Source organism: Amblyomma maculatum, chromosome 6 (genome assembly GCF_055883805.1).
Source record: "Amblyomma maculatum isolate TAMU_Amacu chromosome 6, ASM5588380v1, whole genome shotgun sequence".
Taxonomy (NCBI): Eukaryota; Metazoa; Arthropoda; class Arachnida; order Ixodida; family Ixodidae; genus Amblyomma; species Amblyomma maculatum.
In genome coordinates this window covers 110,492,769-110,636,947 of record NC_139349.1, presented here as the reverse complement: position 1 = coordinate 110,636,947, position 144,179 = coordinate 110,492,769, and the positions used below count along the sequence as shown (strand labels likewise).

At 45.1% G+C, this 144,179-nt stretch overlaps 4 protein-coding genes across 6 annotated transcripts in view; 2 read left to right on the top strand and 2 right to left on the bottom strand.

Annotated features, from left to right (window-relative positions):
- Positions 1 to 38,746: 38,746 nt before the first annotated feature.
- On the bottom strand, positions 38,747 to 59,789 carry LOC146186576 (BOS complex subunit TMEM147). The gene is made up of 5 exons (XM_084607290.1): positions 59,288 to 59,789; positions 58,618 to 58,756; positions 55,490 to 55,711; positions 42,234 to 42,355; positions 38,747 to 38,982 (listed from the first exon to the last, which is right to left on the bottom strand). The coding sequence occupies exons 1-5, from the start codon at positions 59,362 to 59,364 to the stop codon at positions 38,853 to 38,855; spliced, it is 690 nt and encodes a 229-aa protein (XP_084463416.1). The 5' UTR covers positions 59,365 to 59,789; the 3' UTR covers positions 38,747 to 38,852.
- A 561-nt stretch (positions 59,790 to 60,350) lies between these two features.
- Positions 60,351 to 116,472, bottom strand: LOC146186575 (DDB1- and CUL4-associated factor 8). 3 transcript variants are annotated; one of them, XM_084607287.1, is made up of 14 exons: positions 116,252 to 116,470; positions 114,849 to 115,211; positions 110,132 to 110,355; positions 104,272 to 104,622; positions 89,473 to 89,613; positions 82,593 to 82,687; positions 79,218 to 79,325; positions 78,995 to 79,061; positions 78,219 to 78,276; positions 77,698 to 77,805; positions 74,502 to 74,632; positions 73,685 to 73,804; positions 65,066 to 65,185; positions 60,351 to 61,069 (listed from the first exon to the last, which is right to left on the bottom strand). In XM_084607287.1, exons 2-14 carry the CDS (start codon positions 115,162 to 115,164, stop codon positions 60,962 to 60,964), a joined length of 1,947 nt encoding a protein of 648 aa, XP_084463413.1. In that variant the 5' UTR covers positions 115,165 to 115,211; positions 116,252 to 116,470; the 3' UTR covers positions 60,351 to 60,961. The 3 variants fall into 3 exon arrangements, with proteins under 3 accessions (XP_084463413.1, XP_084463414.1, XP_084463415.1); XM_084607288.1 differs by lacking the exon at positions 116,252 to 116,470 and adding an exon at positions 115,923 to 115,942; XM_084607289.1 differs by having other exon boundaries at positions 60,960 to 61,100; positions 116,252 to 116,472.
- A 108-nt stretch (positions 116,473 to 116,580) lies between these two features.
- Positions 116,581 to 135,755, top strand: Hsl (hormone-sensitive lipase). The gene is made up of 8 exons (XM_084607286.1): positions 116,581 to 117,594; positions 117,953 to 118,189; positions 125,476 to 125,658; positions 126,498 to 126,608; positions 128,446 to 128,590; positions 130,599 to 130,817; positions 132,058 to 132,728; positions 134,938 to 135,755. Exons 1-8 carry the CDS (start codon positions 117,088 to 117,090, stop codon positions 135,139 to 135,141), a joined length of 2,277 nt encoding a protein of 758 aa, XP_084463412.1. The 5' UTR covers positions 116,581 to 117,087; the 3' UTR covers positions 135,142 to 135,755.
- A 4,604-nt stretch (positions 135,756 to 140,359) lies between these two features.
- Positions 140,360 to 144,179, top strand: part of LOC146186573 (hormone-sensitive lipase-like) — a 22,413-nt gene continuing 18,593 nt past the window's right edge. The window contains exon 1 of the mRNA XM_084607285.1: positions 140,360 to 141,041. Within this exon, the coding sequence (XP_084463411.1) occupies positions 140,436 to 141,041 (606 nt within the window). The 5' untranslated portion in view covers positions 140,360 to 140,435. The remainder of the gene's footprint in view (positions 141,042 to 144,179) is intronic.

The window sequence follows — 144,179 nt, the reverse complement described above, 5'->3', positions numbered from 1 at the left end:
CCTGCATTAGTTGAGTTTCCTCCCTCCCTCCTCCTTCTCCTTCTCTCTCTCCGTGTGGCTGTTAGGTAATTATAAGAAAGCCCACCAACGAACTGGGCGAAAGTGGAACAGTTATTTTCGTTAAGCTCAACAACTTCCAGTCCAAACAGAAGAGGCTACGCAATCGCGTCATCCTTCCGAACGCGTTTTGCATAATATATAGGCTGCACATGAGCTCCTTTATATTTGGCAGCCTATGCGCTAACCGGCTCCAAACAAGCTTTCGTAAAAGGCCTCAGCGACAAAACATCGCAGACGTGGTTCCGTGTGAAGCCAGTAAAAGAGCTGTTACAAGCTCACCATAACAAAGAAAAAAGTGAGGCGCGTTCATTGATTTCTTTCTTTACTCGTAAGCGGATTAATCCTATATGCGTACACTTCGCCCTGCAGGGTTAGCATTTATCGATGACGAAACATTTCAGGAAATAGTGCCGATAAGGTTACGCCTGTGCAGCTTGCTCCATAAATAAGGCCTTGTTTTTCGTGTGCTTCCTGCTAAAGCGCGGAAAAGACGAGGACAAGGTAAGAAAACATATATCGCTACTCTTACGCACGTGGTAAATGTCTACTGATTTTTTTTTTTCTTTTTTTCGTCCAGTACAAACGAAGCACAATGAGGAACCAATTAGCCAACCAGTTTTATTGACTTTTCTTGTTCGGGAAGTTTGAGTCACTAGCCGGGAACGTTTTCATCCCGCTGCGCCCTTTCGAGCATCAAGAACAACAAAGAAAGAAATTAGCAAAGATTTAGCATAGTTAAGCGTGGCATTCAGCAAAAGCTTTAATGCATGGTTACGCTTGGTAGAACTCTTTCGTAGACCATGCGCTAAATGCAGCAACATTGCCACTGGCGTCCATGGCTGGCTCCGAGTCGAGGCGCGGTCGCTCGATTAACGTCATGGCTGTTTCCCTCGCGTGATGGCGCGATATGACGTCACCCACGTGATTAATCACGCGCTCCACCCCATTCAACCCTTTCCTCAGCTCTTAAGTTTGAAAGGTCACCCGGCAGTCTAAAGGTCAAGGTCATGACCTTGTGGTGCGGCACCAATGTGGTCCACAGGTTACAAGCAGTCGGAGATTTTCGGGAAAGGCACAGTATATTTATAGCCGCACTTCGTCCGTCCATTCCTTGAAGGTCAAAGGCTAGCCGACGCTGGTTTATAGAAAGGCTCAGTATTCGCTGCACTTTAAGGCGAGGCTCATGGTACGTCGGCACAACGTGATCGCCTGAGGTATCATCAGAAACCTTCGCCGTATGAAGACAGATTAAAGAAGGAAAAGTGATAGTGATTAATAAAGGTTATAATAGATATTGATAGAGGTTGTAATGACTACTAATGACTGTAATGACCCATATGTCTAACGACAACTTGTAACGGCTACAATTGCTTAGAAAATAAAATAAATAAAATACTTAGTAATGAGCAGTAATAGCTAAAATGATTTGCTAACGAGTTGTAATGACCAATATGTCTAACAATGAATAAATGCTTAGAAATGAAATTGAGTAGTAATGACTAAAATGACCTACCAATGAATTATGATGACTACTAAATACTTACAAAGACTGCTAATAAATTGTAATGACCAAGTGTCTAACGACGACTTGTGACTACAATTGATTAAATATTACTAAAATGCTTAGTAATAAGTAATAGTAATAGTTGACTACTAATTATTCGTAATGACCGATATATCAAATGACAACTTGTAACTACAATCGATTAGAAATGACTAAATTGCTTAGTAATGGCTAAAATGACAACAAATGGCTTGTAATGACTAGTATGCCTAACGACGACTTGAAACGACTACAAATGATTAGAAATGACTAAAAATGCTTAGTAATAAATATTAATGACTGAAAAGATTACTAACGACAACTACTGCTACTATAGGCATTCACCATTTCGCCAGAGATATCTTTGAGACCCTGCAATTTTTTTTTCTGCGGACACCTGAACAGAATAGCAACATCTTGTCCTTCTAGTCTTTGAAGGTCAAATTGAAGCCGGCTCTACCTAGCGTAGTGAAGCTTTCGCTTCAGAATGGCTCGGTTTATGGGGTTTAACGTTCGAAAGCGGCTCATATATATATATATATATATATATATATATATATATATATATATATATATATATATATATATATATATACATGCCGAAGTAGGGGGCTCCGTAAATTTAGACCTCCTGTGGTTCTTTAACGTGCATTGACATCGCACAGCATACGGGTACTTTGCTTCTCGCTTCCATCGAAAAGTGGCCTCTGCCGCCAGGATTCGATCCCGCATCCTTAACAGGGTACAGCAGTCTAGCGTCCTAACCACTGCACCACCACGACGGGGCAAATGAAAGAAATTACGGGTAAATTATCGTGGTTAAACCTTAAGCGAATTAGGCTGGTTAGCACCTCGTTTGTGACTTCGTTTTCGGCTCCAGGTCACGTGCACTCATTAGCATCTAGTCGCAATACACCGCATTATCTGAAAGACCACTCCCAGTAGATATAAAGCCCCATTTCAACCAAGCCGTAACAACGTGCCGCCATGGCCTGTAAGAGTAGGTTGTCTGACGAGGCATCCAAGAGACCAGGTGTCATCGATTTCCGTCTCGAAAGTACTTCAAGTTGCCGGCCAGATTTCCTATTTCTCCTTGTCAACACTTTGTCGTCCCAGGCTTTCCCCCAGACATAACAGATTTTTCGCTAATGAGTCACTTATTTCTATAGCTAGGCTCACCAGCCTAGCGCATGCATGAGCGTAACTGCTATAGCTTTGTTTTACTCTTTCCCTTTCCCCTCAGAGTGGCAGAGTGGCAGGTGAAAATTGAAGTTCACTTACATTTTAATGCAATTGCACCTGCTCTTGTACCGCGGTAAGCGGCAATTACGCAACTCAGTTGTCACGTGCTCACAGTGGCAAGTTCCAACTAATACAGCTATAAGTAATTAAGGTATTGCCACTGACCCTGCATATCCAAGGCTAGATTACAGGGCTTCATGACTAAACCAATACTATAACAACCTTTACTGTGTACGACACCGTGAGGCACGTTTATAATATCAGTTTAGTACAGCCGTAGTTTTAGCGAAAATTGTGGAAACGATGCCGTTAATCTCAGTAGCCAACAGCGTTTTTCTTGCTCCTGTCGCTTTGTGTCAGACCTCGAACCTTTTCCGCGTCTGTAAGTTTGCAGTAACTCACTTCTTCGAAGGGAACCGCATTCGAAGCCTCCAAGAGCTTCAGAGGCTGTGAACAAAGGAAGCGACAATAAAACAACAATTGGTAAGACTAGAGAAAGTATTTGTTTGTGCCAGCATCTGCCCAGAATTTATAGCAATAACTCAAAGACGATGCCAGATTTATTCAGCGAGCAGATTTTAGAACACGTTCCAATGAAATCTTTCTTAGTATTTGAACCCCAAAAGGGACCTCCTTCCAATCTCAGCGGGCGCTGTGCCGAACTTGGTCGCAGTTGCCCCAGGACTGACGGTTTGGAAAACAGTGAAATTGGGCCGTGGGAACTGAACAAACATTATTCTTAATAAAACACGCAGCTTTTTAATGCTGTTATTTCTTTTCACGCTCGATCAATTCTGGAGTGTCAAACACTGCTTCTAGGAAATGTTCACGTATATGCCGAGCCAAATTTTGTGTTAAATGTAGTTCTCAACATCTCAAGTAACTGTGGCTATGCATTTTATAAGCTGCTTACTAATGAGCATTCTGAAGACTTGGAAATGATAAAATTAAGATAACCGAAGACAGAAAAAAACGACTAAGCACAACAAGACCTGTATATAAGTGCCGAAGAAAAGTAAAGATGCTCTTTAAAGTGTAAATTAAATTGTATTGTTGCCAGGATAACATCAGCAACAGATATGTGGAATATCTGCTATGGCTTGACCTTAACTGGATTGAAGAGCCCCTTAAATAGCACCGAGAAGAGCGCGATGTAATGCACTACGGTTCACCCGTGATATCAGACTGTGCAACCGGCGGCAAAATAAAACGTGGCGTGAGAAGGGGGCAAAAGATAAGGTAAAGCTATAGTGTCTAGATAAAACTGCATTGCTGCGCCACCTGACGTTGCACTTTTGGTGTCGAGACATAGCATAGCGCATGAGCGTCCTCTCATGCTCGCAGCCGTGTATTTTTCGTCGCCTGCAGCGAAAGACGTGATGCATGTTTGGCGACAGCTATAGGTTTCGCTTTATTTGTTCAAACACTGCGCGCACAGTGCAGCGGGGCAGGGCAAGCGTAGCGTGCGCTGCTAGCTTTTTCCTGTTTAGACAGATAAAATATATTCAGTGTTTCGGTGACAAACCGGTGCGCCGCATACAGAATTTCTTCCCTTCTTTGCATTCTCTCTTTTGGTTCAATAGTATCGTGCGATGTTGAAATACCAACGAACACGCTGAAAAGGAGAAGGCATTTAGCGAAAAGTAGTCGACTTTATTATAAATAGATGAGACGAGGTACTCAAGGCCCTCGGACATCAAATAAAATAAGCTAGTAGAACAGAAATGCAGTTTCGGGCGACGCGTGGCTATTCGTTTTTTTATTTGAATTACACCCCCTGTCGCGTGCCCCGACTTATTTTCCCGTCGTTGTACATGGACTGCGCACGCTCAAATATGCGAACGCTGGCATGAGTTGCTCTCAGTCTCCCGCTCAGCTGAGGTCGGTCGTACATAGGCATACGCAGCTGAATGCGTTAAAGCTATACTAGGAACGACTGACCCGGTCGAGTGTGACTCTTTTCACTGCTTGTGCCGTACAGTACTCTTCGCTTGCGTCTCGCGACAGTTCGCAGCACGTATTCTCTCTCACCCACATCCGAAGTAAAGGGACATGCAAAGTGAGAAAAAACTAAAAACAAATGTCTAGAGACAGGGTGCATAAGCCCGTAGCGTGTTCGGACAATGGGTGCCTCTGTATAGCGAGATAGGCCATTTCACCGGCGGGGTCGTGGACGTCGTGCCCGTGGTGTACTCCGGTATAGGCTGTTGCGAGGTGGCTGTCGCGATACGTATTGCACGACGTCGTTCTCAGTGGACAGCGGGAAAGGGCACCTCTTTTACGACCACCCCTGTGTGGGTGACTCTCGCGCCACCCACACAGGGAGGACAGGTGTGCATATACGCGAGCGGTAAATTTCGCAGCGCGCTTCTCGCATTGTAAGCACCGCGGGGTTCCCGAGTTAATACCGGCGATTTATGGCATTGGCCCGGGCCCAGGCGGTTGCGCTATTAATCTCGTCCGCATTAGCCTCGTTGGCAGTTTTGCGGCGTTAATTTTTAACGAGCCAACTTCGGTGCTGGTACTCGCAGCTATTGCGGCCGTCTCTTCCGGCCTCAGTGTCTCAATATCTCCCCTCCTCCCTCACTTGCTTACTCCGCACCTCCGCCAGAGCAGCCGACACAGTGTACGATGCATGCTGATCAGAGAGGACGTTACGTCACCGCGGCCTCCGTGCTTGGGGCGTGCGAGGATTTTTCTTGGATTGCGCAATAAGAACGACACGTACGCTGTAAGAACGTCTGTCGCGAAAACGCCCCGCATAGAATGTCCCACCCGCCGGAATTGCACAGCGTGAGCGAACGAGACGATCTCAAATTGAAAACCGGACAGGTTAGAGGTAAATGCCGAGGGAAAACAAAATCGAACTTTGCATGCTACATTTCCACACAACCTCTAGCATTGCAGTGGTGGCCCTAGTGGCTTGAGCCCCCGCCTCGTATGAGGAAGGTGAGAGGTTCGATCTCTAGTGCAAGCTGGTCCCGTCTCGTCTCGGTCTCGTCCCGTACCGTACCATACCATTCCATCCCGTCACGGCCCATCCCGTTCTATTCCATTCGATCAAAAGTCAGTCGACACAATGCTCACGTAAGAACAAAACTTTTCCACGAGCGTTTTCTTCCTTACCACCTTTCTGCTTCGTTTGAACCGGTGCATATCAGGCAGATATACAATAAAAAATATTCACGGCGCCTCCAAGTACTCACTCAAGTACGACCATTTTGAAATGCACATGGCAAAAGCAACGAAACCTTGGCGTTAATCTTGAAGCAAACCTCAACTGGTCTTCTGACATCACAGCCGTCCGCGCTAAGTCTTCTAAAACGCTTGGATATTTACGTCGAAATCTACGCAATTCACTTTCTCACAACCGTATAGACTGGCCTACTGAAGCCTTGTACGACCCCATCTCGAGTTTGCGTCATCTATTTGTAGCCCTCATAAACAGTACCTAACGTGATTGAAGCTATTCAGAATCGTGCCGCAAGATTTATATCCAGAAACTACGACCGCAGCGCAAGCATAACACAAACAAAACGTGACCTTAACCTTGAACCATTCTCGCCGTTCAGTCTCTCTTCTTCGCTTACTTCATAGTATCATCCCATGTCCCCTTCCACTCACTGCTCCTTCACGAATATCTGGACGGTTGTATAACCAACTTGGTTTCACGCGAGTCAGTGGTACTATCCGGGGATTAAATTCATCTGCGCTCTCTCGGGCCATGTCACTCTGAAATGATCTTCCTGGCTTTATTGTTCCCATAGCTAACTGCGACACATTTTGTAACTCGTTGTTCAGCCATTACTCATTATGACACTATTATCAAAAATACACGTGGTTATCGCTGATTTTCGTTCAATTCTCACGCTGTTTATTTTTCTGCTTTTTTTCTTTCTCATGGTTGCGCAGTTTGCCATTTTGATTTACCTTTCTCCGCTGTGTTCTAAAACATGTGTTTAGGTTGCATTTCATGGCAACTTTTTTTGTTCCTGTGCTGTATTTTCGCATTTTAACTTTTTATATTATACACGGTATTTTTGGGTTGTTTTTGAGGTGTGATTTTATTTCATTGTGTGTTTCGTTGGTGCCTAGTAATACTTATGTTTGTTTCTATTCTGTATCAATATGTATACATTTTCATATTCAGATATGTGGCGCAACACAGGAGAAGATACACAACACACGCGCATACATGTATACATTTGTCACCACCCTTACTCAATGCCCCTAATTGGGGCCTGTAAGATATTTTAATAAATAAATAAATACACAAATAAAATAAGGCACATATAACCTAATTAAATAACACAAAGTGAAAAAAATCAACTATGCTAATTAAACAAGAACTGGTATTTTATATGGGTCCTGAGAGTACAGAAACTGCACACAGATATTGCTTAACCTTCCCAACCTTTCCCATATAGAGGAAAAATACCGCCAATTAATGCCTTGCAACAAATTCACAAGTGACTCATCACTTCAAGGTTACTCAAGTTCGAAAGCAAGAAACAATAAAAAGAAGAAAAATCCCCACACTTAGATGGTGAGTAATTAGTACTAGTTCGTGTTTCCCAACGCACCTGGAGATCGCTGGTACGTGTCCCGTCTAATATTGCGCACGCAAGATTATCGACCCTCGCTCGGCTCGGCGATCCGGCGCAGGCACGTTTGGTAACTGCCTTGCTCGAGTTGTGCGGTTACAAGTGCATTGGCCGTTATAAAGATATCCGCTGCACGCCCGAGCAGACGAGGCTCCTTTAAAAGAGGCGCCTTGCCCCTTTCCTGTGCTCCCTTCCACGTCAAACTTACATCGTTAGGCTCCCACCGAGCGCCGGGTTACAGCGCACATGAATGTCGTAATGAACGTTTTATGAGTTCGAACCGGCGATGGTTATGGCGTCGTTTCCCATCAGAAACGCGTCCATCCGAGTCGGTTTGAGGGTGCCCGCGAGGGGGCGCAAGAGTAATTTGCCTCACACCACTGACGCTGGATGAACGTAAACACGGGCCGACAGGCTGACCGATGTCGATTGCGCACAGAAACCCCAGAGCCCAGTACGCCTTCTTAGAATACTCGGATTCGTGCTCGTGCCGTAGTCGCAAAGAAAACCAGCTCGCGTTCACTTGCAAGCGGTTTAAACTAAACGCCGAGTTGATAAAAAAGAAAAGAAAAGAAAAGAAAAAGCCTCGTAAGGGGTGCATTACTGTTGTCTATAAAGACATTAAAAGTTTCCGGCTCCGCATATTTCCCATGTATGCTTAATACGCAGCCCGTCTTCACATGCCTTCTTAAAGGCGGCTGAGATGTGCTGGCCGAAAGCAGAAAAAAAAAAAAAAAGAAAACGACGCGAGCTAAGTTTAGCTTCTCGAGACCTCTCGTTCAGCTCATCGTCCCATGTGTACGCAGGTTGAAACTATTTCTGAAGTTAAAGGAAGGTCACTAATACGGCGAAGACTACGCGACCAATCTTGAACTGCAAAATGGTACGCGTTTCGGGAAATATTAGAGCTTAGATTAGCGCGTATAGAGCGCCAACTCGGCGGAAGAAATCTTGCCGACACCAAGGTGAGAATGATGGTTAAAAGTATTATGCAACAACGTTACACAACGTTGCATTGCCTCGACAGTGTAGCATGCACGTTGTAGGCTATTTAATAAGCGGTTTATGGTATTTGGTATAAGAATTATTCAAGTGACGTCATGGGCGTCATTTGTTGCCACAGAGCGCAGTTTCAGCAGTGCAATCCGGAACAGGCGGCGATAAGGCGATCAGATATGCTTACAAGCATCACAAAATTGCGGACACTGTGATGTGGGTGCATACTCCTTATAAACGACGTTGAGTACACCATATGTGTCAGCAGAATGTTTCCACGCTGCTACTTTTATAAGATCAGCCCGATCATTTGTTTCTTGCTTTAGTATTGCGTCCTGCGTCTAGCGTGTAAAGTGGCGGTTGCAGCGTGCAGATATTAACACGTCTACATAAAAAAATTTCACGTTCAACAAAATTAAAATCAGCCAAGCCATAAAACTCTACAATATTTACTTTTTTTCTTCACTGCTGACAGAGCTTCCCTCATTTGTATCCTTCACCTTGGCACGCAAACCAACTGGCAGACGCCGGCGAAGAAAACTTTATCGCCAACATATCGGAGTGTAACGCTGCAACGTGGCGGCCGCAACTGATTTCGAAAGTTTGCTCAAACCACAGGCGAGAGCAGCACGATGGTGGCGCGCTATGCGCTGGTCACGTTGTCTATGTGTTTCGCTGGACTTTTTTTTTTTTTTTTTCGGAGTTGGAAAAATGGTAGACATCAGACTTTCCTCATCCCGGTTAATATAATGGGGGTCTCGAAAGTACTCTCAGAAACTGCAAGTACCTTTTATTGTCTAAAGTCAATACTGAGTATCTTAACTAATTAGTTCACATATTAATTAACTGAAAAAAGAGAAAAAATGCATGTGACGCATTAGAAGACTAACAACAATGTGCACTGGCTACAATTGCATTCCTCTAATTTTATTTTTTACCACTTGGCTAATGTTCGCGAGCGCACCCAATGCATATATAAACGCCCTCTGTCCAAGCTTGTTGTAATCAGAGCCTTAAAGACAACAGCGCGCCCTAGCCCTGTAGAACTACCTAATTGCTGTTAAGATTCGCGCGGCTCGAAAATAAAAATTTTATTCAGTAAATACTAATTAGCTAACATATTAATCAAGATATTCAGAAGCGAAGTGTCAAATCAGAAGTTATAGATCGTCTTGAAAAACAGCTTAAGGAAATGTTTGCGAAAAGCTATCTTTCGTGTTATTTTATCTCGGGCTTTAAAAGGTAACTCGCACAATATGAAGCTTCCACGTGACAGCAGGGCTACTTGAGAGACGTGCCCTAAAAAAAAAAGAAAAAAAAAGAAGTCCGCTATTTCTTAGCAGCGCAGTTCCCGATTGGGCTTTGCATATGCACTTGGCGAGAAATATGCGCCAGCAGCTGCTCACGTGATACTTTAATTCTTTTAATACAAGTAATTATTTACTGGCCTTACAAATATTTACGCAAAGGTATCTGCCTGCACGAAGATAGCAAGTGCGATAGCAAGTGCAAAGCTTTATAGCTGCGCACTTGACATCTTGGCGCAAGCACAGCAGCCGGCTGTTTTTAAGGCAGCTAGTTGATTACAACTTCTCAATTGACATTTTGTTCATGAAACCAATAATTAAAAGCTTAGCTAATTATTTTCACTTATTAATAAACTGTGGGTTATAGGTTGTAGGATTTAACACCCCAGAGCGTCTCAGGCTATTAGGAACGGCGTTGTGGAGGGTTCTGGAAATTTCGGCCACCTGAGGTTCTTTACCGAGCCCTGACATCGCACAAAACACGCCTTGCTTTTCCCTTTCATCGAAAAGCGGTCGCTACGGCCGGGATTTGATCGCGCCTCCTTAGTTTTAGCAGTAGACCACCCCACCCATTAAGCCACCGTGGCGGGGCAATTAATAAATTTTGTAATACAGAAAATACTGCGCACTAAGCTTCGCTATTCTGAGGCACTTCACCTCTTTTGATATGTTGGTTACATTTAGCAGGGACGTAGTACGACTGTGTACAAAAGCGTGCGCGAAATTAATCATGTTTCGGCTGCAAATTTTTCACGTGCGCTGGACTAGCAAAAGCTGATTTGCCGGGAAAAGATCGAGACAGTCAACGTTCCCATGAGGCCCTTGAGCCGTTACGGATGGTCACTTGGGAGTGCTTGCACATTCCAACACAACGTGGTATAGTGGAGGCGGGCCTGTTCAAAAGCTGTATGTTGGAAGGATTTCGGGGCCTGACGCCGTACGCGTTGGTTTTCAGGAGAGAAGGTGCCCGTTCGTAACTGCACATTACGACAGCTTCCTTTCTCGGGAGTGAGCAGTGAGCTATGGTGTTCATGCGGCGATCTTCACGGTGTCCCCCATAAATACTCTGTGTACGCAAAATGCGTACTCAAAAAGTGCCTTGCCATCCGATCCGAACTCCTGCCCCTGAGACAACCTCGTTCTTTTGTTCGCACGAAGGGTGGAGAAATACTCGCAGGCGAGTGTGTGAGCGTGCTCATTTGCAGGGATAGGCCAATTCCCTAGACCCTGCGGTAGCCGCAAACGGAAGTTGAAAGTGCACCAAGCGTGACTCGTGCTGTGACGTGGATGAGCCCCGCCTTGTTTGAAGTGTTTGCACGCTTCTTGCGAGTTAGTAAGTATTACAACCGAATTGTTCGGATCATTTTTTTTTTCGCGTGTAGTGCACTAGAGGTCTCTAGAGTGCATTACAGAAGCTCGTGACAGCTGTGGTTGTCACGAGCTTCTCGATGGAGGCGCGGGGCGGTGCTAGCAGTCGCGAAAAATATCGGAGTCGGTCTCGGCTACCGCAGTTCCCGCCCCGTGTCTTGGCTGAGAGATGCATCTGTACATAGCACTAAGCCCGTCTCCTGAGCCGCATCACTTTTGAATTCAGTTTGCACATCTTCTTGGACGCGAGCTGTACCAACATACAGCAAAAATGTTGTATAACTGAGCCCTTCCCAAATGATTGCTTTCTGACATCGATCTTCGCGACTTTAAGATCGCTTCATTCTAGTGGAATATGCAGTTATCTGGATGTCTTACGCTGCACGTATCTGTTGAGGCTGAAAAAAAACATTAAATTGATCTCCGTGCAATGGCTCAGTTCACTGTTTACAACTACGGAACGTATACGCGCATTTAGGTCCTTACCTCGATGACGATGGTAATACTGGTTACTTACTCTTTTTAACAAGAAGATCGCACGTGAACAGCACGGTTAAGCAAAAAAAAAAAAAAAAAATGTCCGCAAAGCTTCGAATACTCAAAGTAATTTGAAGTCCGACGGGACGAAATGTCCGCAACGAAGTGTAACGCCATCAGTGTCCAAGACAGCGCTTCGTCCCATCGAGCGCCGCGCTTCCGTCTCGAGTCTCTTCAAAGCCAAGTGCGGTTGATAGTGAATTCGTACTGGCCCGAGGTTGAATTGTATTACAGCCTATCACCACATAACGTAGTGCTCCGCTACACCACAAAGGGGAAAATCCGTCGGTACATCCGCTGTGAATTGTGCTCGCCGCATTCTTGCCCCTAGAGCACCACAGCGTGCATCCCTCTCTCTCACAACTTTTATATCCACTCACCCCCTTCCCCCAGTGCAGGGTAGCAAACCGGTTGCTTTTACGGGTTAACCTTCCTGCCTTTCCTCCTCCTCCTCCTCCTCCTCCTCCTCCTCCTCCTCCTCCTCCTCCTCCTCCTCCTCCTCCTCCTCCTCCTCCTCCTCCTCCTCCTCCTCCTCCGTTGCCAGCAGCCAACCTCCTCTTGCGTTGTCATAGGAGTCCATATTCTCAATGTACCCGCCGTGGTGGCGCAGTGGTTACGGCGCTCGGCTACTGTACCCAAGCTCGAATCCCGGCCACGGCGGCAGCTTTTCGATGGAGGCGAAAAGCAAGGCGCCCGTGTGCTGTGCGATGTCAATGCACGTTAAAGAACCCCAGGTGGTCGAAATTTCCGGAGTCCTCCACTACGGCGTCTCTCATAGCCTGAGTTGCTGTGGGACGTTAAACCCCACAAACTAAACTAAACCATATTCTCAATGTACTGCTATGACGATGCAGATGATAACGCCGATGTGGCTTTCGGCCCCTCAGAACGGCTTTTTAAGTTTGATTTCAGGTTCTGACAGTCACACTTAAATCAAAATGCACGGCATATGTGGGACAAGAAAATGTGTAAATTTAATGTCAGGAAAAGAAAAGCACGGCAATCAGAAAAGAATTGCAGGTTATCTTAGCCTTTCTGTACAGAAAAATAAGATTCACACCATGGGCTCTTCATATGTGACCCTTACAGCGCCTTAACGGGTATTGAATGGATGCTAAACTCAATTAAATTGATAAAATAGGACCTCAGTGCTGCAAATATGTGAAGACATGAAAATATCAAAACGCAGCAAGAACGAGAGATGGGAAGAAGGGGTAGAGACAAGCGCTTCTTCCAGTTTCCTCCTTTCATCCGTTGTCCTCTCCGTGCTATATCACGTTGAGAAACATAATGCTACGTAAAAATTCCCAAATGTCCCCATCCCCCCTCATTTGCAAATACGTTAAGGCTGTGTAACTGATGACTGTTGTAATTGTAGCTATCGTAGATATCCGCTAGACATGTCAAAGCCAAGGCATGTCAAAAGAATGAAGAGTGTATTGTATTGTATCGGTTTTTATGGCCCATATGCAACTATGCCTATTATGCGCCAAGAACAAGGTTAGAATTACTTTTTTTTTTACAATAAAGGGATTCAGTGAGTTAAAACTATAGCTTGTTGAGAAAGTATCCTTCTTTTAGGAAACTAAAAGCATATGATAAGTCTAGAATTGTTTTTTGTTTCCTAACAATAATAATACGTGGTATAGTGTAATGGGATCGTAAAATTGTAAACAATAGTATTCCAAACCTCCAAGTTATATTAAGTTGCAGAATGAAGAAGAGATTATTTAAACGTCGGACACCTGATTTTTCGGGCGTGATTGATTATTTAAACGTTTTCGCGGCACCGCGACATGCTCCATACAACTAATGTACATGAGCTCCCGAAATTCCGGACGCGTCATGACTGATTGCTCGATTTTTCGGACTTCATTCGCATTCGCCCCGGGACCACTGCCAATATCCAAGCCTCTTTATGTCTGTTGTAGAAAATTATTATTTGAGACTTCATGGCAGTCGAAAATGGGATTATATGCGGCAAATATCTAGCTATAAATACGGGACCATTTACGGAGTGGGACTCAGTAGCTTCCCATACGGCCTCGTGGCCTTTAAAGGATGCTTCACTGCACAATAGATTAGGTTGCGGTGAAGCATCTTCAAAACGCGGCGGTTCAGCGAACTCGCAGCAGCAGGTTCGCTTTCGCCTCTGGACTTCGCCTAAGCCAGCGCGTTCGCCCGTGCAGTATACAGCCATCAAGCACCGGTTGCTGCCCATTGTCTAGTAAACATTGCTCAGCGAGACCTTCAAGCATCAGACTGGGCTACTGATCCCTTCCTCCACCATAGTGGCAATCAGAAGTTTTTGTAAAGTGTTTTCCTCTACAAATTTTAGTTTTTCGAACTACCTGAATCTCCGGGCGTTTTCGCGGTTCCAAGAAGAAATTACTCGCATAAGCCAGAAAGGTATGTAAGTACCGAAATGCATAGTCCACGCCCTTTGAGAATTCCAATAACTACACCCGGCCAAGAGAATTACATTAGACACTGAAGTTCGACCACGTAACATATAAAGGCAAGCTTTAACCACGCCCTATGAACGCGCTTGCGTAGCTTTAGTGTATCGTACCCAAATTCCTGATATCCCTTGGTCTCATTAAGTCGTACTAGGCATCGAATAATCACAGTCTGGTCAAGCCAGCTGGCAGCTACCATCTGCCAGCCCCATGCCAATAATTTTTAGCTCAAAACACAAACATACACCGGATTTTCTGAGTATCCGGACCTTTGACGCTATTGCAATAAATTCTTTAGCGGACGACGATTGCTACATCATTTTTTTTTTTTTTCATGCCCAACGCTATTTCGGCGCGAAAAACAGCAGCGAGGCGAAGGTGGCCGTCGCCCGCTTTAAACATAATGTCCGGTCTGATCACAGGAATGACCAGGCGTATAGCGAAGTTGCCCTGTGTAGCTAAGTGAGAAGACCAAGCCATGGACCAACTTCACTCAACATTTTTTTTCCAGCAGAGTGTCTTCCTCTACCCCCTTTACCGTCCTAAATAGATTGCGACAGAATTGGGTGTACACTGTATGGCGGTGCGTCTGCAAAATGGCGTGGGTGGACTAACGCAGGACCGTAATTCATCATTTTACTTAATTAAATTTTAATTTCTACACTTACGTCGTATTTCTGCTCTTCAGCCACCTTGTGTCGCAGATTAATTCACCCGACCACTAGTACATCTAAACCTTAGGGCTTCAGGGAGAGTGATTGCGCCTGCATGACGATCCCGATGAATAATACCCAGAGTTATTTTGAGTTATCCCGATGAATACCATCGCATTCAGGTATATGATGTGTTCATTTCTTTCTACGGATTTAACACGCACTGTACGTGTGTCATCTTTTTGGTTATTTTATTATTATTTTTTTTTTGTAGCTGCTTGTTCGAAGGCACCCAGATCCTGCTTCAAAAAGTAGGCCACTGCCTATTGAGTTATCAAATAAAGGTTCCTTCCTGCTCTGTCTTTTGCAATTTCGATATATTTCTACACCCTGGTTCTTTTGCATATAATTTATCCAATGTTTACCTTCTGTGTCTTTTTCCTGATGTTTAACGCTCTTTATTTATCTACCCTTGTGAACAGCACACTTAATGGTTAGTTTCCTAGTTCTTTTCCTCCATTGTGAGTCAGCGATATTTAGATGAAGGTATTTATACTCTAGCTGCCAACCGGTTACTGTTTGTTTTCGTCAGGGGATCCTCATATATTTTACTTTGAGCGTCCCCCGCTTCTAAAGATGCCCAGCCCATATCACCGCCTCATTGGTGGTTCCGCCGTAGGAACCGGGTGCTAATCATCCAACGGATCTCTCGATTGTATCTCTGCCTTTTAAGGCCCAAAAGCAAGCCGCATTATCGAAAGTAAAGTAATGATAACAGCACGTTTACTGCCCTCTTCCGGCCGGAACACGAAAGAGACCATTTCTATCACCATACAAGCCATTCCATACCCTCTCTCAGCAGTTATGGCGCTCTACTGCTGTGACAAACGATGCGGGATCGAATTCTGACCGCGGCGGCCGTTTTTCGATATAGGCGAAAAGCAAGGATCCCCTGTGCTGTGTTAAAGAACCCCAGGTAGCCTAAATTTCCGGAGCCCTCCACTACGGCGTCTTTCATACCCTTAGTCGCTTTGGGAAGTTAAACCCCCTAAACCAAACCAAACGAAACCAAGACTAAGTTTACGTGCATTCGACACGCAAACCAAGCGCAGCAAAGCCGGAGATGCCGCGTCTTTTCTTGCACGCATGTAGTGTAATAGCACAACCATTTTCACTATTTTTGTCTTCTGCTCAAGACATCTAGATAGCAGGGTTAAAGTACAACACGATGGCTAGAACTGAACACGAGGTGGAAAATGTATTTCTTTCCTTTTTATTATAATTTTTATATATATATATATATATATATATATATATATATATATATATATATATATATATATATATATATATATATATATATATATATATATATATATATATATATATATATATATATATATATATATATATATATATATATAAGTCACGCATATATGAGTTCTGTGCTCTTTGCCATTCGACCATTTATTCCCCGAGGGTTAAAACACCCTTCTCTGCGCCTTCGGTCTTTCTACATCTGCATAATAAAGTGTATCTTACAGTAACATTCTGCCTTTTCGGAAATTAAATTAGCAACAATCGGTCTCCTGCATCACGACCGTTTCTCTCTCTCTCTCTCGCATTTTTAGCAAGTAGGGCACAAGGATTCATGGAAGCGTGTCAACAAGATAATGGAATTATACGTCGGCTCTCGAACGGTCCGGTCAACTTGCACGTTATGTCGACACGTGGCACGTCTAACGGCTACGCCGAGTCGCGGACTGATTAGCTAGCACGCTCATTTAACGGAGCTAACAAGGGACAGGAGCAGAAGGTGACGTTCTTCGCACAACACAGCCACGCCTCGGTAGGATTGTCACTCTAGACACACTCACTCCTGGAACGAACACGATGGCGGCAATATAAGCCCGCTTAAGGTTTTGAATTAGGAGTAGCAACGACTTTAATAAAATATATATCAGCGGACGGCTGTATCTAGGCCACTTTGACACATTTGACAGTTCTGACACCTTTAGAATTTCCCATATCTTGCGAACGCATATGTACAATATCAGGACCGCGTATTCCCTCAGCAGACGGAAATGGGGCTCGTTCTTCGAGGCAAATGAAAGAAGTAAGCGAAACAATTTGCCATCAGGAAACATATTAGAAAGCCCATTAACATGCACACTTCCGGCACTTCAGCAGTTACGCAGGGCAGACAAGGGCGGCTTAATATGAAGTCTTCTTCTTTTTTTTTTTTTTTTAAACAGGGGCTTTCTTGTACCTTCAATAAAAACAAAACAAATAGAAAGTCTTACATTACAAAGTATCTAAAGTATGCTGTGAAAACAATAACCTCGACGGCTCGTATAAATTATTCTCTCGCCGGTCCGCAACGCTGTCCGATAAAAAAAAAAAAAAAAAAAAAAAAAAAAAAAAAAAAGACGCGAACATGCCCTCACATCATTTTCTGTGCCCTGTTTTCGCGCACACAACGAACTTCTTTCTGTGTTTTTATTGTTGTCGACGTGCGTACCACGGCTAAAAGATAACCCGAAGCACGCTACGCATTTAAATGTTTGCAAATGAGTTGCAGTGAAGACCTGCTAGGGTTAACTATGATACAATGCATTATATATTGCTGATCAGTTGCAATTTATTTTAGTTTTGCTCATAATGTGTTACATTAATGTGCAGAAAAAAGAGGGATTAAAAATAAGCAACAACCGGGTTGCCTGAAGTGCGTGTGTGTATGTGGGGAAAGGGGGGGGGGGGGAGGGGGGGAGTCTGTGTGTGTTTATATATAAAGTATGGGTTGAAGCATTTTGACACGAAAAGTTTCGAAGCCATTGTTTAAAGAAAACATAATCAGAGTGGAACCATTGGGAGAGCCTCTTTCTCTTCTGAGAGGGTACGAGAAAGTGCGTTTTTGTATACGTTTTCTGATAATAGCGTCCACAAACAAAAACAGATAATTAAGGGGATTATGTAGACCTGATATCTTCTCAATTAGTACTGAACAATTGTTATACTGCAAACTATTTATGGAGAAATAGAAATATCTCCATAAGCAAGTGAATGCCGAAACTTCAGGATTAAATTCTACCCTTTGTCGCCTAGCAGTTTATAACGTAAGCGGCAGAGAGCAGCTCTCAATAAAGAAGGATAGTCCACTCACAACGACAGTGAGCAGACTTGTAGAGCGCTGAAAATCGCAGTGCAGTGAGTGCGCCTTCGTATTTTCAGTTCATTTTCCATTTCTCGTGTTTTCTCTCTCCACATTAAAGACGAGCAGGGAACACCTGTCTCGTGTATCGTATCAGAACACTTCTTAAATTATAGAATCGGCGGGTATCTAAGCGTGAATCACAAGATAAGAACGAAAATCGTTTCATGAAACTGCCTTGCGTAGGGCTATGCAAGACAATGTTAAATGTCGAGAGTGCTGTGCATAATTAATTTACAGACGAAATAACTGCTTGGATTCGTCGTGTGTACACTGCGGGTCTATAGAATTAAATTAGAACGGCATGGTTTATAGCAAACTGACAGTAGCACACTACAAATACAATGCAAGTAGAAAATATAACCGCAGCTGGTCTTTAGAAAAGCGGAATTCCCTGTGGTTTTCACAGCTACTCATATACTTCCTAGCTAAGTACACTAAGCCAAAATCTTGTTGCTTCTCGATTTAGCGAGTGCTGCGAATTGCTGCAATTCGGAGCTGCTGTAGGCAAAATCGCTGTGCTATGTCTGAATGCACACAATTGCTAAAACTAGTCCGCCGTTATAAACCAAGAGCGAAGCTTCGCCAACCGCGAGACAACACCTGACTGGGCGTTTTCCTTGTTCACCTGCCTCCTTTTCAAACCACCGCCGCTTCTTTGAATTGCGAGCTCATAACACGAATCACTCAAGTCAGTTGTCACAACAGCTTACGTTTCCCATAAACCACTCGGCAAAATCGCGAAGAAAGTGGGAACTCGAACTCGGCGGCGTGCAGCCGTATATATAAACAGAGTGACGTCTTTCGTTGAAAAGAAAACGAGCTTTTGCTGCCGCGTCCACCCGAGGCTTTGGCGGCGTTGCACCTTTGGCCGGAGCTGGCGTTCAATCTTTCCCCTGGCTGCGAGTGAGAGGGAAAGTGGGCAGGCCTGTCAGTCCCGCCGAGCTCTTGCTGACTCCAGAAGACGCTGGCCGAGGTCATATCCACGCGAGTGTCGCTTTCCTTACGGCCGGCGCGGTGACAGTCGTAATCCAATTTGCTTAGCCTTTGCCTTGATCTGACGGCGGACGTTGGCTGTCAAACGACGTGGTCCGCGGTGGCCGGCGATGCTCCGTCCTTTCGCCACAAAAGAAAGGGATTGCTCGCGTCAACGATGGGGAAACGTGTATGCTGGCGCAATCACTTAGTGTCAACCTGCGTACTATCACTCATTGTTAGCGAATGCAAGGAGAGCCCATAGACGCTGGAAACGGCGCGTCCTTCCTACACTCCCCCTTCTTTATACGAACTAATTAAGGACCAACGGTGGACAGTACACGGTAGGAAAAGTAACCACGCGCATAGTTCGTCCAGTGCTGTGGGCTGCGCGGAAATTGAATGGAGATGCAGGAAATAATTATTTTCGATGCCAAAATCCAACGTGATGGCTACTGCGTCGATTATTTAATGCACTGCTCCTGAATAAATAAGACTATTGTAAACATTTACTATCCTGGGAAAACAATTTTTCGGGGTTGGAAGCCTACTTATTAAACACTGCTCTTAGAAACCATGGTCATTTAACCCTCCAATAAACGCGGTCTTGTGCCAGCTGCGTCCATTTGATCCCCACAAACTTCCTAATCTTATCCAACCGCGGTGCACCTTTCTGCCGCACCCTGCTACGCGTGCCCTCCTTTGGTATCAACTCTGTAATCCTTAGGGACCATCGGTTATCTTGCCTTCGCACCAGATGACCTGCCCAAGCTCATTTCTTCTTGATTTCGACTAGAATGTCATTAACTTGCATTTTACCCCTGACCCACTCTGCTCATTTCCTGCCTTTAAACTATACACTTACCACTTTTGGTAGTTGTTTATCGGTACTTGTATTTGTAGTTATTCATCGGCTTCTGCTTCCCTCTATCCCTGCACTCTTTAGAATAGTATTAATTCATTAGCTGACTAGTCGCTTCGGTGCATTGAACACCCAATTCTCTGAGAATAGTGAAATACCTGAATGGCGGAAAAACCTTTCAAATTAAGCCTCGTTGCAAAAAAAATAGACTACGTGGATTTGTTCACGCAGCCTAACCTTAGAGGCTGTACTGCGCCTAGATCCCCAGATTTAAGGCATAACTTAGGTCGTTCAACGATACAGCCGCACGCAATATAATTCGTTTTAATTTGCATACGTTACTGGCGCTGGATCATGGAAAAAGCAAGAGAGTTCCAGAAACCCATTTACTTCTGCTTTATTGATTATGCGAAAGCGTTTGACTGCGTAGATCACGGCAGATTGTGGCAAGCTCTCCAAGAGATGGGAGTTCCAATTCACCTCATCTGTCTCCTCAGGAACCTTTATGAAGGGCAAGAGGCCACAGTCAGAACTGGGCATGGTCTTACTGATTGGTTTCCGATTGAGAAAGGGGTGAGGCAAGGCTGCATACTGTCGCCCTGCCTATTTAACCTATATGCAGAGTGCATCATGAGGAAGGCCGGTCTGGACGAGTCTTCAGCTGGAGTGAAGATTGCTGGAAAACGTATTAACAACCTTAGATATGCGGATGATACCACTTTAATGGCAGAAAGTGAAGTGGAACTCAAGAGACTTCTGATGCGCGTACAAGAAGAGAGTGAGAAGTTTGGGCTTAAACTGAACATTAAAAAGACGAAGATCATGGCGTCTTGCCCTATCAAGTCCTGGAGCATCAATGGACAAGAAGTGGAAGCTGTGACAGATTTTCTGTTCTTGGGCGCCAAGATTACCTCGGAAGGAGACTGCAGCCATGAAATTAGGAGACGCCTGCTTCTGGGAAAGAGAGCAATGGTTAGCCTTGACCGCCTAGTAAAGAGCAGAGACATTAGTCTGCCAACCAAGATCCGTATAACCCGTGCTATGGTCTTTCCAGTTGTGATGTATGGATGCGAGAGTTGGACTGTGAAAAAGGCTGACCGCCGAAGAATAGACGCGTTTGAATTGTGGTGCTGGCGAAGACTCTTAAGAGTTCCTTGGACTGCCAGAAGATCAAATCAGTCGATATTGTCGACCATAAACCCTGACTGCTCATTGGAGGGTCAAATTCTAAAGTTAAAGCTCAGCTACTTTGGTCATCTGATGAGAAGAGAGGAGTCGCTGGAGAAAGATTTGATGTTGGGAAAGGTTGAGGGTCGCCGGAGAAGGGGTAGGCAGCGAACGCGATGGTTAGATGGCATTCTCGAGGCATTGCAGATGAAGCTATGTGATGTTAAGAAGATAGTGCGAGACCGGAAAGCATGGCGTGACATGGTCCATAGGGTCACGAAGAGTCGGACACGACTGAACGCCTGAACTGAACTGAACTGAACTGGCGCTATAATGATTCAGAAGTCACTGAGTATGGTGCCCCAAGGCAAACAAGAATGAGCTGCTTGTAAGCAGAAATCACGCCTCAACAAACCAGTTTGCTTTATTCTTAACTCGGCTGAGCCCAAATAAAAATCCGGCGTAGGTATTAGCACTAAGTTTACTAAACTAGAACTGTAAGCTACACATGCTCGCCCGGAGTATCGTAACTTTGTTTCTAAGCTTTACTGGCGTCAGAAGGGTTCAAGCGTGACTTCACACCGCGTATTGACACGTGACCAAATCGCGAGAAAGCAAACAAGGCAGCGGCTTCGCATAACGCGCGGTATGAACGCGTCTCCCAGGGCAGCGAGCTCGCATTAATCTTATCTTTGCACGGTTCTCAACGCAACGCATGCTAATGCTATTCCAGCAATGGCGTAGCAGCCGCTCAAAACGGCGCAAACAAAACCGCCTCCCGCACTGAGAGCAAGACAGGAACGGCAAATTGCGTACCTGCCGTCCGAGGGCTCTCGGTTGAGTCCACGAAAGCCGAGATAGGAAACACGGGGCCCGCCGGGAGTTAATTAAGCGTGCGAGGAGTAACAAGCCACAAAAAAAAAAAAAAAAAAAAAAAGCAGGCAAGGAAGTGAAAGAAGCAGGCTTGCACGGGTTGAAGACAGAACCGGGCCCATAGGGCCCGGTGAACAGTAACGAAACAAGCAACGCAATGAGTCGAAAATGAAGGCAGCCTGAGCTGAACAGTTTGCTTTCAGGCGTCCGCCAAGAACACATGGCGCATGAAACGTGCGTGCAAACACCGGCGTACCTACCAGTCGAGCTGTTGCCGTCGCCGAGCGCGAAAGGAAGCTAGCGAGCGTTCACCAGCAATCTTGCTAACCTCACGCTTCCCTATCCTCCTCTCGGCACCTGGAGACGCTAAACGAATTAAGACCGACACTGCCGCTTTCGGAGCACGCACTGTTTTTCGCGCGCGCCCGGCCTTAGCGAAAGTCAGCGCGATAAGAAGTGCCCGCTCAATGCTGGGAGCTGCTCTGGCAGAGGAAACAAGTCTTGCGCTTGTTTTCGCCGCTTTGCTCTGTGGCTGCCGCGCCCGCCGGGAGGCAATCCAGCGTAGCCTGAGACAGCTGCTGTACTGGTTATGGTTGTCGTGAATGCAGCCTAGGTGTCACTATCCATGACGCCGTCAAATTAGCTCCGCCACTCGATGCTTCCCCCCTATACGTGAAACTAACTCGGAGATCTCTCTCTTTTTGCGCACGTCACTGACATGTGCACATTTCGCTTCGTCAGTGTCACTGTCACAGGAGCTGTGACCATTACAGCGGACGCGCCTTCACATGTCTCCGCCCCTCTTAACTCGTCGCGTGAATCAGCGGCAAGTGTGGCGGACTCACATCTCTCTGAGACGGAGAACACACGGTCGCTGTTCCTGACTCAAAGCTTTCGTGCTGTAGCAGCGATGCTATCCATGCATGAAGTAAAAATAAGACAAAAACAGGCTCGTTTAGTTTATTTTTTATTCTAGGACGCTGTGAACATTCCAGTTCATTTATTTGTAAATGTTTGCCACCTGACAAGGAATATACAGAGCTGTATATCCCAGCTATTCATCACTTGTCTACACGTGCTATTCGGAGAAATAAATAACAAAGATCAGGATAAAGACAAAAAAAAAAAAGAAGATTATACCTTAGTCTCCTCTATTCGCTGATGACATTGCTCCGCTAAGTGAATCAGAGGAGGAACTTCAGACCGTTATTGAAGACATTGAATATAGGCTGTCCTTTCCCGTTGTCGTCTTCTTGTCTGCCCATCTGGCTCCAGACAAGTAGACGACTGAAAATCAGTGCAGTGGGCATAAATAGAAAAATACCCCCTTCCCCTCCCTTCCGCGCGCGCACGCACGCACACACACACACACACACACACACACACACACACACACACACACACACACACACACACACACACACACACACACACACACACACACACACACACACACACACACACACACACACACACACACACACACACACACACACACACACACACACACACATACATAATATATATATATATATATATATATATATATATATATATATATATATATATATATATATATATATATATATATATATATATATATATATATATATATATATATATATATACAAATTAGAGCTCTCATGTCGCGTATCGCTGAGATCGTTATTCTCGGCCAATCATCACATCCGACAACAGTTGTTGACAAAAATAGTCTGGCTGAGGCCTTCCATATGGCAAAGCACTGAGCGGCTGCTATTCTCGGCTCAAAGCTTCACTACACCTATAGGCTTTCTTTCGCCGCCTCTCGACAAACTTCCACAGAGGCAATAGCTCGAGCCCCCGAATGGACATCTCTGTCTAGTTGCGGCTCGCACGTGCAAGTGCTCGCGTGCTCTTGCGTTTGGAAGCGGCCACGCTTGTGCATTTCTTTTTTTCTTGTGCCAGGCTTCGTATGCAACCGACGATCACCTTTTGTGAAGACGGCAATACTGAACGTATTAAAGATTTTGGCCGCAATCTTCACCCCAGGGCACGCTGATGTTGCGGCTTAGTTCGGCCTAGGCGACATCGGGTGACATCGCCTCGCAGCGCACAGTGCAAGCATGCTAGATGCATCCACGCACCGAATAGTAGAATAAGATCGCTGCCTCGTGAATGTAGTTGATCTGTGCTGCCAAAGCTTCCTTTCTTTTGAAGCCCTTATCACGATTTTATTTTCCATTGAAAGATATATCTGCGCCAAGATAGCGGACAAGATAGCGAGCTGCCATTTGGTGATGTAAACGACCATCACATTTTTTTAAAATTCGGTTTCTTTACAACCTCCAATTAAGAAGTCACCAGCTGCCTTTTTTTAAAGGTCATTACCGTCTTTTCCAGATTCATATTCAACGTCAAAATGAGAAATTTCCGTCCGACGACATCGTCTCACGAAGATACTCTAGCTTGTTTTCTAGCGTCTGCATGATCTAAATAAAGAGTCAAGACACTATGAATACAGTCACTGTTCGTAAATAAAGCAAGAGTGGTGACGAATATAGAGCCAAAGTATAGCCGTTATATCAATAGCATGATTCGAGAGACATAAGAAAGCTTCTGCAGTTTTACGTTTCCTCTCTTTAATAGCAGGGCCCCATGACCACTTTGACGGTACATGCCAAGAACAAGGCGCGACCTGCACGGCATAGTTTGTTTCCCTTTTCAGAGACCGCTGATCGCTGAAGCTAGCAGAAATATACAGCGTTGAATATAAGGCCGATAAAACTGAACAAAGCTCATAAGAACAGTTTGAAACTTATGCGCGCACGCCGCCGCGCCACTCGAGTCCGGCCGGTTGAAACGAGCAAGACATATATGAATGTCTGCTGCATAAATGAATTTCTCCGCCACGCTGATAGTATGACGTGCACATCCTCGCACATAATCATGTTATGAGCGGGGATTTGCACACCGTATACTATCGGCGGGGTAACGAAATTACTTTATGTAAGCGCGATTAATGTTTCGCTCGTTTCAGGATGCAGTGACACAACTCTGAAACAGGCGAATAAATTGAAACAACCGCCTTGAAATCTGCCCGGTCCTTCGGTCAGCCCAGTAAATGTCCGAAACATGCCAGGACTATTCGCGGCACTTCACCCATAGCTCCCTGTAAGTATCACAGTTGTTCGCTTTTGCGTAACGTTTTAGGAACATCTTTCGCGACTGCGCATATTGTTACGTTGACGTTGATCATTTTTATTGGTGCAAAAGCAGCTTGGGGCAAAGACCGCCATATGACACAAGATATATTTTGGTCTACAGGTTGTCGGCTCAAATACAGGCCCATTTATTGAGCATTTTGCCACAGAGAGACCGAGCATCAGGGTTGGTGGAACGCTCGTAACCATTATATAGCTGCTGGATACGACGAATGGAACTGGGGATCGAACCATGCACCCCCTACGTGCGTGAGTTATGAACCGTACCACCGTAATTTACCGACAAATTCAATATAGTGTCGGAGATTCGAAAGTGCTCGCAACAGGGGCGTAAGTCAGCGCTCGGAGAAATGCACCAGAGCTATGGTCTCGCGGCCCGATAGAAAACATTTATGCTGAAAGCACTTGCCATGTGGAAATTAAGACTGCTGCCAGTCCACCCTCGCAATAGAGAACTTGGAGCACCATCGCATTCACGGTAACAAAATGTTCTAGCAGATAACGAAAGCGGCTCGGTCTTCCTCCACCACGCTCGAAATTTTCATGCAAAAACCATTTACGTTTTTTTATTACCTGCTTAGACAAAACCACACAAACACTTACCTTGGCATTTTTCGACAACCCGGTAATAAATTACTTATAATAGTTTGGAAGGTTCTGGACAGTTGCGCCATGATTCCGCCAGCAGATGCCTCGCATAGCAAAATATTATTGTGGTATTCACCACAGCATTCCCTATAACAGCGAAAAAAATTCTAGCCGTGCACTCAAGTATGCTTAGGGGCAGTAATGCGCGAAAGCACTGTGAGTTCTGTCATGACGTCTTGTGGACTTTGGTCACACTCGGCTAGATGGCGTATGTGTATGGCGTACCGTTAAATGAACGAGCAGTGTAGATGGAACTTCATGAAGACAACGACGTTCAATGCATGGCGCAGGAGTGTTTTGCAGTTTTGACCTGATGAGGACGACGATGTTAACTGCACATCGCAAGGGTGTGCTGCAGTTTTACACGAGGCTTGATCAGCTGCGGCGATAGTATAGTGCTCTCGTCAAGCAAGCTTATCTATGCAGCTGGTGGCTCAATTCCTGGCTGTGACAGTATTCAGACGGTGTAAGTTTGGCGGACACGATGTGATGAGAGGTTGTGTCAACGGCAGTTTTAGGAGCAGAGAAATGTTTTTGCAGTGATACAAAGATACAAAACTCTTAACTGGTTGAAAATCTACATCAGAACCTGATTGGCACCGCATATAAAGGAACGGAGTTCTTCTACTTACATGGTTGCTCCATATTTTCTCCTCGTATGCTTGCACTTGGTTGCGGTAATGCATGGCGCTCATTATCATTGGCGCTGCCTCACGCAATTATATTACATAGCCTTAAGTGCGCCATGGGCCTCCGAATAGCACGGTCGTTTATCTTCAACGTAAAATTGGCCCTTGAATGTTTGGAATTACTCGGTGCGATTGAAATTGCGCCTTGCAAGTGCTTTCGACAGCCCGCCACTCAATCCACCTCTATCCTTCACGGCCTTCATCTCACGCCAATGCAACCGATATCGCTGACAAAGTGCTGCTCAGCTATTACGGACTCTCGAGGCTGCCGGAATGCTTCAGTATTTTGAAATTTAATAAAAAAATTGGTATCATCGTCGGTAATAATTTATGAGAACAATTAGGTGATTGAATATACCGTGCGAACGCTCGTTTAAGAATGAGCCAAAAGCAGCTGGCTAGTTTAATTTAAGCAACCCCGCAGGCGGCCGCGTAGCACGAAGCTCGACCGTCCATTAATCACGCCGCGCTCTTCGCTTGTTCGTAGCGACTACTTTATTCGTAATAAAAGCAGGTCGGCTTCAAAGTACTGACGAGGCACATATATTTGCTCTGTTTCGGGATCGGGAGAAATGTTACATCATTTGGAACCAGCAAGGCTATTGAAATGCCTTACACACGCAAAAATGAGCCGCTATGCGATCTATCTGGTCAAAAACGACACAAAATCGAGCACCTCCACCACTACAGTCAACTAAAGCGTCGTTTCATAGCGAGAGATTACGGCGATAGCTTAACAACAACGATCTAGTGGTGTATGTGTGCCGCATTTACAGTGCCTCGCGTGCCATGTGTTCAGTTGATATTCTTAAACTGACACCCAAAAGGGCTGCTTAAAAAGAGTTCCATTGATTCTGCTGTGAATCATTATAAATATATAGTAATGCAGAGGTCACCATTTTTTTTTTGTTTAACGCGAGGAAATCTGGGAGATCCTAGCTATGGGCAGGATTCACAAACTCCAGCAGGCGCACGCACGGACACCGTTAATGGCTCCTGTCCGCCGCTTCCCTTGCAGATTCTCGTTGGCGTCCATGCACTTCGCCTCTCACTTCATCGCTAATCCCTTAACTCGTGCCTGCATTACCTAACACACAATCATTAGCATAGTCATAAGCTACCGCATTATATCTGAAAGATCACCCGTCATATAGACATGAGAGATTTAGCATAGCGTCATCAGCGATCCGTCACCGTGATCCGCTACCGCGGGCCGCCGGTGAGTACGGGCTGATTCTTTCACACGCAGCAGGTCTTTGTGCCGACTTGTAGGGAGGCTCCCTCCGACATCGAGGATTCCTACCAACTTCAAGCACGTGGCGCCATCTGGTATCGTCCAGGCGATCTGAGCATGCGCAGTTGAACGCCTGGCGGTGGGTCACGGGAACGGATCGCGCTACGCTAAAACTCTCTAGATCCCCGCCTTGACAAAGATCCACGAATGTACTGCACTTACGTGGCCAAGAAGTGCATAGCCTGTCCGACACGGCCGGAATCCAAGGATCCCGGAGGATTCTATTCCATCTCATCTCACACTCCCATGTCACATCTCCTGCCAATTCGGTCACGTGGTCCCGTGACACCACACAGTTCGCCGACCAATGAGTGCCCAACCACGTCCCCTACCAACTACCACCCGCCAGAGTGACGCCCGTGATTTTTCGTTCACAACGCCGATGGCGGATATTCTGGAGAACGGGGCCTTTAACGCTTTCGAGTTAAAAAGAGCGCTGCGTTTCTTCCAGCAAATCTGGACTGCCTACTGGCAGTGTTTCAGTAGGATGGCGCCAGTATAAATAGGCATCTTGAAATGCAAGGGTGCCCTCTGCAGCAAGCACCAGATGTAACGGATGTAAAAAACAGGTGGACTTAACTCGTAAGCTAACTGAAATCTAATTTAGTTTTCGTTTATTTATTACGTAGAGCATTGCTGCATGGTCTGCGGATTTTACGTTCGCAAAGCGGCACAAAGAATATGAGTGTGTAGCAAAATCAAGGCAGGGTTTTCATGCCTTGTAGTCAATACTTTACATGGAGCCCGGATGCAGCATACAATGTCAACATATTGTCACTCTACTGACGACGAAGTATTGTGTGGAATAAGAGGAAAAAAAGGTGTTGGTGTTTTTGGGGAGCTAGTAGGCCTCACCTCGTCCAGCTGGCACTGCACTGTAAATAAACACCCCCTTTCTTATTTTACCGTAAAAATATGTTCTCTTATTCATAATGCATCAACCTGCCATTGTTTCTACTTTTCTGCAATGTTTTCAGCAACCAGCGCTTTGCATTCAAATATGTTTGTCTTCGTTGGGAGAGAACTGTGTGAAAAAACAGCAGGCCGTAATGTGCGATTTCCAGCTATAAAGCACACAGATTCCCAACTCTCACTTAAATTTTGAAAACATACAGGTTGGACAAAAAACTTATTTTCATTCTGCGGACCTTCGAATCAAGTTGACTAGAAGCTTTCAACATGGTGTTTCGCGTAACTCGTACTATCTGAGCAAGACGAAGAAAATCCTGTTTAACGGTAACGTAGATTAGCGTAACGCGGAGATAATTCTTTCATTCATTTACATTTTGGGCATTGGAGCATTAACATGCACTGACATTGAACAGTACCTGAGCGTTCCTGCGTTTCTGACTGAAATGCTGGAACCGCAGCCTGGCCTCCTTGGACTCACTACCCGAACACTGTAACCACTAGGCAGGTGTAAACTACTGATTCCGCCTCATTGGGCACTGTATTTCATTGGGCACTGTATTGTTAAGCTATAATCACTAGGGTATGGCACCAGTTCTCAGCTTTTGACCTTGCTTATTTGGACTCAGTATCCGATAGCCATAACTACTAAGCAACGGCGCCAGGTGTCAACCACTGATTCCTCCTTCTCGGGCTTAGTACACGAACGCCAAAGACGCTAAGCCTCCGCGGCAGGTGTGAAATATTACTCAGGCACCTAACAATTAAATACTTGGAGCTTGTCTTTATCAATAGCTAAAAGAGTTTTCAAAGTTTGCGATGTCCGATTATGTTAGTTGCATGTGACACAGTGTATTCTCCCACCGTCAAATCGGTAAGTCAAATTGAAACCGTGCGTACGGAGCTAGCACAATTCACACGACGAGCTTCGTGTATTAGGCATCACTTAACTCCCCCCCCCCCCCCCCTTCCCCACTTCCTATTATCGAACTCCCCGCCTGGTCATGTATATATAAAAGTGAACGTAGCATGGCGAAAACGCAGCGCTCATCGGTCCCAGCAAAGGCGAAGTTCCGAGCAAGTTGTGGTAAGCAGATTGGAGTGGGTGAGTGAGTGAACTTAATTAACTGCTCGGGGATCTTTTTCTTCGCCTCTTCAGCCGAGGCTGACGAGCGGTTGGCGCCCCCAGTCCAGGGCACCACTGGCTTTCGCCAGTTTGCGAGCTCTTGTGACCAGGTAGAGCTGAGCCTCCAGGTCAGAGCTGGCCCGCAAAGCCTCCCACTGTCTTTCATTTGGGTTTTCAATTTTTTGTAGTTGATGTGAGCTGCATTCCCATGTTATGTAGTACAGGGTAGGGGTCTTCCCGCACCACGGGCACTCGTCTCTGAATGTCGTGGGATGCATCATGTGTAATATGTGTAAATTAATGAAGGTGTCCGTCTGTAGCCGCCTCAGATCTATGGGCTCCTCGTTGCTGAGCTTTTTATGCGGCTCCGCGGATTTACTTTCCGCAAGCCTCTGTAGTGTTGTAGTATTGTGGTGTAGTCAGGGTCAAGCGGAATCAGGTCCTCTGCCGCGAGACTGTTGGGCGCACGGTAGGTTGCATGTCCTCGGGCTACCCTGTCTGCGTACAAATTCCCCGTGATCCCTGCATGCCCCGGAATCCACACTAGTGTTTGAGTGTATTGTTTTGTTGGCTCGCTTGTGGAAGTAAGGATTTGGTGTGCTACCTTAGATAATTTACCGCGTTGAAAATTTCTGCACGCGGATTGAGAGTCCGACAGTATCGTCAGACTCTCTCCCGTTTCTCTTCCTTGCCTAATGGCCGGTGCGATAGCCACTTCCTCTGCCTCCGTGACCGTACTATTTTGGGTCGAGGCGCTAACTACCTCCCGGCCTTCGCAGTCTGTGACCGTGGCTATCGCCCTCTTTGCGTTGGTTTTGTACTAAGGCTGCCTCGGTGAACTTTGACGTGTCTTGTTGGCCGATTGTTTTTTCATAATACTCTGCCCTTGCCTGTCTCCTTCCGGGTGTAGGCGGGGGTTTATGTTTCTTGGTATGGGCCGAACTCGGTACCAATTTCTGACTTCCCGCGATACTTCTGTTGTCTTGTTATAAGCCTGTAGGTGTGTACTATATCCCAGCCTTTCCAACACCCGTCTTCCCGTCCTTGTTTGTAGAAGTCTGTTTAGCTGTGACTAGATTTGGGCTTCTGCTAATTCTTGTATTGTATTGTGTAGACCCAGAGCTGCTAGCTTGTGGTTTGGTGTGTTCTTGGGGAGCTTGAGTAGGGTCTTGATCGTCATTTTGATGATGGCGTCCGCTCGGTCTTCCTCTCCTTTGGTCATATTGAAGTAGGGTAGAGCATACGCTACTCTGCTAATAACGAGGCTCCGGACAAGTCTGAGTGTGTCGGGCTCCTTCATCCCCATCTTTTTGCTGGTCACCCGTGCTATCATTCTGGACTGCGGTCATGTTTATGAGGTGCTATAGAGAAACCCATGTGCATCTCCAATCTGCTTAATTTACTCAAGCAGATTGGAGATGCACATGGGTTTCGCTATAGCACCTCATAAACATGACCGCAGTCCAGGCCGGGACATCACGAACTGGTAGTGGGATGCCACGTGACTTATAATTCGAGGATTAGCAGCAATGCGATCTCCGTCGTACGTATATTAACCCACAGAGACCCCACCCCACTCAATGGAGCAAGAGTCATACGCTCATCTGATTGATTGGTTGGTTGATTGATCGATCGATTGATTGATTTATTGATAAGGTTTGGTTTGGTTTGTGGGGTTTAACGTCCCAAAGCGACTCAGGCTATGAGAGACGCTGTAGGACTCCGGAAATTTCGACTACCTGGGGTTCTTTAACGTGCGCTGACATCGCACAGCACACGGGAGCCTTACTTTTCGCCTCCATCGAAAAGCGGCCGCCGAGGCCGGGTTCCGATCCCGCATCCTTGGGAACTGTGGTCGAGCGCCGTAACCACTGCGCCACCCCGGCGGGAACGTCCCAAAGCAACTAAGGCTATTAGAGACGCCGTGGTAGAGGACTCCGGAAATTTCGACTACCTGGGGTTCTTTAACGTGCGCTGACATCGCACAGCACACGGGCGCCTTACTTTTCGCCTCCATCGAAAAGCGGCCGCCGAGGCCGGGATTCGATCCCGCATCCTTGGGAACTGTAGTCGAGCGCCGTAACCACTGCGCCACCCCGGCGGGAACGTCCCAAAGCAACTAAGGCTATTAGAGACGCCGTGGTAGAGGACTCCGGAAATTTCGACTACCTGGGGTTCTTTAACGTGCGCTGACATCGCACAGCACACGGGCGCCTTACTTTTCGCCTCCATCGAAAAGCGGCCGCCGAGGTCGGGTTCCGATCCCGCATCCTTGGGAACTGTAGCCGAGCGCCGTAACCACTGCGCCACCCCGGCGGGAACGTCCCAAAGCAACTAAGGTTATTAGAGACGCTGTGGTGGAGGGCTCCGAAATTTCGACCACCTGGGATTCTTTAACATGCACTGACATCGCACAGCACACGGGTGCCTTGCTTTTCGCCTCCATCGAAAAGCGACCGCCGAGGCCGGGATTCGATCCCGCGTATCCTTGGGCACAGTAGTCGAGCGCCCTAACCACTGCGCCACCACGGCGGGTCTCATCCGGGCAGATGATTGCAGCTCCAACCCTAGTGAGTCAAGATTATATGACGCATGCGTCACCCAGTGATGCGCGCTTGTGGGCTTAGACCTAGCTATGCCTGAGCTCGGCATAGGCTTCAGAATGATATCGTCCAAATTCGTCCTGCAAGCACAGCAGAGAATTCGCGCTTAAGATCACCCGGTAGGTAAATTTCGACCACATGGTGATCTTTAACGTGCGGTGATATCGCGCAGCGCCCCGCCGGGGTGGTGCAGTGGTAAGACGCCCGACTACTGTGCCGGAGTACCCGGGTTCGAACCCGACCTCGGCGGCTGCGTTTCGATGGAGGGGAAACGAAGAGGCGTCCGTGTGCTGTGCGATGTCAGCGCACGTTAAAGATCCCCAGGTGGTCGAAATTACTCCGTAGCCCTCCACTACGGCTCCTCTTTCTCTCTTTCCACTTTCACTCCCACCTTCCTCCCTTCCCTTACGGCGCGGTGTCCACAAAAACAAGTGAGACAGTTACCGCGCCTTTCCCTTCCTATAAATAAATCTGATATCGCGCAGCAAAGAGCGATTTGTTTCGCCTCCATAAAAATGCACCCGCCGCTGCCAGGATCTCAAAGACCACGTGTTCAACCGCCCAACGACAAAGCCACTGAACTACCACGGCTACACATAAAGGCTACGATGTAAAAGTCAAGGATTATGTGGAGACAATACATTTTCAGCAGTCGCTGTGTGCGTGTGTAAAGCGTTCGCGACTTAGCGTTAGCTGGCTTTTCCCATTGTTGTTCATTGTTTAAGTTTAAAAAAGGCTTCCCTCGCATCGATAGTTAAAACAATATTAAGGAACCCCCGCGTTTCATCCGGCATTGCTAGAATCTTTGACATTACAAGGCTTTTCTAGCCACTCCGATCGATGGGTCGATCCGAAACGCATCGATAGTTAAAACAATATTAAGCAAGCCCCGCGTTTCATCCGGCATTGCTAGAACCTTTGACATTACAAGGATGTTAGCCACTCCGATCGATGGGTCGATCCGAAGGCAACGCGTGAGCATGGCTTGTTTCCACTGCACAGATCGCCCCATATGTTTTCTTAAATTATTTGATTTCGTTACTGCCTGTTGCTACTTGTTTTCATTAGCCGGCGTAATAGCGGTGGCAGCTCCACCCACTACAATGTTGTTCTCCCCGCCGCCGCTTACGCCCACTCCATGACGACCAGTGTCATCTCCGTGCAAAGGCATTCTTTCTTTTCTGCTCCCGCTATTTGTGCTGTGGTGGCTTAGTGCAATAAAAAAAATAAAAATAAAAGCTACTGTGGTTTAGCGGGATGCGTATCGATCACAACCGAACCCATTTCTGTTGTTGTTTTCCTTTATCGCTTCTCGGCGGCATCAGACAATAGAGAGCAATGGAGGCTACTTATAAACTAATCACTTTGACTATTTTTGACGGTGTTATCGCCTTTTTTTTTTATTTTACTACTATCGAGGCGCCGGACTGGCTCACAAACACGTGCCTCTAGCTAACATCACCTAGATTACTGAAGGCCTCTCCACGGTGGCCAACGTTTAGTGGCATCACAGAAGTGAGATCACCCAGGTAGTCGGCTTCACTACATACGCCAGAATGCTAATCCAGAGCTGCCCCAGAATGCTAGTCCCTAGAATGCCAGAATGCTAGTCCAGAGAGCAGCATCTCTATCGCACCCGGAACTGTGGCGAGAATTGGACGCTGTCGCCATCGAAAGGGCTGACGCCCGTCACCAGAACATCTGCGAGAGGGTCAGTTCCAGCGACCTGGGCGGTTCTCGAAAGCTGCCAGTTCGACCACCCGTTTTTACTTCTTATTTAGTAATATTACCCAGCTGATGAGACCTATCTTATTGAGTGCTCAAAGAGCTTAAAAAAGAACTGGGGTCTTGTGTGTGTGTGTGTGTGTGTGTGTGTGTGTGTGTGTGTGTGTGTGTGTGTGTGTGTGTGTGTGTGTGTGTGTGTGTGTGTGTGTGTGTGTGTGTGTGTGTGTGTGTGTGTGTGTGTGTGTGTGTTGTGTGTGTGTGTGTGTGAACCGAGTTCTAAAACGATTCATTCTTATGACAAATTTATCGGGGACGTCTTTTTCCTAGGGATCGCTTCCTCAGGGGCCTTTCCTTCCGGGAACATTTTTCCCGGGGCATTGTTACCTACACCCATCGAAAAGTAGCCGCCGTGACTATAGGCACAAGGACCCGCGTCCTTGTTTCAGCCGTTGAGCAGGCTAACTACTGAGCCACCGCCGCGGGGCTCTTCTGCTGCAGGACAAGGACACTCTAGTAGTCGTGCTGATTTCAACCAAATACTTGCTTTACGCGCCTTCCTGATTTATATCCGCGCCTTCATGATCTCACTGTCGCCTCCCGTTGAAGGCGGCGGCGATCCGGGTGTGAACCCAAGCTGCCCAAGCATGATGGCGCCGACGCTTCTCTACAGCTGGTCACCCAACCACACTCTCTAATTGTCCAGCTTTCACGAAGGACACATCTTTGCTAGGACTAATGTTTAAAGCCAAGATTAGGTCCTCAAAGCTGTACTGTTGGCTAGAACTTGTTTTTGGGAGAAAAGTAACTGATCACAAGTAATCGGTTACAAGGAAATATAATTAAATTATCTTGAATTGTCCAGTTTGAAAACAAAAAAAGCAAAGTCGCTTAATTACTTACAAAGTTACAGGAAGATGTACTGATTACAAGTAATAATTCACTTGTAACGCGTTACATATTCCCACTCGTGCCGCAGGAACACGAGCAGTGACATTTCTTCGCACCCAGCGCGTGTCTAATCTAGCTGGAGTCAGCATTTCAAGAAGATTCATTAATGACACTTGCTAAGCATCCATGTTTTATACTGCGATATCATCAGTAGCTGCGACATCATTAGTAGTGCCATTCCGCAACGTCTTGGCATCGCTACGCTCGAAAGCAAAGGAGTGAATCATATACCCTATGCCCACCTCTAACCATCCAGAAGCCCATGAGTGGAGCCCACCACTAACCCATACCCATCTATACATCCACTGACCTACTCCCTTGAGAAACATACGCAGCAGCGGAACCAAAATTTGACCGTGATATCAAATTAACGCGATGGGAAAGCTCCTCTGCAGTCTCACCACACTGGTTAGCATGACTGCCTATCATTTTTTTTTTTATTTCAGCTACTGAAATCTCAGATGGATTTGACATGCATGGGCTTCGTATGGAGCTGCCCCACTGGTACTCCACCTTGTCATTTCTGCATGCGCCGCGTCCTCAGGTAAAGTGGATCAAACCTCGATGATTCCAGCGAGGCGCCGCATGAGCGCACATGCACACGGTTAGAGTACATATAGTACGGTGAGGCCACCCAAAAATATTAAGCATAATCTGCCTCTGCCCGTGCCACTAAGTACAACGGGCTTACGCGGTGATAATGGTGTGCTTACAGTGCGCTAAAGTACAGCGTTTTTCAAGGTAAGCAGCCTCCCTGTCTTGCATTACTGGTTAGAAAGCCCTGCCGCAGTGTCTGTTCAAATAACTGCTGCATATATACGGTGACATGCCACACGATCTCATTAATTGAAATATACGACAGACTCTGTAAATATAATTCCAAAGCCTAGGTTTGCCGGCTATATTTTATGTACTTGCATTTAAAGCATATCTTAATTTGAACCATGGCAAAACGTAATTACAATTTCTTTCCAACGCTCCCGGCACCCTAGATAGAAGCGGCATGTGTTTTAAAAATACTTCGCCTCGCTAATGAGATTTCATATTTTCCCGATCTGTTTTAGGATGTTCATGGTTGCTCTGCGTCGAATAATGACATCATAAATGCCCCGTGAAAAAAGAAAACTGCTTTGAAATATTTCGGCTCCATGTATTCCTAAGGGCGCTAACCATATTTTTCACCCCCAGTCGGCTGCGAAGCCGCGAGCGCCCCCTTTACTTATGTCCGGCGCCCTTTTCCCCCCGTCTCCTGGCAATTAAACAGCCCAAAGCTGTGGGAGGCTGCTTTGGCCAGCTCGGACCCGCATATTCAAAAGCGGCTTACGACCTGGGCAGCGGAAGTCGCCGCCAGGCGTGACCTGGAGGTCACGATCAGCAGCCGGAAGGGCACCCACGGAACGACGGCAACATAATTTTCTTTTGGCCTTCTCTAAATAGTTTTCACCACCACCACCGCGTCTTTCTCTCTCCCCCCTTTTTTCACACGAGGCAGCGGAGGTGGCTCAGCTACAGAGCCGTAGCAGGCCCCTTGCGTTTTGTTTTTCTTCTTCCTACATATACTAAGGTGAGGCAGGCCAAAAGTAAATAAAAATAATGTGCCTCTGCCCGTGCCACTATCCTTCTTCCTACAGTGACAACGAGTATATGCATGCACGTTACCACCGAAACGCCAAAGCAAGCCTGCGAGACGGCCAACTGGGCAGCCCCTGTTAAACGCCGAAATGGACCTGTGACTCCAAACCTCTAACCCGCCGCGATGGCTCAGTGGTTAAGACACGGCTATTAAGCCGGAGTTCCCAGGCTCGAACCCGACTGCGGCGGCCACGTTTCCATGGAGGCGAAACACAAAGGCGCCCCTGTGCTGTGTGTGACATCATCATCATCAGCCTGACTACAACTGCAGGGCGAAGGCCTCTCCCATATTTCTCCAATTAACACGGTTTTGTGCTAGCTGCATCCACTTGACCTCTACGAACTTCTTAACCTCATCCGCCCACCTAACTTTCTGCCGCCCCGTGCTATGCTTCCCTTCCCTTGAAATCCAGTTTGTTACCCTAAGCGACCATCGGTTATCCTTTCTTCGCACTACTCGTCCTGCCCATGCCCATTTCTTTTTAATTTCCACTAGAATGTCAGTAACTCTGCACGCTTCCTATCTCTTAATGTTACCCCTGCCATTTTTCGTTCCATAGCCCTCCGAGTTGTCAACTTAAGTAGAACCCTCTTGATTAGCCTCCACGTTTCAGCCCCATAGGTGAGTACAGGTAAGATGCAACTGTTGTATACTTTCCTCTTGAGCGATACTGGTAAGCTGCTAGTCATAATCTGCGAGTGCTTACCAAATGCGCTCCATCCCAATCTTATTCTTCTTACTATTTTCTGTCATGGTCCGGATTTGCGGTTACTACCTGTCTTAAGTAGACATATTCGCCTACTACTTCCAGTGCTTCGCTACCTAACGTAAACTGCTGTTCCTTCCTGAGGCTGTTGAACACTACCTTAGTCTTCTGCATATTGATTTTAAAGCCTGCTTTTCTACTTTTCCTGTCTAGGTGATCAGACGTCAGTGCAAATTAAAGATCCCCAGGTGGCATTTCCATAGCTCTCCACTACAGTACAGTCTAGTTTTAATCCCATGCCACTGCCTTTCCTTTATGCACAGTTCAGGTCTCAGCCTGGAAGTGTGACAAATACTGCACCTTTCCTTTCCTATAAACCAATTTACATTTTTAATCTAGACCTTTCCGCACTAATACCAACCACCTCTCACAGATTACTGCACTGAAACAGCAGGCTTAGCTAAGAAATTTTTTAAGCCAAAGCCTCACTTAGCTCATCCATGGCATGTACAGAAAGTGTGTAACTGAGTGGCAATGGAAATATAACATATTTCGTAACACTACTGTGATACAACTATCCACTGTGCAGTGCTTAGGGTGGTGCAATACCATTTCACTTCCTATTCAGCATCATACGCTAGTCAGGTTGAAGGCTATCCCTCTGGAACCAACCTTAATTGGTGGTGTCTGTCAAGAAGAAACACATAAGGTGCCCTTCCTTTCCTCAAAAACAAACCAACTTAAGTTGTTAAACACTTTGTCAAACTATGCGCCAGTTTTTCAATGGTATCCCACCAATTGAGCAAAGCATGCCAAACACTATTTGCACATCTAAATCATTTTAAGCATGTCTAAAACCCTTCTAAATATTTGTGAGGTGGAGGGGGCACCTAATTTGTTCACAATTCAGATGTTTTTTTTTTTTTTCTTTCTTTAAGTTTCCATTAATGAAGTTTTACTGAATTCAGTAAGTAGCACATTAGAAATATCTTTTACCCATCCATGCAAGAAGCTGGAGACTGCTGGTTGAATAAGCAAATGAGTGCCTTTCACTCTCATTTTATGTTTTGGCTATGCCTGAACTGCGCTTAAATAGAAAAAAATTGTAGAGGAATGAACCACAGTTAATCTTGACTTATAAAGGTGAACGTCTGATAACAGAAACAAAGACCTGAGGTTCCTTGACATTTGAATTAATGAGTCTATTGTACATCTGATTTCGATAGGACTGGAGTATTTGCTGATTAAACTAGAAGTTTAAATTAGCTAAGTTAGCTTGAGTGGCAAATACTAGCAACAGAGCTTGGGCAAACTGGTGAACATCCAACATGAAAAACAGCACAAATTCCCAGTGCGAAAACTTGACGCAGAGCACACCAACGCAATACAATCACAAGAGCACACCTAGAAGTGTAAAAATAACTTTATATATTAACATAAACTTGGCCTAGTCCAAATGAGTGACTATGACAATGTGGCTGCGGCTGCACACAACTGAGGTCAGCAACTCCTCAATACGAGTTCATGCTTTGTGTAAGGCTTAGATAGATATGCAAGGCGGAAAAACCGACACTGACAGCTGCCATTAGTTTTACAGCCAACACAAGCCAGGGTCCAAATGCCAAGGTCTGGACCATCAGCCTGAAAAGCATAAAAAGAAGAGGAAGGCAATAAATATGATTTCTGCAGCTACAAATGTATCTTTTTCTGCCGGGCAAACACTAGCCAAGGAACAAAAACTGCCCCCAAAAAATGCAAGAAAAGCAAGAACTGAATGGAGCTTTCTTTCAGTGCCCCTTTTAAGTGCATGCCACGTGCAAAGTGTTCAAGTTATAGCGGAAAGCGGAGTCAACTGCTACATTAAACAGCAATCACAAAGTTTTTGAAAGTAGCAAACTGCTGCGCTCAAGGACCCTACAACGATTGGTTGGAATGCGCACAGCACACCTAACAACCTACCTTCCCCTCACCCCCCTCTGCCACCCTTGCAGGCCACACATCATTCAGACTTTTGCACAAGTTATGTGTTTTCTGCTTTTGCAAACATGAAAATTGTGTACGCATGAAGATTGCAGACACATTATGTTTGGGTCATAACGGTATGTTCCCCATGCGTTTATTCGTGCTTTTCAGACTTCCCTTGTGTCCGTCTCATACCTGCATTGTGAATGCAGCAAGATCAAAGCTATTACTTTTGTAACTAGTTAACCTTACAATAAGAGAGTAAGTACTCAAAATCCACACAAGCGGGGCCATACAGCCACAAGGGAAAGCTATACAGCTTCCAAAGAAACTTCCCAGTTGAAGAAAGATTCACCCTGGTCTGAGGTTTGAAACTGCAATTATAGCCTCACCGGGCATTCACTCCACCAATAAGCTAACCCAGAGAACTAGCAAAAGGCAGGGCAAAAGGGAACTGATCCACAGCTTGAAGTCTTACCTACATTTGATGACTTTTTTACCAGTTATAGGCAATGGTTATTGTAACTGTAGCCATGAGCCCCAAAATCAATCTCTGTTTAGCGCAATCTAGTTTCTGTCTAAAGACACATCAAAATTTTGGCCAATATCACGTGAAGCATCGCTAAATGAAATGCGTAAACTGCTTTTCTCGGGTAGAGGTTTGTTAGTGCAGGAGTTCAAATCAAGACACGGCAATTAGTCGTCCCTTTGCTGCAGTAACATCTTAAGATGGAGTATTTGACTGATTCATTTAAAACTAAAAATCTGGATCATCTGCAGAAATAAAAAGACAAATCAAGCCCTACACCTGATTCTCTAGTGCTGCATAGTCACTCACAAACACGAGAGATTACAGCAAGACATTCACACCAGTGAAGCGCATACTACCAACTGGCTATTATTTGTGCTATGAAGAAGAAGAAGAAAGAAACATGACAAAAAAGATGTAGGGGCACAATAAGAAGAAGAAAGCTGAGAAAATTCAGGAAAAAGTGGAGACAGAAAAATTCTGAAGGAACAAATAAAACGAAAATAATGGCAAGTTGCACCTATCTTCTTGTCCCATTGTCTAAACGAAGCAGTAGCAATTCCTTCTTGCTGAGCACCACAGATGGAACACTCACGCATTCCCCTTCTTGACTCAAATCATCTTAAATGCTTCAATAATCTCTCTTTTCAAAGCGTCTTTTGCCCGAGCCAGCACCTTGGTTTCCGTGAACCTGGCTCCACAATGTTTACCCCTTGGGTACTGTTGAGTGGAATCCTTTCCACAACGAGAGCAATGGGTCCCCAGGTTTCCTGGAGCTGACAATGTCTGTGGTGCTCAGCAAGAAGGAAGTGCTACTGCTTCGCTTGGACAATAGGACAAGATAGGTGCAATTTGTTGATATTTTAGTTTTTTGTTCCTTCAGAATATTTTCCTTTCCATTTTTTCCTGAATTCTCTCAGTTTTCTTCTTTTCCTTATTGTAACCTTACATCTTCTTCTTCTCCCACCTTACATCTTTTTTGTCATGTTTCCTTCTTCTTTTTCATAGCACAAATAGTCAGTTGGTAGCGTGCACTTCACCGGTATGAACGTCTCGCTGTAATCTCTGGTGTGTGTTTGTGAGGAGTGACTATGCAGCGCCAGAATTCATCAGGTTCATCTAACCAACTAGCATGCACGCAAGTACTACTACCAAGCACTACAAGCAGCAGTGAGTGAACGACCCCTCTACGTGGAAATGGTGATGAGCTTCTTTTAGGGCGGATGTGCCGCAAGGATCACTGCAGTGTATGCTACTTGTTTGGATTTTTGTCACAGCTGACAATGCGGATTTTCAGTTATTTCTGACTATATCATGCAATTAACACGTTATTAAAGAGAAGGTACTGTTAAAATGCCACATCATGCATTAAATAAACAGCATGAATAAGCAAGCAGTGTAGCTGAGACAATCATTTAAGATGTTGCATTTAGCCATGCGACACTCGATATAAGCAATAATTTGGAAGAGTGTACAATTAGTGCCTAGTACAATAGTGCTTAATAAAACACTACCCTTAAAACAAAAAGGCATCCTGCCTTGGCTGATAGAGTCAGAGCTTGTGAAAAAGTACTGGCATGTAAGCCTACAAGCTGCATGGGTGCATTATCAGAAATCCTATCATCCCCAGACTTGACCTTTAATTCCTGCTATACACGAATTCTCTGCACACATTTGATGCTAGTTTCACATGGCAACTATACACTGGCGAATTATGCCTACAGACTTGTACTGTAGTCACATGGGCAATTTCTGTTCTGGTTTAGTCTGGCACCAACCAAAGTTCCACTGAATAATCCCAATCAATGAGCAGGCCTACTTAATAGCCTACTAGGGTGCTGCATGCGCACACAGATGTACATATAGCGGCAAGCAATTAAATAAACATGACCAGAAGCACCTCTTATAAAACATTACATGAACAAGCTATGGCTACAAAAGGGCCCACCACAAGTGCACTCAAAGCACAGTACTGCCAGTCCATGCATGCCGGTATTGCCGTTTTCAAAACTATCTAGGTAGGCTCTGTTGCTGGCAGTGTTACATAGCTTTAGAAATCAAACTGCACTGAAGAATGCAAAATTAAATTTCAGAAATTTTACGCAAAACCACCCTCTCCATTTGATTTGCAGTTTGCTTTTGACTGTCTTTCCAGATTGAAGATGGAGTCGACTGAGACAACTGGCTTGGAGTTAAGTGGGACTGGGCTCAATCACAATTGAATTGGCCATGCAGCAATGCCAGATCTAGATTAGTGATCTGATTGATCATGACTGAAACTGCTCGTGCGAAGTCAGTACAATTAAAGAAGAAGATCTCAGCAACAGCTCCTTTGTGTATAGTTCCCGCAAATTTACATGACAGTTCCTGATGTGCACCAGACAGAAGACATTGCACATACTCTATGAGCAGTGACCGGTAGCAGATGATGGCAAGCAGCACAGTGACCACAGGGAGGTGTACTTTCCGCAAGTCATGTCGGTTCCACAGCCAAACCAGCGTGGCTGTGCTGATGTGGTTCACCTGTGGAAAGACCATCACATACACCACACTGTTGTTGCCTGGATCCTGTCAATACTCATTCTTCAATGAAAAACGTATTACCGCAGTTAAAGTGAGCTAGAACTGGGTAGTCGAAGCGCCATATACTGCGATGATGCCGCCTACGTCAACAGACTCTAGTTCTGCACGCCTCCGCGGGAGGCCACCACCGCCGCCTTCAATGTAGCAGCGCGCGTTGAAGAGGCTGCAGCGCATTGCAGTTTGCCTTTGCATGCGTTCGCATCTTCGCTGCGTGACGTTGATTTCCTGGGTCTGTATTCTTGGCATTCTGAAGGCTTTGTTCTGCAGTAGACAATGTGACCGAACAAATTGTGACTTCTGCTATGCAGATTCCACCCCGAAAACAAAACCATTGTGCCAGGCTGCCGGATAGGCTAAGCGTATGTGAAAGGCAACACGATCCTAAATTTAAATGCTGATCTCGGAAAATAATGAGAGCGGGTATAAATCCTCCCCAATGGATATAAATGCATGATGACCTCCAAAACCAGTCAGGACCACATAAGGAACTTATTTCGTATAATCCGACAATAATCAGGTATCAATGACCACCCAACTCCAGCCTAGTTTTTGAGTTGTCTTTCTTTTTATAGCCTTGTGGAAAGAACAAAGCAGAGGAAGTGCAAGCAGGACCAGCTAGCCTCATTGCTGACACGCTGTCATATCAAGGAAGCACAAAGCCAGACACGACTGAGTGCAAACACGGAGGATCAGCCAGTTACTGCACTGGCATCTGTTGATCACAGCCACCATATGGCTGAAGCGATTGTATACTTCGTCTCACAAGATGCTCGCAGCAGTGTGAAAGGTACGGCTCTCTCCTCCAATCAGGATTGCGCGCACTATGTGACTGTGTCCCTACGCACCAGTCGCCCCGACAAATGGCTCCATCCATGTGAAGGGAGGCGTACTAGTAGTTAGCTTCATTTTGTCTCTAGCAGGTGGCGCTTGATGTCTTTGTTCTTTCTTTTGTTTTTGGACAGGGGAACACCCGTTGCAAAGGGACTGGCCCCACTTTCTTCTTTTGTCACCACCTGTTCGTATCAATCTTCGGTTGTCATGTCACAGTTATTTTCAGTGTTTCTGTCATGTGCATATACAGTCGAAACCTGTGATAACGAAATCTCGAGAATACAAAATTCTCGCTGCAACGAAATATTTCTGAATCTCCGGCAAATGCCTATAGAGGCCAATGTATTTCATATCTCTCAGCAACGAAACATTTTCGTACCGCAATCCCACGAAAACGAAATTTGCTGCAACGCCGGTCCGCATACTGTCTCTCATATTATGAATAACAGCGTCAAAAAAGCGCTCAAATTAAGTTAACTGCCACAGCACGCTTGCGTGGCTGCAGCGACAGTGTTATAGCGCCTGGCAATCTTGCAGCCGGCGCGACTTTAACCATCTTTAGCCAGCGCTAGCCACCATACCGGCACAGCGTGTGCCCTCTGTGATCGGTTCCACAGGGCAGTGCTCGCGGAGGCCGCGCCTGAACACACTCAGAGCATGACCTCCAAGGTCACCCGCACGCATTGCGCGCAGGTGATATCGGAGGCTATGTTTAGAGGAGGCAGCCTTGCAGCGACACATCAGGGAGTGACACTAGACTTATCAGTGACACTACACTTTTAGGCTTGCCAAAACGGAGCACGTGCGCTCATTGTGTGCGGTGGTGGTGGTGTGTGTGTGTGTGTATGAGCAGCAGTCGGCACGTTTGTGTTTTGAAAGATGTCTCCGTCAGCCAAAAAATGAAGATTTTTGTCGCTGCAAGAGAAGGCTGCCGTCATTGCTCAAGTAGAAAAATGCAGGAAAAAAAAATGGATCTCACCAACGGGTACAGGATTGCGTGCAGCTCTGTGTCCACAATTTCGAAAAGTAAGGCAGCCATTCTCAGTGCGCTTGAAAATGGGACTCGAGCACAGCACAAAACAGTGGCAATGGATCACTTCTTGCAATATGAAAGTAGAACTATGAAGTTGTTGGAAGGCAAGGCTCGGCAAACTAAGCTAACCGACTTTTGGCAATAAATTTTCTTTTTGCGGGCTGTTTTCTATCTTTTCTGTCTCATTTCCGCGGCAACGAAATTCTCACGAAAGCGAATTTTTTTGCTGTCCCTGACGATTTCGTTATTGCGGGTTTCGACTGTAAATTTATTTGCTCCAGCGAGGTCACTGCACAAGTAAGTTGGGTCGAATGCAGGCCGGGGCAGCGGAATTTCAATGGTGACGGAATGAAAAGCAATTGCATGTGCAGCGCGAAAGCCAACGCACAAGCGCTCAAAATTAATCCAGAGCCCTCAACTACAGCGCCTGCCATATCTCACCAGAGACGATATTGTTCTCATTTTTGTTACTCCCGCTGCAACAGTAGTGAATGGTCTCGACTTGTGCGTGCACATTTCAGGAATAACGTTTGCACATTCAAGGGGCTCTTCTCATTGTCCTCATCGCAACTCAATTCAGCGCTGCTGGTTGAGTCGTCCTCCAGGTTGAAAATAGCCGATCCTTGGTCAACAACATCGTCGATGATGTGGTCCAGTTTTCACATCACATCTTCCTCACTGATAACATGCTGCATATAATTTGTCCATTTACCAGCTGTCACTTGCCTGATGCCTTGCCAAACCAGAGGCTCCACCTCTTGGAGATTAAACGTCTTGTTTCGACTGGCCACGAAACCCTTGACATCGCTCCAAACAAGCTCTATCGGGTTCAGTTGGCAGTGGTAGGGCGGCAAGCGCACAACAAGATGGCCAGCAGCTTCAGCGATGCAGTCAATACGGTATTGGTCCCCACCTGTGTTCACATTGTTGACAAGCTGCATGAGCTCAGCTTTCACCATGTCGTTGCTCCACGTGACACCTTTTCCGAAAAGCCAGGCCTGCATCTCCTTTTTGAGGCTACTCATCCGCGGCACCTTATCCTGCTTCACAGAATGATATGGCGCGTTGTCCATCACTATAACGCTGCCGGGGTGGTAGTAGTGGGAGAAGTTTCTGGGAGAATCACTTCTCGTAGTGTTCCCCGTTCATTTCCTCGTGGTAGTCGCCCGACTTTTTCTTAGCTCCGAAAACTTCCGCTGCGCCTTCGACAAAACCTTGTTGCGTAACAAGTGTGTAACAATGAGCCTGCCACCTTTGCCACCGGGGTTTTGTAGACCAGTCGGCAATCCGCATTGATGTGCTTCGTGGGTAGATTGGATGATGCAGTCAGTCTACACTCAACTTCGCATCTGGCAGGCATTGACCCACGTTTCCTCAGTGAAAAAAAATTGGTCTACCCCGGTGTCGCAGCTCCGCTACCTGACGCAGGTACCGGCGGCGACACTGCACAATATGCGTCGCTTCGATTAGCATTGCATTGCGAGAGCGCTTCTTGTATTGGAAGCCGAGTTTCTTAAGCATTATTTGCATTGTCGCTGTGGACACAATCGGTAGCGAGTCGTCATTTGCGAAATGTGCTACCATTTTTGCAATAGTTAGAATTTTGCCTCTCTGGAAAAAGCTGTGCACCACCTTAAGCACCACGCTCAAATCAAAATCATCCAGCTTTTTTGTCCGCTCGCAACCTCTTCCGCCAGCACGCTTTTTCGGTGATAGCACTTGTGGGATTCGGGCTTGCTGCGACTGCCCTTTGCGCGGCCGCCGCCCGCTTCCCAGTTGTTCTCCCCGTTCCCTTTCTCCCGCCTGAGGCGGCGGAGAGGGGCTCGAGCGACTTGTCACTGTCGTTCGGGCCACAGCTCCGCCCTGGCGTCCCAGTGGCTGTTCTCATTGGCGCCTTTTGGCGGGAACACGGCACCGCTTCGACAGCCGCGCTCGCGCGACTGTCCGAGCGGAGCCCAGAGAGAGACCCCTCCGAGACATCGCAAGGTGCGTACGCAACTGTTCTTGTCTGCCGGCCTTTGTCCGCGCAGACCAGTGTGTACTCGAGTTCGTCTGCTCCGGGTCGTACCTGACAGCGCAACTCGAGCTTGTCGATCGTGATCCAACGATCCGCGACAGGCGTACCTTGCGGTGGTTGCCCAATCTCTCTCAAAGGAACCCTTTGGTCACTGCGAGAGAGAGATCACAGCACGCCCTTGCGTGCTTGCGGCGCGCACTCCGTGTCACTTCGTGCGCGCAGGGGAGCCTAGCTCCTCGCGCGCTCCCTTGACACGGTGACTGCGTGTGTGTGTATGCGCTTTTGTAAATATGCGTATGTGCGTTTGTAAATATGTGTATGTGTGTGCGTGTGTGTGTGTGTGCCGCTGGAGGATGGCGTTTCAATAAACGTCTCCTTTGTGAACTTGGAGGTTGGTGTCCTTGCAGCGAAGTGCTCTCCTCCCGGTGGAGGTTGAGTGCGCGCTGCAGTGTTTCAGTGCGCGCGCGGTGACGGCTGATCGGGGCTTCGGCTCGCGCGACGCTCGAACCCGCGGTGGTTCGTGGCCTATGTCCACGTGGAAACCACAACTGGCGCCCAACGTGAATTGTCCCTGGCTCCATGAGTCGTTGGACAGCACATCGGCCGAGCCGGTCGCCTTGACGATCAAGCTCATGCGCCATGCCTGCCGCCCTCTGCGCGGCACTCGGCAAAGGCACTGAAACACGAACATGGTTCTTCGGACCACCCTGCGGTGGGACCGTTGACCATATGCCTCCGCTGTTTGAGCTTTACGCCGTTGCGGAAGCAATGTGCGCGACGCCGCCGCTGCCGGCATCTCCGCACAACAGCACCCGTACCCCGCTTGCAGACATTTCTGTTCGGGGAACGGCGAGGCGTCGCCCGGGCTCCCTCTGGAAACCGGACCGACAGCGCGCTCAGTTGGCTGATGCGGCTCCTTGAACTTGCGAGCCGGCTGGCGCGCCATTCCCTCTTGGTACAGCATTTCGACTTTTCGGTGCAGTATCTACAGGGGAGAACGAACGTGGTAGCTGACGCGCTATCCCGTGCCCCACTCGCCCGCGGCGGCGTCTTTACGGACGGCGGGCGAAGGGGGCGAAACAGCGGACGAGCCGCAGAGCGGCACGGAGGGGACGCCCGCAGACGGGTTCCCCATTCTGCTATCCGGGTAAGCAGCGCTTCGCAAAGCAGGCGAGGGTGAAAGCTCTTTGTGAGCACATCTGAGACGCCGATGCTAGCGGAAGTTTTGCTGCGAACCTGCGGGGGGACGAAACCAGGCTCTCCTTTGAGATGACTGGGATCGTTTTCAGCCATGAAGAGCTACGACGGTCCAGCAGAATGACCCGTTTTGTCGCGATGTCAGCGACGGTCTCTGGGAGACGAAGCGCCGTTACGCTGCTTGTATTGCAGCGGGCGCAGCGCCGTTACGCTACTTGTATTGAGCGGGCGCAGGGGGGCACGAACCAGCGTGTGTCGTGGCGTGCCCCGGGGATTCATGTTTGCTGGGCCATGACAGGCTCGCGCTGAAATACATAGCCACAGATGATGAGTCCATGAACCATTTGAAGTGGCTATTCCCCAATGTCTGAGCGGCGCTCTGTTGCGTTCTCTCACGACAAACCATTGGCTGGTCATCTGAGTGGCTCCAAGGTTTAAAGAAACTGAGTCAATCGGTGACTGCAGCCGGCATGAAGCGCGACATTTTCCGCTTTTGCCGTTCCTGCCATGTCTGTCAAATGGAGAAGTCAAGGGGTGGCAAGCCACCGGGCATGACGAAACCAACTGACAGTGTGCGTCCGTGGCAGATGGCCACCTGCGATTTCATGGGGCATTTCCCCAGTAACAAGCAGGGGCTCATTGCTGGAGAATCCCCCTATGGGGAAAGCCAGCCGTGCCTACATTGCAGACCTGAAGGCCTATGCGTAATGGTCTGACGAGCTTGCGCTGGTGCCCATTGTCACCACAGGCAAGCGCCAAGGCACACCCGATGCGGTGGAACGCAGCCGTGCCCCGCACCGGTACAAGGTGAGGCGACGTTCACCTGTGTGATTGATGCCGGACGGCGGGCCTTTTCCGCAACCGAAGGCATACCGCCTCACCGAGCGAGCTTGCTCGTTCAACCCTACCCGGAAGCAAGGTTGGTCTCCCCCTTTTCTGGCTCGTTCAGTTCCAGCCTGTGTGCTTTATTATTATTTTTTTTGTGTGTGCCTCTGTTCCCATTTTTCGCTTTCTTCTGTCTCCATTCTTGCTTCTTATCTTGTAAATATTGTACAGTGAGTGCCTTCTTTTGTACAGCGCGTCATCTCTCCTCTTTCTTCTTGAAATTGCGAGGGTTGCTCATTAGGCAGCTCCGACGCGTGGCCTTTCCGGTGTGTGTGGAAAGGAAGTTGGGGCCGTTTGGGGACGGGGAGCATGGACGATGCCCCTTTCACCCAAGGCCGCCGCGGTTGCGAAGGTGCTCGGGACAGGTTCGCCGCGGAACGTCGGCATCACCCTTTGGTGTGTGAGTGGCTGTGCGTGTGCGTGCCTGGGCGTGGAGGCGACGACGTCGCGCCATGTGTGTTTGCCGGCGTGTGCGAAGCGCGGTGGAAAGGAAGCCCCGCGCGGTCTTCCCATATGTGCGTCTTGGATCGCCACGGAGCCACGGACTTTCCACACCCGGGGCCCCTTCGGCGTGTTCGCTGTCCCTGCACCTAACCTGTACCACCACCGACCGAGATCGTTTGCAGCCAAGGATGAACGTTGGCCACCCAGAAGTCAACGAGCGGTGAGTCACCGCAGGCTCCCTGAGCTGCACCGACGAACTCTGGAACCTCTGTAAATAGTTGCGTTTGTACATAGTTATTCTGTACATAGTTGTGTTCTGTACATGATTGTGCTCTGTTCATAGTCGTTGTTACTTAGCCTCCGGAACTTTGTACATTATTCTTCATGTCATCTTGTTCATTTTTGTTTTTGTGCGCCTTGCTAATGTTTGTCTTTCTTGACTGTCTGTCTTTTCGAGATCTTTCTTGCTGGAACTGAAGAGTAGTTGACTTGTTGCGTGAGGATAGCATTCTTTTCTTCATGCTGGGGACCTGCCGCGTGCTTTCACTGATGGGTAGGAGGGCAATTAAGGAGAGGAGGATGTGGGATTCGGGCTTGCTGCGACTGCCCTTTGCGCGGCCGCCGCCCGCTTCCCAGTTGTTCTCCCCGTTCCCTTTCTCCCGCCTGAGGCGGCGGAGAGGGGCTCGAGCGACTTGTCACTGTCGTTCGGGCCACAGCTCCGCCCTGGCGTCCCAGTGGCTGTTCTCATTGGCGCCTTTTGGCGGGAACACGGCACCGCTTCGACAGCCGCGCTCGCGCGACTGTCCGAGCGGAGCCCAGAGAGAGACCCCTCCGAGACATCGCAAGGTGCGTACGCAACTGTTCTTGTCTACCGGCCTTTGTCCGCGCAGACCAGTGTGTACTCGAGTTCGTCTGCTCCGGGTCGTACCTGACAGCGCAACTCGAGCTTGTCGATCGTGATCCAACGATCCGCGACAGGCGTACCTTGCGGTGGTTGCCCAATCTCTCTCAAAGGAACCCTTTGGTCACTGCGAGAGAGAGATCACAGCACGCCCTTGCGTGCTTGCGGTGCGCACTCCGTGTCACTTCGTGCGCGCAGGGGAGCCTAGCTCCTCGCGCGCTCCCTTGACACGGTGACTGCGTGTGTGTGTATGCGCTTTTGTAAATATGCGTATGTGCGTTTGTAAATATGTGTATGTGTGTGCGTGTGTGTGTGTGTGCCGCTGGAGGATGGCGTTTCAATAAACGTCTCCTTTGTGAACTTGGAGGTTGGTGTCCTTGCAGCGAAGTGCTCTCCTCCCGGTGGAGGTTGAGTGCGCGCTGCAGTGTTTCAGTGCGCGCGCGGTGACGGCTGATCGGGGCTTCGGCTCGCGCGACGCTCGAACCCGCGGTGGTTCGTGGCCTATGTCCACGTGGAAACCACACACTTGGCCCGCCTTCAATGCCTCCGTTGTCTACTGGTAGAGCGTACGCTCGTTCACTTGAATGAGTTTTGCCATCCTCTTGATGAGCGCATTTGTAATTGAGCTGCCTCCACTCTCGATGTGAAGCGCTTCAAAAACATTTAAAGCTAGCTGCTCCGCCTGCTTGGGAAAACAGTGCCTGTCGGCCATGTCGGAAAATGGAAACGCATCACTACGTCGCACCGGGCCTCCGCAGAGCTGTGTACGTATGGGCTTTCTCTGGTAATTCATTCACAGATTGGAATACTCTTGAAACTACCAGTCCAAGCTATGTTTTAATTTGCTGTGCTTGTTGATTTATAACAGCCCCACACTGCTCAAACATTTGAGGGACTATTTTTTGTGTTTCCGCAGCCCTGATTGGACGAGAGAGCTGTACCTTTCGCAGTGCTGCAAACATCTTGTGAGACGAAGTATAGGCTGATATTTTACATTCTGAATATGTTGCTAAAAAGAGTCCAATGAAAATTAATTGCGAAGCTTGCAGAAGCCTGCCCACCATGGTGTCGCCAGGAGAAAGATTTCAGCTTGCGTGCCACAACCTTCCAGCTCAGCACAACAGTCCCCGGGGGCTGCTGTACTCGTCAGCTCAGGTGTGCAGCTCTTGAGCAAGCTCGAAAATATTTTCACGGAGTGCTTTTCGTGCCACGAACTGCATTTGGGCAGCAAATAAATTGATGTAATTGATGTAGCAAAAAATGCGCTGTCGTGAGAAATCGGATGCTCACAACATGCCTCACATCTCTCAGTTAACTTTTTTGCCAAGGAAGGAATGCCGAATAATCAGGAAAGCAAGAAAAGGCTAAGCACTTGATGTTGAGCAGCTGTTCGCAAACCTATGACTAATAAATGCTGGTTTTCATATTCCTAGAGCTCCTGGATGTCCCATCCTTTCCTTCCTATCGATTGGTTTTCATAGCGTATGTAATAATACCGTGTAAACGAACATAGCTGATTCGCTGTGTAGTTATTTGAAAACTTCAGACTAGACTGCTGATAGTATGTGGTGCATGTGTAGTTGCAAGCTCTTATGATGTCTTGAATAATGACCTGTGGCCAATTTTAAGCACCTTTCTTCCAGAAACAGCGCGGCAATAATTTCATGATCCAGAAGGCGGGCGCAACAAAATGATGCGGATTGATGTGGCCATTAGGAATACAGATACAGCTTTACATGTTACCTGAGCAAACCTACAGTGTCTTGGCACTCTTCATATCATCGGGGCCGTAAATCATAAACCTCAGAAAATGGGGCTATCGAGCCCTGCACTCATTTTCATACATGCGAAGGATGACGGAGAGAAATCAGTCATTTGTTTGCAGTTAGAAAAGTCTGACCTCTTAGTTCATCACATAGCACCGGTAGTAGCACTAGTCATTAATATTGTTACGAAGAAGAAGATCGGCAGTGGTGGGAGAGGAGCCCTCGCGCTAGGCCAACCATTAAATCATCCTTCACTCTACCCTATCGCCATGTTGTGCTGTCTTTTCCCTTGTCACCACGTAACATTTTGGTGGAGGTGTGGGGTCATCATCCCCATCCTCGCCTTGAAGCATGGACGCATCAGTACATCGGTACCATCGACCGAGAGCCTTGGAATGTTGCTACACAGCTTCGCCCCAGCCCTTCCTGTACAGAACCAACCAGCCATCACTACCGCCGCCCAGCCCCCAGCCCGGATCTGAAGACAAGGCACACAGACGAACGAGACCAGACCAAAGACCCAAATGACCCGAAGGAACCGATGGACACGAACACGCAACCCCCGCCCAAGCCGCCCGAAGCGACCTCGAGGCATCGGTCCCATGGATGCTTTGGTGGAGGATGGTTGAAAAGCTCCAGGGGAGGCAGATCACCCACGCATCAGACATCATGGTGGCAAGCAAGTCATTCACTCCTGTGTTTCCTTGAACATCCTCACCGTCACGTCACCATCAACTTCAAGCGAACCGATCGGGACGATCGCTCGGTTGCCTTGGGAAGTGTTACGAAAAAGATCGGCAGTGACGCGAGAGGAGCCCTCGCGCCAGGCCAGACATAAAATCATCCTTCACCCTATCGCCATGTTGTGCTGTCTTCTCGCTTGTCACCATGTAACAATATATCAAATGTCTGCAAAGCTGCCACATGCAAATCTCAGAAATGTGGACAAAGACTGCACATTTTTCCACAGGGAGAAGGTCATGTCACAGGATCACAGGCCCCTTCAACCAGCAGAGCGCTACACTGAAGTCGCCGGTGGTGCCACCTATAGTACATGTAACATCCACTACCCCATTCTAGCTCACTTTACCGCAAAGTTCAAAAGCACCAAAACTACAGTTCCGACAAGTTGTGCTGAGACATCAATTATAGGTTCTCACATTGAAAAGAAGAAAAGTTCAAATGAGTAAAAAAAAATCAGAGAAGTGTGCAAAGCACATGCTCAAAAGCAAAGCTTTGACTGCAAGAACCCCTAATTGTCTTCGAAACATGCTTCACTCAATTTATTATGCCCATGATTCTGGTTTCATGCTGATAAGGTACTAAACAACCTTACAATTCCAGTGAGAAATATAAAATGAACAAAATAAAAGCAGCAATTTTCAAGCTAAAAAACAAACCTCATGAAACCTGCTGCTCATGTTTTTGCCTGAGCTACCTCTCAATTCAATATACAACTGAACAGGTTAAAAGGTAATCCAACTTTATTTTAAACCCAGCAACTTGTTTTGTCAACTTCCCAAAGAAAAGCTCAACGAATGAAATCAACGAAAAAGCCTGCCTTACATGCAGCCAATGGTGAAATAGTGTGGCATGAGCCAGACAAACCAGAAAATCAAGTAATGCACTGAAATCTAATCAACTGCGAAACAATTCAAGACATGAAAAAATTTCCGCAAGAGAAGACTGTTTCAAAGACATGATGTCCACATCATGTCTTGTTAACAACAAGGATTGTTAGCAACAATGAGCAGAATATGTACTTATATATGGCTGCTTTTCTTACCCTCTAAACTGAACTTGACACGTCAAATAAGGTTTCTTACAAGTTCCTGACCACAAACCTGACTTGAAGAAATGCGATATACCTTTTACCCCTTTACACATTTCCAATCTTTACTGAAAAAAAAAAAAAAAAAATTATTTCTTCTCTGCACTGCAGAAAACGCCCCAAGGACATGGTGCCAGTTAGGGCTGATTAATGAAAAGTAACCACAAGCAGAGAAGAGGTTGCATAGACCAAACGGGTGATGTACCAACTAGGAACTGCATTTCTTGACTGCCTTAGGGATGTATATTACAGATGTGCGCTACCAGAGGTTCCCAAACCATTTTGCCTCAAGGAATAACAACAGCCTTGAGTGTGTGCCAAGACCACTCCCAATCAATCACGTCCGGTCGTCACAAATGCCACGATTGGGCAGTGTTGCTTGTGAATGAACGCTCATTGCTTTTTTTAAAAAACCGATTGCTTCATTAAAAATTTGCTTTTCTTTAGTTGATAATGGCAATCAACTTTTAATTGAATGCCCCAATCTCACTCGTACTAAGAATGCAGAAAAGTACAAGTCACAAAGCGTGTACTTCACCAAATCGCGAACTTGATTGGCTAGGCTGTGTGCAGAATCATGTTATCTCTCACCCGACTTTCATTGGCCACCTACTGCTCCCTGCTCTAGCCACAACGTGGTGTTGGTGTTCTTTTTTTGTTAATTAAGCAGATATTGGCTTTTGGCGCAAATGGGCTGGTCAGCACCAAAACTTCACCACTTCACCTTAGCATTTCCGAACCCATAAAGAATGACCAAAGAGACATGCATGCTTTTTTTTTTCTTTTTTTCCGTCGCCTTGCTGCCCTGCAATACAATAATAGTGCAAGAAAGGCCCTCTCCGTCGACCTCAATCTGCTCTTTGTCTCTGTTGTGGCTCGAATAGCTTGGCAGTGCAGCCTACATATGCCTTAAGTCAACATGCACATGTGGGCATGTACCCTAACACACGTCACCTCGCGAACCATGCACCTTCCACATCGTCTCATACACGTTCTAAAAATATGTACAATGGCATTTGGCATGCTGCCAAGGCAGTCAGGTGAGCCACCGTCGCAAGCACTCATGTTAAAGCATTCACCTTGGCAGCACGCCAAGGTTTGTGCTCCAAATGGTGCCGAGACCAATAGCGCAAACTGGGGAATGAGCCAGGATAAGAAGAGCCAATGCTCTAAAATAAGTTTTAACAAACCAGGTAGTTAATGGGACAGGAAAAGAAGTGGGAGGAGGGAGGGAGAGGCCAGAGTGAGTGCTCGCAGGTCCCACAAAAGCAGCACGTGGAACCAAGTTTGTGAACCCCTGCGTTATGCTGAACGGTAAACATCTATATAAGGAACCACATCTGAGACCGCTGAGGCCATATATGCAAACTGGCTGGGTGGCCCACACAGAGCGAGCTGTGCGGGTCTTGTTCTACTGGTGGGCTCAGCTCCATTTCTCACTTCATACTTATTCAAAACCTAGTTAGCCTAGTCAAAGCCATGAAGGTGACTATGAAACAAAGTATATTATCATTAACATTCAATTCCCCAGTTCGTAGCTATTGCTGGTCACTGCTGCATCACTCTGGTTTGCTTTATGGGGCTTAACGTGCCAAAGTGACTCAGGACACTGTAGTGAAGGGATCCAGACATTATTTTGACTATGCGAGGTTCTTTAATTTGCACTAAAACTGCACATTACACGTAAAAAAAAACCTAGGCGGTTGAAACCATCCGGAGGCCACGATTACAGACTTCGTCCAACAATGGCTGCACGCTCCCAATGCAAAAATTGTTGCACGGGTCCCATTTTTTGCACTTACTGGTTCATTCCAAAACTCGGTTAATTCGAATATATTTTGCAGTTGCAATGACTTCGAATCAATGAGGTTTCGTAGTAAGTGAAATATGTGAAAACACGCTTCATGGTTACAATTAGTAAAATATATGTTTAAGTGTAGTAGAGAGACTGCAACTTGTGTGTAATGCAATCTATAAAATTGACATTGCCAACAATTAGCACGACCACATGAACGACACACACTGTCAAAAGACTAGCAGGTGGAGAGACTAGAATAGGTACATCAAAGGGTGAACAAGTGCCAATTGAGTTTCACCAAAACTGCACAAGGCTATTATATGAAGCAGGTGCTATTCTGATAAAAAAGCCTACACTTTGAGCATACTTACCAGTGAAATGTTGGAGTCAAAGCTCAGCTGCACGTAGCGCCAGTCGAACTCCATGCCCCGAGCGCCAACCCAAAGAGGAACGAAGCGTGTCATGAGCAGCTCTGCACTGGCCCATCCCAGACCAGCAACCAAAAATTTTGTTTCACCCTTGCCAGCCACCTTGGTCATCACTAGGTGCAACCCCACGAGGTCAGCCAGGTCAACAGTGGACTTGAGAAACTCCTACTGGGCAGCAGCAAGGAGGGGAAGCACACAACTGCACTTGTCAGGAAGCCGCTAAAGGGCCAGCAAAATGTTACAACTACACATGCCTGATGCAGTTCTCCAAATGCATAAGCAAGAGCATGTGCAAACATCTAGATGCAGTTCCACAGAACAAGGCTATAAGAATAAAGTGTCAATAAAATGGCAAAAAGAAATTAAATTGTACATGCCACACCATTTTCGCACAAGCAATGTTCAAGGTATGCAACACAAGAAGCAAATCAACTAGCACTCACAAGCATTTTATTTCATATAACAGGGCCTACCATTGAGACCTGGCATCTGAAGATAACAAGCTGCTTTTAGAGTCATCCTCAATGAACAGCGCATATCACCTGCCATGCCTGCTTGGTGCAAATGAGTACAAAAGTAAGAATGGGGGCCCAGTATGAAGCCACTGCCTACAACTTCCTTTTCTGCAATGCTGTGTACGTGTTGGAGTGCAATAAACGTTAACAGCATGAACCAAACCTCAAGGAGTGAATGATGTGCATTATCAGCAATGCCAGAAAGTAACATGCTTCTCAGGAACAGCTGTTACCCCCAACCTATTTCACTAAAAAATGACATCTACACATTCTAGAAACCACACAGCTGACAGTTCAAAACTTGATAAGACTCATAATGTGCAAAATTGCAAAGCTATCTTAGAGTCTTATCTTTTTCTTATTTTGGTCTTGCTATAACTCTTCTGTAAGTGTATACTAAATTAACGAAAATGGCAGCTGTCTTTGATCTGATTGTGAAGCTGCAGTAATTCGAATCTGCCAAGCTACACCCTTCTACACCATTGTGTTACCCCTAGCAATATGCTAAAACTTGTTTGTAAGCATCGGTTGGTTTCATGGGGTTTAAAGTCCCATAGCGACTCAGGCTATGACGGACGCCGTAGTGGAGGGCTCTGGAAATTTCGACGTCGCACAGCACACAGGCGTCTTGCTTTTCGCCTTAATCAAAAAGCGGCCACCACGGCTGGGATTCGATCCCGCGTCCTTGGCCACCGTAGTCGAGCTCACCAGCCACTGCACCACCACAGCTTCATTAAGATACCTAGTACTGAAGTTTTGCAAGGAATCCGCCCTCTTAGCAAATGTTTTGGAGCAAGGACTTATTTTGCAATCCTAACTGTGTGGCCCTGTGAATTTAGCACTTTTTATTTTCTTTACAAACTGAGGCTGGCAAAATGTAACAATTTTACATTTTCCTTCTTTCCACCCATGGCAATAACAGAAATAAAATATGTTATGATCATCATGCAGTGCAGGAATATTGATCAAAAACAAAAAAAAAAGGCGATGCACACAGAACAGTTCTCTAACAACAACAACAACAGTAACAACAAAACAGACGTAAAGGTGTGCAAAGCGGGGCTAATTCTACAGTGCTTACTATACTAATTGCTATTTGCAATAGTCATGCATATTATACAGCACTCCTGTAAAGGGCTCACCACATCCATTCGAAAAGGTACCTGGTAAAGAAGAAGGCAATGCAACGTTTAAAAACAAAAGTAGACGAAAACATCTGCCTGTATGTATCCTCATAACAGCCCAATACACATGTCCTCACAGTTCAATGGCATGAAATGATAAAAGAGAGAGCACTTCGTGGCTGAATTCTTTTTCCCAGGAAATGGCACACCTGGGAAGTGACTGAAAGTCTGCCTCCCACACGAAAAATTTGTTGAAAATAAATGGACATAGGAGCCGCTCACACAATCCGCTTCTGCTATGTGCCAACTGTGCATGCATAACGGCAGATGTATGACCTGCTGGCAAACATAACTGCACATATCTTGTGTCAGCTGGCTTTATTACTGGTGCAGTGCGGTTGCCAAGGCAAATAGTATGGCCTACTTGTGTTAGATCTAGCACCAGCATTATCTCTACAACAGAGACCTTGCTCAAAACTTTCGCTTTATATGTGACAAGGTGGTGTTTGAGTGCTCCAGACAGGCGTGCTGTACAAGCTGGCGACTTGTCTTTAACCAGCAGAGCTTGGAAGAGAGCAGAGGAGGAGAGGCATGCATGTGCTTGGTGGCCGCATGAAAAATGTAGATAGGCACAGGATCATGACACTTATCGAGCAAGGTACAAAAATGAGAGCTCCAGCCCTCTCTGGCCTTGAGATTTGCCTCAAATATGGTAGAGTCAAGAGCTGTAGAACAGCCACGAAAGCAAATCACTGTTTGTAACTGTTGAACATTAAATGTGACAACCTAATTTTTTTTTAGCAAAGCATAGCTACATTTATTTTGTGGAAAATAGAGAAACGAATTGCAAAATGTTTGCTATTATATCATGTTTTATTCTTGATATACACCTAGTGTTGATGCAATGTTAAGCAGTATTTGTAGCTGCTTATTTAGTCAGCATGGTTACCACTAATAAAAATGTTTTAGGCAGCAAATTCTCGACCCTACATCTGTTTATTGGCTACCTGGATGAAGAAATCAGTATCACAATTGCAGCATATGAGCTCTCTGGATTACCTGGCCACTGTGGACAGTAGAGCACAGTGTATTCTTCCAAATGTACTTACATTAACAACTTTTACCAAACTGCAACACAATTGTTAAGCCTCTAGCAACACAGCTTAGAAGGAAATTCACAAATGCACACCCCACCAAGAATGACGCCACAAAAACAACACAGCTCTGCACCCAGAACAGTATCACATCATAATATAAACTTTTTAATCATATTAAATACACACACATACACAGAGAAATAAGCTTAGTACTGCCTCATATAAAATAATAGATCTACAGCTCTGTCATGAAGCTTTCATGAAACACCTGAATTTCACTGACAGGCCAGAAAAGCAGTCAAAATGACAGCTGCGGATTTTAGCGAATCACTTACTCCAAGCACGTCAAAACCTCCAACTGAAGAGACGTCGCCAGGCGGGAAAAACGTCGCCAAGATCAACATTTTGCACAGCTGCATAACAATATACATTGCTGCAGCTTGAACACATTTCCAAAATGCTCCATACTCAGACCTGTAAGAAAAAAAAAAAAGAAAAGAAAGCAAAAATACTACAATCAAATGGGGTCACTTAGTCGCCGATTAAGTGACCCACTCCCACATGCATTTTTGCTAGTGTTGGTTTCTCGACCGATGGCTGGTACGCAATTAGTCCCCGAATTGTGCGCTGCCTTTGACACCGACACAACGCCGGGAGAACGCTTCAACGGGCTCCTCACTGTGCCGCATAAAATATTTTTTAGGATTTCACGTGAGAAAGATCCAGTCAACAGTTCACAATCATGAACGGAGCTAGAATGACTCACGGGCCGGCGTATTTACTGCAATGACAACAAGTAACAGTATTTTACTTTCGATTATAGAGGTGCGCATTTGAGATAGCCTACTTACTATTTATCAAGCAGTTACGATACTTGTTTGTTGTGAACTGACAAGGAGCGAAAAGTTTCAGGACTAGTGCCTTCTCTGTCATTGTTTCTATGATCGTAAGAACTCAGCGAAGATTTTAGTCTACAAATTCGGAATAGCGGCCTGCTTTACTTACAATCCAGAATACTTGTAGGTGAGGAGGTACGGCACGTATGCCAGGGCGACGCAGTTCCCGAAGTGAAATAGCGTCATACTGCTGAAAGCTGTTGTCGATAACACGTCCTCGATGATCACAAACCTAGGCGTGCAAATGTTCGTTCAGAAACTTCAGCAACTGAACGTAAAAGTAGAATCCTATCGAAGTAATGCTTTTCCTCCAGCGACGGAAAGCGCCATGTTGTTGAAATACCGCAGTGAACTAGAAATCCCGCAGCAGGCTATTAAAAAAAAATAAACTTAAAATTTCACACAAGCCGTTTTCGAAATAAAATTGGTTTTAAGAAAAGGAAAGATACAGTAACTGTCTCATTTCTCGGTGGATTCCTCAACTTTACCGTACGGGAGGCAGTGAAAGCAGAGAGGGAGATAGAGGAAGGCGTCGTTTTCAGGCAACACACAAACAAACCCATAGAGAAACATCTTTCTCTAAGGCAAAACCACCTCCATTATCACTAAGTGGAGTTATTAAACTAGCAGTCACGTCGCGAAAATACGGTCCCATGCACAGTGTTCGCTCTGTGCGTTCTCTCCTTCCCCCGCATTTAACCCTTAATCTTGTACCCCCTTCCTTCCACAGTCCATTGGCGCCATGACTTGAGAGAGATAAGCATATGTCATGTCATTACACGTGGGCTTGCAGCTGCCCACACCAAACCGGCTGGAAAGTGAGAACGTGTAAAGGACTTAAAAAAAAAAAAAAAAAAATGGTCGAACAATTACGGAGCATTTTTTACATCGGCGCTTTTCAACAGTGGATGGTTGTATTAACAAGAGGTAGAAGACTTATGTGGTATACAAATACGGTCTCAAATAATGAAACTGTATTGCAATGTTAATAGTACTAACAGAATGAAAATAATAAAAAAAAAGTAAAAGGAGTGCACTGCAGAAAGAAACTGGAAAGCCATGCACGAATTTGCTTGCCACTAATGTCTGGTAAGCGATCAATATGAGCCCGTGTGAACAGAAGAAATGGAAAGAAAAAATACAAAGTGAAAAAGAACACAAACAGCCAAAACTGAATCTGCAACAACCTCAAGTATCACTTTATTCAACTAACACTCCTTTACAGCAAAATACTGCACTTCATGTACTCTCCAAAACTGATAACATCGTTTCTTTTTCTTTCTTTTTGTCAGTTACACTGTTTCTAAACCAGTCGTATGTATGCCCAGTATATTAATGCAGCAACTGCCTTCTGTTTTTGTTTCAGTACTGGCTGTAATAAAACTTGCGCCTCCTTTGCAAATCTAATCAAAAAGAAACATCACACACACATTCATAAACTGTAAATGAGGCAGAGAAAGGACGCATAGCATACATAATTCGAATCTGAGTCGTTACATTTGTACAGAGACGATATATAAGTATTCACATTTTGTGCAGTGTTTCTACACTAGTACAAAAAAAAGAAAAAAGGGACAGCTGTGCAATCCTTTGATGCAAGAATCATTTTGTCTATGCACAAAGGATCACGCAGCCTTCTGTGTGTTTTAATTGATGACAAAGCAGCCGAAGCGCCTCTGGTAGTGTTCATTGCACACAGTCTTTTTCTTTTTCATCACATGAAAACAATCTTCATCTGTAATGGCTTGGGACAGCACGTCCCCCCACATGCCGCTCACACACATCACGACTGCACACACTGCACAGAGTGCTGAGTGTCCATGTCATCGTCATCGTCGCTGTTGTCACTGTCGGTGCTGCTGTCGGCGGCGCCACCTCTGTCACCACGCGCCTTAAATGTTCAAAAAGAGAATGTTATGATGCTGAAAGAGAAATGGTAAGTACAAGAGTGTAACTGCCTAGGCATGAGAAAATTCCCTCCAAAGAAATCTTGACGGCACACAAAAAACCACTGCGCAACAACCTATATACCCTGTAAATTAATTGGCAATGTAACATGGTGTCAAGTTAAGGTCTATTGCCCACCAGATGTAATTTTAATTTACTAAAATAAGTTTGTACCATGGTAAAACAATAAACAAAAAAGGCATTCCCATAAGCTAAGGATAGCACAAAGCAAGGTAACAGAGTAGTGTGCACTGATAACATGTTTATTCCATTTATCTAAATGATGTCCCAACAGCACACTTGAGCAGAGTACAGATGCCCTGTGGACACTTGTTAATGCAACGCGACATTTCCTTTTCTCCTTAAGCACAAGTTCTCTCCCCCCCCCCCCCCCCTTTCACTTAAGAGGGGACATGGGTCTTAAAATTGGTTTTGTTATTTATTACCCAATTTTATGAAATCTCACAGAATTGCTCAGTTTTTTCTACTGATTTCAAATGTGCAAAAATTTCTCTTCTAGGGCATAGTTCTAAAGGTATTAGAGAATTATTGCTATTGTCTGCTCAATTAATTTTTAATAAACAGATAGATACTATAAAGCGTAAGGAATGCAATGTTGGAAGCAGTTTTTAAATTGAGCTAATAATAGAGATTTAGCAGCCAACTGAACTTTGCACTCACAGGCATGGCAACTGTGAAAGGATTTCAAGATAAGATATAAGTTTTACAAGTGAAAATAAAAAATGTGCTTGCAACATTGCATTCCTTATACTTTATGGTATATACCTGCATATTAAAAATTAATTTCTAATGAGCATTTTTCCTTTATTGTTTGAGCAGACAATAGCAATAATTCTCTAATACCTTTAGAACTAATCGCCCTAGGAGAGAAATTTTTGCATATCTGACGTCAGGAGAAAGAACTGATCAATTCTATGAGGTTTCATCACATTTGGGCAGTAAATAACAAAGTTAGTTTTAAGACCCATGTCCCCCCCTTAACATCTCAGTCGCAATTACTTTCATGTGCTAGAAGCAACCCCAGTCTCACAATAACATTTTACTTCTATGATCAATAACAAAAAAGCTGCCCAAGAACTCCTTGTAAATTTCAATGAATGGCAAATATTGAAACAAGATAGTTGAGGTTAGCTGATGTGACCACTGATCAGATTTTACTGCTAACTCAGTTCAGTTCAGTTGTTTAGTCGTGTCAGACTCTTCGTGACCATATGGACCATGTCACGCCACGCTTTCCGGTCTCTCACTATCTTCCTAACATCACATAGTAACTTCATCTGCAGTGCCTCGAGGATGCCATCTAAACATCGTGTTCGCTGCCTACCCCTTCTCCGGCGACCCTCAACCTTTCCCAACATCAAATCTTTCTCCAGCGACTCCTCTCTTCTCATCAGATGACCAAAGTAGCTGAGCTTTAACTTTAGAATTTGACTCTCCAATGAGCAGTCAGAGTTTATGGTCGACAATATCGACTGATTTGATCTTCTGGCAGTCCATGGAACTCTCAAGAGTCTTCGCCAGCACCACAATTCAAACGCGTCAATTCTTCGGCGGTCAGCCTTTTTCACAGTCCAGCTCTCGCATCCATACATCACAACTGGAAAGACCATAGCACGAGTTATACGGATCTTGGTTGGCAGACTAATGTCTCTGCTTTTTACTAGGCGGTCAAGGCTAACCATTGCTCTCTTTCCCAGAAGCAGGCGCCTCCTAAATCTTGGAGCCCAAGAAGAGAAAATCTGTCACAGCTTCCACTTGTTGTCCATTGATGCTCCAGGACTTGATAGGGCAAGACGCCATGATCTTTGTCTTTTTAAAGTTCAGTTTAAGCCCAAACTTCTCACTCTCTTCTTGTACGCGCATCAGAAGACTCTTGAGTTCCACTTCACTTTCTGCCATTAAATTGGTACCATCCGCATATCTAAGGTTGTTGATACGTTTTCTAGCAATCTTCACTCCAGCTGAAGACTCGTCCAGGCCGGCCTTCCTCATGATACACTCTGCATATAGGTTAAATAGGCAGGGCGACAGTATGCAGCCTTGCCTCACTCCTTTCTTAATCGGAAACCAATCAGTAAGACCATGCCCAGTTCTGACTGTGGCCTCTTGCCCTTCATACAGGTTCCTGAGGAGACAGATGAGGTGAATTGGAACTCCCATCTCTTGGAGAGCTTGCCACAATCTGCTGTGATCTACGCAGTCAAACGCTTTCGCATAATCAATAAAGTAGAAGTAGATGGGTTTCTGGAACTCTCTTGCTTTTTCCATGATCCAGCGAAGGTTGGCAATTTGGTCTCTAGTTCCTCTGCCCTTGCGAAACCCAGCTTGCACGTCCGGGAGCTCCCGATCCACATACTGCTGCAGCCTACCTTGGAGGATTTTCAACATCACCTTGCTAGCATGCGAAATAAGCGCGATCGTGCGGTAGTTGGAACAATCTTTGGCACTGCCTTTCTTTGGAATTAGGATGTAAACTGACCTCCTCCAATCCTGTGGCTACTGCAGGGTTGTCCAAATCTTCTGACATAATGTATGCAGAATGTTATTAGCGTCATGGTTGAGGTTTTGAAGCAACTCAGCTGGAATGCCATCAACTCCGCTAGCTTTGTTCTTAGCAAGGCTGGCTAAGGCCCATTCAACTTCACTCTTCAGGATGCCTGGCTCGAGATCAGTAATCACAACCGTCTTATGTTGGGTTTGCGCATTCGGGTCCTTCTTGTACAGTTCTGTGTATTCCTGACACCTCTTCTTTATCTCTGAGGCTTCAGTGAGGTCCTTGCCTCATTTGTCCTTTATCACGCCCAGCTTAGCACAGAAGCTTCCTTTAATATCTTTGATTGTCTTATACAGAGCTCTTGTGTTCCTTAATTGGCTGTTGTCCTCAACTGCTTGGCACTGTATGTTCAGGAAGGCATTCTTATCTCTCCTTGCTATTTTCTGAAAATCCGCATTGAGAACCTTGTATCTTTCTCTTTCCCCCATAACTATTGCCATCCTCCTTTCCTCAGCTATTTGCAAAGCCTCTTCAGATAACCAGTTTGCTTTCTTGCATTTCTTTGCTTTGGAACTATCTTAGTAGCAACTTCTTGTATTGTATCACGAACATCAGTCCTGCTAACTACTACAAGAGAAATGAAATGACCTCTCAGTGTGTGTTAGAATCCTTATCGCACCTGTGCTGCTAGTCCATACATGCACGCACATGGGTCTATATAACCATGCGAGTCATTGCTTTAAAAAAAGAATATATCTCTAAAACAAGAGCAAAATATTACAAAAAGCAAGGTTTAAGATTACATAATTTGTTTTATTCAATGCTTTGTATGTAAGCTATAGTATGATGTGAATGCACAACAGCTATTTAATTGCAGTGGCATGTAATTAACAAAAAGCTAGTAAAGAAGTTACTAACTGCAATTGCATGCGTCTACACCTACTGCAGTCGGAATGTGAGTGCTTTCCTTGACGCAGTTTTTTAATTTCTAATTTTTTACAGAGTACCTGAAACTACCTTGTATTTTAATAAGCTGCAAGGGTGGCTAGTTAACTCCTAATTCTTGAGTGGGGAGCCTTTAGGAACAGCGATAGAAACGGAAAATAGAACAGCATTGGGAATGATGCAGGAATCTTCCAGTACATGCAGATGAAAAGAGTGACGCCAATCAGAACCTCTCCACAGATACAGAATTGCATGAGGGCAGTAACCTGGAGGCATTACAGAAAGCAAAATCTTGGTTATGGGTGCAAGTAAAAAAATAAAAACAATTTTTGCCGCCGTTAGAAAAAAGCAATTGCACAAAGCCCGTGCAAAATGAATGGGAATATAAATCATCCAAGTGCCAGTGCCAACACAATGCAAACGAGCTGCAAGGCAGCGTTGTTCAAATAGATTCGTTCCCAGCATATGAGAAAGCCTTACTCGATTCTGGGCTGATCGATGAAGCTGCTGCATGAGGTACCACAACATTTGGCTGTCAATGGCTTCATGTCCCTCACGTTTCCTTTCTTCTTCCCGCTCTTTCATGTTTTTGCAAACTCTCTGCAAATGAACAGAAGAGGGACATTCGCAACACCGAAAATTAAAGCGTTCTTTTTTTATTTTTTTCATGAAAGAATACAACAAAAACCTTACAACAAAGCAGTCACAGCATTCAGTCAACACAGCGAAACCTGGAAGAATGTATATGTGCCGAAGTTTTACACCACTTGGAGTGGAAGAAGTTGCTGCAATACATGGTCATGGCAACCATTAGTGAATTCCAGAGATCACAAAAGGAACATCATTTTATACAAGTGCCAACAACAGCATTGGAATGCAGAATGTGTGAAATATTTGAACTTCTTTGTTGCCTGGATGTGCCATATTAACATGATTGGAAGCCAACCTGCTTTTAAAACTTCAAATATATGTAGTGGGGGTGGCAGTCAACCCACAATCGAACCCAAAGCATGGCACTGTTAATGTCTTCTTTTTTTGGGGGGGCCATCCGATTTTGGGAGTCGACTTGCAATCATTTATATATATAGTACAGCCGGATAGTGAGTAATTTACTTAGCATGTCCCAGAGAGAAGTGCACTACAAGCAGTACTGCAAACATTTAGTGAAATGTTATTGTCATGACTCTGCATGCCCTTCAATGACAATCAGAGTCTATATGCCATATAAAGTGCTCAACGCATCCATTGGAGTGCTTCTTCTCCAGCAGAGTTATCACATCAGCTCCCTCTTCAGTCTGATTGTTATCGTCCCTGAAATTTTTGCCACTGTCCCTCTCCTCCATGGCAGCACTAAAACCATCACCAGTATTGAAATGTTTGAAAGAGAGCTGAAGTGTAACCAGTTGACTGTGCGCTTTGAAAATTTGGTAACTTTTTTTCAGTGTTCATTTCAGAACGCAGTTATTCTGGGTGGCAATTATTATTTTCGACGAGTGAATTACTCATGTTTTTCAGCAACACAATGTGGTGTAAGTTTGTCATGGCCTCGTCATACCCGTCTTTGCTCAGCTACCACATACTATGCCTCAACACAACGGTTTCAGCCCCGCTGAGCTCTTGATGGGAAGGCGCAGCCATCTGCAGATACTTCCAGAAAAGCTGAACCCGCAGTCTACTGACCAAGATGTGTGGACAAAGGACAGGAAAAACCAATGGAGGCTGAAGAAAGGCGATGAAAGCACACAAAGACATGACCTTTGAAAGTACTGTCACACGGAGATGATGCGTGGCTACTAGAGTTCCAGCATATTGGAGAGTTCGCCGGACAAAGAAAACATGACTCATTCTATTACAGTCAACATGGACCATGAATTCCGGAGTCATAAGCCACCATCAATTTACTGGAGCTTCCACTAGTATTGCAAGAATAGTCTTCACCAGGGCAAAAAGAGTAGCACCGAACCTGATATGGTGGAAAGGTCAACACACCAGATATGGGTAGTAACTGCAATGGATGATTGTCGCTTTCAATGAGTAGGACACCCGAAAACAATATCTTCATCACGCCTGAGCGGCATTTGTTCTTGTTTCACACCAGCGTCCGTAACCTCCCGCCAAATGGCTTTCAGCCGCTTCTCCCGTTCCTGCCCCACTTTACAAAACATAAGACCATTACCCACCATGTTCTAAGCTCCAGGAAGGCCTTCTAGAATTTCAGACATCTTCTGAAAAACTTTGCAGGTAGACCATCGGGGAAGCCAGTTCGTAGCAAGTGCCATTCATATTGCCTCTCCCGCCCGTATGCTTCCTCTTCGTTTTCAAAAGCGAAGGAATTCTGCTCCACAGGTTCATGCATGACATCAGGCTTGACACAGAAGTATTCTGCGCTCTTCTGAAAAACTTTGCAGGTAGACTATCGAAGGGAAGTGACCGTAACAGTGCCTTACAAAAAGAGTTGTAAAATGCATTAAATTCTTGGTAGTCAGGGCTTAGCTTTATCTAAGGACACCAGAGCTACCTTACAAAAAGAGTTGTAAAATGCATTAAATTCTTGGTAGTCAGGGCTTAGCTTTATCTAAGGACACCAGAGCTAGCCTCAAGCTTGGAAAAACACCTGGCTTTTCCAATGTATGCCAAAGCCTCTTCTACTGTTGGTAGAACAAACAGTCCTCTCTGCATGTCTGCTGATGGCTTTTGCACAAGAACAACTGGCCCGCACGAAACGTGGGACCAACCACTTTTCTAATGACGCCCCCAGCTTCACGACACTTAAGTTCTTCTCAGTTACCAGCTTCAAGGAGAAATGGAGGGCTGTGAAGTGTGAAGGCAACAAAAGGCTGGCCTCCATCTTTGAGGGAAATTTTTGTAGCGCACAGCGATGCTGTAAAGCGGAGGCACTAAGATCAGCGTTCCCAGCTGGTGAAAGAAGAATAGAGAGATTTAGCTTACCGCGATCCGCGATCCGCCCCCGTGACTTTCTACCGCGGTGAGCGGGGAGCTCAAGCTGATTGGTCCCGACGCGGCAGGTCTGTGTGCCGACATCCAGTATGTGGCGCCATCTATTGGCGTCAAGGGGGGTCTGGGCATGCACAGTGGAACGCGCGGTGGCGGATCACGGTAGCGGATCGCGGATCACGGTAAGCTAAAACTCTCTAGTATAAAATTGAACGATGCGTGCACGGTGCGCGCGCACTGCACGAACTGTTCGGTTCGAGAAGCCTGCCACGCTGATCGCTCTGTTCTGGTGCTTCGCTGCGACTCCGTGTGTGCACCGGTAGCGTCAGGCAGAGGGTCGTCTAAGGGCGGTAGGTTGCTGGGGTCGGTCATCTCCTAGACTGGAGTCACCCCTGTAGACAATTTACAAGAAATTTACGTGCACGCACCGTTCAACTTTATTTTCTTCTTTAGCCGGCTGGGAACGACGATTTTAGCGCCTCCATTTTACAGCGTAGCTGTGCGCTACATGTTGTACTAGCCAGGCATACGTCATAGGATGTCAAAGATGCCCAGAAATATTTCTCTGCAGTAATTTTGCTGAGTGATTATAATCAGAAAGAGCATAATGCCCAGCACTACATCTAACACGTCTCAGTAGAGCAGGATGAGACAATTTCCCTTCGCACACCACAGTTGCACAGAATTCGCTCAAGACATCTAGGCTTCCTTTGAGGTCTTTAGAAGGCATGAGGTATTTAGGCTTCCTGTGAAAATCATCTCCAACAACTGTGAAGTCATTTTCGGAGGCAATGTTGGCCTGGAATTGACAACCATTTACTGTGATGTTGGCAAATAGGCTTTTCAAAACTGTGTTGACTGCATTAAGGAAAAGGTAGCTTTTTTTGGCTTTGACCTCAGCCACATGAGGATCCAGTGTGCTCATGCACGTTTTCGCAGTGGTCTAGTGCACTGCGAAAGTGCACTGCGAAAGTGCACTAGTGCACTTTGCACACATTTTCAGTTTACATCGCCACTTGCCTCCAGGGTGGTGATACTATCGACAAAGTGGTATGCGAGATTTAGAATCCTGAAGCAACTTGAGCTATGAGAGACGCCGCACTGGAGAGCTCCGAATTAAATTAGAGCACCTGGGGATCTTTTCTGAGCACTGAAATTTTACAGCAAAGAGATGCCTTTTGCATTTTGCCTCCGCCAAAATGCGGCCATGTGGCTGGGTTCAAACATGTGCACTCCAGGTTGGTAACTAGCCAAGTGCCCTAACCATTGAACTCCCAAAGTGGTTTGTGTTGACAAAGCATAAAAGATGCTGGGCCAAGGGCTTTAGCTGCCTTACTTCGCATCTTACTAATAGCATCTGCTCTCACTGTGCCCTTGCTGCTTCCCGAACCACTCACTGAAACAGGTTTTCTCCACTGAGAGCGCATGCTTCTGTGGTTTGAAGCCATACTATAGATGGGTTTTTTGTGATGGGAATTCAGGGGTTGTGATGCTCAGGCCATATCAATCGTCGGAATCACTTTGCAGCAGCACTTTGTGGCTCCGAAGGGTCGTCACCACATTGGTTTGCAGCAAAACTGGGAGCAGGCATTCCTACACCGAAATCTTCGAAGTACCTAGGCTGGTGCAGGCCACTACTCCGAATTATCTGGTCAAATTTTAATTAGGAATTATGCAACTGCGGAAATTCGTCAAATCATATGGGATCTCAAATTAACCAACTTCAAATTTCCGAGGTTTTACTATACGCATTAATCGTCTGCCCTTCATCCTGGTTCACCTGGCTGAAATGGGCACCCTTGTAAAAAGCATTCTTCGAGCGGACAAACTAAATAAAGTGACTTTACTTAGTGTGCAGTTCTTGATTTCGTTTTCGGGAAGGTTGAATCTCTTCAGACTCTCCCGAGACTTCCTTCTTATGCAGTAGATAAGAGCCCTTATTACTTGAGACCAACTTCTTATCGGGTCCCTTCTAGAGGCATACAGACAATTCTATTCTCAGCGTCCTCTTGTCACCCAGGCCATTCACCGGGCTCGGAAAAATCGAACAGCAGTAGCTGAAGGACTTCAGACAAAACAAAAGTTTCCTGGGAAGTAGCGGCAGCCACTTCCAATGCCACGTGGAATGGTGGAGATTTTCAATGATGAAAACGAGCCGGTACCAAGCGCAGGAGGAGCATTTATCTATACTTGAAATCCCTAGTTGTGTACATGCCAGTACCGTAGAAGTGCGCCACCAATTCTCACACAAAGAGAACGAGTTAGTTACAAGCAGCCCCACTAGCATTCTAGGGCACCCTTTTAATATGCCACATGTATACCTCCAGACCTTATAGAAGAAAGTTTGTGGGGATTCACAATCCCTTGCCTCCATTATAATGACCGCGCGTAGTTAGCACGCGTGATTATGTGCACGTTAAGGAGTTTCCCGGAGGAGAGGGCATGCTGGCCACCCCCCACCACCTCAGAGTCTCCCGCGGCGACGCTGCCTTCCCTCTTTCCTCCCGGCGTAACCTGGAGACCTCCTCTCCCATTCCGAGCCGAGAAGCGCGTCTGTAGCAACTGACTCAAGGCCCTTCGGTGGTTGAGCGCGCACGCGCGCGGTTCTTGATTTCCACCGGGGAGACCACCACTGTCACCGAGAATCGCCCACTCACCGTACGCACTTACCGCAACGGGATGTGAGCATGAAGCCACGCCAGGTGAGCAGACTCTTCCTCTCACCTCCTTGCGCGTGCTTCCCCATTATGTGGCTTTTATTTCACCCCCGTACGCGGCGTTCGCTCGCTACGGCGGTTGTTCTCGAGTGTCTTTTGCCGTGTACTCGAGCATAATAAACACTGTTTGAGTACGTAACTCGGTGTTTGCCCCCTCTGGCTCGAACCCGCCGCAGTAGCGACTTCTCGCACCGCGGGTTGGGGGTCAGAGCTCTGTCTGTTAGGGCTGCACGTCGGGGCTAAAGGCGACTGTAGCCTCTAGCCCCCCCGTGGCGCATTCTTGCGAAAATAACCCCCATATTCTCGGCGGTCAACGTGGGGCCAGAGGTGCGACAAATTGAGTGTCTGTGCGTATTCGACTACCGACACAAAGGCTAGCCATGGCAGTGAGCAAGGCTGAGGCTGACTTCTCAGTCTCTTCTAATACTGCAGTGGTGACTGCACAACGGCAAGAAAGCCAAACCACCATAACCTTTTATTGCCGCGAGAGCTCAGGAGTTGACGCTAGCTACTGTGATCTTGGTAATTTTCTGCGACAGCAGGTCACACGACTCCACCACTCTGCAGCAAGGCGACGCCCAGATGCTGGGGTGACGGGCATTCTCTCGTAGTGTTTTGACTTCCCATGCTCTACGGGAGAACGGGAAACGTTGTAGCGTATGCACTTTTATGCACGCACGTTGATGGCATGAGAAGTGTAATTACTATCCTTTCTGCCGCGCCCATTAGCCAGTTCGTTGCGATAGCTCGTAGCCTCAGAGAAGGGCCGGCTTACCCGGCTTCTTTGAGTAGTGACCGTTTTAAGTGCATCAGTGCAGTGGGGAGCCTAGTCAGCAGAAGGGAGCTTTAAGAAAGCAGTAGGATCCTTTTTCTTTCGATTTTTGTCGACTAGTATTTGATGGGCTCTGGAAGCCGAGCAGCGCGGCCGCGGCACACATAAGGGCATGCTGGTATTGCTGCCTGTGCGGGCGCTACACAGCTTGGATTGCTAAGAGCGCGATGGATCCTCACCGCCTGTACTCCGATAGCACCTAGCGAAGGATACATGAGTCCTTTGAGGTTGGTCACGCCACGCTGAGACGAGCTATATCGACCATGTGCATCGCTGAACATGCAAGCGACCCTAAGACTTTTCTTCAAGTTGTGTCATTTCGCTGCCTGGTGATGTGCATGGTGACGTTGTGGAACGGGTAGAACTTGCTCTATAAGTTCGCAACAGCGCCACGGTTGCTGCGTTGGGCACATGCCGACGCGCGACAGAGCTGCAAGCGAAGATGGCGGAGCTAGACTTTACACAAAGCGCACCGCAATTCGAGCCCCGCTACGTGGCCCAAGGAGGACGCACTCCCCCACCAGCAGGCAGCTGCAGCTAGAGGCAAGGCATGGGATTTTGAGCGCCTCGCAACGACTTGCGTCCACGGCAGACGTAACTCTGACCAACATGCAGGGAGTAATTTCTTGTGCTGAATATGAATGGGACGCTCTGTCGATATTCAGCGCATTTTGCTTCCAGAGCAAGCACGCACTTTCTCTTGGAAAAGACAGAGTGGGGGTGGATTTGCAAAAAAAAAAAAAAGTAACTAGCGAAAAGACGGCATTGCAGTCAGCAAGGAGGGGAGCCGGCGGAGGCCACGACGACCATTGCGGCATGAAAGGTCAAGCCGTCCAGGGAGTGGCCGTGTTCCTGCACCCGGCCTGCTGTCACCATCAACCAGGCCAACAAGACAAACGGTTTCCGGTCGGCCACGGAGCGGGCGGGCCGGAGTTTATGGAATGGGCCCCTGCGTCTGCCACAGCGAAACCTGCAGCTAAGAGGCCGTCTTGGCGCCACTCAAGACCTGCCGTCGTAGCTTCACCAGAGGAAGCAATTTGATCCCCCATTGCGCTTATCCTCGGCTGCGTCGGCAACATCAGGGAAAAGAGGCAAGCCAAGAGCGAGTGGTCAGCCCGCTGACGGGAGGCCTGCTGCAAACTACGCAACGGGACGACGCAGTGCTGCCCGCACCCCTCGCCCCCTCCGGCAGGCTGCCCCGGCCGACTCAAGGCCGACTGCGGTGAAGGTGTAGGATCTGCGGTTGCTGCTGTCATCGCACGTGTTCCCTGGCTCCATAGTTGTCTCCTGTGGTCATCCATTATAACGACTGCACGTAGTTAACACGTGTGATTACGTGCGCGTTAAGGAGGTTGGCGGAGGAAAGGGCACACTGGTCGCCCCCCCCCACCGCCTCCAAGTCTCCCGCGGCGACGCGTCCTTCCCTCTTTCCTCCCAGCATAACCAGGAGACCTCCTCTCCCGTTCCGAGTTGAGGAGCATGTCTGTAGCAACTGACTCGGGGCTCTTCGGCGGTTGAGTGCGCACACGCGCGGTTCATGATTGATTTTCGCCAGGGAGACCACCACCGTCACCGAGAATCGCCCACTCACCGTACGCACTTACCGCAACGGGATGCGAGCACGAAGCCGCGCCGGGTGAGCAAACTCTTCCTCTCACCTCCTTGCGCGTGCTTCAACATTAGATGGTTTTTATTTCACTCCCATACACGGCGTTCACTCGCTACGGTTGTTGTTCTTGAGTGTCTTTTGCCGTGTACTCGAGCACAATAAACTCTGTTCGAGTACGTAACTCGGTGTTTGTCCCCTCTGGCCCGAACCCGCCACAGTAGCGACTTCTTACACCGCGGGTTGGGGGTCACAGCTCTGTCTGTTAGGGCTGCACGTCGGGGCTAGAAGGCGACTGTAACGTCTAGCCCGCCCCCCGTGGCGCATTCTTGCGAGAATAACCCCCATAAGTGCTATCGGCATTACAATAAAGGCAATGGGACACAGAAATTTGCATCTAGAAGAACTGCAGCTGAATCATTGTCGTAGCCAGGCTTAAACAAGCAAGTGGCCTGAAAGGCTAAAAGCGAACAAACTGTGTTTTGCTAGCAGACAGTGGGAAAGTGCAGTCTCGCAGTCTAGACAGGCATGCCTGCAAGCTAGAGCAGGAATGCCTCAAAATGTACAGTTATGCTAAACTAATGGTACCACTTTTTCACCATGGCCATGGTTTCTGCACATTTAAAACAAATTTCCCCTTTTGAGTGTGTGTATTAGATGGGGAGTGTGTGCAATACACAAAGTAATCGGCAAGCTGTGGCGCTGATGATGACGTTGACGCCTTCAGTTAAAACTTACTGTACAAAAAAATTCGTTAAACTTTCAGTGCCTTTTGTTTCTTTACCCTGGTGTGAGCCCGAAATTTCAACTATACTGGGCGTGATCAACCTTGCACAGCCTACCTGTGTTGGTACACAAACTATGCAACAAAGACTTCATTTCTGCCGCTGAAAGGAGCAGCGGCGAAATTTCGGCTCCATCATGATGGTCCCGAGTAGTGGCGCGTTTACACATCTACGCGGATTAACACAACCAATAGGTTTCCTCACCGTCTTTAGGTCAGACATGTCGGGAGGAGTCTCACAAGAAGGCACCCATATTTTGACATCTTCATCCAGGCCACTTGTGGCAAGAATAGGGCAGCTAGGATGAGGCTCTAAGCAATTCACCTGAAAAAGAAAAAAAAACAACAACAAAAAAATGAAAATGACAAGGTATCTTTCTTGTGCTTTGTTATCGCTCATCTGAGCTGCCCCCCTCCTGCTTTAGACATGCTGACAACTACAGACGACATGCAGCTCATGAACTAGCCTGTCCCATCTGTCAACAAGGACACCACAGAGACACTTGGCACCTGTCACTATTGCTGATTATAACTAATTACAGACATGACTGAAACATCAATTGCCCCTACTCCTCACTTCTTGACCACCAGCTCCATGATAAATGCCCTTGATGCCTTCCTACCACTGACGGTTGCTCAGACCAAGCTCAGGGTGTTTAGGACATTCTGTGCACATAGGACGATTGGAAAATATGGCTACGACTCAAACGTCGCAGACGTGCGAGTAGGCGCTGTACGGACATACAGCGACGTGCAGGCTGACCCACGAGGCGTTCTTCCAATCTTTGAACCAGGTCCAGCCCAAGCGCTCTACACGCGCCAACAACCACTTCGCCATTGATGCGGCCAAGCGCAGAGGCCGTGCGGTGGCTAGGCATGTGACAATATTAACTACAATATTTTGAGTGGTAAGATGCTCTGGAGCATTATTACAAGCCAAAAGACCGAAACACATGCTGTGCATTCGTTTTCATCAAGTCCTAGCGGAAAAGCCTCCGTAGGTGTATTAAAACGAAGCTCACCACGCCCTCCTCATCTCCGTGCATGGAGTGGATGATGTGCTCACTTTCCTTGTCCCAAAGGTAGATGTAACCACAGTCACTACCACTGACGACGTACTCACTGCGGAGACCCATGTAGTTGACGCCCTTCACTGTGGGTAAGAAAAGTGCAGACCATCACTCTCTGGCATCACTATGCATAGAAGATGCGAGTGCAAGGCTATGTGGTGTAAAACCATGGCCGCCTGTGCACTGTCACAGCCTGCAGAAAGCCGGGAGGCTTTTTTTTGTTTGCTTTTTAAAATACACTATGCAGGCTGTGTCGCAACTTTGCTCAGTTGTCTACAAGCAATGCATAGGGAACGTTAAGTACAAAGCTTAGTTAGCACGACAACATCGGAGCTTTACGATCTGACAAAATGAAAAACCTCATTTCATATTAACACGGCTTAATAGTGAGTAAGAAGATAGCCCGGACTACAGAAAAAAGAAAAAAGAAAGGAGAGGTCACACGAGGAAAATACATAGTGTAACCAGCAGCACATCACATAAGTATGAGAACTTCATATCGTATTTCAGCAATTAGTGAAGATCTTGTATGTTTTTAACGAATGAAGTGTCGAGCAGTTTCCACCTTGATATGGAAAGACACTGAAACTGTTTTTAAATATTTGCTTCATTAAATATTTGCTTCATTGTTCATTAAATTCTGGAGCACACCACTGCAAGAACTCAGGCAATATGGTGGCAAAAAGCAGGTGCACTAGACCTCGGATATGAAATGCCCCATATTTCGACCTAAGTGAGCCATGCGGGCAGGCAACAAATGCTACTGGTTGTGGAAAAGTCTGTCCAGGTTTAAGACGTGTCCAAACATACCAAATATACACTAGAACTCAGTACTGTCCCATCACATTGCCTGCTACCACTATGGACATGCATTGGACTAAAGGTATACAGTTTAAAAACGTTAAAGGTAATAAATCTCTTCTGGCCTATGTCATCAGAGCAAGTGTTTCTGGACTGATTGGCAAAGTGTACACCTAACGAGGGGACTAAGGGGGATTTGCAGAGGCAGATTTCATCCATCGGGCAACGCCTCACTTACGTCACATTGTTTACACCAGGATGAGGTGTATCGTCCAACAATATGGAAGCTAGGCATAGCAGTGGCAAATCAATGGCCCAATGTCTGCAACTTTTGGGACAGCTTCTGAATGAACAGTACACTACTCGCGGTAACGCCAACCACTGTAACTGGTCAGTGCATGGTTACTACTAACCCATGCACCTACTGTATAAACTGGAATATAGGTTGGGATTTTTACTCAGAAAGAAGCAAGCTAAAGTCGCCCCTCATATTATATAGCAGTTCTCAGCAGAATTTGAGGCACAGTCTGACAACAAGTGGCGTGCCTGCTCGTGAAAGGACAGCCAAAACTGTATCGACATCCTGCAGTTGCTGGCATTTATTTTTCCATCTCAAGCGCATTTATCTTCGTGCGTGCTCTTTTGTTCGACCTATAAGCATAAAATGCCTCTTTAGCAATGAATAACATGTGGAGGCAGTTTACAGTGGGTTTCCAGAAAAAGTGATGTTCGCCGAAGCGAATGGCAACATGGCCGCCCTTTCGACGACAGTTCGGTAGTTCAGAAAAGAGCATGCGGGACCGTGGACAAGATCAACTGTTTGCATGCAACCTTTCAAGAACTGCTGCGTAAGCAACTTGCTTGATAGAACTAGATGACACACTCTGGAAGGTGGTGAACAGCAGAGTTGTCTTGCGACGACGCTGCTGAAGTTTGGAGCGAGATCATAGCTCCGGTGATGCAGACACACAGCCGATTCAAGTATATGTACTTCTCCACTTTTTTTTCTTTCGTTTAATTTTTTAATTTTTCTTTTTTTTCGCTTCATGGTAAAGGGGTCGACCTATATTCCCATTCGACCTATAATACGGTTTATATGGTATCATAGGTGTAAGCTGCTTTGTGAACAGAGACTGCACAGGCTTTATTACTATTACTTAGAACAGAGACTGCACAGACTTTCTTATTATTAGTTGGAGGAGAAGCTGGCACTACTACTTATGTGAAATTGTTACAGACCGCTTTAGCCACAATGGGCCTGTACGCTACAGACTGCAGAGCTACAACTTTCGGCCAAAAATCAGCAAATAAAACAGAGCTGTTTTGCGATCACAAATGTCCCAACACTCAACATGCTGGCAGTAAGTTGTAACAAACATGCTGGAAAGTATGTAAGCAAAATTTGTCCAAGGTCAGAGATCGCCTTCCCTCCTACTGGCTAAGTATAACACACTGTCGAAATAAACCTTTTGCATTAATAGGCACACTTTTTAGAGAAAGTATTTTGCAAACAAAAATATAAATTACTTAAAGCTCTTTAAGAGCTTATTTCCTGGCATTTCACAAAACATCAATGTTCCATTTGTGCTGTCTGCTGTTGTGTTTTCCCGCGATGGCCTTTGTGCGCTATGAAAGCCCCTTGAGAAAGTCTGCATGTCGGCTCCAATCATGTCCTGAGCACCCATTACAGCTCAGATATTGTGGCCACCCGTGTAACTGGGAGCAGGGGAGGTGGAAGGTGACAGAGCCTCTCGCTTTCTAACAGTTTCCTTTTACGGCCCATTAAGTCACTGCTGCTCTGGAAACTGGCTCAGTCCTTGCCTCGTGTGGTGCCCGTCTCTCAAATTGGCACTGAGCATTTATGTATAGTGGTGGCAGGGGGCGTGAACTATGACATGGCAGTGCAGCCATGGCATGGTTTGTGGCATAAGCTGCAAGGCCGCACCAACAGTACCAATAATTTGCGGTGAGCTGAGGACATATGGGGTCCTGAAATCATGGGAGCATGACTCTACTTCAAATAAAGAGCTATTAATTTAATACCGCTTCTGGGCTGAATATAAAAGAGGCAAAGTGATATTTTGAAGCTTAGGGATTTTTTCGGCAGTTTAATTACTGAAATACCGACCAATCTAAACGCAGCAATTGCTTACATAAAATATACTATGTAACCCGGTAAGGGGCCACAACTTCACACCAGCAAAAGATGACCATGAGAAACGCTACCTTGCACTGCTTGAGATGCGTCAGTTTGTAAAGAATGAGGTTCTCGCAGTCATTACAAAACAACCCTTCACTGCATTCAGAAAACATGAACGAATAGATAAAAGAAAAAGACGCTTCTCACCCGTCTGACTGTTCCTGTGGCCTTTATATCTGTGGACGAATTCTGCACCATCAGAATGGTCAGAGTTGAAGATGTAGATGTCTTCATCATTGTACGAGGCAAGAATTTCTGTTGTGAAAAGAAAAAAGAAAGAGGCCACAATAAATACCTTATGTGCAAAAACGTGTCAGTAATAAAATAAGTATACATGAACACATGCACATCACATCTGCATTCACATAGTATTGTTCAGAACACCGAGCATTTTCCTGTGGCTGACAAAAAGTGAGTGCAGTGCCAAATGGTGCTTCCTCTCTGCCCAGGTGCTGCTATCGTTCACAAAAGCTGAACACAGTTCAGATTTCTCAAAGATCGCTTGGCATGATGCTAAAAACACTTCCTTTAACTGTGTAAACCATCATGCAAAAGTTTATGCAACCCAAGTCACTCAGCTCTCTGTCCTGTAGCATGCAAAGAAAAAAAATGGCTGTTAACAATATACAAAACAAAGAAAACAACCGGTATCAAAAGAGCAGCCATACCGGACCCATCGTAATTGTACACCAGGCAGGAAACACTAGCCCGCACTTCGCAGTTCATCTGAAAAACAAGATATCTAATTCAACAAATAAGCACAGTAAAACCCTGTTGATAAGCTTAAAATGCATGTGAAAAAAAAAAAAAAAAGAAAGAAAGAAAGAAAGAGAGAAAGAAAACAAGTTATCCCGGAAAAGGCATGGTCCAAACCACCTATTTCTGAAGAACGTACTTGCCCAATAAAGTACAAAACCATTTACTGAGAATTCCACATTTTAAAAACTACCCATTAGCATTTTTCGGCTCCTTTTGCAGTGCTTGCAGAGTTCTGTCCCATTTTGTCCTCTGCGCTAAAGAAACTCATGGTGGGTTTCGTTAAATCGAGTTTTGACTGCATTTCTCAACTGCAGCCCATTATGAACATCTGAAGAGGCTATATGACCAGAATTTGTTCAGATTTTGAAAGCAGTAATCGAGAAATTATGATATCTGGGAACATATCAACAGGAAGAAAAATAGTGCAACTCTGAGATACTGTTACTGACCACGACTTTGAAATGAGAGTACATAGATGTTTTAAAGCATAGACCCCAGCTGAACACTTCTATGTCATTTAAAAAGGAATATGTTGTCTCAACATATGCTGCCTGAGCAAATATGATACGTAGTAACAAGCGCTTCCAGATGGCAGAAGAACCTCCACATGTTAATTTCCTCATGGTAAAAATCAATTCATATACACGATCATGAATGATGAGAGAAGGGTATGAAAAGCACTGACCAAATGGTGTGGACAAAATTTCTTCACCGGGTTAGACTCTTCCCTTGTGAATCGCCGGTCGTAAACTCTGAAATAAATTTAAAAAAAAAGCCCTCCTGTGCTTTTGGTACGTCAGCATTACCTAATCTTCCACAGTATTTTGACAAAAAGTGCTGTAAAGTGCAAGGCCAGTGATAATGTGTACTCCGGCCATTGCTACGGCTGCGACGAAGACCTCCCTTACCTGACATAATGATCTCTACCTCCAACAGCAAACTCATTTGAGTTGGTAGGGTTAATAAATATTGTGTAGAGGGGAACTTTCTTTTCGTTCTCCTTCACTAAGACTAGTCTGAAAAGGAAAAGAAAGCGCAAAGGAGGCAATAAATCCGTGCACTCAGGCAAAGAAGATTTAAGCAGTAGTGCTAACAACACGGAAAAAAAAAAAAGAAAAAAAAAAAAAAAAACTTCCATGCTAGCTAGTACAGTACAACCTCGTTAATTCGAAGCCATCGGGACCGCGAGAAATCTTCGAATTAAGCGGATTTTCGAATTAACCGAACACACCAAGAAATAAGACTTAGGCAAAAAAATTCGTTGCAGGAACGTGTTACCTTTATTCGGCATATTTTGAATTACTACTGAAAGTAATCAGAGATGCTGGTTTGCCGCGTCCGGTAGTTTGCGGCTCCTAAGGTCATGCTCTCGAGTTGATCAAATAGATGAAACATCTCTGAACTTCCACCGCGGCACTCAACAAAACTGCGGATAACGTTCAGCGATCCGATAACTTCACCAAGAGCAGGTGCTCGGAGAGGCTCGTCGGTGTCGTCGTCACTGTCATCGCGCATGTTCGTACCAGCGAATGTTTTTGTTGGCAGCATCTTATAAAAAAGTGCAGCCTCGTCAAGGTTGTAAACGTCGTCTGCACCGTACTCGCTAAGCAGCGGCGCCAATGTGTGGTTTCTCCAATCCTCGACAACGCTCTCGTTAGTGCTGCCGCTCTCACCACAGACGGTGAGAAAGGTTAAATTATTGCGTTCTTTAAAACGGCAAAACCATCCATTGCTGCACTTAAATTCCTCGTGCCCAAGTTGTAGAGCTAGGTCGTTGGCCTTCTCCCGCAGTAGCGTTCCATTGACGGGAAGGTGGGCAGCGCTTGCTTTCTGCAGCCAGCGAAGCAGAGCAGCTTCCACATCTTGATACGTGGGAGCCCGCACTCGTGACCGCTTCGAAGAATAGGTCTTGCCGTAAGCCTCTAGTATTTTTGACTTGTTGCTCAATATTGTGGACAACGTCAAGAGGGGCACGCCATGCCTTTTGGCCAACTCGGTCTTCGAACAAGCGCTCTTGCCTGCTTTCTGGATCAAGCAGAACTTCTGCTGCAGCGTTAAAGTCTTGTACTTTGGCATTTCTGCACTGCTACGGTCCCAAAGCTAGCACTTCTGCACAGTCCCGCCCAAAAAAACGGCACAGTAGCCGACCCCTAACCACAGCGCACAACACAAAGAAATGGCACAGGCGAGACCGGCGCGGCGGTGGTGGTGGCGTACTTGCAGCGTCGGAGGCACGGGGGAAGAGTGGGCGAAGCACACCAAGGGATGGAGTGGGGGCGAGGTCACGTGATAAAAACCGGTATGCCCGCCGTGTTGCAGTGCAGCACGTCTTCTCCTCTGCAGGCGCGTGTTTCGGCGGTGCGCGAGGCGCACTGTGGACCGATTTTTGTGCAGAGAGCGCTCCGGCTGGGGCGCTTCGCCTATAAATCATCACCATTACTATGTGGCTTTGCCTCGCGGCTCCGTAGGGCCGTCGTTTCGCCGGGTTTGCGGCGAAACATGGATCAGGCATTGCCGCATAGCAGTCCAAATTTTCGAATTAACCGGGCCAGCAGGCCGCCTGTCTGAATTATCTGGCCAAATTTACATTAGAAAATACGGGACCGCAGAAAACCTTCGAATTATCCGGGATTTCGAATTAACAGAGTTCGAATTATCGAGGTTGTACTGTAGTTGGCTCATCAGTGACAACAAAATGCTGCTGCATGTGGGAATGAAACAAAAGAAAGCAGATACAGTGCCATGACCTCCCCACAAGCACTTAATTTGCCCCGTCCTTTTACAGGGCAGAGCTTTGTTATGGCAGACAAAAAGAGCTATGGGGCCACTGTTTTTGTCAGATGAATGATAAGCAGACCACTGGAAGCTGTAGTATTAGAATTCCACACATATGTCAGAGTAGGATTGCTGCTCTCATTTCGTTTTTATTTTCAAGAGGTAATCTTAGCTAATAAATCGATAACGACCGAAGTCTTTTGAACTGACCACTGAATGGCGCGTGTTATCACACAAGCAAGATGCATCCAGTACACTGCACCTAAAGAGAGATGTTATGATCGTGTTCCTTAAGGCAGCTTTTAGCGCTCAGAAATAAATAGCTCCACCCACAGTTGAAATACAGTAGAACCCCTTTATAGTAAAGTCACTGGGACCAGCAAAAATCTTTACTATATCAGGGTCTTTACTATATCAGTTGTTGGTGATGACATGGTCCTGAAGATGCTGTCTGGTAGTTAAATGGGCACTTACCGAACAAGTCTTGTTGCTTAATAAAAAAAACTCTGAAATGCCTTCTATCTCTCTTTTATCATCTCTTTGCGCAATGTTTTTCAGTTATAAAAATTTTTTATTAATAAAAAAAACTCTGAAATGCCTTCCATCTCTCTTTTATCATCTCTTTGCGCAATGTTTTTCAGTTATAAAAATTTTTTACATCTTGTGGAAGTATCTTTTAAGCATGAGGACACTGTGGCTACAAATACAACCACGTTTGATTTCATGTGAAAAACGAAGTCTTGCATGAACATTGTTATTTTTTGCCATTTCTGTCTTCTAAAAGGCAGTAAATAGTAAATAATGGCAGCCAAGTGCTGCAAGACCGCACGCACTGCACCTCCACTTCTTGCCTCTGCTGCCTCGTGCTTTGTGCTGCGCAGTGCTGTGAATGTTTGCCCGTTTCTTCCCCTCCCCTATTTGTTGCTGCGCTTTTACTCTCCCTTACTTTCTAAATGGACCGCGGCGCTTCCTTTCCATGTTTGTAAACAGATTTACTTTTTTATTTTTTTTTTCCTAAACACTGCGTGCTTACCCTCACTGTTCCAAGGTCTCCGTAAAGTACGCTTCTCCTGAACGCTGCTAAGTCTGGTGGTAAAGTCACTCAAAAGGACACTCCATGTTATTTTTCTGTTTTCAAATAAAAAAAAAAAAATCTTTTCCTTGTGATTCTAGGTAGTGTGTGGGCCACGGCCAGGCACACTTTACTATAACCGATTTTTACCGAAAATGTCTTTACTATAAAGGGGGGAAAATGTGCAGTTGTCAATGGAAGATGAACTGGGACTTCAGTTTCACTTTACTACATCCAAGTTTTTACTATAGCGGGGTTCTACTGTACCCTTATTTTTTCTCATCCATTATACCTTGCGCACAAAGTCCTTGTTAAGAAGAAAAAGATGCTTCAAAAACCCCTGCAAATTTTCACATACACTCGCCTCTTTTATAGGGTTTAAGCATGCATCCTTTAAAGAGTGCAACTAGAAGGCAATTGCACATTGGGCTCTTACTTGTCAGGGCTGCTCTTTCGCAGATCAATGCCAAAAACGTAAGCATCCTCACCACAGCTGAGCACTGTGTGTGGCGAGTCATTCTCAATGGCAAGCTGCAGCACAAGAGGAAAAAGACAGTGAATTTCTAGGTCATCTTATTAAAATGCTTGGGACAGCCCCGCCCAAAAGCTTTCAGCATCACAGCACTAATGAGCACCCCCCATGGTAATGATTTCAAAAGCAAACAACAGAGAAACCAATATGCCACCAGTCGACCGGGAGGTGGTGCATACAAATGCATGAAATATTTAACAGTTCGCAGCTTTGTGCAGAAAAAAAAAAAAGGGCCTTTGGCAGTTTACACCATAGCTCGCTAAGGGGAAAAGGTTGCCCTCCAATAGCCCTCCAAAACCGCAGTTATACTTGCAACATATTGACCCCCTTCACAAGGCCATAATTCTGACTCAACTACATTTATTCACATGCACTGAAGTCTCGGACTACGCCCATTTTTGCATTTTGCCCTGCTGACATGTGGCTGCTGCAGTCAGGCATAAAACCTGCTATCCGTCTTCTCACCAGAATAGCCTACCACTGATTCAACTAACATGAAAGACACTGCCTCAAAGCTGGACCAAGTACAAGAAACTTTGTGGCTAGAACTTCGACAAGTGTAGAAAAATTTGGCAATTTAGCCTCCATGCTTTTTCTTCTAGCTGCCAGACATCCCCAGTAAAAAAAAAAAAAAAACGTATAGTAGCCCTAGAATACAAATGAATAAGTACTTTTATTGTGCAGAAACATTTCACAATTATTAACCCCTTCACCGCTTTGTTATGTCAACGAATTTCTTAACAAAACTGCTTATTTTTTTAGTGCTGATTTCGGCTATTATGTTGCCATACGTAAAAGACGTTTATGTGGTAGAAAAAAACGAAATTAACAGGCCAGTGCTGCCATCTGTCGAGCAAAATGCCATTGAAGCCACAAATGAGCGCTGCTCATTCGAAACGCTGAAGGGAAGAACCTATTCAGCGAGGACGAGCTATAGTCGTCCAAAACGGTTTGGGGACGGCTTTGCAACTCGTCCGAAACGGTTAAGGGGTTAATCCTTTGCAGTCCCTAGTCAGGCCCCTTCCAACAATGAAACACAGCCATCTTGGTCCGCTGTTGGATAACACCAAACAAGCTTTTATGTGACGAAATATGGCGCATTTTTCTAACTACACATGGACCACCATCTTTTAAACAATGGATCACTTTGGTTTACTCATGGTTTGTTTTCTGTTCACTACAGGTGTCAGCCCTTGTGAGCTTTTTTTTCTTTTTCTGGGAGCAGGCATATATGCCTCACCGACATGAAAGCATGGTGTCATTCTCGCTGAGTGCTTACTGCGGCAAGAATTTTCAAGCTCAAAGATGATTTTAGTGAACAAAAGAGCACTGTGCCTTCACCAGATGATGATAATGTGGCTTTTGTGGAGAAAAGGTGCTTTTGTGGCTTTTGAATGTTTCAATCATCGATAGTTCCGCTTGGATAAGATGGAGTAGCGCAAACAGGGACTAGAAAAGTATATTTTCCATGAGTTGTCCTGGCTCAGTAAATGTTTATTTTCCCCACGCCCAAAACTGGCAAAATAGTTTCAGACCGAAACAGCCACAAATTGGGTAAAAGTTTCAGACCACGAAAGAGGGTTAACGCCTCTGTTGAATGAAGCATCTTTCATTGAGTTCAGACAATATAATGCTATGTTGGCCACAGCAAGACATTTCATGCTCAAAGCTATGGTTCATAATGAAACCTACCAGCACTAGCACACAGTCTCAAAGCAACACAAAGCAACAGCCACCATGGAGTGCACATCGCATTTGTTGTATAATGCCCATGTCTTGTCTCTTTTTTTTTTCCCCTATTCAACACGAATACCAAAACCTGTGCATAACAAGATTTTTTTTTTTCTCCCCTATTTTAGAACGTCAAATGTTCACCCCATATTACGAGGGACGTTCCGAAAGTAAGTTTTGTCATTTATTTTCACATCGAAACATTATTGCCCAAAAAATACACGTCATCATGGGATGTATACCTTGCACTATTTTTCGACATATTTGCCACAGACATTGAGATATTTGTCATAGCATGCAATGAGTTTGACGAACCCAACCTGGTAAAAGTGTGTGGCTTTGGTGTATCACGCAAGATCAGGTTTGTAGCTTTGGATGGGAGAGATTAGATCACCCATTTCATTGCATTTATTTTCCTTAAAGGCCCGGTGAGGGGCATTACATAAGGGGTGGGTACATTATTCGTAGGCAGCAAGTGTTAACACGATGAAAAATGAGCATGAAGATTGTCAGCGAAGGTCGCGGAGCACATGATGGCTGCAATGTCTCTGGGAAGGTCGTTCCAGTCAGATCACCCAGCCTACAGCCCAGATCTTGCCCCATCGGACTTCCACCTGTTCCTGAATCGAAAGCCGCACTCTCTGGATGTCACTTCCAAAGCAGTGTTGAGGTGGAGCAGACTGTGTGACAACTCCTTGCATCGCACAGCCCAGATCTTGCCTCATCGGACTTCCACCTGTTCCTACATCGAAAGCCGTACTCTCTGGATGTCACTTCCAAAGCAGTGTTGAGGTGGAGCAGACTGTGTGACAACTCCTTGCATCGCAGGGTACCGACTTTTACCACAGTCCTCAAACTCATTGCACGCTATGACAAATGTCTGAATTTCAGTGGCGACTACAGTCGTGCCTCGTTAATACGACCCCCGTTAATATGGACGACTCGAATTATGGACAGTTTTTCTGGGGACCAAACTTTTTCCATGCATTTACGTCTCATTAATATGGGAACTCTCTGCCTGGACAATGGACAAGGAGAAAATGCACAGAAACCATTAGGGTCAAAGTATTTTTGTCGCGTTAATAAGGCCAGTTATGAAAACCAAATCGTTACACTGCTTCAAAGATAATTTCTCTTCTAGATTTTGTTGACAGGCACCACGTGAACATAGTGCCAATGACTGATTGACTGCCCTTTTCGCTTGTGGTTTTAAATTTTACACTGCGAAGTTGCATAGTCGATGCACGTTAAGATTTCTTGTATTGCATGAATTCACATGAATAAAACTCTGAAAGCAGCTTGTGCCTTGTAGAAGGTTGGATTCAGCAAATTTCTGCCGACTAAATGCTGCGTAGCAGGGGTTCGTGGGAGATGAAAAGTAGAAGTCAAGTAATTTATTAATGAAATGCCATTGGGAACAACATGCAACTGCGTCACAATACTTTCAACTGAATCGCATTTGAAGCATAAGTGTGACTAACAGTGATAACGTTCTTGTAGCTCCTAATGCCCCCTTCGCTGGCCTACATTATGCTCTAAAGCAGACCTTATCCTTAGCATTTTTTTCTTGTTTTTTTTTTTCTCCAGAAAAACATTCCGATTCATTACGGACGACTCACCTTATGGACAGTTTTGTGCGGAAACCAAAGTGTCCATGTTAACGAGACATGACTGTACAAGGTGTGACACAAAGGAAACGAGACTAATCCAATAAATTATTGTATTTACAGAATTGGTTATCTGTGACATTATCACCTGCAATATAGTCGCCTTCAGCATTTACACACATCTGCATTCGGTGCTGCCACTGCTGGTAACAGTTCTGGAACGAGGTTTTTGGAAGACCCTTCAGGAGATTTTCCGTTTTTGCCTTAATCTCTTCAATTGAGGTAAAATTGGTTACCTTTAGGCAAGATTTAACTTAGGAAATAAAAAAAAAAGTCACATGGAGCCATATCAGGTGATAAGGAGGACGCTCCATCACAGTAATGTTTTTGCTGGTCAAATCTGCTTGACAGATTGGGCCGTGCGAGCGGGTACATTGCCCTGGTGCAACAGCCATCCATTACTTGATAACTGTGACCTTTTTTTTCCTAATTTTTTCACGAATTCTTTTTAGTACTTCAATGTAGTAGAGTTAATTAACAGTCTGACCACTGGGAATGCACTCAATCATTACAATTCCACTTTTTTTTCGAGCTACACAGTCTCGTTTCTTTTGTGTCACACCTCGTATGTCGAAAAATAGTACAAGGCATACATTTTATGATGCCATGTTGTACTTTTTTGGGCCACAAAGTTTCCGCGTGAAAATAAATGACGAAACTTACTTTCGGAACGTCCCTCGTATATGAGATTTCAAACAATCCTTAGGCTTCCACAAACAGAAATGCAATATTTAGCGGTGGTGTCGGCTGACCGTTTCGATGTTTCTCGGTTCTGATGCTGCTCTACCACAGCGACTCCACAGTGTACATGCTATCAGAAGCAGGATGATTGTACCGCGCAAGATGTTGAGGAACCTGAAAGCAGAACCTCAGCCACTTTTAAAAGGATAGTACTAACTGTAGCTGCCAAAAGCCTCGACACTGTGTCAAGCATTGCTACATGGGATGGACTGGAGACCCTGCATTTACTGTTGCCTGATGGCTGAGACAGGCCTCTCCAGCCACACTCTACGGTTGGATTGTGGACACTTGGGCCAGCACGTCAGTCACAGAAAAGCGGAATATTGGACAGGTCAAACAGTTTCAAAGACGAGTGTCTATAGAAAAGTGTCGTGGACAAGAGACTCTCAGTAGACTGATGACAACAATCACTGAATCCTTGGCTCTGTGGACACTTCCTAGGAGTACATACAGTGCGCCTCCATGCAATCCCACAGGCCAGAGCCTGTCCTAGAGCGCTGTGCTCAGATCTGTACACACCAGATATTGGTGCCCGCACTACCTGCACTGCTATCTTTTGAATGCGCCAGTAGCAGCACATCAGTTTACAACAATGGAAAGACCAGGTTGCCTCGGTGAGTGCCGAGACAGGTCTGGCTGCTCTTTCCTTAATGGTGTGAAATCAAGCCTGTCGGCATGGTAGGAGCAGCAAGCCAGGATCAAGCCCATGTAGGTGCATAGCCCATTGTGACACCTGGCAATGAATGCACAAGCATGCATGCCTAGCGAGTGTACACTGAGCCAAGCACAAAACAAAGCACATATGCAGCGTACTTTCGCTGATGCGATTCCGCTTAATATGTTGATGTGATCCTGATATGATCCTGTATAATAGACCCTTTTTCTTTTACACCTGGCCGATGTACCAAACAGGCAATACATTTTCGTAGAGCTAGTATGATCCTATTTCTACTTGGGTTTGTATAATATGGTCATGAAATGCACGAAGAACTTGTGTGGTTTCGAATTTCGCTCGAAGACACAAGACACAGTGAAAAGTTGTAATTATCAGCAACGGGTAACCGTAGTAACAGTAATGCCTGTGGCCAATAATCGATGTTTAATGGGTCTTCGAAAGATACTGTATTTACTCGCGTGCGTAATTAGCCTGCTCAATAATAATCCCACCTCTTGCCATTGAGAATTTTTCTTCTTTAAAATTTGTTGTCGTCAGTCTGCAGCACTGACCTTGGCAGAGCGCCAAGATGCTGCATGCCCATAATAACTCCTCGCGTCTATCTTTTGATGAGATCTCTTGCGAGGGTGACCCTCCTGACAGAGTTGATGGAGCACCAAGTTTTAGATGCTCTTTGCGGCTTTGTCACGGGTGTGGAGCTCAGTGATGAAACTGTGGCTCATTTCTACGAGTTGCAGAAAAGCTTGCTTCTGAACATGGAGAAACGAAGTTCAGCAAACAGCGACAGATTATTTTAAAGTGCGGTAATAAAAGTAAGTCCTATAAGTATGTTTCATTCACAACCTTTTGGTGCCTGTTATGGATGATACGATTTCTGTATATATTTTGTGTAAACGGCCGTGTAGGCACGCAGCAGCGTGTTGGACACTGTCAAGCGTCAGTCTCCGGCAGCAGTGGTTCCTTGTGTGTACATAGCACGAAGGGGCTTGCCGGCACTGAGGTGTTCGCACAGTGCTAGGTAAACAGCATCTATGAAGGCAGTTGGAATGATGGGCGTAACAGTGTCTAATGACTGGTGAGTCTAGTGTTCTGAGTTGTGAGCTATGGCTGAGCGCGACATCTTTGGCTAGTCTGAGCTAGCCAGATCCATGTTTTATACAACCTTGCTGTATACATTGTACAAGTTTGTGTATAAACTTCAGTTCATCTCTTTGCTATCTCCAAGTGTCGTATCTGTATTTTGTCAGTTATCGTCACTCCAGATCACCGTCACGGAAGAACCAGACATGAAAATTCACTACATGTTTTGATTTCAATGCCCGTGAGAATGCCAGCAACAAGATACCACTTTAAACACTTTTATTGAGCTTTTCTACCTTTCCGTCACATGCAGCCGAACACTGTTTTAGAGTGCAGCTCATGGGTGCCCGTTAGGTGACAGAACAAGTGTTCAGAACAGTGGAGAACAACAATTCAGTGACAGCAAAGGGAAACAACAAGAAGCACAGTATGACGAGAAGCAAACTGAGCACGAGGAAGAAAGTGGAGGAGAGGGTACTGCAAAAGCAGTGTTCTACTTGCAACAGCCGCAGTGGCAAAACACAATACCCTGGGAGACGCTCAGCAGTGGTGGAGTGCTGTGTACGCAGCCGATACTGAAAATCAGAGCCGCCTTTGTTCGGCACAGCGTGTTTGATCAGCAGTTGGCTATGCTTCAAATATTGCAGCCGCAACTCAGATGTCGCACTATCGAGAAGTGTAATCATCGGCCAATCAATCCCGATCCCGTTTAGCCTATCCTCAAAATTACACCTTGTATTATGAAAGGGTCAGTCAGTAAAAAATGCGGCTTTTCACCGACCGTCATAATCATTTATTTTAGTTAAGGAAGAGCGTCTAAAAAGAAGATGCAGAGCGACACAATGTCTTGGCGACGTGCCAAGTAATATTCCTGGCAACGTATCCTCACCTTGTGAGCAGTGGCACGGTGCTGAGCGAGCCTCCTGGTTGTCTTACAGATGCCAGTTGAGGAAAGCTCTGCCAGCCGAACCAGGCCATCCCGAGCACAACTCACAATGTAGCAGTCGCCAGTCATGGGCATAAACTTGGCCTGGAAGGGAGAGAACATACAAATGGGACCAAATACCATGGCAACTTGTCAAATGACGCCTTGTTCAATAACGGAGGCATTTGGGCGAGTTGGTTTACCAACCATGCTGAATGTGAAAGCGCCAAGAAAGACAAGGAATAAAGCAAATGACAGACACACAAGTGCTAACTTCCAAAGCTTTCACATTCAACACGACAACTTATCTTGCTGCGTTTCAGGGGCTGGCAAAAATGTCACTCTGCAGCCTGTAAAACACATTAAACCGATTTATTCCCGCGAAAAATAAACAGATTTTGTTTTTCAAGAAAATCCTCAAAAATAGCACTCTGATTTCTTCGACTTGGTTGTGAAAACAACCTTTAGGGTTCTTGGTGTAGCCACCCGACGAGTCCTTGTCTTGGAACTAATCCTTTTTTTTTTATTATTCTTTGCTCTTGCAAATGATAAAATCCACCAAACATATTCCATTTTTTTAAATTATTTTCTTAGGCATTAACAATTTGAAACCTCAGCCTGGCAAATGACAAGCACAGCTCTACAGAAATTTATAATCCGTGACAGACTTCACCATAATCAGGGACAACATTTTGAGGCTATGCAGTGAAAGCTCGCTCACTGTGTAGAAGAATATACTGCCTCCAGAAATTTCGCAGATCGTGCTTTGGAATATTACACCACTGCCGAATTGTTCGAGTTATTATTATGTCAAGATTATATTATAATAACCAGTACAATGTTAGTATAAAGCATTTAAAATGCTAGTACAATATGCAGTGCTTGTGATGGTGGCCATTTCACATGTCGGGGAATCCTGCAAAGTGTATGTGGGGCACGTCCGCTGCGGCTCCCCGCCTTTTTCTGTACACTTTCGCACTGTGCTTGTTCCAATGTACATCAGGTGGGCTATTGATTAGCTGCAAATTTACGGTCACATGGCTCGTAAAATCTAAACAGAGTCTGAAACCGTAACCGAGGCCAGGTAAGCCTGAACTACTTGATGCAGGAACACCGTGAGGAAGCCTGGCCCGTAGCTTTGACTGCACAACCACAAAAAGCTGTCGCCCAGTCTAGCTGCATCATATTTGTAGCTCTCTTGCTCATTACGGACGACTCCTTTAGTGGGTTCTGAAAGAAAGTGCTTAAGAGATAATCTTAAACTTTTAAAATGCTAATTTTAAAAATTACCACGTAGGTTTACTGTCACTGTGAATGTCTGGAACTCAGCAACAAGCACCAATGTAGAAAGAGCTCTTGAAATTGTTTGCAGGTCAGTTCTGTACTGAGTGGGGTGGTGAAGAAACTATTAAGTACCAGATATACCCTTCACTGTGAAATGTGTGGGACTTGGCAACAAGCACAATGTAGTCGGAGCTCTCCACAATGTTTGCGAGTCAGATTCTGTACTGAGAGTAGTGGCCTTTGAAAAGAAGGGATTTTTGTGTCCTGGCTGAAGACCGGTCTACAGATCACTTTCTTCCATAGCTGGGGCAGCTAAAGTGGGGGCACAAAGTAGTGCTGAGCAATGTTCCTAACCCTGCAGCAGCCACAGGCTTGCAAAACTACTCAAAGGATGAAAGCACTGAGTATACCTGTCATTTCTTCTAATCAAAATTTAGTACCTCAGAAATATTCCCTAAACTGCCACGTTAGAGAAATAGAAAGTACAAGAAAAATAATTCTTTCCAGTTATCATGCCATGAAAGTGAAAGCTGCCAAACTAACTATACTGCCTCAAGGAAATTATTTGCCTAATGTACTACAAAAAGGTCGCGTTAAAAATGCTTCAGTGAGACTGTTCTCCACAAGCCTTTCCATTTTCCCCGAGAGCACAACTCACCAGCACCGACAGCAGAGGGCATTAATCTGCGGTCTTATTTGTTATGTATTACCATAGTGGGCCAATATACCCGAGAACCAACCAAATCAAGTAACAATTTGGGTACCTGCTCCGTAGGCGCAGCAGTACCCTTTTCTAGTGAATGCTGCCTCCTGCTCATTTTGATTTAGTTGCCCCTCCTTCCAGAGGCCTGTGCAGTGAAGCTGTCAATCACGCGAAGAAGTTGGTTATTGTTCAATGAGAGGCCACTCATTGGAAAGGAAGCAGTTGGGGTCAACATCCACAGCATAGAATAATTCCTTCCGATATCTGCCTTGCTCCCAACTAAGAATGAAAAGATAAAACGAAAAGATAAAACAGCCGTCTGGAGACTCCAAACATAACAAGTGGATCAGTTTGACAGTGGCGAACAGCTTTTAGCATGCGCTTGTTGAAAAAGAAAAATACACGAGGTGCGAGTGGAAATAAAAGCAGCAACGTAAAAAAAGACAAAAAAGCCATCATATATATACTATGTAAACTTCTGAATTCCCTTGAATACTGAACTGTTATATCTAGCAGTACCACTGAGCAACCTCAAGGTAGGAATAAAGAATACTAATATGTTCATGCTCATGCCAATATGAATGCAATCCACCATTTCTTCATGTCCTTCTGTGCTTTTGTTTATGGAGAGAATATTTTAGTCACCTTTATCATGACGTTTCCGGGTAATAACTTGAGCACCAAATTTTTATTCACTTTCTGTTCAATAGGTTAAAATGGACAGCACATATTACTAATATTTCTACAGCTGCATTACGAAAGCTTTGGGTTTTACGAAGAAAGCTAAAAACTGCCCCGGCACATATAAAAAAACTAGCTTATGAAACTTGCATACGGTCTTCACTTGAATACGCTTCAGTAGTTTGGGACCCATACACGAAAAAAGATTCAATGCTTCTTGAAAAAGTCAACAGGAAAGCTGTTAGGTTTATATTCGGAAAATATAGAAGGGAGGACTCCCCTACACAGTTAATGAATTTACATAACATTCATACACTGGAAACCCGCAGAAAGATTGCCTGATTGACATTCCTCTTTAACAGTTTAAGAGGAAAAAATAAACTCAAGCTTCCAGAATGCCTTAAGCGCCCACTAGTAAGAAGGACTCGCGGTGTTAATGAGCATTCACTTACTCCCATTTTTGCCGAAACTAACAGTTTTAAATTCAGTTTTTTCCCTAGAACAGTGGAAGATTGGAATTCGTTACCAGCATCTGTTTTATCCTCACATAATTTTTCTGATGCATTACAACGTCTTTACACCTGCTAATATTGTTTTATATATATTTTGTATTTTTTGTGCTGCTAATATTGTATAATTTTATTCTTTTCATTATGTAACAATGTGAATTCACTCCTGCTTGGGCCAAGCAATGGCCTGCAGTATTTTGAAATAAATAATAAATGAAATAAATAAATAAAGTAGAAAAACTGTAGGCATGCTTCTTTCATAGCTTTAAACGAGGCAGCAGCATTCAGTGGTAGCAGAGGAGTGCCTGTCCATTATGACAACTGGCCTTTTTTTACCCCTATAGACCGAAGACAGGTAGCGGCCATAGTGTTGCAGCAACATATCGTTGCAAGAAAGACTGGGACAGCATAGGCAGCGGCACACAAAGAAGTGCAAGTATTTGGTCCATCAGCAACTAAAAGATTATCACAATATTTCCCACTGCAATCCTTTGCGGCTTGCCACAGCACAACAACATAATTAAGACTGACAACACAACAGAAACTGCGTAGTAACAGCAATAGCTTTCACTTCACAGTACTGCTCCCAACCATGATGACCTTTATGAAATGACAGCAAAATAAGGCTAACACATTACAAAGAACCTAAGAAATTATAATTTCCCGTTCATTATAAAGGCAACTACTTTTTCTTTTCCTTGAATAGCACGAATGATCGCACAGAACGAAAGTAACATCATGTCTATGGGCATCAAGTTTCAGGATTCCGAACGCTTACTGTGACGAGTACTAAGCTCTGGAATGGTACATTATACAGCCATATGTGGACTATAAAACGGTCTTAAATAAAGTTGAACCCCTTTATAAGGCACATGCACTGGAGAGCAGTTTTTGTCTCTTATATCAGGGGTTCCTTATAAGCAGGGTACCACGTTTACATTTTCTAATCAGACTTTATTTCGGCGCAGGCATCTCATGGTTAAAATACGCAAAAAAAGAAGTGTATATCATGTCGCAAAAGCGCTATTATAGCTTTCATTTACATATTGCAGTTGCTTGGTGGACCACCACACTGACCACACCTTGCAACTTTCTCACATTTATTTACTGCTGAAATAGTCGTAAATCTTGGTCTGCTTCATGGCTGCATTGATGCTGTTCAACACAGCCTTTCCCAGCTTGAAAATCAGGCCAAGAGCCTTATGGCCGATGCGCCAAATCTGTATATGCTGCAAACTATGTTTGCAGCGATTGCAAAGTGCGATCACAATATGACGTGGCACCGCAACTAGAGATTACCAACTAAGTTATGTGTTTGGCAACACTACAACAATTCAAATAAAAAAAGTGACACGAAATCATAAAAGTAAGCAGCTTACCACCAAGGTGCTAGAAGCAGCCAAAACTATAAAATATCACCAGCAGAAATATTCCTCAGAAATTTATGCTTGTTTGACAAAGGGGTAGCAGCGGCTGTAACACGTCTATGAATGTCCCTACTCAGACGAAAAAAAAAAATTGACAGCAAAGGAGGCATTTCTGAGTGGAGTTGAAATTATTTGTTTTTGCCAAAGCACAGATACTTCTGTTTTTATGTCATTTGTTTTGGTCTTGGCTTGGCTACGTCTCGATTTCTAGGCACAATGACTTGTTTATGTCAGCGGCACCAGCTGAGAACTTTCTTTACCAGACAGATTTGTCGCTAATATTGAAATGCAACATAATAGACAATTTTCGCTATATTCTTCAGACTAGTAGACACAACACCTACAGTAATTTGTGATAGGAAGCTCCACTTATTGGAGAACCCAATGCATGCTCGCATATGCAGTCGCAATTGTGCTCTTCATGGCAAGCATGAATAGGTTCTCTACATTGCATTCCCACTGCAAGGGCTTCTTTTAGTCATTCCATAGCTGTCTGACCTACTCTTTGTATGCTAAAGTTATAATTAAAAATAACGGCACAGGTGTGTCTCTCTTTTGTTTTCACTGTAGCTGCTACTGAACATGGCGATGGATCTAATGTTAAAATGTCTGTTACAAGAAAGACTCAGTACCAAACTTTAAGGTAATTTGTCCTTTATAGCCACTTGTCTTCTACATCCAATGTCTGTTAAAAAAAAAAAGGTCCAATTAATGAAAGTCACAGGGCGGCCAACCATTTCAGTGAATGGTGTCTCTCTTCAGCTGTATTGATGGTAAATGTGTTCACTGCCTAGAACAAATGTTTTTGAGCACGTTCACCAAGTATGAAGCCTTAAAATAGAGCTGATTTTTTAAACTTGTGAATGTAAACTTCTGCGCAAACCTCTCGGGTGTGGGCTAGCAACTTCACGCAAATGGTTTCGATTTATTGCTGCTGCATTTTTTCAGTCAATGGCTCCAGAGTCATTCACCTTGTATTCTGCATCTGCCCAAGATGAACATGCCCATTTTGTTGGCTGTGAAGCCAGTGACTAGCAAGGTGTTGAAATCGGGTATGATGGTGGTTTGTCGGGTTTTGGCGTCCCAAAGCAAATCAAGCTACGAGACACGCCATAATCATGAGCTGGACGCAGTCCCTCACCCCCTCCCCCCCTTTTTTTTTGCCATGATGGAGTGTATGAGTTGAAGGGGAAGAAAAGGAGTGTCATTTTTAATCGCCAATACCTTTAGTGTTAATACAGCGAGCTCAAGAATTCGTGCACTGGAGTGACCAGTGACTTGACTATTTTTCCAGACTTATTTTATTTACTTATAAGTGGCTATTTTTTTTGTGATTTCGACATTTTGGAACTTTGGGTAGAGTCGCAATAGAGGAATGCTTTGCAAACACTAAATTTCATGAAGTAGAAGTGATAGGTACCTTAGTGCTCATTTTGCCCAAATTAATTGCAAGATGTATGTGATTAGTAAAATTTTCTATCAAAAACACGTATTTTCTGCCTAAATTTTATATTTATGCCTCAACATAAAGGTAGCTTGTCAGTTTTTCAGTGCAAAATACCAGCGACTGATTTTATTTGCCCAGACATGCAAAATCCAGTACGAAGTGTCATAACTGGTAGAAATGGGAACATCGAAATGCCAAGATGTTTTCTCAAAATATGCACAAACTGGAAGACAAAAGCTCAAACCACTACCACAAGCACACAGTGCAAACCTACAATGAAATGTCTAAGCAAACTAGGTCAGCACAAGTTGAACTACGCCCAGCCTAAATGTCCTACCAGTACTATACTATGAAGAAATAAACCTAGCCAACCATAGTAAAGCTCCTAGAGAATTTAAAGCTGTGCACTCAAAGACATCTACAGTAGATTCTCGATAATACGAATTCCAAGGGAGCACGCAAAATATTCGTATCATCCCGAATTCGTATGATCCAAAACAAGTCAACTTCCACATGGGAATGAATTGAAAATGAACCAAACTTTATTATGGCGAACTACTTGCAGCCGAAAAAGTCCGTAATGCTTGTCTGCACTTTTTTGCTGTTGATGTCGCGGACAAGCACAGTCTGAAAAGCATAAAACCGTGCCGCGGTTTCGTCGCTCACGCTGCCGGCACTTACGGTGCGGCGCAGAACGTCCAAAGCGTGAAGAGTATCTGCCGTTGACGGCGACTGATCACACTCGTCATCAGCGTCACCATCGCTGTCAGGCTCATTTTCGCAATCATTCGCTTCGTTGACCAAGTCTTCAATAGACCTCAGCCCACAGGTCGCGACGTTGTCGTCCGCGGTAACGAAGTCCCGAGCCGAAGCTTCAGTTTCCAGATTGCCCCAGCCATCAATCGTGAGGTCTTCATCTGGCTCTTGACAATCTCCTGCCGAAGCTGCGTCAAGTCCGATGGCAAATCCGCACTTTCTAAAACAGTTCGAGATTTTGTCTGAAGTTACACTATCCCTCGACATGGCTAGAAAGTGCAAAGCATCTAAGAGACTGATCCGCAAGTTTGCTTCTTTACAGTCAATTTTCGCCAGCAGACGCCTCACTAGAAGTCCTTTGAAATGATGTTTCACATTTCTAATTATCCCAGCGTCCAGTGGCTGAAGATGGCTGGTAGTGTTCGCCGGTAGGAACCTGACTTTCACGTTATTGAATGTCATTTCCTTTGGGTGGGCAGAGCATTGGTCTACGAAAAGCAAAATTTTCCGGTTTCTTGACGCCATTTTCCGATCAAAACTTGTCAAGAACTCGCGGAAGAAATCTCCAGTCATCCTTTCGGTTACCTTTGTAAAAGACAGGCAAACGCTCCGCCGATCGGAAACAACTCGGTTTCTTCGACTTACCGATGACGGTAAGCTGGAGTTTCTCGGATCCATCCGAGTTGCAGCAAAAGCGTACTGTTACTCTCTCCTTGCTTTTCTGGCCGCCCTGGCATGCCTGGCCTTTTACGCACAAACTTCTTTCTGGTTGAAGGTTGAAAAAAAGGCCCGCCTCGTCGGCATTAAATATGTCGCGTGGCGCGTACTCCGAAATCAGTGCCGGCAGCGTGTTCAGCCACTCGTCTACAGCTGACTGGTCCACTTTCTTGCCTTCACCTGAGACGACCTGGTAGACAAGTCCGTGCCGCTCCTTAAACCGGTGCAGCCATCCCCCAGATGCTTGGAAATTTTCAATTCCAAGCGAAAGCGCGACGGTGTCGGCTTTTTCACGTAGCACCTTGCCGTTCACGTTGACGCCGGCCGCTGTCACTTCGCGGACCCAAATCAGCAGAACCTCTTCCAGCTTGACATGGGTCGCTGTTTTAGCCTGCTTTATGTTCGCACCGAAGTGCTGCACATTCTTGAAGATGGCATCTCGCTGCCCAACAATGGTGCAGAGCGTCGATGGTGCCAACCCTAGCTCTTTTGCTAAGTCGACACGCTTCTTCTTAGGGTTTTCGTCAACCCTCTTCAGCACTTCAAGCTTTTCCTTAAAAGAAAGGGCTTTACGCTTCCGCGACATTTCGGCAGCATCGAACGCTTGCGTCTTTCTAACGTTTGGGCACTTCACGTCACAGAGAACGACAGAAAGAAGCGGCGAACGGAGAACTACCAAGCCTCAAGGTGAACTATGCAGGGGCAGCCAGCGTCACAGGCCTCCTGGGAACAGCCTGCGAGACAACTTTTAAATAGACCAATGAGCTGCCAGCGAATGAGTGACGTACACAACTAGGCACGTGCCTCGCCTTGGCCGTCCTTGTCTAGTGCTCGTCGGTTTGCTATGAAAGGGAGGTGGGGGTAGGGTGGCTAGTGGGGTGAGGGGGGTTGGAGAGGAGAGGCAGCGGCCGCGGTGGGTACCCTCTCCCCCTGTGAGCTCTTGCGCTGAGCTGCTCGGTGGCTTTGTGCGTTTGTACAACGTTCGTTCGTATCATTTGTGGCGGGGGAAGGGGGGGGGGGGGGGAGGAGTTAGCGGAGGCCGCGTCGGTAATGTTACCCTCTTGAGGCCGGCCGCGCCGGCCCGCTCGCATGCGCGACTGGTTTGCACGTTCGTATCAACCGTGGCGGGTTCAGAAATTCTTCGTATCACCCCAAATCTTAACGTATTCTATACAATGTAGTCCGTTCAAAGCATTCTTATTTGTATCATCCCGAAATTCGTACCAGCCGTAATCGTATCATCGAGATTCTACTGTACAGTCGAACCCGGATATATCGAACTCTAAGGGGATCACGAAATAGTTCGATATATTGATAATTCGATATACAGAAATCGGCTCGTGACGGCACTTACGATGCGAAAACACGATACCGTATTTGTCGCGTAATCAACCCACTCGCATAATGAACCCACCCTCCACTTTTGCACCGAAAATTTGAAAAAAAAAAAAAAAAAAAAAGAAAACCGTTAAGGCCAGCTTGCTCACATGCAAGCGCTTGAGTGGTTTCAGCGACAGAGCGAAAAATGTCAAACTTATTGGAACTGCGTCCCTCTCGACGCTCTCGCCGCCGCGGCAGCTCAAAACAAGGTTTCTGTGTCGCCGCGGCAGAAATCGCGAGCGTTTTCGCTTGCATGTCGATGACGCGCGTCACTCCGTTTCAGTCGTCTCATCCACAGCAGCGTGCCAAGATGCTGCGCAGGGATAACGTCAACGTTGGAGGCGCGTTTATCTTTTGATAGCTCTTTCGCTGGCGGGGAGCGAACTTGGCAGAGTGCCCGTGATGGCTTGATTGCACAAGCCTGGTTCGATTTATCACGCCGCGCTTGAGGCGGGCGTCATGATCGCAGCAGCTGACTGCGTGCTTTCGTTGATTCATAGATGCAAGGATAAACGACTCCCGCCAAAAAAACAAACAAAAAAACTGCCACTTCTTAACGTCCGAACAGCACAACGATAAGAAAAGATGACTCGCAAAAAAAAAAAGTGAGAGAGAGCTGCCGCTTTTTAATGTCCGCAGGCGCCATAGCCACGTGAGCCGCCGCGCGCAGAGGGTTCGCAACACACGCTGGAGAAAGCCTCTGACGCCTGTCTGAAAATGGCTGAGCTGGCTTGGCGCATGCGTAGCGCGTGCTGAAGGAGAGAGATAGCTCAGCAAAGGGTGGGCACACCTACGCACATGGCTTGCAAACGTCATGTGTTGGCGCGCGGGAAACGATAACTGCAGATGCGCGCCTTTGGGAAATGGGTGCGGCACTGCCCAGACCAGCTGTCGCCGAACTGTCCCCTCTCATTCCTTCCGCGTGTGGCTTGAAAACGTCACGCGGCAAACGGCCAAGGGTGATGCGATCGTCTTTGGGGAAGGCACACTTTCCAGCGCGTGGCGCGGAGTTCGATATATCGAACGACCTGTGAAATTGAGTTTGATATATGACGCGGCTTTCCTATACTTTTACATGGGATTTTCAAGGGGATATTCGGTGAGTTCGATATAACCAAAATTCGATATATCCGGGTTCGATATAACCGGGTTCGACTGTATAGTAAGTATGCAAGACAGTCCAGAGAAAATGAGTTTTGTTGTTGGTGATAGCCTCAAAATATATCTGTGGTCTATCAGGCCTAGCAGGCATTAGTTTCCATACCTATAATGTGCTATGGAGATAAAGACGTTTTCTTAGACACATGTCAACAAAGAATTGGCATTAAAAGCCTTAGTTATAAGAGTGAAGTTAATGAACAATCCAGAAATAACTTTATCAGCCCAGCCACTGCTTTTTTTATGCAGACTGTACATGTGTCTACATAACTTATCTCTACAGAGCTTATTCACGTGACGTCATTGCAGCTCTGCTGGCAACCACGACGCACAACACGCAGCATCAGAGAGAGAGAGAGACAGTGCCTATGGTGTTTGTTAAGCGTCTTAGGCATCAGACAGCCAAGAACGTGCAGCAGGGAGGAGTAGAATTAACTGAACCTCACAGCGGCCAGCAGACTGTCGTCCCGGGTTTGTTTGGTGCTTTTAGTTTCGAACCGCCCAACATTATGAGGGATTCCACAACAGGATTGCCACAACTACCGCCCCGCTAAATCTGAGAGTGAATGGGGTCTGTAAAAAAATTTCGACTTGAAGCTGCTTTGAAATACTAAGAGCAAGAGGCTGCATGCAATACTCTATAAACAACTACTCTGGTTTTAGCGAGCTCAATACTTCGCAAATTCGGGCAAATTTTCCAAATCAGAATATTCCACAAAATTTTGCAAAGCAAAGGTAAAACGCCTCTTAGCAACTCACTCGGTTAAATTAACTGCAAGACCAATTTTCCCCCGAGGTCTAGGCAATTTGTAAAAAACACAGAGTCATGTCGTTTACAGCACTAGATTGGGCATTAAAGTCTACAAGATGAATAACACAGAATCTGAAATGCTTTAGACGTTCATTTGTAAAACAACAATGGCCAACCAAGTCCACAACAAAAAGATGCTGTTAAGGAAACAGCAGTAGTATAAGGCGGAGAAAGAAACTTTCATATGGGGCGTTATGGCCTCCACTGATGAGCCTTGTTCTGGGAGACGCTCTTTCACAGATAATCTTAGCAGCTATAGATGCGGACAACATATGCACTCACATGCTTAAATACTTTATTTCTGTAAGTAAAAGCTCGTTAATTCAAACTTCAGGGGCCAGGGAAAAAATTATAATTATCCTATGCTCGAATTATCGAATGGCCTTGATAAAAATGATTTGCATTACGGTAAATTTACCGCATTTACCCGCGTAACGAACCCACTTGCACAATGAACTCACCCACCCCCAATTTTTGCCTAAGAATTTGAAAAAAAAAAAGAAAGGCATCAGTCAGCACGTCCTTCCATTTCTAGTGGTCACGGTCCACAACGCATTTCTTGACAGTGCGCCAAGATACTGCACAGCAATAACATTCGACCTTTTGACATTAGCAGTTAGCTCTAGCGAAGGGGGGAAGCAAACTTGGCAGAGTGCCAGTGCTTGTTCGGTTGTACAGGCCTCGTTTTCACTTTATCATGCCATGGGCCAATGCAGCGGGCACTGTCATGCCACTCAATCATTGGACCGTGTGATTGCAGCAAATGCCTTTTGAAGCGAACAATCTTAAAAGAAAAGCCGGCACCATGATCGCATGCTCTCGTTGACGACCGATGGATGGAAGAATGGACGACTCTTGCCAAAAAAAAAACAACACTTGTAGCGCCGGTCCGAAGTCATAGTCTTTTATGAGCATTGGCTGGGACCACGCAGAGAGTACTTACATATTTCTGAACTAACGGGGCTCGAATTACCAAGTATTTAGTTGCGAGACTCTGAGGTTGTGCGGAAGTGAGAGCAGGCAGCCGCCGCCGTGGCCGCCAGCCCCTACCTTCAGCGGCGCTGGCTGTCGCACCAGTCATGGAGCCATTTAGGCTTTAACCACTCTTCCATGGTTTAACCTCCGTTCATCTTCTGTCCCCGTTTTGCATACGAGCAGCCTCTAATTATGCCGTTCTTTCATGGAATAATTACTTTTTATGGCCACATGCTGTACGCCAAGCTGCCCAGACGCGGCGGCGCGTAGTCCGAATTATCCGTAACGGAACCGACTCGCATTCGAATTAATGGGCTTTTTTGTACACAGACCTCTATGGAGCTTGGCCGTACCAAGCAGTATAGTTCATATTATATAAAAATTCGAATCACTGAGGTTCGAATTAACAAGCTTTTTTTACAGGACTTGAAGTTTCCTTGGAACAGCAACGTGAGCAACACGACACACCTTTGTGGGTCAACTACATACTAGCTTATCAAAACAGTATGCCCTATTGTTTGCTGAATCCCATAATCCCGCGTCTAACTATACCGTTCTTTTGTGGAGACATGCCTTTCTTTTTGGCCACGTGCTGTGTGTCAAGCTGCCCAGATGTGGCGGCGCGTAGTTGGAAATATTCGTAGCAGAACCGATTCGAGTTCGAATTAAGGGGAGACGCGGGTCTTCGTGGCCGAAAATCAGTCTAAAAATCAAATTTTTTATTTCTTCATTTTTGCGGTCTTGAGACGTTTCCACAACTATCTGCAAATTTTAGTTGAAAAATACCACCTATTTCAGGCATTACAGCGTTCCAAAGTTGCGAATCTGTACGTTTGGCCCTTTAAATTGAGGTCAAATCGCGCTGAGTTTTGATCGGCTGCAGATTGAGGAATACGCGCTCCATCAGCATGATTTCGGTCTCGTTCGAAAGATAGTGATTCAGGCTATTCCGATGTCCTGATTGGTGTCCTTGAGTGAACTCCTGAAGCGGAAAACAAAGGGACAAAATTGCGCGAAACGCGCTCTGCTATTGGGTTCCGAAAGCATGTGACCCAAAAAGCCACTTTTGGTTGGCTGCCAGCGTCAACTGCTTGCGGCCTGGTGCTAGTTTGAAAAGTTCGCGTAGTTAGACCTAGCTGGTTTAGCGATGTTCCGTCGTTATGACCATGGCGCAAAACTCGAAAAATTGAAGTTCGAGCATCATAGCGGCCTAGGAAAACGAAGAAAGGCAGAGATAAGCGGCATGCAGGTGACGCGGCGTCTTTCTATCTGCAAACTGCGATGAAGCGCCGACCTTCGCGGTGGGCCGATAAGGGTGTAGCCGGTGGCACTCGGCACCACAGGTAGGAGAGCGAACGATTTCCTCGAGGGGATTCCTGTATGAGCATCGTAATCATGACGATGCAAATGAAAAAGCGATACCTAAGCAGTTTTCATGGGCAAGAGAGATCGAGCACTCGGAAAAGTTAGTGGCGCGCGGCAGCGGCGATCGCGAAACGGCATCGCGTGCGGCATGCGGAATCACAAACCTTGCCGAAATAAATTTCCTTCAGAGTTGCAGGGGCAATTATCTTGATGGGAAATCTTGCATTCACACCATAAATCAGTCATAACACATCTTATCGAGTTGCTGTTAGCCTTGGTAATTCAAAAATATGTCGAAAACATTTCTCAAAATTAAATTTTGGACACAGTCATTATTTCGGAGAAGCGATATCTCGGCTCTACAGCAGCTATTGCTATAATTCTTTTTTTGAAAGAAAGATAAAATCAAGTTTTACAAAAACACTGCTTTTTAACCACTGTTTGCCAAAATTATCAAAATGAGCTTTTCCTTTGGCAAGTTTGACAAGCCACAGCTTTCTTCCAAATCATCCTACAATGCTCAATTATGCTTTATTGCAGTCTTTTGTTATTCTAGATTATTTAAGGATCAAAATCTTCTCCTCAAGATCTTATGTTTACTAAGCATGCTTCCTCCAAACAAAAGATCAGCTTTCCTTAATATATCTAAAACTACCTGCATTAGCTAAATACAGTTTGCAGTTTGGAATTAGCACACACACACAAAAAAGATACACAAATGTTGCAAATCTGATCATAATTAAAAAAAACATAGTTCCAAGAGGGGTGTTCCCTTTTAAACTGATTTTTTTTACATTGCAATTCGTTTTTTCCATTTTTTTTTTAATGTAAATTTTGTCCACCCTTCCATTTTGCGGGTGGCATTGTGGCTCTTCTACTCAATGGATTTTAATGATTCTTTTTTTAACTGGCTCGCGATTGTGCAGGGAACACAACAAAGCTATTTATAAGAGGTCTAAGCTGCATGAACATTTTGAAAACATATGAAACTCTAGAAAGGGGGAGGTTGTATTTGCGAAGCTGAAACTTCAAACTTCCATAACTTTGGCTGGAAGTAAGGCAGGACCATAAAAATTGTTTCTATTGTGTTCCTTAGACATTCAGGAACAGATTCTTATAGCTTTTAGCAATTTCGCTTTAGTAGATATTTCTACAAGCTTCCCGAAAATTTCAGACACCAAGGTTATTGTAACTACTCAACAACATATTTGAAATCAGCACAGAAGTTTAAATAGACACTGCCGATTTCATACTGATGGCATAAATATTAGGAAAATTTTGTTCAAGACCCAGGTCCCCCTTAACGGGCTTTTTTGAACACAGATCTCTATGGAGCTTGGCCAGACCAAGCAGCTAGTTCGAATTAGCCGAAAATTCGAATTATCGAGGTTCAAATTAATGATATTTCACTGTACAAAGCAGTTGCCATAGCTACTGTGGCCACTAAAGTTTGCAGCACTTTAATAATACCTACCATAGTGGCCTCAGGTCCCTCAGGCAACAAAATCCCTTTCCCTCAGAGTTCGTCACAGCCAAGCTCCCCTACATACCTGGAACACATTGCTGCGGTGACCACTGTCATACTTGAGCACGGGTTCACCCGTTGCCCAGTCCCATATGACCACGCTGAGGTCGTCTGAGCCACTGGCCAGCCGAGTGCCAGTCGAGTTGAAGTGCAGAGCGTTGACGCAGCCGTCGTGAGCGTGCAACTTGTACATGAGCTCTAGCCGCTCTAGCATGCGCCGGCTGCCATAGCAGTCCAAGCGGAACTTATCCACGTGCGACACTGATGTCTGCTGGCCGTATTCACGCTGCGTAAGCGCCCGCCAGACCAGCCACTTGTACGAGGGTGCAGGAGTGTTGGGCGTCGGGTCGTAGCTACTCTCCAGGCTCTCTGCGTCCTGCACACAGTACAGCAGTTGCACAAGCACTTGTAATCATGACAAAATTTAATAATAATCGGTTTACAAGAAAGTAAAGGCTCAGTATCTCTCACACTTGTTTCTGTGGACACCTAAACCGTACTGTAAGAGAAGGGAGGAAGGCAGATGTGAAAGCGCAGATTGAGAGAAAAAGGTACCATAGTGGAGGGCAACGGAGTAATTTCGACCACCTGGGGATCCTTAACGTGTAATAGCATCGCACAGCACACAAACGGCTGTTCGTTTCGCCTCTATCGAAATGCAGCTACCGGTGGTCGGTTGCAAACCCTGGTACTGCAGTTATGTATTCGGGCATCTTAGCCACTGAACCACCACGGTGGATGCTTTCGCTCGTTATAACCTGGTTGAAATAAGGGCTAACTATTTGACGTGGCTTCTCCCCTAGAGTGACAAAGTAGCGTTAAACCCACAGCGTCTGCAATCAAGCGTGGCGCTCTACTGAACCCATAGTGGAGGCCATGGTTACAGTGAACTAGAATATTGGGTAGTGTGCTCACTCCGCGGCGGCTCTACGGGGAGCGGAGGCCCCGCGTGTGTCGACAGGCGACTGCTTCGCGGCGCCGGCACCAGGTGACGCCACGGTAGACTTCACGGTAGGATTTTGCTCCGCCCGTCGCTGTCAGCCGGTTCAATTTGTCACTGCGTTGTGTGCGTTTGTGGCTTCGTTGTTGCTCTGCTGTGCGCATGTTCTTTTGGCGCTTATTGGAGGTCACTTCAAGCGTTTGTTCAGTAAAGGCCAGTTCAGGCTCTTGTTTAAGCTCCCAACGAAAGTGAGTGTTGACTACACCACGTGCGTCGGTGTATGCATGTTCTGCCTGGAGATCAGAACTCTTTGTGCTTTTCTTTCGCACATGAGGGGGTAAGCGGACATGTGGCCTGTACTAACCGGTTAATTCACTGGGACAGACTGCTAATAATAATAATAATAACAATATTTATTTAGTATAGTTAGAACAACATACACATACGGAAGCGCCGAAGCCACAAGCGGGCTTGTGCGGCGACAACCGGCAGCCGCTGCAATCTTCGCGCCACATCAGAACTCCATCAGAGCTCCATCAGAGGCAAAAAAAAAAAAAAGAAACATTTGGTACAACACACTATCAAAAATGAACTGACAACATCAGTACATATTATATGTTCTCTAACGCTTTAACAGCAACTCTCAATGTTTTGCGGGTGGTCAAAGAAAATACGTCGTCCAGTAGTTCGTTGAGGATGGCTGGAACATAATAGCGTCTTGTTGCTTTACCGTAATGAATGCGGACTCTCGGTTTAAGATAACGAGGAACATGTCTCAACGGTACCGGTTTCGTGTTTTTGTGCCTGTATGCACTGCTCCAAAAATATTTTAGTACTACAATTTGTTTAAAAAGATTGTCAAAAGCAGGCAAACCAGCTGTTCTAAAGACACTGCTGGGCAAATTCTCCTGTGGCATGTAGAAGACGCTTGTAGCGATGTTTTTCAAAATCCTATTAACTCCATGTGAAAGAGCAGTTAAAAAAAACACATACCGTATCTTTGAACACTACCCCAGAGCATGGGCGATTAGTTTTCTGATAGAAAAAGGCATCATGGTTTTCAAATTAAACAACAAAGATGCAACACTTCTAAGTTTCTTACAAATGTGGGTCAACTGAGTACTCCATGTCAGATCACTGTATATGGGTACACCGAGATACGTAACCGACGGGACGCTAGATATAGGTTGACAAAAACACAAATAGCAATATGAGGGGTTTAAATGTATAGAACCTACATTTGGTACATCTTTGTGCGGGCTACGAAAACAGACAAGTCGGGATTTGGTGCCATTTATTTGTATTAAGTTTGAGACAAACCAATGACTAAATTTAATAGCGCCTCCTGAAGGTTAGCCAAGGCACATGAAAACTTAGGCTTGCCTGATACTAGTAAAGGGTCATCGGCGTAAAGGAATATAGTGGATGCTTTCACGTGGTCACATATATCATTCACATATACCCGCACAACACTCTTACCGCGTCACTGCAGATAGGCCCAAACCAAAATATGCCGGCCCGTCGTCAAAACCATTGCTACGCGCCTGGATGCAATACTGGCTATGTGCATACTAAAGGTGGCCCAAAAATAGCCCTGCTAGGCGTTCCCAAAGATGACTTTTAAGGAAGCAGTGGGAGATCAACCTCCGTCACTCGGACAAGCGGCTGGATGAGAGCTGTGGAGCTGTGCTGTTTGTGAGCTTCATTTCGAACTTCGTTTCGTTCTGCGGGGCTATGTTCATATTGTGAACGGGGGAAAAAGTCCGCATCCCTCGTGGGAAGCCAGCATTATCCCCCGATGCCACACCGACGCTATTGCCGAATCTGCCGGCCTATCTTTCAAAAAATATACCGAAAGAAAGACAACAAAGGAAAAGGAAACCCACTGGTGTTGTAACTCATACGGGCCCTCGAAAACAAAATTTTCTAGTCTGCCCGATATACCCGTAACAACAGAAGAGTAGGAATCGGCCCCAAACGAACAGATTCTGAAAGTATTCTTGATATTTTGGAAGTGGTTAGAAATAGACTGCATAAAGAAGTTGGTTGCCCCGTTCACGCAGAAGGCCGATCTGAAGAAGTGATAAGGTTTTATTTAGTCACCAGACTGCACTTCTATGTGAAAGGGGTTAATTAAAAAAAGGGCAGAAAAACGAGAACGGGCAAAACACCTCAAACTAAGCCATTGCTAACGTTGTTGTGAGGTGCTGGAGCAAGTGAAGGAAATAAGCGGCAAAATACGTGAACATAAATATACGCAGCGGTGACAAATCTGTTCATATGTTTCATAAAGCAGTGACTTTATGTCTCTCCAAATAAGTATGCAGTAGCTGGTTTGAAAACCTTGTGGTGCGGCTCCCGTGCTGCGAAAAACGCGAATTGTAAATAATGCATCTTTCCTTTTACTTTGTCAGAATTACATGCATTCATTCTACCTGTTATCTCCATGTCCTTTTTGTTTTTGTGTGCTGCAGCATGGGTGTTTGTGAATAAGCAGTTGTTGCGGCTGACACTCCTTCATTCCTCGTTTATCCCTGGCATGAATCCCAAGCTATTACTATTGACTTTAAGCATTAATGGAAAGAGCTGTATAACCCCCGAATATGCAGTGCATTATAATTTCTTTCCAGTGAAACAATGCAGGCTCAAGTGACATACACTACGTGAACGTCCCAACGAGCCAAGCGCATTGATTAACATTGTTTGAACATGTGCACAGCGCAGATATAAAGTTCAATTCAAGGTCCACTTAACCATTTCAGCAAAACCCACGCAAATGTCGCGGTAATATTTCAATTTGTCGGCGCGGCACTGGCTTTTACCCGTGGAGCGCGCGCGCTTCGAAGCACCTACCGTGGAGACGCGCGCAGCGCCACCGCCCACCGCCGCTCCCCGCCGACACCGGCGGGGACACCTCGAGCGGCGCTTGTGAGCACACTAAGTGGAGGGCAACGGAGTAATTTCGACCACCTGGGGATCCTTAACGTGTACTAGCATCGCACAGCACACAAACGCCTGTCCGTTTCGCCTCTATCGAAATGCAGCTACCGGTGGTCGGTTGCAAACCCTGGTACTGCAGTTATGTATTCGGGCATCTTAGCCACTGAACCACCACGGTGGATGCTTTCGCTTGTTATAACCTGGTTAAAGTAAGGGCTAACTATTTGACGTGGCTTCTCCCCTATAGTGACAATCAAGCGTGGCGCTCTACTGAACCCAGCGTGGAGGCCATGGTTAAGCCGCCACTTCATGCGGCGGCTTCCAGATGACGCTACATGTATAGCTGGAAATGAACCTTCCGATGCTTTCGTACTGATTGCTTTAACAGAGATAACCCCTGCCAATTTTTGCTCCCTGTACATGCAAGCCATGCACTTTGCCTCAAGCTAATTCAAGCCTAGTAAGGAACGTCGCCTTAGCTATACTGAAAAAACTGGGGAGGGATTTACACTATAAGCTTAAAACAGAACACGAGGTGCACGGGCGAGAAGCATTATTTGATGCGCCTGCAGAATTACGTGGATTTAAGTTTTTACAATGAACTAATATGCAACAGCCCATATGCCCTGCTCACATGCGAGATAAGTTTTAACATTCAATGAATGCATCAATCATACTTTCTGGGCACACTGATGCTGTCGGGTATCATTATTTTTATACTGTGGCTACCTATGCTTAAAGGAGAACAGGCAACAAAATTTGTTTAAGTACCCAAGACATAACTGAACATGGACCCGCTATGTGGTATTTGCCTATGGCCGCAAAATAATCTATAATTAAATTTTTTTTCTTACCTGTTCCGATTTTGGTTACAACAGCCGAGAAAAAGCTATGATATCAAAGCCAAGTATAGGTCACATAAGGAATGAAAAACATGCCATATAATCGCTTGCGATTCTTGTTCCTGAGGCAGGCTGGCTTTAACTTTGCAGCGAATCAAAACAGGTGAGGAAATGAATTAAATGATAAATTATTTAGCGGTTGTAGGCAAATAGCACGTAGTGATCTGTGTATAGTAATGTCTTACGCATCATACAAAGAATAAAACATGCAATCTAAAACTAAACCATCTATATTCCTTTAAAAAGAACAGAAGAGGCAAATAATATGCAATAACTGACCACTACCCGCTATGCATCACATATGTAAATTGACGCATCACATGTGGCACTTTAGTTTTTAAAGAACTTAAAAATCTAAGTTCTCGGGCCATGCATATTTTATCTAACCCTATGAGTGTCACTGATGTGCCCATATGTAATTGCTCTGCGTTCAAAAATGCACACTGAAACGCAAAGCTAGCATACTTGGGGTGGTGTAGTCATTTGAAGAACATTTCTATATGTTTGTATTGTCATCTCTCTGCTGGCTTTGCCAGCTGAATGTCACAGACCATGCAGGAGCGTGGTCACTCAGTGCCAGCACCGCATGCGAGGTTGGCTAGGGAAGAAAAGGGAGGGGGGGAAGGGGGCTTTCCAGTGCGCCGGTGCTCCTTTTTTTGCTATTCTTCATTGAAACATTCACCAGGGTAATTCTGGCACCACTTGTAACTTTGTAGAAGAATTCTTTCACCATTATTTCACTCTGTCCGCTGCGGGACTTAGTTAAAAGGTCCATTGCTAACCCTCCGCGGGCTCGCTCACCACTACCAGAGGAAGTTAGGGTCATTGCATTCTACTTTTATCTCCTTCTTTCAACCTTTGCTTGCAAGTAGCCATTTTACTTTGTCAGGGTCACTTAAATGCTTTCTCCTTTTAGGTGTGTCACTCCCAAAGAAAAAAGAAAAAAAAGAAAGTACTCAATATGGGTTACTGCAAACATTAATATGTAACTCCGAGAAAAGACACACTTAGGTTTTGAATAGAACTCTATTGAACTGAAATTGCCAAAAGCAACACAATGGACAAGCACAAAATCTAAGCAATGCAATTGCAAGTGACATTACCTCTTCCTTATCGTCCTGGCTCATGTGGAAGGTGTCATCGCTATTTATGGAGATGTCATCAGAGTCCTCGCCGAAAAAACTGCTGCTGCTGACACTGCTCCTGGTAGTGCCAACGTCACTGGCGTCCTCAGGCACCGACCCTGACCTTCGAGACCGACCCAGCAGGTTTCCCTGCCGACGCTTTTTCTTCTCTTCGGTTTTCTGTTTTTTCTCCTCGGGAAAGCCTGAGGTGAAAAATGGGTCACGTTTTAGCTCCCCTCAAAAGGCCTTAAAAGAGCCACCACAAACTAGTTTTTTTCAATACCTCTGGACGGATAACTTAATTTTAAAGCATCAGCTTCTCTACGACCAGGGCACATGTGATTAAACAAATGCCTACTCAACTAGGCTTTCCCTCTCTAAGCCTACTAAGATGTTACGTTTCGTTCACTTACATTATTAGTGCAGCATACAATGTATATCTGATCAATGCCTGCCTCCAAACAATGGCACCTCTGGAAACTTGTGATATAGCGAGGCGATACAGTGCTGGACAGTGCTTGTCTGCTTCTCCTACTGTGTGCTGTCTTTCCCGTGCTGTACATCTTCCCTAAATAGCGTTACAGAAAACAGCTTGTAATCCTCCTTGCATTTGGGCAAGGTTGCCGTATAGCCGCCCATAGAAACTTTCCAAACATGAAAAGCACCAAAAAAAAATTAATTTCCTTCCCCCCTGGGAGTGCAGCATGCAACTAATGGCCGCATCCTGCAAGTCGAACAAGTGAGCACAAAGCACACCACTGAAGTTCATTGCTGTTTTCTTTGACCGCAAAGAGATTAACCCTTCTAGTATTCTGAAAAATCCTATAGGTACTGGTGCACTGTGTGAGCAGCAATAGAGGACTCCTGGTCAAAGAAAAAAGCAGCAGCAATTCACAACAGCTCAGTTCAGCTGTCGTACTATAGAGAATATAAACGGGGCCCGTATTCAGAGTTTACGTCGTTACCGAAAGTGTCGCTATCTCCACGACCTTGAGCCCTCTGATTGGTGGAAACGCCAGAACATGATGTTGCCACCACTTCCAGTCTCCTAGTGGCAACACCCGGTTCCAGCGTTTCGATCAATCAGATGACTCGAGGTCACATGAGATAGCGACACTTCGATAACGACGCTAACTCGGAATATTTATTTATTTAATCATACTGCAGGCCAATATGTTGGCCCAAGCAGGAGGGGCAATACAACAAAAATATTGGAATATAAAGCAATACAGAGCAAAAAGGACCAAAAACTGAGGACAAAAGTTCAACTCTGGTCACTGTAATGAAATGGGCAAAATTCAACACAGTTCAACTCAAGGAGCCTTTGTTCCGAAAAGACATTCCAGTTCTTTTAGGAAGTCGTTTGATGCGTAAACATTTGGTGGCAGTTCATTCCAGTCGTTCACAGTTTTAGGGAAAAAACTGTTCTTATAAGAGTTTGTTTTTGCGAAAATTGGAGTTAGCGTGCGCAGTGTAGTATGTCTTGTTCTTCTGGTGGTAGCTTTGTGAACGCATTTCGGAAGGCTTAGGGGAATTTTTTCTGACAGATATTTATGAAGAAATAAAAGTAGACTTATTTTCCAGCATATGTCTAACCTGGGAATCTGATGCTCTTGCATAAGGAAAGATGGAGAATCTAGTCTTTTGTATTTGCAATATATAAATCTTACGGCCTCTCTCTGTATACGTTCCAGTTTATCTATGTCTTTCTTGGTGTAAGGATCCCATAGTACTGACGCATATTCCAATTTAGACCTTATACATGCATTATAAGCTAAAAGCTTTATGCTTGCAGGAGCATTTTTTAGCTTCCTTTTCAGAAAGCATAACTTTTGAAAAGCAGAAGCACAGATGTCCGAGATGTGTGTGGACCATGATAGATTGTTGGTAAGGGTTACTCCTAAGTATTTATAACTCTTGGCTTCGCAAATCGCACTACTACCAAGGTGATAAGTATATATGCTGGGACACTTCTTTCTGGTGACACGTAGACATATGGGCCCAGAACTAAACAAAACTGCTTTCGAAATTAAAGTAGCATGCTCCCCACATACACATCAACGTCGATCAAACTTGCGCATGTGAATTTGCACAGGTGCAAAAGCACATGCACAAATTTACATGTTACAAGACACTGCAGCTGCCCACTGTAACGTTAAGAGAGAGGAAGCGCACAGAGTGGGTCAGAGAAATACCTTAAATTGCTGACATTCCAGTGGAAGTCAAGAAGAATAAATGGGCATGGGCAGGACATGTAGTGAGTAGAGAGGGCAACCGATGGATGCTTAGGGTAATAAATTGGATTCCAAGGGAAGGAAAGCGTAGCAGGGGGCGGCTGAAAGGTAAGTGGGTAGATGAGGTTAAGAAGTTTGCAGGGGTAAAGCGGATGCAGCTAGTACAGGATCGGGTTAATTGGAGGAGTATGGGGAGGCTTTCACCCTGCCGTGGGTATAGTCTGGCAGATGATGATGATGCAGCTGCCCACTACAACAGGCTAAGAATTGCACTAATGTTCAACTGTAATAGCTGAAATCGAGTCCTGATAAAATTAATAGTAAGGTTTTCCAAGCTGTACTTCCTTTTTTCAAATCTAGAAAAAAAAGATTATGATACCAACTGTGTGATCCGCGTTTTCTAGTTCCCAGGTGTTTCAGGCAAACCTTCAGCCTGCTCACAAATGCCATAGGACAAAGGATCCTAGCCGCAGGGTGTTTGATAACATCCACCTTTGCAGCTATGTATGCAGTTCACCCTGCCTTAGCTACCCACCAAGGTTTCCTCAGAGGCGTCATAAATATAAGGCTGGCACCATTGTTACATCAGCTGCAATACTGGCGAACCATGAGTAATGTGAGAATCTGAGCATTTCTATTAAGGCCCAACTCCAATGACATATCCTGGGCGTCGGCGCTGTCAGCGCCGTGGCACGGTGGGCGTCGCAAGCAGTGTGCATCTCCATGGAACTCGGCGCTGGCACCGTTGGTGCTCACTGCTGACGCTTGTACTAGCGCTGCTGCGTTGTTGCTAGACCTAACAAGCAGACATTGTCCAAAACAGTTTTAACATTCACTCAATGATTTCTGCTTTTTAAAGCGTTAAGAGACGTAATTTAGACATGGAACTCAATTAGTTCACGCATTCTACTTCTGCACAAATAAACGTGCATCTTCCATATTTTCCTCGGCTTTTCAATACAATCTGCAACGCCATCAACGCAACATCAATTTGTCCCGTTTTCAGTGACCGTAGCTGAGACGAGTCTTTTGAGTTTTGTTCCTCCACGGCAGAAATCAACCGATGGGCTGCGAAGGGTTTTGCCATCCCGGCCAAGTGCGACGATGGAAAGTGATGACAAAAAAGTGGGGAAAAAAAAAAGCACCCTAAGACTCTGCGCGAGCGAAAATTCCCAATCCGGAGGTTGCGGCCACTCTGTCCTCTCATTGGTGCACGGCGCCTAGACTTGCACCAATGAGAGACCTACATGGGAGAGCAGCTCGGCGTCAGCGTTCACACAGGCGCCGAAATCTAGCACGGGCAGATCTCGGCGCTCCGCTCGAGTTTGCTGCCGTCTCGTACCGTGTGCATGCTCAAACCGGTTCCTGCATACGCCAACAGCGCCGACACCCAGGATATGTCGTTGGAATTGGGCCTTTATGTGCTCATCACCACCAGACTCCGGTTTTGTAGATGTTATAAAACAGAAATAACAAATTACAATTACAATTACTTTGTCTGCAATGCAATCAATTTCAGTGGTCAAGTAAAGCCTTTGAAAGGAACTGAGTAATTACAGAAGTGTAATTAATTACCATTACGCTATTTTCCTTGGCACATTTATTAGCAGAAGGCAAGTATACAGGGACCAGAGTGGCTTCTTAGTTTCTTGTCTGTTGTATTTCATCAGCTGTTGATTTCCAAGAGTAGTTTCTTTTCTTAGTTTTCATTGGTATTTTTGCATGTTGTCTACTGAAAACATGAGTAGCAACACTGCATGCTCTTCTGGTGTATGTGTTGAATGAAACGGCAGAGTTGTAACATACAAAGATCTTGTGCAGCTGGTAGTTACTTGGCATATATTGCAGGGTGGGTTGTTTTGATATAATGTGAAAAAAAGCACTAAAAGTAAATGCCAAACAGAGAAGAGAACATGAGTTAAGCAAATCAATGAATGTTATTGTTTGTGCTCTTTGGGAACAAAGCTCAAGAAATGTAGCATTTCATTGTGCCGCCTTGAAGAAATGCAAGCCGAGGAACGCTGGGCTACTTAAATGCAGGCTGCTCATGCCAGCATGTTTGGACATATTTGCACATGCAGCTTTTGAGCAGCCTGCCCATTGTCTTCCCACTACGAAGGAATATTACGTACTAGCACTATAGTATTTGATACCAAGTCCAGGCTTTCAATGTTACACCAGTGGTTAAATTCTATTTTTGAACAAAAAGTAACTAATTACTAACTATCATTTACTAAAAAAAAAAAGGAAAAGCAACTGAATTACCACAAAGGCTACTCTTAGCAAAAAGTAATCAGTGCATGAACAAATTCACAGAAAATTATTCTTTAACAAGAAATAAATTGTATCATATCACATACAACTCCATCTGATCCAGCGTGGCGCGTAGAAGCTGTGCATAGCTCATCACATCGTGTGTGGATGATTTTTATTGCCTCTTAGGCCTTTGTAAGCTTGCTTACCATTACTGTCGTCTTCTGTTTCTGTTGTTGGCCTTTTCTCAGCAGTGCCAGGTGTCTCTTGGCGTTCTGGAGCCCCAGCCTCAGTGCAGTCTTGGTTACCAGAGTCTGGACTCTCCTGGCCATTAGCCTCCTGGGCAGATGATGCTTCAGTCCGATCATCGGCTTGTTCTATACCGATGCCACTGTCATCTTTCCTCATGGGCTTCCCGTCCAAATCACCTTGGCTCTTACAATCATTGGCTTGTTCATCAGTGCCAGCATCTGCACTGGCAGCTGGCTCATCACAGTGACTACTCGCTCCACTGTTGGCACTCATCTTCACAGCTTTAAGGCGATCTTTTTCACAGCTGCGATAAGTTTCATCTGTAACAAAAGTAAGCAAGGGTGACTGTACTGCATGAAAAAAAAGAAAGGTAGGACAGCCAAAAAAGCACTGCTGTTATAGCCATATATAGAATACAATTTTACATACCTCTCCTACTAAGAGTTTCACACAAGGAAGGTAGCGTTTTGAAACGGCGCTAATGTGCTTGGGATGTTTACAATACCAATATTTACCATGATAATTCTGTAACAGTCTTAATGCAATATGACCAGGAACCATAAGAGCACTATGCACTGTTTATTCCAAGGAAATCAAGTCGACATGGTTACTTATCTTCAAATACTGTGCACGGTAGTAGCATGGTGCCAGTTTCTCATAATTCACTAGTGTGATCAGTGATGCCGATTGCTCCCAAACATACGGTGCAATATATCCTGTGAAATTGAGACTGCCTTGTCTGCCGACTTGTTTTCCTGATTTTATGTTTAACCAAACAGCAAACAAAAACAAGGTGCATAAAGTGATAATGCATAGCCCCTGTACAGAAATTCTTCCAAAGTGCGATATACAAAGGCAACGATGCAACTCAGTAGTAATCTATCATTTTGTATCCATATCCTTTTGACGTGTTCTGAAATAAACGATTTCTCTGTCGATTTCCAATACGCCGCGGTTAGCATACTGTCGCGCGATGTTTTCGAAGAGTGCTCATTCGCGAGTGAACAAAATTACGTAACTATTCCACGCACCTTAAGCCAACACAAGGTTTCTAGAACTGCAGCAACTACTCAGAGCTCACTGCAAGCCTTCTGTGCAAAAGCAAGCCAATCTGCTCAATGTGAAACTTGGCATACGCATCTTTCATGCGTTGAAAACAAACGGAGGAACACGCACGACGACTGCCATTTTTTGCAAGGTTAAGCCTAGAGATGCGCAGAGCCAGACGCTATTTCGGCACCTATTCACCTTGTTTATGAATACCGCTGAACGTGATTATGTTGCTAACTGTTGCTCATAAATTGCCCCACCTGCGCATCAGTGCCAATATTATGCGAGATGGAAAGCACGCATTACCAACCTTGCCAATTTCTTCTCAGCTCGCATTGCGCTTCGCGCAGTGTTTAGAACCTACACAGCTGATGCTTGTTTTGACGCGAGTGTCGAGTGTTGTTCGAGCGCCTCCTTTACATACCACTTCACATTCGCGGAAACAGACAAGTTTCGAAATACAAATAATTTTGCAAACAATAAATTGAATACGTGTTACATCGTGAAAACCTAGAGTAAAGCAAAGCCCTGCCAAAAGCAGGAACGTTCGAATACGCCTTTAATTTTCGACACTAGAGGGAACGCGTCGTTTCTTTTTTTTTTGTTGTACTTTTTGTTTTGTTTTGTTGTTTTGTTTTCATTTGCAGAGTTTCTTTTGCCGATGTGCCATGCGCTATCTGCTTGCGCAGGTCTTGCGTTACCGGTGTTGGGGGCAGCCGGATCACAGAGGCCGTGCGGCCAGTTCGCTTTGTTTTCTGTCTGATGCGTCGGAGGTTCCGTGATGCCGTGGCTAAATCTGTTTGGGTCTCGGAACGTTTGAAGACCTCGGCTGCCTCGGCGGTTTAACTGGCGCCTTCTAGATTGCTTAATGTAATTCATTCTAATGTCAACATTTCTCTCCAGATTCAAGGCGAAGTCATCTATTCTATTTGCTCTCTTGCATGGAAACTAGTTGTCTGTCAGCGGCGGTTGGGAAGTTTGAAGGAGCGTCAGTCCTCAAGGGCGACTTTCATGCTTGCAACGAGGAACATATCTTGGTTAGTTGCCTGTCGTCGAGCGCGATAAGACGTCAGTGGAGTTCCCGTGTTTCGCAATATGACGTGCGCATGATCAGCAGATCAGAGAAAGCCATTTGCATCTACCACAATGGACGAAGGAAAGTGCGTAGAGTTGCTGTCGCTCATCGAAGACAATGTGGACTATTTTGAAACTGCACAGTCTGACATCGGACAGCGCTTCTCCAATCAATTCAGCGACCTGCACGATGCTGTCATGCAGCTTCGTGAGGACTGCGCGTTGATTGCTGCCAAGGCTCACTTGTACGACTTCGATCCCGGAATACCTGGAAATGGGTACAGGACGTCGCAGATCATCGTGAACAGGTTTCTTCCAATATGCATTAAACTCTGTCGGAACGTTATAGCTAGCAGAGACTCGATGTTCTTCAGGGCAGACTTTTACCAGAAGGAGCTTGAGGCACACCTGAGTGTGGTTGCTGGAATGCAAGTGAGCGCCCAGTTCTTGCGACGAATGCTTGACGTCGGAACAGTGGGCGATTTGTTCGTCGGCGAGAAGCTGAGCATTAGGGAACTTCTGGAAGAGTACGGGTCACTTCCTCAAGTCGGCTTCTATGGAAGACTGGCTGGCTTTTATGTGAGTGGATCTTGCGCTACCTGGTAGCTTTTATTGCGGGAGAACTTCTTTTTATCACATGAATCAGGACAAATGAAGGTGCCTGTAGCCTGCCTGTGGAAGTGTGCCTGTACATACTGCCTTAGTGCACACTATTTGCTGTTTTAAGTGTTGAAAATTTTGTATGTAGTTACTGCTTTGCCATTTGCGCTGCCAGGGAGCTGGTGTGCCAGTCAAGTAAGTAGGGGGTGTAGTTAAAAAACAACAAAAAACTCTCTGGATTTTGAAGTAAGGGATCAGTCTCCCAAAATGGCCATGTAATTGAAAATGAGAAGTCATGATGTATGGTATAAACAATAAGTGTCACTTCCCCTTTCAGTTTTGCGAGTCGATGCGGCGCATCATCACTGGACTCAACATTGTCATGGCCTCATTCAGTGACCAGTATCGCCAGTCTGGAGGAGCATTGGCCCATGCTGCAGCCTCGCTTATTAACTGTGGCAAATACACCCTCAATCCAGAAGCCAGAGCCAACCACATTGTTGATGTTACTCAGAATGCATCTCTGGAGTTCCTCAAATCTTTCTGGAGTCTCAACGAAGGAAATCTTCTCAAGGCATGCCATAATCTTTCTATACTTAGTCTTCTATGCACTCTTTCTATACTGTCATTATACTTTGCCTGATGGCATTGTCCTTTTGAACATGCGCCCAGGGGCAACACCCATCTTTTGGGCAGTTTGGTTTTTTCAGTTTGAAGTTAAAAATAATTGTCCTGTTTGAGTACACTTCCTAATGGGGGCAACGCTAGCAACAGCTGATGGCACTGCGATTGCTATGCAACCTTTGGCATATGTTTATTGCAGGAGCTGAAAACGTCTCGTAATGAAATCGTGGAACTCATTTTACTGACCTTTGCTGGTTGAGAGCGAGGATAATTTTTATTTTACTTTATCATAGCACCCCTAAAGAGGCACTTTTATTGAAGAGGCACATTTCCCAGTTGTTTGTGTGAGTTTTCTGCAAATTTATTTACCTACTGGACAGCTTTGAAGTCAGTTGGTGAGAAGCATTTGTAACATAAAATAAAAAAGAGCAGCTCTTGTTTGCTAGTATGGACAACCTTAATGCTTTATGTTTCTGTTGACCAACGTGAGGTACGTCTTCCACACTTTCGCCCCGCCGGGGTGGCGCAGTGGTTACGGCGCTCGACTACTGTTCCCAAGGACGCGAGATTGAATCCCGGCCTCGACGGCCGCTTTTCGATGGAGGTGAAAAGCAAGGTGCCTGTGTGCTGTGCGATGTCAGTGCATGTTAAAGAACCCCAGGTGGTCAAAATTTCCGGAGTCCTCCACTACGGCGTCTCTCATAGCCTGAGACGTTAAACCCCACAAAACAACAAACAAACATTTTCCACACTTTCATTTTCTATGCAAACGGTTTCTTTTTAAATGGAGCAGGTTGTCAAAGGCAACAATCAGATATTCGTAAAAGAATGAAAAATAGCTTAATCAGTGAGCGTGCTGCCTAGTACAGTGATCCACAGCACGTGTTTCAGTTTTGTACGTTGTAGGGATTTGCATAATGTCCTTTCAAGGACATTTACCTTATTCGGCGAGTCACATTTATTTACACTTATAACGAGCTGCAGAGTTTTACCTTATTTGAGCAGTTAAGCAAGTGAAAATTATAACATCTTGTGGAGTGAATTGTCATGTGCAACCACGAATGCTTTTTTTTTATGTTTTGTTTTCTTTTTCTCTGAATTTTGACATGTTCTTTGTACGCTGGATAAGCACTCTAATCATATTGTGTGTTTTCGCATGATGCTATCTCACGCTGATTGCAAACTTGGCAGCTCTGTCTGTCAATAATTCGCCAGCAACAGTTTTTCCTATCGCCAAAACAAACTTGTGTCGCGTGCCACCTTCACCAGACTTTATCAGCAGCCTTGTTCCACTCCTACGTCATGCCTGTTACACCGAATCTTGGCTCTCATTTGAAAACAAGGACACTGCATGCATGGTGCTGTCACCTCGGGACTAATTGCTTTTATTTTTGCATTTTGATATTCAGCAAAAAACAGTGCATGCCTAAAAAGGTTCTTGTGACCAGAGATATTTGTTCTTTAGCCTTATGCAAAGATTTTCTAGCTTTAGAACTAAATTAGAGGGGCTAGTGCATGCTCTTCAAGATATCAGTTTTTACTTCACTTATTAACCATTTGTGCCACTTAGTAGTCTTTGCATCAGAATTTTATGTTTCTATTCAGCTCTTGGACACCTTGCCACCTGTGCATTCATACATATTGGTTCGGTTTCTTAGGCTCGTTTTTTTTAGCATGTTACGTTTTGTGCAGTGGAATCCCAGCCGCGGCGGCCACTTTTCGATTGAGGGGAAAAGCAGGGCGCCCGTGAGCTGTGCGATGTCAGTGCACATTAAAGAACCCCAGGTGGTCGAAATTTCCGGAGCCCTCCACTACGGTGTCTCTCATAGCCAGAGTCACTTTGGGATGTTATAGCCCATAAACCAAACGAAACAATGTTTTTTCCCCAAGTGGGTGGGGCATGCACAGGAGTGCTGTGTCCTTGAGCATAGATTTCTTATGCAGCTGTGTTATCATTATGCAAAATGTGTGAAAATGAGTTTCATGGATTTATTGTACTTAGAGGCTAGTCCAATGATAGAGGCAGTTACTAATTATCTTCTTTCAGTCCAAAGAGGAAATCGGGCTTTGTTTTTATGTCTCCGTCTTTGAGGAAAAAGTTGCAGAGACTGTGGCTATGAGCAGAGAAAGGTATTGCATAATGCAATGACTCTAGAAATAGGCGCAATGCTTATGGAGTTGCATATTGCGTAGACAAGGATTATAACCACATATTTTCCTCAGTTGTTTGGTTACTGCATCCTTCTCTGCTATGGAAATCACGGGTATCTTTGTATAACTCCACACAAGATCCTTCTGCCGACATTGTACACTGTTTTAGTTTAACTGTGTTTGAATAGTAAACTATTATTTTCATAAAAAGGTCATTTTATGTCGAACCAGCTTACATTTCCATTCACCCTGGGATTTATGGGTGCACTGCACATTTAAGAGCCTGCTAGACTTAATTTCAGGATGCTTTCTTGGGGGTGCGGAACAACCCAAATGTTTTGTAATTATTGTATGCCAATAACTTCTGGTGCCTATAGTACATTATAGATGGGTGAGAAATGAACAACATTACATTAGTTGCGCATACTCTGAGTATTAAGAGCAGCAAGTGGAAAAATTCAGCTTGGAAAATATTTGGGGTGTGCAAATATTAGAAGTTTTACCAAGCTTCTCGGGGTTGAAAATAAAAAAACTTTATTCCTACTTCGGTTTCATCTCAAATGGACTCAACCATTGTGCAGGGACTGCCATCAGATAAAATTATGCGATGCAATTGGTTTTCGGCAGTTTTTTCAAGACCACTCGATGAATTGAGGTTTAGGTTAATTCGGCCGTATTCTTCCGGTCCCTCGAAAACCTGATTAATGAGAGCTTACTAAGGAACATGGCAGCTCTGCCTGGTTTCATACAGATCCTGCCTATACAAAACAATGGTATACATAATTCTGTGTATATTTATACTGGATTTTTCTCTGCAATTCTAGTTTAATTTTATTTGCAAATACCATGTGAATTTTGAAGTAAACAAGGCGTTTGTTACTTTAAAAATTTTTTTTAACTGATCAAATATTCGATTTGACATTTGAAGACTTCTCATTTATATTTGATTCATATTCAAAAATTTCAATAGTATTTGCGCACCCCTACAAATACCATGATTCTGCAAAGGTGAGAACGCAAAGCCAGTATTTGCCTCAAATTAAAAAAATAATGAAGAATAAAGGAATGAATTCTTCATGAAACATTTTCTCTTAAGTTTTTTTCTCTCTTTTTTAGATGCTGAGAATTTGAGTTCTCCTTGAGTAACTGTGTCAGTGCAACCATAAGGCTTCAGACTCAGACGAATGATTGCTTTTTGTTCATATTATGATGTAATGTATAGAGATTTATGTAATAGAAATGCTGAAGCAAGTAAAGGAATGTTATTCTTGATGAAACTGTGTGAAGGATGAGAATGTCGACAGAGGAGGACACACAGTGCTGACCTACTACTGATTTATTTGCAGAAATTTATATGTAACGCAAAGGATGAGGAAGTGGACAGAAGACGCGCGGTGCTGACTTTCAACTGATTTATTAGCAGAAACATGCAAATTTCTCCAAATAAATCACTTGCAAGGCAACACTGTGTGTCATATATATATATATGTTTGTTTATTTACTGTAAAGAAGAAGACTGGGCTTATGCTTGAGCCGCATTTTCAACAGGACCACGAGAGGTATGGGCTGAGGGGCTTGAGAAAGAGCTTCAGCCGCCGGTCGGGTAAGAAGGGAGAGTGTCGAGCAACTTGTTCCTGAATGAAGCTTTTAATATGTGGCAGGAGCAAAGACTGTTCACCTGCATCTGTCAGCAGGCCAGCAAGCAAATAGTGTGCGGGGGGTGTTTGTGAGTCAGAGCCCTCTGCTTGCGCAGTTCGCCGAAAGTCTGACACAGTGTGATGACTTCTACGACGCTGTGCAGGCCTCGCTCTAGCAACATCTGAAATGCATCGCCATCGATTCCTTTGAGAATGTGCTTGATCTTATCGGCCTCTGACATGTGCGCATTGATGCGCTTGCACAGGTCGACGACATCCTCTATGTAGCTTATAAAGTTCTCGCTGACCTGCTGAGACCACACACTCAAGCGCTGTTTGTTCAGCGCAGAGTTTTTTGACCGACTGTGCGTTCACGCACTTGCACAGGTCGACGACATCCTCTATGTAACTTGAAAAGTTCTCGCTGACCTGCTGAGACTGCGCACTCAAGTGCTATTTGTTTAGAACGGAGCTTTCTGACCGCTGGACAGCCAAAAACTTTGGAGAAGCTAGCTTTGAACATAGACCACGATGCAATGTCCGCTTCATAGTTCCGGTACCACAGATTTGCTACACCGTTGAGATAGAAAATTGCATTGTTGAGCTTGGTTTCCACATTTCATTTGTTATAAGTGCTCACTCGCTCATAAGATGTGAGCTAGTCCTCAACGTCACAGTTGTTGGTGCCGCTGAAGATGGCGGGGTCTCGCTGACGGAGATTGCCAGCACAGATTGGCTTGGTGGTTGACGTCACATCGCAGGAGGTGGTAACGTGTGGCTGTGGAGCTCCAGGGTGAGAGGATCGATCGCACCCAGCACCTCCTCCAATGTAATGTGGGGGTGTATTTTTAAAAGCTTGTGAACTTAAGTAGGCGTAACAGCAGCCCGATATCTGCGAGTTCAGCCAGGCGCGAGCACCCGGCGATATATATATATATAGGGTTCTTGCACAGCTTTCGCTCTCCCCTATTGATTGTTAATCACATTCCACGTGACACTTGCGGTACATAGGACGTTCTACGCCTGCCGCTATGGAAGATGATGGCGCTGGTTAACACTCTCAAGGTTCGGTAACAGGCAGCATTAATACCAATGAAGTAGAAGGTTGCACAGCCATCAATGTAGCTCAGTTGGTATGAGCACAGGACGCAATTTTCGAAGGTCATAGGTTCGGTTTCCATCATCAGTACCTTGCTTTTACTTCTACTTGGGTTTTCATTATCTTTCACCCTAAAATTTATTGCGGTACCAATTCAGGTCAACAAAAAAAATTTAAAAATAAGTCCGTACTCTTTCCTTGGCCTTGGCGACTATTGGCTTCTTTCCTCCTTATATGCGATGTCGCTGTGTAACATTACCAAGTTATTAAACCGTATTGAAATGATAAAACAGCTGTTGGGTGAACTAATCAAAAACTTCGTTGTACCTTTGAGCTCTGTCTGGGAAGCGTAAGACTCCCCTTTCATTCTTGTTATTCTGCAGCTTGTAACACACGCTGAATTGGCACATCCCAAAAAAATACAGCAAAGGGTGCCCATGGTAATTGTGATAGACGCTTATTGCTTGGTGGAGTTTCCGCGTAGTCATAGGCTATCCAGTTTACTCAGCATGCGATTTGTTTCCTTGAAGTTCTTGACCTTACCTACGGATCTTTTGTCTATGTGCCTGCCATGCAAAAAGAAATTCTTGTTTTATAAAGGTGAGAGGAAATAGGCTTTGGAGGTATCGTGGCAACTGTCATAATCATCAGTTTTGCCAATAAGAGTCTCCTCTGAAGATTTGCTTATCCCTTTCTTGTTAGCAGCTCGAATTGAGAGCCAGATTTTCACTGGTGAGTTTATTTCAAGGAGATTTCAGAGTGATGAGATGCAACTAACCATTTGCCAAAGAGTTCTTGTTTCCTGGCAGCTAATGTGACTCGTGCATTGCCCATTGATTGAATGGCCAGGTCAGAGCTGAGTAGTACTGTATAGCTTGTCACTGGCCAAGTGTTCGTTTTCTCTGGACAGTCCCAGAGTATATGAAGCTGGGATCAAAGCTATACCTACCATATCAAGGTAAGGCACTGGAAACATTTGTCGATATGTTTAAATGCTTATGCTGGAGTCCAAATGTAAGCAGTATCATATTTAAATGATAATTGAGTATGCCTAAAATCACAGAATTTCTTCGTTGTTAGTGGAATTAAGTTATCTTTTTAGACATCGACAGAACATCCAAAACGTGATTTGTGTTGGTTGGTGAAGAGACTTTCAGTAGCATACTACAGACATCTAGGATGTGCAAAGGAGTATTGATAGCAAAGGGTTTTTTGACAAGAGAGAAGTTTTAATGCAAATAGAAATTGGTCAGAAGATAGTATTTCGTGGCTTCTTTTGTTTACCGGGCAGGGTTTGTGCAAATTTTAAGTTTAAATCCCTGACAGTTTTGATGCTACTATACTTGAAGACAGCCTTCTGTGGCAATGCAACAAAGGCTACAGGGGTGGAGCTTTCCTTATAGTGTTACAACACTGTGTAATTAACGGCACAGCTGGCCTGAGGTAGGGTTTTAAGCTCTGCTTGACATTGGCCTGTTTTCGAGCTGCCAACTATGCAGAAATGTTTTCCTTTACATCACTGAAGGTATTTGTGAATGTAAATTTGGAACAGATTAATAGTCCACACAATGCACATTGTCGAAACAAGTGCATTTTGAAAGGATACGAGAATTGGTGAGGAGACTTGGCAGACACAGCCTGTTTACACTTCACAGCATTGCCAACAGGTGGCATGCGTGCAGTATTTTATACTCACAGTGTACTACTTAGTTCTGTGGTTTAATCTTGGTGTTAAAATAAGATTAATTCTGTGCTGGTATACTATTCCAGGGCAAGATCTGTGAAATTTGTGCAAGGACTGTATTCTGCTGTGTCGTGGGCTGGCGCTTTTCAGCTCCATAGCTTTTGTCACATAGCCACAGAAGCTTGTCTTCGAGTATATGTGTTTGCTTTTATCAAATATAACATCTGTTTGGCACCATGTCACTCTCATTAAGGTGCAGATGTGGGAGTGTTACTTCAGTTGTTAGGTTATCATAAGTTTGTTGAGGGCATCTGGTCTCTTTTATAATACCCAGATTGCAGTCTTTTTGAAGTAGGCATCTTTAGTTGCTGTTGTTGTTCTTTACATTATACAAACAGGAGACAGCTGTATCAGGCTGCATGTTGCTGTCTCTTTTTATTGTCTCTATCTCATTCTGCATTATTTTGATATCATCAGTGCTGAAAAACTCAACACTGATGGCATGGCATAAAAGCAGTTAGTTAGCGCTTTTTAAACACAAGACGTGAGTCTAGATTGTGCTTGCGCAGCTTTCTTTTATCTTTGCTGGCCATCTGTCTTGAGGGCTCTCATAGCACTTCATTTGTGTTGTGGAAGCTGCAACTTGCGTCTTTGTCTCACTGCAGCGTGTGCCTCAGTGGATCTGCCCTTCTCTGGAGGTGTGTGAAGTGGTCACTGTGCCAGCAAAAGTGCAACGACTGCCGAGTGAAAATGGGATGGCTTGGGTGGACATTCCTGTGCCCTCCTCTCATCTACCAAAGGCTGCAGTTCGTTGCCGTCTGCTCTCGTACCGATGGAGACAAGGGCAGGTGAGCTGGGCTCCATATTTGGTTGGACAGAAGAAGTGGTGCTGTTTTCCCGGTGGAAATGGGTGCGCGTGCTTCTGTGCTTTGTTTAAGTTCTGAATGTTCATTGTTGCGATGATCGGGGACCCGACTTTGTGAAATGCAGTGTTTGGTTTTGGCATGTGCTATTTTTATGCGAGGTCTTGGTTTGGATATGGGGGAGCAGAATACCTGCGTCCACTGACGTCTTCATGCTGTGATGTCATGAGTCTGTGTTTCATGGCTAAGCACTGATTGGTTGATGAGGGGATTGACATCATGAGACTGCGTGGCCCAGACCAAGCGTGTAGTGGCAGGCTCAATATCAGTTGGCAGATGCGCTTGGTTGTGTGCGGACTTGTCTAGACAGCTGTGCGTGTCAACTTGAAATGGAGCATAACATTGTATGTGTCTGCCATAGCGTAAAATTCCTGCAACTTGTGGGCATTTGGCATTAGCAAGAGATCTATCCTACAAAGATGCTGTTTAGACAAGTACAAAAAAAAAACCATGCATCCTCCCACAGGTTTTCTGCTCAAACGGCTGGCAAGCTGGAAAAAAGCGTTTCTATGGTGGCTTTGCTGGAAACATTCTTGTTATTGGTGTTGCTGTCTTTGTCTTGTGCTGTTGTGCTGTTACAAGGTATGTTTTAAGGCTACAATAAATGCCAAAATGAAGATTATTGGCATCCTACTAAGGTTGCACTTTTTTATCAACACGTTGTCCCTCAAAAGTACTACAAAAAGTGATTTTGTTTAAGGCTTACTGGTTTCATACTGTTGTTGCCTTGTTTTCATGCAACTGAATGGCCATTCTGTTTTTAGGAAGCTGTAACAGGAAGCCGATGGTTTTCTAGTCCATGCCCAGCTTCCAAGGGCCTGCTGCTTCACTGCCATGGTGGTGGATTTGTGTCCCAAACACCAGATTCCCATGAGGTGGGCATTTCTAATGTTGTGAGCACTTTGCCTTAGTCGTGCCTATGCCTTGTATACTCTGTGTACTTTCCTTGATTTTGTCTGATTTCACCACTGCATATTTTTGTTGCATTCCTTAATTTCAAGTAGTTTATTTGTAACACAATATCGCTAGTGTTAAGCTTTTTTGATAAATTGGTATAGCATGGTACATGCCAGTTGATAAAGAGGTGTTTTGAGGATGCATGCAATGAATTCAGCCATATGGCTAATGTTGATGCAAATTAAAGTTTCCCAGCTTTATCGATCATTCCTGGTCGTCTCTCATGGCCTGGGTTGCTTTGGGATGTTAATTTCCACAAATCAACCATTCCTGCTTAAGAAATTTGTTTCGCTCTTGGTACTCTTGGGGTGTAGGGGTAGCACGAGATCACATCTGTCGATAGAACAATCACAGCATTAACTAAGTCAACCAAAACTAGAGCTGTTCTAGACACCCTATGGTCATTTGTGAATGCAGGAAACGGAATTTTTCTAAGAAATTTTTGGTTTGCCCGAGAGACCGTTCACAAAAATTATTTTTTGAAGTGTTGCTCTTGAGTGCACGGTCGTGGGTTGCATGGTGTTTTCCTCGGCATCAGGGTAACCAGCAGAGCAAACAAGAAGCATAGCGACGATGAAAGTGCAGCAGTACTGAAGAGAGCGCAAGGAGGATAGCAAAGGAGGAGGGTATGGTGAGAGTGCGAAGAGAGTGACACATGGAAAAGCCACCTGCAGCAGTTTTCAGGTGGCAGAATGGGAAGAAAGAAATCTCCCCTTCTCTTGTAGAGAGATAGGTGGCATAGGTGAAAGACGAAAGACTTCAATATAACAAGGCACTCAGAGTAAGACCTTGTTAATTCGGACTTTGAAAGAGGGGAAAAAATTACCAAATTGTTCAAATTACCGAATTGCCCTTTAAAATACTGCTGAAAACCGCTTGCACGAAAGCAAAATTTCTTAGTGAAAATCTGAGCAGTGGCCATCTACCTTTAAGATTAAAACTCTACAACAGCGACAGTTTCGTGCGGATCTGTGGAATGCTTTATTTCACACGCACTATTGAGGAATGTCAGAAGCAGGACTGCTTCATAATGGCAAAGTTTCTTGGGTTTTTTTTCAGTGTGCAGTTCATTTGAGCTGGAGCCTCTTTTCATGTGATGTCGCATGTGAGGAGGCTTCAATGCTCAAACAACACGCGACAAGCGTGGAACTACAGCATGCCTGAGAACAGAAACACCACGTAGACGGAAGAGGAAAGTTTTCATTGGAGCTGCTGCATGACTCCTTCAAAAAAAAATTAAGTAAAGCTACAAGGCAATTGTCAGAATGAGATCTGTTCATAGGCTGTTGCTGCAGGCTTCTCCAGCAAACCCCAAAGATGGAACTATGTGGCCGAAAACTGTGTTGGCCTGTTGGTCGTCAACACGTTTTTGCCTTTGAGTGCACATCACATGCAGGAAGTGATGTTGCATACAAGCCCAAGGATGAATATATGGATGATTGTTTGATGAGCAGGTGGCATGGCGGCTCTTTGGAAGTTTGGTCGACTTAACCAGTGTCAGCTGTGGGGTGTGTGAATAAATGAGCTTCTGACACCATTTTCGGTGCTTGAGGGAAGTTGCACGACAAGTCGAGTAGTTCAAATTTCTAAACAAATGAGATTTTACTGTGTAATGAAAATCCTTCATTGCTACGTAAGTGTAGTCAAAAAGGCATATGCTCCGCATCTCAGCATGTGTCAAATTGATCATCTTAACATTTACTTTTGTTCCTAATGAGATGCTGCTCGGTTTCTTTTTGTTTTTTGACACTCCAGATCTACTTGAGGGATTGGGCCAAGGATCTTGACGTTCCCATCCTGACAGTGGACTACTCCCTGTCTCCAGAGGCTCCATTTCCTCGGGCCCTTGAGGAGGTGTTGCATGTCTATGCATGGGCTCTTATCAACCACGAGAAGCTTGGTAAGCTAAGGGAACACTAAGATGTCGATGTTTGCTGAAATGACTCCTTCTTAAGTCATGTGCAAATGCTTAAAATCACATGGTATGAGCTGTTGTGGTTTATAGCAGTTTTCATCTGGAGTTGTTAGCGTGCTATTAGTTAATTTGTCTCCGGAAAATGTCACGGCAGTGTTCACTAGCTCACAGAACAAAGGATGGCTACAAGGTCCAGATATGAGCAGGGATGACGTACAGTGTTTGTTAAGAAGAAAGTGGTTACCAGTGAGCAACATGGGCAAATAGCTTCCAGTTCATTTGACCTGGGAATTGGAATGCAATGGGAGGCATCCAACATATGTGCGTGGCTTATTCAAAACAAATGAAGGCATGCTACTGCCTACTGGGAAAACATTATTAGTACTGTACAGTTCTTTGCTAGAACCTTGGTGTCATCTGACTCCAGCAGTAAGGTGCCTGCTACACAATGGAAAGACAAGTAGGCAGCAAGTGTGAAACCTTGCTAAGGACTAACAGCTCTTTACTGGCTCATTAACTTGCAAAATTCTTGACATTTAGTCTGTCATTGCCATACACATGCTACACAATTTGGTTATATAGTACTAATGAATGAATGAATAAATAAATGAATAAATAATGAATAAATGAATGGAATCGGTTGGCATCAAATATCGCTGTTCTGACTGATATATCAGAGTTTCAAGCAGCATTGCTAGCTTCTTCAGACGCATCATAGTCAATTTGTGCGGTTTTGTCGTTCCCTGTATAGAGCTTCCTTTCCTTGATTCTTTCGACGTAATCTGTGTTTCTGAGTCGGTGAGATCTCAAATGTTTCATTTATTATCTTTTTTTTCTGGTTTTAGTTCCTGTATTCATGGTCAGCTTTGTAGTGTCAGTCATGCGCGATGTGCATGTTTTTCCCTTTTGCTGAAATCGCTGCACATTTTTATCTTTTTACAGTTCTCTTATTATGTTGAAATATTGCTTGCCCGACTATTTTTTCCTAGTTTTGTATAAAGATTACTATGACTAGTTATATACTTCCCTCACATACCACCATAACATCATCTGTTATCCTGTTTTTGCTCTACCCTGATTTGCTTTCACATCTCCCCCTATGTAATGCCCTATTGGGCCTTTAGGGTATTTCAAATAAATAAATAAATAAATAAATAAATAAATAAATAAATAAATAAATAAATAAATAAATAAATAAATAAATAAATATGAAAAACTCCCTGCCAAAACATTGTTTTGGGAAAATGCCTGCAATGGGTGGGTGTTTGCAGTTTAAAGGGTCGTACCGATAATGTAGTGAAGAAATTGTGTTCGTGTAATATGTGCTGTGTCTCAGATTGTTTTACAGTGCTGGCTGTAATTGTCAGAAAGCATCTGTACAGCCAGTTAGGTAGGTAGGTAGGCATAACTTCAATGAAATGCCAGCAACTGACAGTTTAAAGCGTTGTGAAACTGGCTAAACGTCGACCGGGGGCTATGCCCTACTCTGCATTACCCATTTTGGCCCGTTTGGGGGGGGTCGTGATGCTTGTGCTTTTCGAGTGCACCCCAGGCCTGCTGGACGGCCCATAGTTGAATGTCCTTGCCTGTACTTCGCACAGCACTTTGAAGTTCCGGTGGGTATGTGCTGGAAGTAGCTTCGGTCGGGAACCTGGGACAGTCCCACATGATGTGCCATTGGTCCACCAGACCCACTTCACATACACTGCACATACCACTCGTATAGATAGATGTCTGGGTGATGAACACGTAGCGCTACCAAATGTGAATGAAAGGGGGGATGTAGGATGAGCACCCCACATGGACAGCCAGGAATGTTGGACGAATCGCATCACCATCGTGCATATAGCCCTTGCCTTTCATTTCACATTTTTACCAAAGCAAACAGTGTGAGGGTCACCAAGAAAGGCACGTTTATGTCTGTAGTTAAGTTTATTCTCAGCAAGCACGGCCAGACAAACACCATTTATTTATTTATTTTTTTTTTCTGCAGGCTGGACTGGCGAAAACATCTGTGTGGCTGGTGACAGTGCAGGAGGAAACCTGATGCTTGCACTATGCCTGAAGACCATTGAACTGAACATTCGGCGTCCCAGTGGGGCGTTTGCTGCGTACACACCCGTCATGCTCAGCATGGCACCGTCGCCTTCGAGGATTCTGTGTGCTGTGGACCCCTTGCTTCCCCTTGGCTTCATGCTGACTTGCCTTCATGGTAAGTCTCAACCATCTTCACTGCTTTCTTCTCTGTCTTGATAACATGGCATGCTTATTTCTCATCCATGCCATGAGAAACCTGCATGAGAAAACCCTCTATAGCAAAGTCACTCGGACCGGCAAATTTGTTTGCTATACCAAGGTCTTTACAATATTAGTTTTTGGTAATGATATTGCCCTGGAGGTGCTCTCTGGTAATTAAATGGCTTTTTAGTAAACACATCTTGTTATCTTGTTTAGTTTATAAACGAAACACTCTGCTTTGTGTTTCCTTTTAGTTATCACATTTTAAATCTTTATCCTGTGGGAGTACTGCTTTAGCATAAATACAACATGTCTATGAATACAACACGTTTGATTCCATGTAAAAGGCAATGTTTTGCATGAACACAGTGCTCTCGTTTGCTGTTTAAGTCATTTAAGAGGCTATAGTTTAGAAATGTGCGCTACGCAGTCAAGCGCAGCGAAAACCGCACAGGCCGCGCCTCCACTTTTTTCCACCGCTGCATCGTGCATTGTGCTTCCCAATGCTGCGAACTTTCAGCCATCTCTTCCCTTCCCTACTTCTCGCTGCACTTTTCTTTTCTTTTACTTTCTCAATGACCACGCCACACCTCCTTTTCACGTTTGCTGCAAGCTTTACTTTTTTTTCCCTACACGTCGCATGCTTGGCTTCACGGCTCTAAGGTCCTCGTATAGCTGGCTTCTTCTCAATTCTGATGAGCCTGCTGGCAAAGCAGCGCAAAAAAAAAATAGTTTATCATTATTATTCTCCGAAAGAGAAAAAAATTGCCTCACGATCCAAGATTGTGCGCGTGCCACTACGTCGGTTCGTGGGAAGTACATCGCCGCAACCAGGTGCACTTTACCATAACCAGCTTTTATTAAAGTTGTCTTTACTATTAGCATTGAGTTTCACATAAAATCATTGACCATGTGCAAAATTTTAAACTTCATTTGTATAATACGAACAACTTGTTGTGATCTGCCATTCATCATGCTGGAATTTATAATGAGATTCCAAAGTCTAGTTGCAATTTACTATAAGTTAATGTAGCTGTAGGATTAGGATTCAGTTTATTTTTTTCTTTGCAGCCAGTGTCATTCGACTTCTTATCTTTAGCTTTTGCTAAGCACTGGAATACTGTCGTTCTGGGCAGCTGTTGTAGACTTAAATGGGGCTTGTCTGGCCCGAGTGCTTACTGTGTCTCTTTATGAAGCGTCACTTCTCGTTGCAGCATACATTGGCTGTGTTGCAGAGCCAGACATCAAGCCATATCCCAAAGCACCACCGTTGAAGTCTGTACGTCTACAAAACGCTACAGACGGCACATCAGATTCTGACCACAGTCTTGGGGAAAACGCTCATGTCTCAAGTTCAGAACCTGCAATAAACAGCACCGCAGAAACAGACAGCCGTACAGGCAACGTCTCACCAACATCGAAGGTAAAGATGCCTTTGACACGGACCAAGAATGTTGTGCAACTTGAAGTCGCGGGCGAGTTGCCCAGTCAGTACCTCTGCCGCTTTGCGTCCCAGTGCGACGATAATAATGTTTTGTGCCCGGCTGAGCAACCAGAGGACGACCATGTGGTGTTGGAGATGCCAGTGGACTTGACGTTTCCCGTACGTCACCGGTGCTGCCGGGCGGCCACGTATTGGGTACGAGCCCTGGCCACCGTGCTCAGTGCCAGCCATGTGTACCAGAGGCATGTGCTGGCCAGTTGGGAGCTGCTGTGTGGCCAGAATGGCAAGAAGAGGAAAGGTCTGTCTGTGCCATGGTTCCGCAGGGCCTCCCGCTTTGACCGCAAGTTCCAGACCATGAAGATCCTGGCCAGCAACCCGTTCATCTCGCCTTACCTTGCACCGAGTTGGATGCTCGAGAAGATGCCACCTTGCTACTTTGTGGTAAGAACTTCTTGCCGAGTGCTGATGGCGTATATACTATCAGGAGAAAATGTCTGCAGGACAGATTATGAAGGATATTCTTATAATAGCACTGGAGAGGCTGATGGGTAGTCGCCTGTTAGCACCTGCATGCCAGCAATGACAATTAGAGCTGTTATCCCAACCCATGGTGCAATGGGTCACCATGACGGCGGATTTAGATCAGTGGGGACAAACACGTCTTCTGCTGTAATGTGTGGAGGAGGAAGATGAGGAGGAAAGGCAGGGAGGTTAACCAGTAAAAGCAACCGGTTTGCTACCCTGCACTGGGGGAAGGGGATGAGTGGATATAAAAGTTGTGAGAGAGGGATAGTTGAAGTTAATACAGTCACATAACAGACACGCCACATCACATCATGTTACACTCATGTCATAGCAAACTCATAGCCTTTCGATTAGGCCTGTTCTTCTCATAAAGCGGAGCAGTACCTGGGAGGCCTTCACCGCAGACGATCGCCGTGGCCAGGGACCTAAAATCTTAGTTTCACTCAATGGGCGTCCATCTAGATGCTCCAGCGAACGGCCCTTTCCTCATTGTATATCGGGCACTGCTCTAATGTGTGTGTTTATTTTTACCAAGCTGATTTTAAGGCAGTACAACTAGCGCAGTGAGAGAGCATTCTGCATGTGTGCAGAATAAAAAATTGAGGGTCTCTTAGATGTCTATTAAGAGGAGAATAGCGAAAGCCTAGTCATTGAAAGCCTAGTTTCGTAGTCATTCCTAATCATAGTGGTCATTGCCAGTCGTAGTTTGACATATTGGTCATTTCAAGTCATTTTTAGTCATTATTAATCATCTTTATTAGTCATTAACTCTGTCGATGTGTATAACTTTTGTTCGTTACCTGTCACCATCAATCGTTTTCATTCTTGGTCTCCGTCCTGGCACGTCGCCCGCTATTTGCGAGTGACACATCAGCGCACAGATCAAGTGTACAGCTCCCATGCTCAGATTTTCACTCTGTGAGCCTAGAAAGGCTTTCTCCTTAAAAAAGTACGCTTTAAAAGTGAGTGGAGAGGAACGTTCAAGTTATCTCGTTTGGCTCTGCACTTATGATTCGTGGTGGTGTGTCATGCACGATAACAGTGTTATTGCTTAAAACTGTCTGATCCAGAAAGAAAGAAAAAATTTAGAATGCTTCTAAGCAGGAAAATGCACCTTCACAAGTTGGCTTCTATGCTCTTTTATGCAAAACCGTGGGGAATCCATCTTGCAAGAGAGATTCGACTTGGTCAGATCTCAATATCATGCACACGTTGCATGCCAAACTCCACATTTTCAACTGACATGGTGTTGTTGAGTGACTGTAGATGTCACTCAACAACACCGTGTCGATTGATAGTCTTGTGCTCGTCAGTAGTTGTTCTGTGCTTGCTTTCCAGATTGTGAAAAAAACAAAAGTTCAGATTAAAAACATATTTTCAGAACTTGTTCTGATTGTGTCTTCTTTTCTGGTTCCTCACCTTTCTGTTTGAAATTTTTAGCATCTTTCTTCATTTTTTTTTTCATTGGCATATTTTTTTTTATCGTTTTTGTCTTGTTGATTAATTTTAACTGATCACTTTAGTTAGTATTTGGTAAAGCATGCTTCAACTGCAGGAACCAGCCTTGCTGCATCAATTTTATTCTGTTGTCATGTGCCATATCATTAAAACCATCGGCTCATGTTAAATGCGGTATGCGCTTTTACTACCCTTGCCAACCTGAGTAAGGCAAGCATTGACATGCATAGTCATGTCTACATTGCTACTTTCCTACCAAACACAGAGATGCGTATACAGAAAACTATTTGAATGCTTATTGCATTGTTATTGTGACTGTAGGGTGCAAGAATAAGTGATGTTGCAGTCTACCCACCACAGGATCCTTCTTTCACTTTTCCATATTTTCATATTCAACACAGATACAAGGCAGAGAAAGCAAAATTCGATGTTTTGATGTCACAGTATGTTGCATTTGAGATGCTACTTGCCATGTGCATGTGAAGTAATGAAAACGTTTGTGAAATTGAGAAACAAAAACTTAAGAAATTTCAGGCTACTTCAGGGTATTTATGGGCAAGAAATTGTTTCATTTAATAAGACTACTAACTACATTGGGAATGAGAGTTTCGAATGCTATAGGCGTGCATTGTTTTGTCACTTATTTGCACTGATGACCTTTCTTCAGGGCCTTCACCTGGACCCAACTTTGGATGACCTTGTTATGCTGTCCAAGAGGCTGAGGAATGCAAACAACAGCGTGCAGCTAGAGATATTGGACAACCTTCCTCATGCATTCCTTAATTTTTTGCCTTTCAGCAAAGAAGCCCATGAAGGTTCCAAGAGGTGTGTCGAGATGATCAGGCAGGCACTCAACATCCCCGTATTGTAATATCCCCGGTGTAACTGCACACAGCCGCAAGTGCCTTGCAAGCTTTTTATTTTGATATTCTCTGTGAGCAACAGATGTATTTACAACATCCTCTTGTGTGGCCTCTCCTAAATACTACATGGCACGCAAATGTTTAAAGGGGCCGTTATTTTTTAATTTAATATGCTGCGGCTACTCCTGTAATTTATCATACAACTTACTAGTGAAAACACATATAGATGTATCAAGCTGGCTCTTGGTACAGTTATTTTTATGCACATCACATAGGGTTTAAATGAACATAAATAAAGCCACTGCTCTGTTTGGGTTCTTTGAACAAAATATGAACGTTCACGCTAAAGGGCTTTTGTGTTTCGAAATAACGAGGCATTCTGACAGCTGCTTAGTGACATGCTTAATTTAAGGGATGGTTTGTGTGCTTTTTTAAGTTCACATGACCTTTAGATGGGCAAAAATGTTTTTATCTATTTTTTTAGCGTGTTATGACGATTTTTTTTATGTTGAATGGTGAATGCAGCACGGGCATCGCTGCTTTTTGTCTACCTCATGAGCTGAACTGGCATGGCTACTTTTTATCAATTTCACGATAATAAAACCCCCGAAACAACAGTGGTCATGATTGTGTTTAATTCTGACTGAATAGGATTTCATGAATTTGGTAGTGAGCTCGGAACATATCACGAAGCAGCTTCACCATTTCGATAAAACAAGGTGATATTTAGTTTAAATCTGTTGGACGTGCTTTGAGATGTAACAAATTAACATTGTTGCAGATGTACAGGCTAGATTTTTGTGTTAACAGTAGTGCCCTTAGATCACATAGTAATGTGGGGCTGTTCTTGTCACATCGTTGATCTCGTCTCTTAGTTTTTGTGTGGTAAGGTTATTGATAGAAAGCATGTTGGTGTACTAGGTGAAAGTCTGAGATAATCCTTTTGTGTTTAAAAACTACTTCACAAGGTCTGGCCGGCTCACTGTACCCTGCATAGTCGATTTGGCAGGAGCTGCTAACTTTGGCTTTGTCATTGAGATGACAGAGTGAGATTGGAATCCATCCCTTGAGGACCCTTGGATTCCAAATTAGACGTGCTGCCCCAAGGCTAGCAGATTGCATAGCGTGGTTAGGGTGGGGCTTTGTATCTATGTGGCAGTACTCCTGGCAACTTGGGCAACATACTTCACAGTCCTTTTCACAACGTGCCTCAGGCATATGATGGTGCGGAGCCAGCGACATCATTTATATCTACCATCTACCAAGGTAAACTATGCTAAACTAATGCTTTTGCACGTTATAGCAGCTCTAGCCACGTTAAGCCTTTGCAGTTGTTTTTTTTAGCAGCCTTAAAATAACTCAACTTAAGAATTTTCTGTTCAATTGTTAGCATAAATGACTTTCACATATATATCAGTATCACAGACATATAAACAATCACTCTATAGTTTAAGTAGCCTTTTCTACAGGCAGCATTCGACTGAAGCTAAGGTCATGCCACAGGTGGACATTGTGTCACACTGTCGCTGGACCCTGGACTGTTATCGCACAGCAGTGTTTGTGTCTGCTATCATTATCTGTATCGGTGGCATTTTTTGCCAGCAGCACTGACTAAAGTATGAAACCACTAACATTACCATAGGAAATTCCTGTATTGCTGTAAAACTGGTTTGCTGCTAGACACTTGTGTGCGAGAAGTGTTTTCAGTAATAAAGTTACAGCTCTGATGGAAGAAGATAGGGATGGCCCTAGAATATTGTGGTGAGGCGGCTTGCAGGGGTGGAACTGCTGCGCAAATTGCGCCAAATCAGAAATGCAGCTAAATACTGCTACAAAATGATTTCTTGCCCACTTCTGCGCCACGCCTGCGCCAAAAGTCTCTGAATAACTCGGCCGACAGCAAAATTGAACTGTCGCGAAACAAAAACTGACAGCTGTTGGCAATACTGTGCAAGGCGGAAGAATATTTTTGCAGGTCCTAGGCGGACTATCACGTGACACAAAATTTACTTCGGCTCCTGCTGGTGTTTTTTTTTTTCCGATCTACTGGGAGGGAGTGAGAGAGGGCTTCAAGATATCTCTCAAGCAATTTCTTACACCATGCTCTCAAGTCCAATGCGTGGGAAGTGTGAAAGGAGGGGCTGGTAGGCTGGCCGTCGAAGGGTCGAAGCAAGTTCAAACGCATGATGACTTCGAGCTGCCCTGGGCGGTCGCTTAATTTGTGTGTGTGTGCGTGCATGTGTGTGTGTGTGTAAAGGATATGCGAGCAGGCTGGCAAACGCAGAAAGCGAGGTTTCAAACGAGTTACAGTTTGGAACTGCCCTCGGCAAAGCACAGCTGGAGCAGTATGCACGCTTTCTTCCTTTTTTTTCCGTACCAGTGAGGCATGGGCTGCGATGGCCTGAGTAGAATTTGTGTTTGAGAATTACACAGGCACTGAGGAGGGGGTCGCACATGTTTTACAAAAATTTGCAGTGCTGTAACAATAATTTTAACTAACGAAATAGCGCTAGGAACACGGACGAACACTACAACTTTGTTTTTTGTCCTGTTTCATTCATTCTGTAATACTAACTAGGCCAACGCCTCACTCTAATGACATTTTTTAAGCGGTTGTGCATGTTACAAATTCTTGCTAAAGTGCTGCTTCTCTTGTGTACTAAGTGCAACTACTTAAGGGTAGGATACACACAGTCTCTGTATAAAAGGTACAGCCCACCCAACATGCATATATTGCAGTATGTCTTGTTTAGAATCATTGGTGCTCCAGATTTCTCGGATGGGACAGGCACAACAATCCTCATCTGTCCAGACCTTGGTGCTCCAGAACTGCTGCAAGTGTCCACTATACTTTGCCTATACTTACAGACAACTTTCTGTGACTCTATAGCAGAGGCTAGGCAGAAAAGGGAGGGAGAGAAAGGGACCTTTGTCCCCGGCCCATAGCGGGTGGCCCACCTCGCCACTAATGATCCTGCACCCTTTCTCCCTTCACCCTTAACGATGCCCAATATGAATGCTCAATAGCCCATTTCCGTTGGCAGGGTGCAAAGGCCCGTCACCTTCTCTTCCCTTTGTAGCCTTTGATAGTAGTACAGCTGATGGCCCACAATTTTAGAAGGAGTGCACTTATCAGTTGCTCTTTTGTCACCAATGGGGGCTGTTCTAACAACAAAGCAGCTAGACTAGATTTGTACCGGTACAATGCCATTGGCTTCTTATGTCATAACTTTGCTCCTGTAAGTCGAGCTGCAAATATTCGCATATGCTTCCGGCACACTGTAAAGCAATATTATCAAGTGCATGTGTCAATTTTGCTCTTTAGTACTTTGCAGTTTATGGAAATTTCTGCAAAGTTCTTCCTATTTCTAATGGAATCCGCAAACACCATCGAGATGACATGACGTAGTGATAAACAATTCTAGGAGGAAGGGAAATTATCTCATTGTCGGTGGGCACAACTGCATCGTAAGGGAAGGATATATGAAGACGCTTGTATAGTAGGAAGAAAAGAAATTGGAAGTGGAACTGCAGCAGAAGGCGCATCTTTTGTGTTTGGTCTGCTAAAAGATGCCTGTCCACAGGTAGGGAAGGGAGCAAATTTTGTACAATATTCTTCCTGTCTACTTCCCAGAATTAAGGCATTTGAAAAACAGAAGAAAATTGGCAGGGTAAAACCCAGCCTAACCTAGGTAACGAGTGTAAGCTCTTGGCTGCCGATGCCAGCTTCGCCCACTCTCGCTCCATGGTATGCGTTATCAGCATGGGCCAGTCAGGCTTCTCTCTAGGGACTCGACTGCAAACCTGGTACAACTGCGTAACCTATGGATAGCGAAGTAGGCCTCGCGCTGGTTTACGTCAGCAGGATATTGTCCGATTCAGCCTGACTCAACAGAGTGTTGACATTGACGACCCAAGCATCACATCATCTATCCCTGGACTGAGGAAGTGAACCACAATTAAGCCGTTAAGCGCCTTATAGCAGCTGCTGGTCAAGCTTCCCCTGATGGGGCTGGGACAGGTAGGTCACCGCCGCTTGCGGCGGGCGCTAGCCTGCCACTGATTATTATTTGTTGTTGGCCGTCATTGCACCTGCCACCGCTTCGGTGGTGGTGGACGACGGCTGTTGTTGCGGCGCACATCTTTCTCTCCCTCTTCTTTTTTCTTTCTTGTCTATTTTCTCTTCTGTCCGCACGAGGCAGCGGAGATGGCTCAGGTACAGAGCCGTAGCAGGCCCGTGCATTTTCTTTTCTTTCTTCCTACAGCCACAACAACAACAATGGCGACGAGGCGGAGGAGGAGCGATGCTCTGGGCCCGTATTCCGAGTTTGCGTCGTTATCGAAGTGTCGCTATCTCACGTGACCTCCAGTCATCCGAGTGGAAATCCACCAATCAGATTACTCGAGGTCAGGGATATATATATCGACACTTTCGATAACTACGCAAACTCGGAATACGGGTCCTGGTTCGGCAGGTGTAGATGCGAATTGCACTCATGCGAACATAATTCATTTCAGAATAGCATGAGCTGCCTGCCGCGCGGGTGTTCAAGATATCATGATGTTTGACTGCTGAGTATATAGTATCGAGGACGGTGTACGTACGCCGTGGTCGTGGGATCGAACCCCTTACTACTGCGATCAATTGGTGTGATATCTCGATTAATGACTCCGAGGCGGTAAAAAATAAAATTAGTTCGGAAGTGATGTATACATAGTTAATTGCAGGGCTCTAGAAATACTGCGCTTAATTGTTTCCTTGAGTTCTCAATGCCTCCTTTCACTTTTTCATATCGAAACCTCCCTAGCTGTTCCTATCCGCGCGGCTTTCTATCACGGCGCGCATTTGCCAAGTCACGGCCGGTCTCGAGGGAGAGAGCGCTAGCGCGCGCCCTCTCCCTCGAGACTGGCCGTGGCTAAGTTTGGTTCTTGGGAAGAATAAGGAACTCTACTCCAATGCCTCCAGCATCGGGACATCGAATCAATCAACGCGGAGAAGCAATTCCCGTTCAATTTCTTTTTTTCTTTTCCTTTACTTTATTCCTCACTTCATTACGCGGGGAAGCTATTTCGGTGCGAGATCGATGCGTTGACACGGCCGCAGCCACGGCCACCGCGTTGAGTAGTTTCGGAAAATGCCGCAAGGTGAAGTTCGCCGCTCATCCTTCCCCATTCTGTTTTTCGCACTCACCCTCTGCACATAGCACGTTTTCTTTCCGTGCGTTTCATTTCCCTCTGCTTTCGGTCTCCGGACGGAGAAAACAGGATCTGGAGGTTCGTGCCGCTCTGTCATGTCAAGCAAATGTTGTGCTGCAGCAGTGATTCCGAAACCCTTGAGGACTGCAGGGAAGATCCGGCACCAGGGAACTGCAGTCTCGTAAACATGTCACGAATCGGGAGGCCAGGCACCGGACTCTACGAGATGCTGAAAGGAATGATCCGCGCGAATGTCGAATACTTCAGAGATGTTGAGTCCGATACGGGACGTAAGATCCTTGCGCACCTAAACTCGATGCAGGAACTGTTGCATTGTATTGAAAGCTCTGCCTACAGAATCCGTAGCTCTGCGCATTTATTTGACTTTGATTCTGAGACGCCTGCAAATGGCTTTCGAAGCATCATTACAGTGGCGGACAGGTTCATTCTGCTCGCCACCAAGCTGTGTAGAGCATTGCACATTAAGCGTAGTTCACCGTTTTTTCGAGGGGAGAGCTTCGCCAAGGAATTGGATGAGCACGTCGGCGTCTTGCGCGGCATCAAAGCTGGAACTTCCATTTTGGAGCAAATGATGGAGCACACGGAGAAAGGGAGCCTGTTCGTTGACGAGAGCATGACGTTTAATGACTTGTTCACGGAGTTTGACAGCTTCGACCCCACAAGCTTCTACGGCCGCTGCATGGGATTCTACGTAAGTGATGTGTGGGCGCAATGTTAGTACCGGCGGTGATCTTATGTTACGGACGGACACATTCAGTTTCCTTTAATTTTCCTCAGCTCTTCTGCGAGGAGATGTTGTCCTTGATAATTCTCGAATGCCAGCTACATCTGACGAAAGCTTGTGTTCAAAAAGCATGCACGCTCTCATGTTCGGAGTCGGAGTCTTCGCTGTTCTTGGTTAATTATTCAACACCTGCTAGGAAAAGTTCCTTGTCACGTACTGAAACACGTACGAACGTCACTAGACTAATCGCTCAGGGTAATAGTTACCTCGCTTCTCTAGAATGAGTGATAAATGGTCCGGCTTTTCCCCGCATATCATGCAGAATTCTAATTGGATGCGCTTTCGGTCAGAGTCTAATCCGCCTCATGTTGAAATGCGCTTAGCGTAAACGGATCCAACGTGAACTAATTTGCGGTGGTTTCTTAAGCTTGGTTTTTGTATGCATTTTTGAAACTTTTGGCGAGTGTGGAGTTGGCCTTAGTTGCTCTAAGTAATTTGCCAAAGATTACAAGCAGCATTTTAATATCAGTATCTGTACTTGATCAGAAAATCGCCTCTTGCTACTTTTGTCATATTGGAAGATGTCTTTGCCCTGGCCAGACTGTCAGTATTTGGGTTTAAAACGGATGAGTAGATTTTCAGGTTGTTTGCCCAGTATCTAGCCGTATGTACTGTGAGTTGTGCTATCTTGTGATTTCTGCATTGGCCACCATGCTCATATTTGTGTTCCCACCCATTCCCTAGTCAAATATTGCTATCATTGAAAGCAGTCCGTATCTTTTGTTGGATTGTGCTGGCACCGTAGTAACTGCTGCGCTTTTACTTGCTTAGAACACAATTGTGAAGATTTTGCCAAATTCCTGTGTACTTCAGAGGCTTTGAAATCAGTTTCTGTTATCCGAGTGAAATATTTATATATTTATTCAGTTCAGTTCAGTCTCTTCGTGACCCTATGGACCATATCACACCATGCTTTCCGGTCTCTCACTGTCTTCCTAACATCACATAACTTCATCTGGAGTGCCTCGAGGATGCCATGTAACCATCGCGTTCGCTGCCTACCCCTTCTCCGGTGACCCTCAACTTTTCCTAACATCAAATCTTTCTCCAACGACTCCTCTCTTCTCATCAGATGACCAAAGTAGCTGAGCTTTAACTTTAGAATTTGACCCTCCAATGAGCAGTCAGGGTTTATGGTCGAGAGTATCGACTGATTTGATCTTCTGGCCGTCCAAGGAACTCAGTACTCTTAACTATATTGCCTGTATGCCATTGTCGTAGGAGATTTTAAATACAGGGGGCCACAAAGTGGAATACATAAGTGAATGTAATGTATAAGCGTTGGAAAACATCAATAGGGGAAAACAAAACTAACAAATCATACAGTAACTCGTTGAATAATAATAAAATAGAAGTGAGAAATGAATAACATTCAGTGAATAAGACTCTCAGGTGAATTTTCAATACTAGATGCAGCCATCACTTTATTAAGGAGCTCATTCAAATCTCTAATTGTGGGACGAAAAATATATATTTAGAAACTTTATTGATAAGCTCAAGTTTTATTAGCATGGTCTCTGGTAGATGAGACATAATGCAGCTCAGTAAACGGTGTTTTATCAATACCAGTTTTATTTTCATTTATACTGTGAAAAATTTCAGTCTTAGGATTTTTTTGTGCAAAAAGAGAGTTTTGTAGCCCAATCCTTCTTGTATTTCAGGTCATCTGACAGTGAAATTATAATTTCCTGATCAAGCTGCTTGTTTCTGCACATATTCTATTTTATCTATGAGGTTTTTTGTGTGCGATGTGAGTGCCAGGTTGTACACGCATAATCTAATATAAGCCCAACTCTAGTAGATACAAATTTGGCTTCAGTGATGATAGAGGATCCTTTATATTTTGTTAGAAAAAGTGAAGGACATTGTAAGCTTTTGCAGTAATTAAGTCGACATGATTAGACCAGTTCAGCGTCTCAGAAAACGGGTATTTGGCATGTTCTGTGGTATTGAATGCAATATTATGTATATTAAGCTGGAGAACCTTTTTTTTTTTTATGTGTGAACTGTACAGGATAACATTTTCCAATATTCGGAGTCATTTGCCACCGGCTGCACCAGATGGACACTTCTACTAGGTCATGCGACAAAAAAACACATATCAGCATACACTAGCAGTAGATTTAAGGCCTACTACTGTATCATTATTATGAACAATAAAAGTGTTCCAGGTACAGAGCCTTGAGGCACTCCCAATAATACATGCATTGGACCCAATGTCACCCCATTTAGAACAACTTGTTTATGTGTAAGTCTTCTTTACGTAGCCTAGAATATGTTGAGGAATGCTCACGAATGGTAATTTAAAGCGAAGCTGATTATGCAAGATGACAAAATGCTTTCCGCGAGCCAAGAAAAAGCACGTCTATTTGTTCTGTATAGTCCAAGCTGGCTGCAATGTTGTGCATAAATTCCATTAGTTGTGTTACACATGAAAAACTAGATCAAAACTCAAGAAGAAAAGTTATATTTTCTTTAAAATGCTTCGTTAGATTAGAGTAGAGGACATGCTCGGGTATCTTGTTGCAAATTAATTATAAAGATACTGGACTGTAATTGCATCCCTACGTGTGTACAGTCACCTTCTTTAAATACCGGCATAACGCTGGCTGTTTTCCCAATCGTTGAGTAGCTTTCGAATTTCTAGTGTTGTCGCTACCATAATATGTCCGTCAGCATTTACGAGTACTGCAGAAACCTGCATTTTGCGAACCCACTTCTTATGTAACACCCTCAAGCGGGGTCTTTAAGGAAAATAGAATGACGATGGTGATGATTGCTGCAAGATTATATTTTCGTAAGTGCCGACTGTACCTAGAGTGATAGTGTAGCCTTGGGCATAGCACACAAAATATGAACACAGCAATCAGATATTATAGTGGGAGGCAGAGCTGGCCCACATGGGTCTCTCTGAGCAGCGCAGCCTGCTCACCAGGGCCCGGGAGACAGCCCAGGCCAATGGTATCCTGGACTGAGGAAACCACCCACGCTATTTCGTTAAACAATTAAAGTTTACTCTCTCTCTCTCTCTCTCTCAGATTTTAT

Coding starts and splice junctions, on each gene's coding strand:
- LOC146186576 (XM_084607290.1), bottom strand. CDS start 59,364: ATGACGCTATTTCACTTCGGGAACTGCGTCGCCCTGGCATACGTGCCG. Junction 55,712..58,617: donor GAGGTTTTGACGTGCTTGGA/GTAAGTGATTCG, acceptor GCTGCCCAGTAG/GAGTTTCTCAAGTCCACTGT. Junction 42,356..55,489: donor TTGACTCCAACATTTCACTG/GTAAGTATGCTC, acceptor GTCTTTCCACAG/GTGAACCACATCAGCACAGC.
- LOC146186575 (XM_084607287.1), bottom strand. CDS start 115,164: ATGAGTGCCAACAGTGGAGCGAGTAGTCACTGTGATGAGCCAGCTGCC. Junction 89,614..104,271: donor ACCGCAGCAATGTGTTCCAG/GTATGTAGGGGA, acceptor TCTCCCTTCCAG/GCCAAGTTTATGCCCATGAC. Junction 74,633..77,697: donor CCACAGGAACAGTCAGACGG/GTGAGAAGCGTC, acceptor TCTTACCCACAG/TGAAGGGCGTCAACTACATG.
- Hsl (XM_084607286.1), top strand. CDS start 117,088: ATGGACGAAGGAAAGTGCGTAGAGTTGCTGTCGCTCATCGAAGACAAT. Junction 117,595..117,952: donor GAAGACTGGCTGGCTTTTAT/GTGAGTGGATCT, acceptor TTCCCCTTTCAG/TTTTGCGAGTCGATGCGGCG. Junction 125,659..126,497: donor ACCGATGGAGACAAGGGCAG/GTGAGCTGGGCT, acceptor TTCTGTTTTTAG/GAAGCTGTAACAGGAAGCCG.